The sequence below is a fragment of the Rutilus rutilus genome (assembly GCF_951802725.1).
Source record: "Rutilus rutilus genome assembly, chromosome: 14".
NCBI classification, from domain to species: domain Eukaryota; kingdom Metazoa; phylum Chordata; class Actinopteri; order Cypriniformes; family Leuciscidae; genus Rutilus; species Rutilus rutilus.
The window spans coordinates 9565422-9709600 of record NC_140219.1 but is presented as its reverse complement, the minus strand read 5'-3'; the positions used below and the strand labels follow the sequence as shown (position 1 = coordinate 9709600).

The following is a 144179-nucleotide window of genomic DNA, read 5'->3' as shown; positions in this document are numbered from 1 at the left end:
AAACAGAAGGATGACCTCACAGGGGTTGAAATGGGGCATCTTGCGTACGAAATCTGCCATGCATAGATTTTGATTACATTTCATTGACCAACCAATTTGGTTTTTCAAGAACATGTCTGATCATTTCTATAAAAAGAAAACACAGACCCCCCCAAAGCAGCAGACCCTTCATTGTGTGATTACAATGACATAGCCACATCATCAGGCTTTATGCTTCACGGGTCATGGTGCTTGAAATGATTTCTTCAGGTCTGTCTGTTAGTATCGCTGAGTGGCTACATGAGAATGAGTAATAGGAGTCCTAGTACATCGTTTCAGCTGATTTGTGAATTAAAAAAAAAGTGCTACTGTCAAAGAAGGACAAAGTGTGACATACCCAGCATCAACCTGCTTGATTTCAGTCATGTACTTGTTGCATTTGTTTTTGTGAAACCTGTCTTTTTTTTTTCTTAACTTCTCAGAAAATTCTCAAAACTAAAGAAACTTTTTTAGTTTTAAGTTTTTGTTAAGTCTAGAGAAGTGATTGTATCACCTTTCATTCTCCATGCTTGTGCCATGTCTTTGAGTCTTGATTCTTTTAGGAAAGATGAGCTTGTTCTTCTTAGATAAGATGGATGTTACACATGGCCTATCTGTACTTCCCCCTAGTTTTACCACTGTCTCAAAATACTGATCAAAAATCTAAAGATGCCTCATTGCGGTATCCATTTAGATTCGAATGTCAAAGAAATCCCCCCCCCACGTTGTTACAAATTTGCGGGTTATGATCTGCTCTGTTTAGTCATGTTTGTATGTGTCTGGTAAACTTTAAAAGGTGCCTCTGAATGTTTTGCACTCTTTCAGAGATCAGGAGAAATCTCAAAGCGTCAATTATATTCATGAAGCCCGTAACTTTTTTTCTTTTTTTTTTGGCCATTTAATAATTCCAAGCTAAAAGCTCATTCAACATTCTCTGTAGATCTGGCTGATGAAAATTATTATGGAAGTTAATTGTGGCTGCTTGGTCGTCCTCCATTGAAACTCAAGTAAGCTGCAATATATGCATTAATGTTTGAGGGATGCAAATGACCCTTAAAAATGCATATTTCGACAAATAAATGCCTTCTTTCCCCTTATGATATTCTCATACTGGAACCCATTTTTGTTTCCAGTAAGTCATATCATGGTTTAACTTTTGCAACAGTATGATTTAGGATTATAAATATTGAAATTTCTCTCACCATCACTTTATTCTCAGAAATGATAAAAGCACCTTTTGTTTGCAATATCATTGTGCACCAGGTACAATCCCTGATTGAAAAACTGCCTCATATAATGAAGTAATGTTTGTATTAACAGAACATGTTTGGAAAAAGAGATGTGTTCCAATGGATTATGTTTCAATGCCTTTAGGCCTCATTTCTGGTTCTATAGCTCTTTTTTGCAATCTAATCATGCAGATGCTTTTTTAAAAAGCTTTTTTAAATCTTTATCATCATCATCATCATCATCATTGACCTTTGTACTTCTGTTTTCTTAGCTCTGTGTTTCTTTCAAAGTCGTGCTTTTTGTCTCTGTATTTATGGACCTTGTATAATCTTTTTCACTCATTTTTGTGTTTCTTGTATGTTCGCTAAATCTGCTGCTGTGTTTCAGCGCTGTACCCCCTTGATACCATGAAGAGGACAAAATGCAGATGACAGTTTCCTGAGGACATTTGGGCAAAAAGATTGCTGCCATGTTAGAGACCCATGATTTTGTACTGTACCTTGTGTATAATAAATATTATAAGTAAAATTTTACAATAGACACCAGTTTGCCATGTTTTTTTTTTTTACTCATTATATGTGTATATGTGGATCACACCAGAGAGTAGTTTATAAATGCTGAACTTTAAATGCTCAACAATGATTGCTGACAGTGTCGTCGAAATGACAAAATCAAGAGTCAAAGACAGCATTATATATTTGCATATATCCTAGACATTTCTCTTTGTTTTTAACTTGGCATTTTTATTGAAGACCAACAAGCATCTGCATACCATAAATAAAACTTGCATCTCAGTTGTAAAGAGCTGTTATACGATACAATATTTTGCAATAGGTCCAGTGAAAATCCTCTATGCTAGTCCCCCCATAAGTTTATATAATTGAAGTCCCTGAGTACAGGCATGTTTTCTCAGATATTTGTTTATTACTGCTTCATATGTTTGTTTTACACTAAACCCTTCTAGTTCTAGTGGTGCCTGGTTTTATAGACAACTTTTAAACTAGTAAGACTGGGCCATCCAAGACCATCAAACTGGCCAAAGTTGCGATTTGTACACATGTACCGAAAGTGTGTTTGCGCTTTGTTGATCTTACTTTTGAGGTAAATCCATTTACACCTCCAGGCCGCGGGGGGCAGCAGAGCGTCAAACACGGACGTCACTCCAGAATAACAGACCCACTGCTTCGCTTCAGGGACGTCTGCTGGTCAAGTGGTGTCAAAACAGGCAAGAACATCATGTATTATTTAATTTACGCGTTTGATACAACCTTCTAAAATTCGTTCGAGGTCAGTACTAGGCTGACATGATTTAAATACCATCGTTAGCGTCAAAGAACATGTTGAATTTGCGAGTTTTAGACTCGTTCCAATGGCTTGATGTTGTCCCGGTTATGCTAACAAGCTAACTGATTGTTTTGATTCTGTAGTATCTAATGTCAACCTACAATTTCAAAGATTTTCACAGTTTACTTCAAGTTGACATAAATGTCATTGCAGTGGCTTACTCAAACAGTTGAAATAAACTGAGAATGATAGATGTTGGCTATTTTAGCTCATCATTATGCAGTGTTTGGGCTGCATAACCCTGACCCCGGTAGAGGCTTTAAATACATTTGTTTTAAACCGAGAAATTCACTGTTGTTTATGATTGCTTAAATATGCATTTATACAGTATTGCTTTTATACTAGATTCTCTAGATTCTATGTAAATATATATATATATATATTTTACTCAAGGTGTCAGTCAGATTTTTTGGCAATCTTGCCTTCCCTGGAATCCATTTACTGACCCATTGGCTTGATTTAATCAGCACTCATGCTCATGATATATATATACACACATACATACAGACGTGTGTATGTATGTATGTACGTACTAAGTTCCATCATACCAACCTGAACCAGATGATTAACAAATTTATGTTATTGCATTTTGTGGTTTATTCAACTAATTCCTGGAAGGGACAACCTAGATATGTGTTAGTAGACACCTAATGTAGTAGGTATGTAATCTGTATTTTGAGGTTGACTTTTATTTGGTGTTGTTTTGCAGGACGCTGTGTGTGTGTGTAAGCTGTTACGGCTGTGCTGATGGAGCAGTGTGCGTGTGTGGAACGGGAGCTCGAGAAGGTGCTACACAGGTTTGTCACGTATGGGCATCAGTCAGAAGAACGGCTGGATGAACTCCTGAGGAACGTCTGTGAGCTGAGGAGTCGATTGGTTGCCTACGGTGAGCTACTGCCTGGACACCATCATTTGTGCTTTGGTACAATATGAGCCTCTGGTAGTTCGATATCTATACCTTAGGCAACAAAACAGCTATTGGTGACTGTTGAAATCAATTCTTGGAGATCCATTTGAATGACGCACATGTGACATCAGTCAGATATCAATCAGAATATATGTGTAGTTACACTTTATTGTAAGGTGTCCTTGTTAGAGTGTAGTAGTGAGTAATTTTAATAAACTACATGTACATGCTATAGGGTTAGGGTTTGGTTTAGGGTTGGTTGCATGCAATGGTAACACTTTACAATAAGGTTTCTTTAGTTAACATTATTAAACTACATTAGTTAACATGAACTAATAATGAACTGCACGTCTACATCATTTATTAATCTTTCTTAATGTTAAATAACTTCAACATTTACTAATACATTTATTAAAATCAAAAGTTGTGTTTGTTAAAGTCCCCCTGTGGTCAAAATCAAGTTTTTAATGTTGTTTATATGTCTATGTGGTGTTTTTAATGTGCTGAGCCATTGCTGATTATTTTCTCCTTAAACTGCGGTTTAAAAAAGACAGTCTCAAAAACGAGGTTTGAAATCGCTGGTGTTTCTGACGTCACAAACTACCTTGCAACCAGTCACGTCAACGTGCCAGCGGGCTTTAGTAAAACATTAACAGCGAACTAGAAGGGGAGTCTCAAAAGATGGCAGGTTATCCCGGTATATTTCTTTGTTTATATGAAAATCCGGGTAGATTTAGTAATATAGCGGGTGTATGATGTATATTATGAACTAAATGCCTTTCTCCACTGACGTTCTGAGTTGTTCAAATTATTGTTAGAAGGCAGACTGAGATGGCGAATGGGAACATAGTTTGTGTAACATTAGAAACATATAATTAGCTGTTTGATAACGGAGTTAAGCAAAAGGCTAATCATATTAATTACCGTTATGTGTCCGACATTGTAAAGAGCGATACCATTGTGTAGCGTTTACCTCAGTAAGTTGGCCGAGTGAATCTGTGAGCTGGCGTGAGTGGAGGCGGGGCTAATTAGCATATTCATGGTTCCGCGTATACTAAATGAAGCAAGGGTGTAGAGTTGGATTCAAGCTATTTAAGGCATGAAGAATTTTCTTTCATTGGAAAAAACGTTTAAATATGTAATTTTGGTGATCAAAGATGAGTTTTTAAGGGATAAAATGATTGACTACTGGGTGACTTTAACATTAGTTAATTCACTGTGAAGTAACATAAACAAACAATGAACATCTGTATTTTATTAACTAACGTTAACAAATACAGTAACAAATGTGTTGCTCATGATTAGTTCCTGTTAGTTAATACATAAACTAATGTTGACAAATGAAACCTTATTGTAAAGTGTTACCCATGTAATTATGCATAATTCATAGTTATTACTGTGTTAACTACATGTAACTTGTAACAAGGACACAAAGTGTTACCTATATGTGCATATGTATAAAGACAAGGGACAAAAGTTAATTTGTAGAAGAATATGGTATTTCATTAATTTCCTTCCTCCTTTCAATCGTGATAGAAAATAATTACAATGCCTCATCCGCTGAATAGCACCACATTCGTACTGAAATTTGCTAAATGATGTTATCATACTTTGGTACATTTGTGGTACAGTGGTACTGTTATAGCCTGTTATCAACTTGTGAGAGAGTGATTCATATGTCAATGCTTATATATGAAAACAAGTCTAAAGAGGAGGAGGAGGAAGTCAACCAAGTGCCTTTTCAGCTTTGAAAAAAGCCTATTCAGTGACATCAAGTCAGGAACAATAGGTGTACTTTAGATGCCTGCATAAATAATAGCCTGCAGTGCAAACAAACATGCAATGTTTAGCTGAATAACCTCCTAGCCCACACTTTAAGCTTGTAGATGGTTATATAAGCATAACTCTGTTACATAGATGAGTCACAGTAGAAATGTCTGTTTAGATCAAAGTTCGCTTAGTTGCTATATTTCATTGAACTCCATTCCTACTCTAGGTGTACAAGATGCGGATTTGTCAGTGCTCCATCAAACAATGGCCCAGTGCTGCAAGGAAATCAAAGAAACTGTGCAGATGCTCGCCTCAAGGCATAAGGACATCCATGGCAGTGTGTCGAAAGTGGGAAAAGCGATCGACAGAGTAAGAGTTTGATATCTGAATTGTTTATGTTGTTAATTTAATTACATCAATATGAACACCACATTAAACAGTTTATCTGAGTCAGGGTTTCCCAAACTGGGGTTTGCGGACCCCAAGGAGTTTCGTGAGGGAACTGCAGGTCGTTCTTGATTGATGAAAGCTAATAAATAATTAAACCGTAAAAATGCTAAAACAAATCACTTACTAATAAAAGGTTTACCTGCAGCCATGTGACCATTATCTGGCATGAGAGAACTGTGATCATGAAAATATGTGGTTAAATATTACTGCTTTGGACATTCCCAATCCCATCCCTCCTCTCTTTTCCCAGTAGTTTCTGATTGCTTTCTACTTTCTTTGTTAAAGGGCACCTATTATGCAAAATTCACTTTTACATGGTGTTTGAACATAAATGTGTGTTGGCAGTGTGTGAGCAAAACCACACCCTAGAATGATAAAAATCCACCCAGTGGTTTTTTTACAATCTCAATAAATCATAAGCACTGTCTCAGAATGAGCTGTTCTCAGATTCGGCACAATGTGACGTAGAATTGAGCAGGCCCCTCCCACGACTGCTGAGTGACACTTCAGTTTGAGCCTAGACCCGCCCTGAGTGAGCTGGACACAGAGTCCGCCATAGTTCGACGCTTGAGCAGCTGTAGACAAGAATGTCTCCTAAGCGATTGAGGTGTGTTGTTGATGGATGTAAGAATGAACATAGCAGTCTTCATTTACTCTCGTTGTTACTCGAGGATGGATCTGTACGGAGCAACAGGCCTAACGTGACTGGACACGGAAGAAATGAAAGTGCGAGCGCGCTCTTTATGACAGCTCTTCGAGTCATTTTACGGATATAAGGTTTACCAGTTTATTTAGCACCCACTGAAAACGTGTGTATATTTGTTTACTGTTAGTTGTAACGAGTGTTTTGTGTACTTCGCTGTGTATGTTGCTGATAATGAAAGGGAGAGAGAGAGAGAGAGCGAGAGTTTATGGATAAGACTTTAATGCGCACTTCTTATACTATGTTTATTCAGCTCTTATAGAGATTCTCTGGAGTAAAACTAACGCTCATCTTTTGTGTGATGTACAATAAACTTCACTGAACTCATCAGTATATTTTGGTCATCATTAGGACGGGTTTTGCTACAGCAGGCTTGTATTAGTGGATAAAAGCAGATGACAAATAAGTTATAACCATAATTAAACTAAACTATACCTGTTCTATGTCCATACAGCATATATTCTCTGGCTCTGTGTGGGCATTATTGTCCGACTCCGAGTCGAAATGAACAACACCACAACTGAGAGTTTCTGTTGAGATTGTCCTGAGCGCGAGCTCGTGAGGCTCCGCCCCCTGGGCCGTGCAGCAGCAGTTAATTTGCATTTAAAGGGCACACACTAAAACAGCGCGTTTATCTGAGCCCCAAAAAATTACAATTTAAACATGCTGTAAAAAATGATCTGTTGGATATTTTGAGCTAAAACTTCACATACATACTCTGGGGACATCAGAGACTTATTTTACATCTTGTGAAAAGAGTCATAATAGGTGCCCTTTAAAAATAATAAAGAACTGCTCAAATTCTGTACTACATTGATAATGAAATTTGCCTTGTAGTATGATTTACCATAGTAAATAATGTGTAATTGAAAATGTGTATTGAATGCTGTGTTCTCTTGTCCAGAACTTTGATGCGGAGGTGAGTGCAGTTGTAGCTGAGAATGTCTGGGACTCCCCAGAGAGGCAGAAATACCTCAGTGAAACTATCGTAGAGCACCTGTATCGACAAGGCATGCTGAGTGTTGCAGAGGACCTCTGCCAGGTATGCTAAAAATGAGTGTGCATTTCTGTAAACATTTCTGCTGCACTTCATATTTATGTTGACCTCTGGATGTATAAGCGCTTGTATTTTGTTGACAATTTGATCCTGGCATTGACATTGAGTGTTTCAATCTGACTTCACAGGAGTCTGGTGTAGTAATCGACATGAGCATGAAACAGCCATTCCTGGAGCTCAACCGCATTTTAGAGGCTTTAAGAACACAAGATCTCAGACCAGCTTTAGAGTATGTGTCCTGTCTGTCTGCTTTCTACTGACCACTTTTATTACACTACATTTCAAAAGGTTTGGGTCAGGACAGATTTTTTTTCAAAGCAAATTAATTCTTCAGCAAGGGTGCATTAAATTGGTCAAAAGTGACAGTAAAGACATTTATGTTTAAAAAAAAATGCTGTTCTTTTCAACTTTCTATTTTTTAGATTTCTAAGGCATCATGGTTTCCACAAAATAATAAGCAGCACAACTGCTTTCAACATTGATAAGAATAAAACCAGCACCAACTGAGCAGATTAGAAAATGTTCTAATGTCTGCTTCAAATTCAGATCTACCATCACATGAATAAATTACAGTTCTTTTAAATGGTAATACTATTTCACAATATTACTGTTTTACTCCCTTTTTTTTTTTTTTATCAAATAAATGCCGCCTTAGAGAGCATTAGAGATTCATTTCAATATGTTAATAATCTTACTGACCCCGAACTTTTGTATGGTAGTTTATCTATGCACATCCTCTCAGTCTTTAAACATACCCTGGATTCCTTCAGAACATTGAATTGGATGGGGTGTGGCTTACAATATTGGTTTGTTGTTGTATATTTCAGGTTAGTAGTTTAATGGTTATTTTGGTTGTATGATTGCTGTGGTAGGTGGGCGGTGACAAACCGTCAGAGGCTGCTGGATCTGAACAGCACCCTTGAGTTCAAGCTTCACAGACTCTATTTTATCAGCCTGCTCAATGGGGGCATCAGCAAACAGCAGGAAGCTTTACAGTACGCACGCCATTTCCAACCGTTTGCCTCACAGCATCAGAGAGGTGAGGAAAGGTTCTGCTCTGAATTGATTTATTTTAACCTCAACAAGGTTTTTATGTAAACATGTGGGTGGAACCAAATCACAATTGAGGCTGTTTTACCAGTAATGTCATTTACTTAAAGCTTATTTTGTTAATTTTAAAGTTCTTAATGAATTGACAGCTGTATTACACTACCTGATTCATTATGGACAAAGTCTGAGATGACATCTGAGCCTTGTTTGTGTGTGCTCTCTAGATATTCAGATCTTAATGGGTAGTCTAGTGTACCTCCGCCATGGGATCGAGAACTCTCCGTACCGCAGTCTGCTGGAGACGGACCAGTGGGCAGAGATCTGTAACATCTTCACACGGGACGCTTGCGCCCTGCTTGGACTCTCTGTGGAGTCCCCACTCAGTGTCAGGTCAGAACAAAAGTCTTAAATCTCTCCTCATCGTGTAGGATTTTAAACTTAGGCCCTAACCAATGATTACTTGGATGTCTGGCCTTCTGAAGAACGTCTGAATTCATTCATGTCTTCAAGTCTTTATACAAGTTTTAGATATGAGATCAACATAATGGAACAAAACGCAAGGGTCTTGAGGCAAGCTTTTAAAAGTTTAACGTTAAAAAGGTTTAACTTGAAAGGCCACTTTTTGTAATGTTTATTCAGTGCTTTACTCATCTGCATAATGTACTGTTAAAAAGTTTGGGATTGGTAAGATTTTGTTTTTGAAAGTCTTTAGTGTCACTTGATCCTTCAGAAATCATTCTAATATGCTGATTTGATGCTCAAGAAACATTTCTAATTATCAATGTTGAAAACAGTTGTGCTGTTTAATATTCTTGTTTTCAGGATTGTTTGTTGAAATGAAAGTAAGAAAGTACAGCATTTATTTGAAATGGAAATCTTTTGTTAAACTTTTAAACTTTTGCAGTTTATCTATCTCCATGGGTGGCTTTTCTCTGTAAATATTGATGTATATGATCGATTGCAATTCGGCACGTCATGTATTTAATTCGATTAAAATTGATCGATTTACAGTCGTACTCTGTTTTAGGCAATTACTTGCTATTTGTATTGACAGTAAAAGCTTTTCTTAGCATGAATTATGTATGCTTTATTACTAAATCCTGTTTTGATTTTCTGACTCTCCATCAGTTTTGCTTCCGGCTGTATGGCGCTGCCTGTTCTCATGAACATCAAACAGGTTATTGAACAGAGACAGTGCAGCGGTGTCTGGACACACAAGGATGAGCTGCCAGTAAGTCTTTCTCTTTACCTTTAATGCTTGATCTAAAGGTTTTAGATGTCTAAATATTTTACTTGAATTGTAATGTGAAATGTTTACATTAGAATTAGGGATGCACTAATGACTTGGAACAAGATTTACTGATACCAACAGTTTTTGTAAACCCTGATAATTAATTATACAACACAAATAATTGATTAAAATAATTTATTTACACAATAAAATCAAATAAAAGAATCTCTATAGTATGTTTTTATGACCAGCTGAGATATGGAAAATAACGTGATATTCATTTGTATACGGCAGACAAATTTAAACCAATGGACTACTAAAATTAAGATTGATAAATTACACATTTTATTCAGACTGTTCTAAGTTATTATAAACAGAAAACACTGAAACATAAAATAAACTGGGTTCATTAATTATATCCATGTCTGATATGTGCTTCCTTTTTTATTGGCCAATGATTGGCGAGTACATCTGTTAATTTATAATTAACCATTAATAATTGTGGTCATTTCAAAGACATTAATGCTTTATCAATTCATCCCTGCTCTCTGTGTTTGTGTCTGTGTGTGTTAGATTGAAATAGACCTGGGGAAGAAGTGCTGGTATCACTCTGTGTTTGCCTGTCCTATCCTGAGGCAGCAGACATCAGAGAGCAATCCACCCATGAAGCTCATCTGTGGACATGTCATATCCAGAGACGCTCTTAACAAACTCACCAATGCTGGAAAGTAAGACTCTGACTTGTGCATCACCTAGACACAAATGAAGTGTTATAAAGTTTAATCTGTGCTGTCAAAGTAACCCCAGACCTGATGCCTGATGATTTAAAAATTGCAATCTGCAGTTGTTGCTACCAGCAGTAGCGGTAATTGACAGATTAAGCTTTTCTGCACTTTTTAAAGATGACGTGTGTCATTCTTTTAATGTTAATAAGGACCTATTATGCTTTTTTACATGTTCAACTTTCTTTAGTATGTAATGTTGCTGTTTGAGCATGAAAAAGGTCTGCAAAGTCAAAAGTGAATTATTCTCTTTATAAGTAAACACTGTTTCTGAACTCCCTGAAACGCCTCCAAATGTAGTCCTGAGTTTTCTTCCGGGATTGTACACGTCACAATATTCCTCATTCCAATCATTCCCGCCCAAGGCAATGCAAAACAAAGTGACGATGCCTGGTTGAGTTGCGTTAGTAGTGTGTTGAAACTCGCTTTTATGGTAAGGGGAGTAACATTTACGAAACGCGTTTGAAGCTATTGACCAATCACAACACGCTGGTCCAGCTGACCAATCTGAACACACTGCGCTGTTTGGAAAGAGGGATTTCGTAGAGACAGGAACTAAACAAAGTGTTACTGACAGACTGGGAAGAGAGGTGCTGCAACAATGTAAAATATATGAAGAATAAGGTGTTTTTTGAACATTCAAGCATGAGAACCTATTAGCAACCACATAGCAATGCCCTGGCATCCATTGTTTGATGCTATTAATCACACTTCACCTTTTGAACCAGTTTCATTGTTGTTCTTCAATGTTTTCAGTTATAAATGTATTAATTTCCTCACTGACGATGTCTTAAACTCTCCTCCCAGGCTTAAATGTCCATATTGTCCTATGGAGCAGAATCCATCAGATGCCAAACAGATCTTCTTCTGATGTATTTTTTCGGAGCGTAGCCGAATGACGTGTTGAAGGCCTCTTGGAGCCGCAGTTAGAATGATCCTCATTCACTGGCATGACGAGCCTTCTGTGGCGGCTTCTCCCCCGTGACGCCACCTCCCTCTCCAAAGCTTTTAGTTGACAGAGGCCGGTGGCCATGGCAACATACCTGTAGAACCCGAGTCAGTAAGTGTACCTAACGAGGAAAAGATTGTGCGGATCATTCATTTGTTAACATGGCCTAGTATAAACAGGCTTTTATGAGTATGTATGTGTGTGCGCATTTCGCTTCCTCTTCGTTTGTTTTAATTGCAGAGTATTTTTAAGTTTCCATGATATATCACCTCTCTTTTTCTTTTTTTTTTGTGACTTTTATTAAGCGAATGGGCGTGATGCATCTGTGTGGGTGACTTCTTGCCAGAAAATATCCACAGTTTCCTCTTTTGAGATCACATTTAAATACATGAACGGGGATTCTTTGCACGTGTACGTGATTGAAATGGGTTTTCAGTATGTATATTAAGAATGACAGAATAAAAATAAGGATTGGTGAACGGGTGCCTGTTGATTCTAAACAAATGACGTCTCTATTCCCAATGTAATAAAGGCTGTTAATTGGAGTGAATGGCGTTTTGATTAGTGCATCAGTGTGAATATTCATCAGAGATCAGAGGATTTGTGAGTGCAGATTGTGATCTTGTTCCTTGCGCTGGTCGGATGTCAGAGGAAACCTCTTTGTCCAAGCTATGTGTCTTGCTCTGTTTTTTTTTTTTTTTAAGTTTAATAAATATAAAGCAGTGATTTGTGATGGTATAACTTTTCATTAGTATAATTACATATGTAATGTATTTAAACACTTGCACACACAGATTGGACTGGGCTTACATTAGCTCTCACAGCTTCGGGCTCCTCTGCTTACATAATCAAAACACACACGCTGATTCGAGAAATGCATCCTCTGCAGACAGTTGCATTAGCGATTGAATCTTTGCCAGCATAACGTAATGAAACTATATGCCCGTTAATGTACATTTGATGGTAGACTGACTGTGTTTTGACGTTCCCCCATAAAGATGAGTATTTCCAGATGTTTCGCATTATCCCTGAATGTAAAGTTCACTGTTTATATCCGTATAGGTGAAGGGAGACAGTTGAATAATATTGTATCCCTCGGGATATTCATCAAATGCTCACTGGCTTTAACACAATGTAACTGCTAATTGTCCCGTTCCACTTTGAGATAGATATCTGGAAATGTGCATGCCGAAGCGGAATGTGTGGTTTGTAAATTGCTCTTTTACAGTGATTGAATGAGCCCTGACCACCTCAAGCTTTTCTGACAGATGTGATCCAGACCTGGGACTCAGTCACCTATCAGAGAGAGAGAACCTTTCCCAGAGTTCTTTGACATTCTCGAAGGTCGGGCATGTACCAGCACACCTATGTTCTTCAGCAAACGATGTCTGATTCCCCTCCCTCCCTCTATTTTGGTAAAGGCAAAGGCTGTCCTATTGTTTAAAGCCTTTAAGAGGTGTGTGAGTGCTGTGTGGCCACTGACGTGCTGATAATAAACGTTGTCTGTTATTTCTTTTAGTAGACAATCATTTATTACCTCCCTGAAATTTGTAAGATCAAAGCAGAGTATTGTGAGTTTAAGGAAGTGTTTTCATTCAGTGATTGAGAAATGACTCAGCTTTCTCTACTAACTACTGCAAGGCAACTATTGTAAATATTTATCTTCTAACAGTACAGTATGTTTATTATACTTGCATCTAAATAATAAAAAGATTTATACTCAGCTTTTGAGTTTTCTGTCTGCCTCTACAAACAAGTTTGATAAATTAATGCATTTTACGGTCTTATTTTAGCCCTCTGAAGCATGATGCAGTTTTTAACCATCAAAAGTGATCTAGAATATTTTATACCGAATATTATTATGCAATCATTTATCTTTTTTACTATCTATTATTATGCATTATTACATGGCTTGGTTGAATTCTAATGTAGAATGCGGTCTGTTATTTCTTGATAACAGACCGCTGCTAAGTATAACACACCGTTGCCATGAAAAACAGAGCGTTGCTATGGACGCAGGATTCTAACCGTAGAGATGGAACGGACTATTTTCTTTAGCGGAAGCAATACAATAGTTTTTAAATCAATAAACTCCTTTTTAAATCAATATTTTGTCAAATTATTGATTTATTTGGTAGCTAGCCATGTAATAAGCGGGATAATGTAGAGCGAGCATAGACAGTATGAGAGCGAGGCGGTTGTTATATACCTCCGCTTCGCGTCGGGGTCCTGATCAGCCTGTCGGGGTTATTCACTATAACAACCGCCTCGCTCTACATTATCCCTTACATAATGCAAATGCAATGATTATATAGGATCAAAAGTGAGAGTAAAGACTTACATTGTTTCAAAGATTTCTATTTCAAACAAATGCTGTTCTTTTTTACTTTTTAAAAACTATATTTAAAAAATGCATCACGGTTTCCACTAAAATCATGTGACACTGAAAACTGGAGTAATGGCAGTAATGTTTCATAATATTACTGTTTTTACTGGATTCTTGATCAAATATGCAGACTTGGTGAGCATAAAAGACAGTTAGGAACGGTAATGTATGTTCATAATTGTTGTAGGTTACCGGTTTATGACATGTTCTTTGCTTCACTATAAACTGACTTTGATTTATTTATTGATGTTATGGGCATAAAAATACTTCCTTACTGAAACTTGAAAACAATAGCCAGCAAACTGTTTTAAATGAGATGTTGACCCTTTACTCCCACAAGAGGGAAACCTCAGTTCACTGGAGAAGCTATAAGGGCTCACCATGTCAAGACATCCTACTGTCACAATGGCCAGAAGGATATTTACTGGGATTTATGAAAAAAAAAAAAAAGACTTGCAGAAGTTGTTTTGATTCTTTTTATACTATTAAAGCTTAGTCTTTTTTGTAATAAAAAAGTTGACAATCTGTTAAAAAATTCCTTTGAAATTGTTACAATAACGTACAGCAAAGTTTATGTTTTTCTCATTAAGGATCTAACTCTCACAAACCTTTATAAAAAAACTTAACAGGTTTTCGCCTTCGAGCAGTGGTTCTTAAATCCGGTCATGGTGCATAAAAAAGAGAGCTTAAGTAGATAATGAACCCTAGGGGGCAAAGCTATGAATATAGATGAGATAAAAGCAGTATTTTTTCCTTTTTTGAAAATAAGTTCCATGTTTATTTAAATTAAATATATTTTTTCTCAAAAGCTAGTTTTTAAACTTAGCCCTGTTGCTTTTCTCACACTTTTAATACCAGTGATCGACTTCTTGATTCTGAAGGAGCAACTTAAGTCTCTACCTGAAGACAGAATAGACAGACTCCTTATTGTCCGACTGACAATGGCCCATTCTGATCCATGAAGCACAAAATTCCTCTCGGTAAAGCTGGATCTGATGTGCAGGTGTGCAGGGCCTTGAGCTGGCCCACATGGATTCCCACAACTGCCCCTTACATGTTTGTTTATTAAATATTTTTTGGCTAATTTCTTATCATATGGAAATACCTGTCCTGAGATATCACGCAGAAAATTAGACCTAGTAGCCTACCTAAAATAAAATATGAAATTCTTATTTTTTGCCAATCAGGAGGCGCTTTCTGCCTGTCAATCATTTTGCACGTCGTAAGTGGGCTGTCCATATATGGGAAGCCGGAAACGCGATAGATGAATTTGGACTTTCGTGAGTTCTTAAAGTCTATGGTTTGCAAGAAAAAGAGAAAAATAAAGAGAACACACCGACGAAATTTATTTGCTGGAGGGAGCTTTAAAAGTGAAAATCGCTTGAAAACAGAAGCAGAGTGGAATGAGCACGTCCCTAGCTACGCCCCTGGTTACACCAAACGCGGCAGGTTTGTAAAGATGGGGTGTCTATCTAATTCGACAGATGTTATAAAAAGGTGTGGCATAGTCTATCTTTAAATGTATTGCGCATACTTTGACGTATTTACCACCAAAATCTGATTATAAAAGTAAAATAAATCTTTTAATTGGGCTGGACTCCTAGTCTATTCGAATCTGCAGTTTTTTTTCTGCATATCCTGCAGTTTCTGTCTGGGCTTGGAGTCCAACCCAATGAAAACACTGATTAAGGTTTGATAAGGTAAGACTTTTATTAACATAATAAAATATAGTGTATGTGAAAGAAACTACTAATTGGAAGACACATTTTAAACTTTTATTTTACACTAACTGGAAGACACATTTTAGAGCTTTTTTTACAGAACAAGGGGGGAATAATCTTCAGTCAATTTAAAGGAAATGGCAAGGTTTTTGCAACTTTGAGGTAAAGAATACCATACGTGTATAGTACAAATCTATACAATTAGTACATGAAATAGAATATGAAATTCAGTAGTTTTTAACAATTAAGTCACAGTATAGTTGTCTATGTGAAGATTTAATACCGTAGGATCTAACCTTACTCTTACGATTACTGAAGACTTTTCGACAGTCCTGTGCACACAATGGCATCAAACTTACCAGAATTTTCGTTTCATATTCATGCAGATATAAACATCTTAGGTCAAAAGAACAGAAAAACCCAGCAGCGCACATCAATAGACATAGTAGCAGAAATGCTTCTATATGGATCAGCTGTTGACATTTTTTCCAATGCGAAGGACAACTTGCACAAGTTGTGTGCATTTAAAGTGCATCATGCGTTTTAGGGAATGCACACTTAACTGATTTCATTCTTTGAATAATAGGATGTCTTGTATTATCCAGTACCTAAAGCCCAAAATATAGAATCAATGAAATAATAGTGCTAGAACTCTCCAGTCAAGCTAATTTAAAGCATCTATTGGTTTTTAATTAAACCATTATAAATGATTTAGGATCTGAAAACAAATATTGTGTTTAAAATAAAATCTGAGATTATTTATCATTTAATTTTTGATTCAGATTCAGATTTTTCAACAAAATTCATTTAAATCCTTCTGTGATACAAAACAGCGCATAATATTCAGCTTGCGCCTCTATTTGGTACACTTTTTGGTCAAACTTGTATAGATTATTTATTTAAAGTTTATTCATTGTCTCAGAAGTGAAACGGGATCCAGAGCTGTTGTCGTCAATCTAATCTCAGATGCCAAAGATCATTTGCAAAGTCAGATTTCAGAGGACTCAATCCTCTCTATCCAGGGCAGACCGGTGGGCGGCTTTGTTTCCTCTTCTCCGCCCCCTGCTCCCCCCTCTTCCACTCTGGCCCAGCCCCCTCTAAGCATGGCCAGTTCTTTCTCTAAGGCCTCATTCTTGTGGTACATCTCCAGGTAGCTGGCCTGCAGTTCCTTCTGGTAGCGTATCACCTTCTCCTTCTCGTTCTGCCATGTGCTTCTCTCATTTTCAAAAGATGAAGTCTGCGCCTCGTTCTGGCGCCTTTCCAGCAGCAGTTCAGCTCTGAGACGCTCCTCCGTGGCACTGGCTCCTCCAGTCTCACCCACATCCGCTCGAGTGTCCTCGAAAGCAGGCAAGGGGCATTTCCGGCGGGCGCCCTGTAGGGCCATCTGTAGCATGTCGATCTGGCTGTCCTTGCTCTGGATCTGATTGCGCGCCTCGTGCAGCTGAGTCTTTAAGAGGAAGATATCGCTCAGCTTCTGTGTGACCTCTGCCTGAGAGTCCCGGAACTGTTGCTTCAGTAAAGCGATTTCTCCAGACTTCTGGCAGACCTATTAAATCAATAAAACGTAGTCATTCTCGCAAATATACATAGGTCAAAAAACGTTTTGAGAATATTGTTCATAAGAGGCCGTCAGTGATAGTTCCTATCCTTTGTTTTAATAATGCTAGGCTTATTAGGGGTTTGTCCAGATAGGCAATACAAATCTGTCTTTTTGTCACTCATTCAAAATCCATTTAGTTGTTTGATGTCTGAACTGAGCAAATCTGAACCACATCCATATGTAGTTATGTGGTTAGAAATCTGATTAAAGTCTGATTTTTGAAATTCTCAAAGTAGTTTTTATGTAAAAGTAGTAATCAAGTAGTCATTCCATGATAACGTTTTTTTTATGTGATGATTAACTATGGGTATGTTTACACGACAACAATGTACTAAAAACGGAAACGTTTTTCCTTTGCATTTTTTGCGTACAGAGACCATTGTCAAAATGACCCCCGTTCACAAGGCTCGGCGAAAACGATTAAAAGCGCTGTATTATGCATGCCAGGCCAGTAGATGGCGATGTCACTTTGTAAAGCAACACCACGCACCTATAGACTGATGCATGCGCATCGTTTTCACAAATTAGCGTTTTTTTGTAGTTTACACGGAGACGATAACAGTATCGGTTTCAAAATGTTTTACGTTTTCAGTTGAAAACGGTGTCGTGTAAACAGCCCCTACATGTATGTCGTGATCTGTAAACAACTTAATTGGTTTTCTGAATGCTTATCATCTCTGTGATGAGATTCCCATACAATCTCAGAGGCAAAATTTCTATCATTCGTCATCCTCTCTGTCTCTACAAAGACATTGACTTTTTAATTTCTTTTTATGTCTCAAGTCATTACTATGGCAACTGATATATATCAGATATTGGCTACACTGTTTGAACAAACAGCTCTGGTTGCTTGTAAAATGACAGTGTGGACAGTCAGCTCTAAACATCTGATTTAGATTTTCAGTATGGTCAGCGTGAACAAACTAACAAGCAATACATGATGCGTCCCTTCATTTATCATCCAACTAAAGGCTACTTTTTTCTTTTATCTCCTCTGAAGTTTTCTGAAATCCCCAAAGCTTTGAACAGATAGCTCTGACTTAATGCATACCTCCCATTGGGTCTCTTCCAGCTGGGGATTAATGTTCTGGCTTTGTCCCGCTGGGCTTTGACTTTTCAGGGTCTGGGACTCCAGCCTGACAGAATCCAGCTCCTCCTGCAGCCGGTTGCGTTCCTGCTGTACCTTATACAGCTGCAGCTGCAGGTTTCGCTGGGAACGCTGGGACTGCTGGGATACCTGGCGCAGTTTGGCGGTGTACAGGTGTTTCAGTTCTGTAACCTCCTTCTCCCAGAGCCGCTGCTTCCCTTCAAAAACCTACAAGAGCACACAAACACGGTTTAGAATTTTTTTGTTTCAGCTTTATTTGTCATTCCAATTTTGTGTACATTCTATGGGCTGGTTCACACAGAACGCGTTTTTGCTTTGAGAAATGCGAGATGCGGGCTGTGGAATCGGGAAAAAATATCGAACTGATTTTAACTTGAGCGCCTCGTTTTTAGAACGCCGTGTCATGTGCGAGACGATGCAAAAGACGCGAGTGCAACGGTTTATACACATCCGTCTAGCAAATGTTTACATAGAGAAACAATGGAAAATTAGCGCATTGGAATGGAAAATCCCGCTCTGTGTGGACAGCCTCTAAGATTGTTAGTTTTTGTTTTTCAGTGTTTTCAGGTTTGTTTCGTTTTTCAGTGTTATTTTTTAAACATCTTTTAGATGTTTTTAAGGTTTTTAAACATCATTCTGTAAGAAATATATATTTTTTGAATAAAATCAAAAACTCTCAGTTAAAAACTATATATTAAAAACTAAAAAGTTAAAGTTAAAAACTAAAATATAGTTTTTAATATATATATATAATACAAATATTTTTATCTATTTAAAATGTATGATATAACCCATTTTAAATGCAGTACACAACCCTTCAAAAGTTTTTTTTTTTTTTTAAGAAATTAATCATTTAATTCAGCAACTTTTGAAAATTCAGCTTTGCATCACAGGAAAAAATTACATTTAAATAAAATAAATAGAAAACAGTTATTTCACATTTGTAATAATGTTTTTGTTTTTACTGTATTTTTGATCAAATAAATGCAGCCTTTTTTTGAAAACATCAAAATCTTACCGACCCCAAACTTTTGAACGGTAGTGTATATGTTTAATAGATCATGTGTTCTTGCAGATGCTGACCTGTGCAATGGCATCTTCGCTCTCATCCAAGTTCCTCCTCATCTGACGTAGCTCGTGCTCCTTTTCCTGCAGACGTTCCTCCAGGTCCCTCACCACGTCCTCCATAGAGTGTGACAGCTCGTAGGGGGGCGGGGCCTCGCTTCCATAGCACTGCAGGCGGTTCAGCGTAGCCATACTGTGACAGGACACGTCTGTGGCTGTGGAAGCGGCTCCCTTGGAGCCCAGCGAACTGCGATCCAGTGAGCCGATGTGGTTGATGTGTCCCATAGAGGCGCTGATTTGTCCCAAGTGAGGGCGGAACGGCGGCCGATAGGGCGGCAGGCTGTTCATGGAGTTGTGTCCCGAGTCCGACGTGTTCTCCTCTTCCTGGCTGAGGCCCCGAGCTGCTGCTGCTAGCACTCCTTTTCTGGTGCTCGTGCCTGGCCGTGAAGGGGAGGAGGACGAGGAAGAGGTGGACAGCGATTTGGGCGCCGCTTTGGCATAGGATAGATGCATGCCGTTGGTTAAGCCGCTCTCTAGCTCCTCCGACTTGGAAGGGTAGAGGTTCTGCATGGAACTGAAGTTTTTGGGGGTGACCGGTTTAAAGGCGGAAGGCCTGAAACGTGGCTGTGAAATGACAGGGATAAGTCAATTGCAGCATGAGCATCAGGAGAATAAGCTCTACACTTAAATCCTGGAGCCATGCCAAAAAACATAAAGTAATTTAATGTAGACCACTTTTACTTCCATATTTCTTCTGTCTCGCTGAGTTTCCTGCTCAATAACGTCACCTGAGGGGGACCATATTTGATTACAGAGATAAATTTAGCCAGTCAGTTCGTCTACACGCTGCTGGCCCGAACAGTTTATATGATTTATTTCCATTTGCGGTCACCTATCAATAAATTACACTTGCCTCAGGAAGAAATATGGAGCCGGAGTTAAAACACTGTCACAATTTCTGCATTTCATTGACAGGCTTCGAAACTACGTCGAGTAACGTATTCATCTTGTTTTCATCCAGTCATTGTAAAGTGTGTTTTTAATACCTGCTCCTTCCGAGATTTGCTGAATACTTACTGAAGCAAGTGCTGAAGGGTAAAAAAAGTCTAGAACTTTGATGAATTCACCCTTACTTTTTTTATTTCTTAATGAAATAATATTAAATATTTTTGCTGCATTCAGGTCTTTTTCAAATGAAATCTGGTCACATCTTTAGTCTCAACACAGTCTCAAAAATACTTATTTTTAACTTTTTTTATTTGTATTTTTATTTTGGTGCTTAGTTGTTGATGGCAGCAAAATATTATATTAATTATATATTTTTTACTAGCTGGTTTTACACAAAATTAGAATACATTCATGATCATGTTCAGTTGTGTACTATAAGTTGTAACTGGAAAAAAAAAAAACTTAGTAGTTATATATCAAATATAGCAAATATTTTTTTTTTTTTTTTTTTTTTTCAGATTATATTACTGGTCATGCAGAGTAACAGATAAAAAAAAAGAAAATTATTATAATATGTATTTTAACAACATATATTTATGTGGAGCTTTGTTACTGTTGATGCCAGAAAAATACTACATTAATTCACCTCCATATGCTCTTGTGAAATATATAAAGCTTAAGTATATAATTTCTTCACCCCTAGCATCATTAAACACTGTAGCAAAACTAGTAAGCCAGGTTTCCCAAACACTCCCCACATCTCTGCCATTGGTCAGTGTTACCAAAGTTTGACAGAGATGTTAGTAGACTCCCAAATGCTGTAATTCTGACATGACAAGAGCAAAACATAACTTTTTCACAGTCGTTTACCTTATCAAACTTGCCACCTATGGGAAGTGAGTTCTTTCCCAAATCAAGCTCTTTTCCATCTCGGTGGTAGACCTTAGTGTAGATGTCGTTCTCCTCGCTCCTGTGCTCTCTCTTGATGGAGGATGTGCCAGAGATGATGTGTTTGCTGCCCTTCGCTTCCTTCTTGGTTATGTTCAGATAGTTAAGCAGCTCTCTCTGGTTGAAACCCTTCTTGAGCAGGCCGTGGTTATGACGTCCTGGTACTTGTGGAACTGCTCTATTGCTCTTGGTTGGTGACACGTCTGATTTCTCGATTAGGCTGCCTACACTTCCCATGACGCAGCGGCCTGATGCCAAAGAGGATGTCGGATAAACGGCACAGATGCTTTTGCTGGGGTCCTGGTTCAAGGACAGGGCCTGGACCGTTGCCATTGGTTACTGGTTCAAATGGCTCCACTGGGATCTCTAAATTGAAGGAAGAGAAAGGAAAAACAATGAAGAACCCTTCAGAGGATCAACTATGAAACCTGAATCCTTCTGCAGAATATTCTTGTTTTGGTTGCATCCATCTTCTTGTTCGACATCATGAATTAAGATATTCCTTTAACCATCCAACTTATTTTCAACAGTATATACACACACATATACAGACCCTTTCCAAAAAATTTTAATATCATGGAAAAGTTTATTTATTTCCATAATTCCATTCAAAACGTTAAACTTCCATAGATTATAGATTCAGGGCCCACAACTTAAGCGATTTCAAGTATTTAGTTGTTTATTTGTACATAATTTGGGCTTCCAGCTCATAAAACCCACGAAAACAGGATTTCAAAAAATTTGAATATTACATGAAATCACACAGTAATTACACAGTGATACCATGGTCATTGAACCAGGTTTTGGTTATTTTGGCAGTGTGAGCAGGTGCAAATCCTGCTGGAAAATGAAGTCAGCATGAAGTGCTCTGAAAATGTCCTGGTAGACGGCTGCGTTGACTCTGGATTTAATAAAGCACAGTGGACCAAAGTCCTCTTTTCTGATGAGAGCAAATTTTGCATCTCATTTGGAAACCAAGGTCCTAGAGTCTGGAGGAAGAATGGAGAGGCACACAATCCAAGATGCTTGAAGTCCAGTGTGAAGTTTCCACAGTCTGTGTTGGTCACGGCTGGTGTTGGTCCACTGTGCTGTCGCAGCCTACTCAACGCAGCCGTCTACCAGGACATTTTCAGAGCACTTCATGCTTCCTTCAGCAGACAAGCTTCATGGAGATGCTGACTTCATTTTCCAGCAGGATTTGCACCTGCTCACACTGCCAAAATAACCAAAACCTGGTTCAATGACCATGGTATCACTGTGTAATTACTGTGTGATTTCATGTAATATTCTAATTTTTTGAAATCCTGTTTTTGTGGGTTTTATGAGCTGGAAGCCCAAATTATTTACAAATAAACAACTAAATACTTGAAATCGTTTAAGTTGTGGGCCCTGAATCTGTAATCTATGGAAGTTTAACGTTTTTAATGGAATTATGGAAATAAATAAACTTTTCCATGATATTCAAATTTTTTGGAAAGGGTCTGTAGATATATATTTGTGTGTGTGTGTGTGTGTGTGTGTGTGTGTGTGTGTGTGTGTGTTCTTGTTTAATCTACATTGAGAAGACCAAATGTCCACACAAAGATAGTAAAATGTGAAAATGTTGACATTGTGGGGGCATTTGGTCAGGTGTGTGTGAAACCAAAATTTGTATAAAAATACCTGCAATAGGGGTTCAAAGGTCTGAGACCATTAGTCTATACATATAAGCTCATAAAACAATGTATAAACAATAGTTAATGTCAAAATGTCAGCCACCATAAGCACTTGTTTATTTATGCAGTCTAACAAGAAAATGGGTCGAAAGCATCTGCTTTCCTCTTTGAAATGAGAACTACTGTACACACAGAAGTTCACAAGTCTGTTATATAACTGAGATGATACAAGCTGGGAATCATCCCATGAGCCAAATACACGGAAAATGAGGGCAGATGCTTTTGCACCGCAAAAAAAAACCCAACTTTTAATTTACACTGCCACACTGTTGCATTAATCAATGTCCTCTGGTAATCACTAATCTTTCCCTACTAAGAAAAACTCAAAGTGAGGTTGATCCACTTATTCGCTCAGTGCAGCCCTGCTTCCAAACGGTTTCAATGTATCTGTTTAGCAGTGCCACCCTCTTGCTTTCTCTTTGTTTCTCTCGAACCCTCCCTCTCAATCAATTTTCTCTTTCCAGAGAACCTCATTAAGAGGCTGTATTGATTTCACTTCAACGACCTTCTCTCTTCATTTCTGTAAAAGTAGGCTATTGGCCTCAAACAGCTGTAAAGATAAAATACAATGACCTTGAGTGTTTCTGCGTTTGTATACACTCCTCTACAGGCACATCCAGTGTGAATATACTCTCTCACTTTCTCATATGCATGTATGACTCAGTTCTGTAACTAATAATAAAAAGACTGAAAAAAACTGACTCTGAAAATGTCATAAATAATATAACGGCCTTGTTTGAACAACACTTAGGCATATGATTCTGACTTGCAGTCAAGCTGATACAGAGAAATGGATCTGCTTGAAGGCCTAAAATATTCCAGCACTTTGCCAGACCACTACTCAGCACCTTTGGGTCATGTTGAGACTAGTGCATCTCACTCAAAGCAAACATTTACTCACTGTGACACCATTCCTCTTATGCCTATTAAAACCCTTTCGCACAGTACGATCACACCGGTGTGATCAGTCTAGGCTGGTCCCTGGAGGGTATGATGATCACACCGGTGTTGTGATTAGAACTGTCAGTGCATCACGTGATCAACTGCTAAATTCAAATGTGCTTTCTCGCGTTGGCTGGCGCTGAGCCAGAGACAGGCTCGCTCAGTGCTGTCATATATCACAACTTTTCAGTGTTTTCAACCACATAATGTTTATTTTAGGTTTCAGACATATACATTCACATAAGTACTAAAAGAACAATACATTTAGAGTTTGTAAAATACACACCGATGTCTATGGAAGAGGCAATACTAATCCTTTCCATTATAATTAGACACGTTTTATTCATATCAGATACACATTGTGTAAGTAACTTTAAAGTTCACCCAGTACTCCCAGTTCACCGGCCACTTACTTTCATGTATTTCGGGAGAAGTGGATGAATTCACGTGCTGTAAATCCAACAGATCCGACTCTCTATGTGTGGCACAAACTAACATGCGATCGTTATAAAGGTGTTTAAACAACAAAACACATCCACTTGCATATATTTGACAATTGGAATATCAGATATTTCATGCCATAGCTAAAAAATGTGTGGATATTTTGAATAAAAAAGGAAAAATTACATAAAAGCAGATAATCATTCATTCAGCACTGTTACTGCGGCGTGTCACGTGACAAGCAATGACGCGTCACCATGGAAACCATAAAGTGACACGTTCTAAATAACGGTCGCCTTGAAAAACTCACTGGGGGGTCAGCCAGACACATATATATATGATTTTTTTTTTTAATCTGGTTTTTGTTTCCTGAAGACCAATTATAGTGATAGTAAAGTTTTTTTGTTTTTTTTTTGTTAAACACTCTAATGAACTTTTCAACCCTCTTTCTGACCCTTGTTGTTGTTGTTGTTTTCTGCTGTGCTTAAGACTTCTACATAAGCCCATCCTTCTTAAATGAGATCGATTCTCTGTCCTAGTTACAGGATGGGTTTATAGAAACTGAGCTGTTTTATTCCAAAAGATCAAAGAATTAGGCCTAATCATTTTTATGATTTGTTCACTTTATAAAATAATAAATACCCTCCTGCTGGAGCATAACCATACATGTGAATAGTAGCCAGTGTAAACTGTTTTTTGAAGCTCCATCTGAATATGACGATTTCATACTATATAGTAGGCGAAAAACAGTATGTGAGCCGAGTAGTATGTCCGAATTCATAGTATTCACAGTAGTCGAAAAGTACCTGGATGACCTACTACTGCCGGCGAGATTCTGAAGTGCACATTCAATGGTCACTTTACTATCCCATAAGGCAACGGGAGAGATACATATGTATTGCATACATAGAAAGCAAAGTAAATTTCAAACCAAATAGTACCTATACAGTATCTTTAAGTTATATTCTCTGAAAACAAGTCTTGTTTTTTTATGTTTTCATGAAAAATTTGACAAAAACACCACTTAATTTTGGTGAACTTAACTTAATATTGTTTAAACTTAATATTTGCCAATGAAGAAAGACAAATACTTATCTGAAGATATATTCTCTGATAACAAGTGTTGTTGTTTTCCCTGAAAAATTAGACAAAATACAGCTTCGTTTTAAAAGGAGCAATGTATTAACAGCTTCACCAGATGCCATTACACTACGCTTACAAGCACATACTGTACAGTTAAGCACAGCATTCCCTCCAGGATCTTCCTTATATCAGCAAAATGGTCATTTAGGCCTACCAAATTCAGCCTAATGCTGCTCGAGTGATTATTCAAATAGTTGTAGAAGAGGCAAAAAAGGATGGCACTTAAGTTTTGGCTTTTACCCATAGAGAGATCAAAAAGCACCTCATGATTTTATGCATGAGATGTGGCTGGACTCTCCTCTGTTTTATGCCATCCGAGCACTCAGCTAACTACAACACTTACTGCACAAGACCTGCGTCTGCGCAAGCGCCGATTATAAATATGCCATGACTTGGCGTGCCACTTTAGTTTATGATTGACAGGTTGGATAAAAGTATTCTAATGGGGAAACTTAGGTGACCACTCTGAATGTGAAAGGAAGTGGGCGTGTCGGGACTCGGGAAATACATTTTGAGTCGAGTTCATTTCAGGGTTGATATATATAGATGATGGCGCTTTGCGTCACAACATGAGTAAACACTGACTGATATCTTTATATCCCTGTGTAGTGAAGAACACGATTATGTTCAGATAGCCATACTTCCTTTTAAAACGCAGTCAGGCAAATCAAAGTGATGTTGACACAGAACCAGGAAACTGATGTCCAGCTTGATTAATATATTTCAAAGCTTACAGTTCTGTATAGTGCACATAAAGTTTATGCTGATAATTAATTAATTTTGTGAAAAATTCTAATATATACACAATGTTTTTGCAATACATTGTAGCGTCTATTGAAAGATTTACTTAGCCTACAGTAATGGCTTTGAATTAGGGTGAATTAGGGTAATTTTTTTTGCAATTTTGACTTCTCCAATGTATTTCGATATCTATCTAACACATAAGATCAACACATTCGACTTTTCTGAAATCCCTAAGATGTTTTCTAACCACACCAGAAGAAAGAATGTAGATATTATACCCAGAAGAGACATGCCACACTTATTAGCGTTTTTGTGCCAAAAAGTAAAATTCTGCCTAAATTTGATAATCTAGGACAGGTCACTTTGTAATCTGGGAAACGTGTATTAGGCCTAAAAAAAAGCCTATATTCACCATACTTTATGCATGCCTTAAACACAATATCACCCATTTTTAAAAAGCATTATGAAAAAATGACTTAATTAATTAATATACACTCATAGGCTAGTCATATTTTTTCATAAAGAGTGTTCCAATATCAGGAAAAATTATTTCTATCTCTAACCAGGATTACGTCTACTGGTAATCCCTTTAAATGCATTTAAAACATTTAACATAAAAAAATCAACTTAAATTTAAGCAACAGCAAGCAACAATTTGATTAACAGAGTATTCATTTGGTTATTCATTTAAGTTCTCCATTCTATTTAAATTGGGGTTACTCAGGGAACAAACACTCCCTTGCAGGTGAGAGACTCAGCAAAGTGAGAGAACCTAATAAGTAACCCGCCAAATTGGCTTGTGATTTAACAGCGTTGATTTTGACCCGTACTTGGCGGTTTGGCGGGTGTTAATTTCAAACCCTGATTAGCTTTATATTAGAGTTCATTTTAAAGTGGTCCACCCCTTAGTTGTAATGAGATCTACGCCCTTGTCATTAGAATTATAAAGTCCCTAAATGCATATTTCCCCCATTTGAAGAATGTCCCAGATTACCCAAAGCATTCCGACCCACATTCTCAATCATATTTGATAGAGTGGGACAACAAAAAAATGCTTGAAATAAAAAAACTAACACACATTTTCAACACTTTAAGAACAAGAAGTTAGAACAGGAAATAAACACACCGGAGTTTAAGTGTCCCACATTACCCAACGTCCGGTCCCAGATTACCCGAATTCGCCCTATTTTCATTTTGGAGTTCACGAAACCATCGACAGCCCTCGACCTGTGGTTAGAAGCATAGTTTCTTGTTTGCATGACATGTGGAGTCAATAAATCCTTATCTTAAGTCAAATAAGCAAGCTGACATTCAGTAGGCTACAATCTACATATTTTATTTAGAATACATACAGTATACAGTTTGTCGAGATTTAAAGCGTCGTTTTTGAATAGTGCGCATGTGCGAACGTGCTCTAGTAGGCTACGCAAGAACGAGCCAACGATTGAATCTGGAAATAAAGCAAAATAAATGAGAAAAATGAGAAATAGTCCTCCTCAGATGCCATGTCTGTAATTTATAGCAAAACATCTAGCATTAATTCAGTCTCAAACAGATTCATTAAAAGAAGTTATTGCTCCACATGCGTGACATCAAGCGACGTGGTTGAACGACCAATTTGCGACAATATGGTTTCGGGAAACAGTCGTGACTTCTTCAACGATGCATCGTAGGCTACTACGGTAGTTACGCAGCGAGTTACGTAGTTGTTCGGGAAACGCACCCCTGGATGATGACATCAGAACTGAACTTGTTTAGTAATTGGTGATCTTATTCTTTATACAGTTATCGAACTGAACCGAATCAACACTGACTTCTGCTGAATAACAACACTTGTCTTTTTTTAGCAGCGCTTTACAGATTTGAATTCTGTTTGCATAATTGATCAACTTTTTTAAAACTATTATTAATAAGTGATTTAATGTGATTAGTTCATTATTATAATAGCCTATGTAATTAATTCAATTGCATTTTTAATTGATTGACCGCCGTCTGTGGTCTGTTTTTAAAAAAGCCTGAGTTTTTATTGAAGGGTTAGCTAGGGTTCGAAACCCTTTTAAAAGTGTCCACAAATCTTGAAGGACAGGAAAAATGTTGCATCCAGTCTTTCTTTTTCTATAATTGCTTCAGACACTGAACAGCCGGACTGGGTTGAGAGACCGAAGTTGATTTACAGCCTAGTCGGGCCCTTCAGAGCCAGTGGCCCTACACACACACACACACACACACACACACACACACACACACACACACACACATTCCCCCCAGTGGAAAAGCTTTAATTAGAGGCCTGTCTACCTCACAGCGAGTGATCAGTTCATTTGTTTAAAGAGCACCTGAATCTTCTTATTTCCTCCTCTAATGCTGCTCCTCAAATGTCGTTGTTTACATTATGAATCTAAAAAAATCCATCCATGAGACAAAATCTGGTGTTCTCTGTGAGGACTCAATTTTACCGGGATGCTTTTGATAAAAGTACAAATTTGGAAAAGAAAGTTCCAATGAGAGGATGTCAAATCTTCTTAATGTAATATTTCAAGTAAATTACAACTCTCACTAATGTAACTGTTTTTGAACCAATATACTTTCTTTTCTTCTATTATTTGGTCCAACTATTTTGGCATAACACATACATGTTGGCTAAATAGCTTCAGTACAGAAGTGCACAAGTAAGGAAGATAAAGCTAAAGCAGGTCTCAAAGATCCTTCAAATTCCAATCATACTTCTAAAAATCAAGTTAAGGCTTGCAGTCTCTCTCGTGAAGACTGTTCCCTGTCTAGCTTCACGAATCTCTAAATATATCAGAAGTTTACTTCCTTCTTTGGCTCTAAACATTAATACAGCCTTATTCTTGCTTTGTTGCACATTTTTGTGCACAGACCAGCACAACCTTATTCCAGCACAGACAAGCAGGCTATGTTCAGACTAGTATACTACTGTACTATTCTTAATAGTTCTGCAATATGCAGCATGAAGTTTCTGCTTTCATTACATAGGAGCCTACGTTTGGCAAAAAAAAAATTGCTGTTCAAAACAGAGTATAGGCCTACTGTGTGTAATGTATCCCACAATGCAGTTTTCTCAAAATATTTAAGAAGGGTAATATTAATATTAATATTATATATATATAATAATACTGTGAAGTAAGCAGTGCTTGTACTTCAATTTAATGTGTTAAAATTTAATGTACACTTAAAATGACTGGTGTCCCATAAACTGTTGAATTTAAAGGGGCTGGTCTGCTGGCACAGTCACAGGAAATGACACATTTCATTCCACTTGGCATTTAAAAAAAAAAAACAGCAACAACAACAACAAAAATCCCATAGGGCTATTTATTCACTCACAGCTTTCTGGTCAATGATCTATGTTAAATCATAGGAGCCATGTTGTGATTAGTATCATTTACCCAGAGACCATGGACAAACCTAGACATGAACCCTTCTGCATATCATTGCATTAATGAACATGACAAGTGTGTCTTGAGGGCACAAACATTACACAAACTCACTGCCTAGTAACCTCATAACCGGAAAGTGCTTCACAGGCAGAAAAGAAAATTGGGTACAATTAATTAGAATGTAAAGTTTATTTCAGGGATACCTTAAAAAAAAAATAGTATATTTCAAGTTAATTTTTGTTAAGTATACTTAAGTAAAATTCAAGTATATTTAAGTATACTTTATGTAGTACTAATATACTAGAAGTATACTTGTAAGTGTACTATTTCAATACTATTTGGACTGAATTGGTCCACTTTTTAGTGTATAGAAGTATACTTTTAAGTGTCTTTTAAGTGTAACAGTAGTACATTTTGAGCACACTAGTTTAAAAAAATTTTTTTTCGTTTGTACAGCATCTATACTACTGGATGTAGTATACCAGTATGTACCATTGGTGGACGACAGGGCTGTATGGTGGTGAGTCCTCTTTTGTTTATTCTTTTCCTAAACGAATATATAACTATGATAAAGGAAAACTGTAAAGGTAAAGGTATTCAGATTGAAAGTATCACAGAATTGCAGACCTTGTTGTATGCTGATGATATGGCCAATGTGTCAGATACAATCGGTGGATTGCAGAAGGAAATTGAACAGCTCGAAATATTCTGTAACAGATATGGTATGAGAGTGAATTTGAGTAAAACTAAAGTTATGGTTTTCAGAAGAGGGGGCGTTTTAAATAAGAACGAAAAATGGTATTTTGCTGGAGAGCAGATTGAAGTGGTCAGTGCTTATAAATATCTGGGTATGTGGTTTACACCAAAATTGTCATGGTGGAAAACCCGACAACACTTAGCAAACCAAGGAAAGAAGGCAATGCTTTCTTTATTAAGGTTTGTTCGTAAGCAGAAAAGTAGCTGTAACCAAGCGTTGTATTTGTTCGACCATATGGTTGCACCCATATTGTATTATGGATCTGAGATATGGGGCTATATCAAGCATTTATCAGTCATCTATTCATTAAAGCATGAATATATTGTCTTATATTGGCCAAAACTTTAATATCAGTGTCCCTAGTATATTTATAATCAAAATTTATCTTGCCTTGTTCGCCATCTTGGATTGTTTTGTTTGTTGTGTTTTCCCCCGGCAAAGAATGATAATGCTTATAATTATTCTTCCTACTTTTTGGAACAGCTTTTGCATCAAAAGTCTCTTGAATTCTGCTTCCATAGACAGCTCACTTAATTATGGGCACATAACAACAGTCTCTTTTATTGTTTACTAATTACATATGTAAGTAATAGGTCTGTTGAGGTAAAACTGCTGGAAATGTAAGACCCAAGGTGACACTGGACCCCCTTTCATTATTCACCAATTTAGCACCACAGTCATTTGGTTGAATATGACTCTCTGTGAAATATGACATGAGTCAAATGGTGGCGACTTCATTCACCGAAAAGGCCCTAATGTAACACTAGCCCTCTTTATAGGGATTGCATCAAGTTCTTTAGAGGTCTTATTTTGGCATAGGAGCACCATTCATTTTTCACTGGCACACACACTGGAGACATTCTCTTCAGAGAGTACAAGGCCATTTAGTCATTAGGAAAGCGCCATAAACTTTCCCCTTCAGGGTAAGAGGTCAGACAGAGAGGGCAAAGAGGAAAGTGGATGTCTTATCACAAAATAATGACCTTAGGGCCCCACAGAAACCTTCAGCACACTGCAAGTCCTCTCTCTTGTGATATGGTGCTAATATTGAAAGTTAATGAGCTGAATACATCAGCCAGGGGTGCGATTCCCAAAAGCATCGTTAGCCAACTATGGTCGCAAGTGCCGTCGTTATCAGCATTCAACGAGTCTATGTTTCCCGAAACCATAGTTCCAACGAACATTCGCAAACAGCAGCGCAAAGTTGTGTGGTTGGAAGTGGAACGACAGCTCTCGACCTGTGGTTTGAAGCATAGTTTCTTGTTTACATGACATGTGAACTTAATAAACCTGTATCTTGAGCAAAATCTTGAGCAAAATAAGCATGCTGACATTCAGTACAATCTATATTTTTTATTTAGAATATATACAAATATCATTTACGTCTTTTAGGTGGTCAAGAGATGTAAAGCATTGTTTTTTGAAGAGTGCGCATGTGCATACTTGCTCTAGTACCTATGATTGAATCTGGTAAAAAATCTCAATTTAGAATAAAAAATTAGAATTAGTCCTCAGATGCCATGTCCGTAATTAATAGAGAGAAAAAAAACTATCATTAATTTGATCTCAAATGGATTCATTAAAGAAGTTATTACTCCACCACATGCATGACATCATTAACCGATGTGGTTGAATGACAAATTTGCAAAACAATATGGTTTCAGGAAACGGTCATGACTAGCCAGTTGATTTCTTCAACGATGCATCGTACCATGGTAGTTAAGTTACGATGTTGAATGGGAAACATACCCAAGATTGATTTTTGGATTTTGGACTCGATGACCAATGATCACTGTTACTTGTGTCACTTTCTGAGTCCATGGCCCCAAAAAGTTTGAGTTTGGTTTACATGAAGTTGGCAATCTATGATGAACTGTACATCAATAAATCACTACAATCTCGTGTTATGGGCACTGCCATTGATACAGGCGTTGGAGGGAATTTTACGTATGCCATTTGCTTCTGCTTTTCGAATGTGGAAGTGTGATAAAAGCACAATATGTTATATCAATTCTTTTTAATATGGATAAAGGGATATTACACGTCACGGTACAACATATGGCCTTATTAAGAGAAAAGATGTTGTTTTAACAAGAAAAATATGCCATTTTAACAACATAACATCTCGTTATTATGGGAAAATATGCTGTTTTAACGACATAACATCGTTATTACGAGAAAATATGTCGTTAAAAATACATATGGCAGCAATGCGCCACCGTAAAACTGCACAACTGTATTCTGTCAGATGTTCTGCAGTGAAGCGCACGACGCAGGAGAATATGACAAAAAAAGTATTTTAATCCAATAATCCAAAACAATAACACTCAGGAGAAATAGCAACAACTAAAACTCAGACAACCATGAACAGAAAGAACTCAAGGCTTAAATACACACAGGGATAATTAAAGTAAACAGAAACACGTAACTCAATTCGAAACCATGGAGACAGACAAGCAAAGGGAACATGGGCAAACAGCAACACAACTAAAAAATAAACTAAACCTAAACAGATTATATATGTTACATGTTCAAATTGAGATGTTTCTTGAGCATCAAAACACTGATTCATTCAGAAACAAAGCAACTGGCTAAGTGAGTGATTGAATCATTCACTCGAAACACAAATTAATTTAAGAACGAAAAACAACCCTGTTTCTCAAAGATGCTCGACGGTTCTGTTGTGAATTCGTTTATATTCATTGGCGGAGCAAAAACAAAGATACGGGCAATAATGTGTTTATGTGTGAATATCACAGGAACTGTTAACATGGTTAGCATATATAAAAAGGAAATCTAAATTTACAACCAGTACGCAAAATGCACACAGGTTGATCTAACAAATTGCAGCAATTACCACTTGATTCATGCATCTAAAACAAAAAAAAATGTGCTCATGTGGGCAAGAAAATTAGGAAATGCGATCTGAAGCAGGACCAAAGCCATGTGGAGGTGTCAAATCCCGCACGTGTGTTAATGTAGTGAAGATTAGCTTGCGAGGAGGCTTTGTGGAGGTCACTCTGAGAGTGTTAAATCGTATTAGCCCTAATGCTGTGAAGTGCCCTGAACAGACCTGAGCTGTTCAGGTTTGTTTTAACAGACTGAATCCATGTCCGCCACCTGCTGAATGCTGTCAATACTGACCCAAAGCACTTTTTCAAACAACTATTAGTGCAACGAGAGATTCAGATGTTCCATTACTCGACTGCAACATGTAACTTTAAGGGCACTTGTCTGCGTTTTTGGCCAGTCGCTATGGCAACTGAACTGAAACTTCACACCTACCTTTAGAAACTTTCAGTAAATATAGCCGGGATGTGCTTCGCCTGTTAACACCTACAAGTATTTAATGCATGATACACTGCTTTTAAATTATGCAGCAGGGTTGATTAGCATTCAAAGGGGCTGCGGAAAAGAAGTATCTGCAAATATATTACAGCAATCCAGCTTGTGTAATTAATTGGACTAATAAATGCAAAATGTCCCTGCTTGCAATCACATTAAAATTAATCCAATGTAGGTCAGGGTTGGTTGCCACACTTTTTCACCAATAAACTTCCATGACTTTTCTAGTAGTTTGTGATTACTGAATAAGGATTTTAATGTTATAAAGATCACAACCAAAGAGCAATTTATTAAATATTTCAGAATATTTTCATGTTTGAGTATCACTAGAAATATTTAGTACAGAACTTTTCTTAAGATATTATTATCCATGAGTTTTCCAGGACTGGAAATCACTCTTATATTCAGATTTTCCATATGTCATATATTATAAGCATGGCCAGACTCATTTTACTAATGTTTATTTTTATTTTTTTTGGGCATTGCTTGGCATATTCTACACTTATTTTTATCAGGCAAATAATCAAATTAGACAAAATATTTATTAAATTCAATTCTGCCTGCACATATTCCATGTAGGCCTAGTAAGCATAACAACAATGCTATGCTTCTGAAATCAGCCTTCATCTTTACAGGTACCAACAAACATTTCAAAATGAACAACTATATCTACAGTCCAGGCAGTGTAATGTCGTAATAGGTCAGTGGTGAGGAGGGGCACCAGGTTCTATTGTTTAACCAGCTCTTTTTCTGTTTACTTTTCTCATTGAGTTCATGTGAGCCACCCCTGCTCTCTTTCTTTCTATCTGACCCTTTTCAGTGGGATTCATGCTCCCTGAGCCGAATGGTACATTCTTTACGAGAAGTAAGTTAGATAAGTGGGTAAAAAAATGGACATTCCTCACATTTCTGTGGAGGTAATAATTAATATGGGTTTTATGGCTGACTGGGATGTTGAGATACCACAGTATGAGGTAAAGCTTTGGAAAAACATTTCGGATTATATTAAATGACACATCCATCTGGTTTAAGACTGAATTGACTGATAAAACTGCATTGGATTTCTTAGAAATGAACACGATGTATTTTTTACTATGTCTGAGTTTCGCTGTACAATCAGTTCCTTGTTTCGCTCAAGGTCGTGACATCATCTTGGATTATTTTTAAAGGAATGCTATGGGTTAAAATACACGGTAACCTTTATTGAAAAAGATCTGTGCTTGAAGCTTGTTTTTTTAATTAAACAAATTACTTGTATGAAAATGTGATTTTGTCCAAAATGTTTTTTAGTGATGGGACAGTTCTAGGCAGATGAACTGTTATATAGGACCAATGTAATTTGTAAACTTTTTGGTAGCCTTCCATGTATCTTGTGAAAGTTAGACTATTATTAAGCGAATGAACATGTTAACATGTATGATGTTTAAGTATTGCTTCCAAGCAGTGCGAATTGTAGCATTTATCCCAGTGTCTCGCCCCATAGACTGCCATTGTATTATGCCATAACTTAACTTAATTTGTATTTAGCCTTTAATTATGACTTTACACATCTATCACACCATGAGGTGGAAGATTTAAACCCTGTCAGTGGTCTTTAAACACAAAGCATGGATCTGAACAATGCCACGCTTGCGCAATAGTTTTTAGAATTACAATTTTCCCCTGCAGGGAATGAGAATGTAACTTGTACTGGCAAAAAACAACAACAATGCAAATCCTGTTTTTTCATTTGATGTCAGTATTAAAGAAATTGGTGCATTGCATTTCAATTGCAAATAAGCTTCCCAAAGGCTACAAAGAGTCTCACATCACAACTTTCTTGACAGTAAACAGAATGTAAGTTAATCAACCGAACCATAATAGGTTTGTATGCTGAGAGGATCTTTTATGATGCAGAGAGCCTTCTGCGAGGCAGAGAGAGTTGAATGTCACAGCGAGGCAGTTTTTGGAGACAAACAACCTCTCCGGTTCTTATTTAATGATGGTACAAACACTATAAAGAGAAGTTTTTTTTTTTTTTTTTTACAATGAAATACGGCTACATAAAATAAAATGCAAAACAAGATGTTCACCTGAGGAAAACTTGCTGCCGTAGCTCTCTTTTCTTCCAGTCAATGCACATATATTTGATTTCCTCCTAATGCCGTTGAGGAGAGCTCCAAATTACCCATCAGCAGTTAAACATCTCTTCCTTCACTCCCACGGACCTGCTGCCAGACTACGGCCAGGAAAACCACTGGGAATGTCTCTGGTTACTCTCTCCTGCCACCGCTACACGGATCACCCCTCTCTCCCTTTTGTAAAGAAAGCGCGCCTTTCTATGGTGCCGGTGTGGAAGAACCTGTTCTCCTTGTTCTGTGACAAATATGAAGGACACTACTTGTGCCATGGACAGCAATATTGAATGCTGCTAATGCGGAACCAACTTGAATACAGAAAGTGCTTTAGACCAAAGAATTGAACGTTGTTTGTGATGGAAAAGTTCAGAGGATCACTGCAAAACCTGGTGACCAGTGGGAAACACATTGAGTTGTCATCTTGCAATGTGTCTAAACAATAGGCTTTGCGCACTACACCATGCAGGCAGCCTTGGAAAGCTCTCCACAGCATCAAATTACATCATGCTGGTGGGAGACACTTGAATAAAATGGGGGGCTTGTTCTACATGAGAATGTTGTGGAGCAAATAAATCAGTTTCTTGTGGTATCCACGTGACTGACTAGAGACCCATTAATTTTAATTTATATATAGTTCTGTACCATTACCTGTCATGTATTAATATATTAATATTTAGCGAATACTAAAATGAGCTCTCTTTCACGTCTTATTGCACTTGAGCAGACAAATTCACAAATAGTCAAAAATAGCGAGTGGGATTGAATGAACCCATTCGTTCACAGATGACTGGGGGGAAAACACATTTTTCCCTAGAGGAATATATTGACTTCACCCTTTTGTTGAGCGGCTCGTCATTTACTGTGGGCTTTGCGGACGAGGAGCCCCACAATCCCACAGTATCCTCCAAGCCTGAGATTCTTCACGTCATGCCTGCCAAGTCTCTTCACATCTTCACGAGCCAGTCTCAAGAGGCTCCGGCTCGGCAGGCATGAGCCTGAGCCTCTTCATGTCATGCCTGCCGTGCCTGTGTCTTCGGACAAGATGGCCGCCGCACCTGAGTCAGCTCCGGAAGATACAGCACTCATCATAGTCGCCGCGGCTATTTTGATTGTGTGGGCAGCACACACATCGGCTGCAGCACGTGAGCCCTGTTCCCCTGCACAGGCCTGGCCCGCCATCTCTCCCCCAAGACTGCCCTCCTGGACTTTATAATGTTTTGATTTGTTTCATGTTGGGCGTCGGGAGCCACCCATAGAGGGATATGTCACGATTTTTTTTATGTTCCTGTTTCATGTCTGTCATGTGATCCAGCCATGTGTTCTGTGTTGTCATGTTATCATTGGTTCATTGTTCACAGGGGTCCCTTGTCTTGTCATTAGTCCTTGTGTATTTGCCATGTGTAATGACAATTATTATGTCAAGTATTGTTTTGTGTAACCTCTGTTGGTAAGCGTCATGTTTATGTTTTGGGTTCATGCAATGTCATGCCTTTGTTTTCTGTTAAATCACGTTTTTGTAAAAAAACTGCCCTTGGGTTCTCAAAAAGCTTGCCTTCAGTGGACTATAAATTAAACATCATTATTAATGAATCCTTATTAAAGTTACAAAAGTCATTCAGTCAAAAGCAGTGAGTGATTAAAAACAGACAGCAGCAATATTAGGCTGCTGTCACTTTAAGAGCAAATGCACAGATCTAATATACTGATACTGATACACATGCGTGGCGTTTTCCACTGTTTAAATTCACTTAAGACATAACCGCCTATGTTTACTTGGATACTGTAATATACAGTGAAGACAGTGTTATTTTGCATTTGCTTAATATATTAGATTTCTGTACCTGAAAATTACTGTTAGACACACACACACACATATATATATATATATATATATATATATGTGTGTGTGTCTAACAGTAATTTTCAGGTACAGAAATATATATATATATATAATATTATATATTATAATATTATTTATTATATAATATAATAATATATATAATATATATAAACATACATTCTTATATATGTTCCTCATTATTCAAATGAAAAACTATTTGGTATTGGTTGATACATCATCAGTTGATCTCATAAGGGAGTTTGTTACAGGTCTCAGAAAGGGCAAAACTCACCTCTACAATGCCTCAGCTGACTTTTATGATACACTTTAACCAAAGTACAGTACGTCACTATTGGCCAAGGATCAACTAGACAAACATGTTCTTTCTGGGAGGGAGATTTTTGGAAAGGCCATGTTTACATGAGGGTTAATACACTGGCATGCTGGCTGAGAGATCAAACATAAAAATAAATAGCTACTGAAGGACGAAGCAGACTTTATCATGAGTAAACGCTACTGTGCCCCAGTCATGTTTCTTAAATACAGTGTTGCGTATGCTCTCCCCTCCAGGCTTGTCAGTCTAGAAGATTCCATAAATTCAACCATTGCCAGGGCTGGCAGGAGAAGGCCTTCCCGAGATGACAGAAGTAGGAGGAGTACCAAATGAAAAAGAAGAAAGAGAGCACAGGGAGGATGAGGATGTGTAGTGTGGTAAGGTAGACAAGTCTAAGCCTGCTCTCAGTTATCAATCTGACTCCTGATGAGAGACAACTGAGCCAGACCTGTTTCCTCAGCCTCAGCCCATCATCAAACCAAAATTTTGTGTTCCTTAGAAGAAATGTAACCTTGAATAGATATGAAAAGCTAGCTTAATTGCTTAGAAAAGTCATAGCACCTCTTTCATCAGCAAATATGAGTCATTTTAAACCTACCTAAACCTAAACCTACAAACCAAGTGGAAAAACAAACAGACTCCAAACCCAAACAAACACTATACTTTTACTATACTAGATGCATGTTCAGAAAAAACTACACAACATTTCTAGAGAGCAGCCATTAGACAGCTATAAAAATAAACAATAAGTACAGGAGTTTGACTCCTCAGCCCAACATACCTTCAGAGAAAAACGGCAAACTGATTTCCAGGTAGTTTTGAATTACAACCGGTTTAATGCTATGAAAAATATTTGAGTGATGGAAACAAAGTGCTGTAATCGATATTACCCTGACATGGTTTCTGTTGTTTATGATTTGCATGAGATTTGATGAGGAGGAACTGAAACCATCTCAACTAAGGTTCACACAAATTATTATTTACTTCCTCATTAGTACAGATGGCATGTATCATGTATTCGATGGCATTTAAGCACATACATTTTCCTTATTTGGATGGGAAAATATGATTGAAATTGAAACTGCGAAATTATTGCGGTTATCTAAAATAATCGTGTTTAGATTGACATAATTAGGTAGGCTAATAGCTGACAACCATCAGACTACTGATTAATCAATAATCGTGACAGGCCTTGTTGTATTTTTTAATTAATTGTTATATAGGTAGCAAAATTAAGCCAAATCAAATTATTATTACGATTAAAACTGATCCTTTGTGTTAGTAACCTAGAGCACTATTAGCCTACATAATTATGTCAATCCAACAGCCACAAAAAACTACCACTGCATTCTTCTTTCTCAGTACACAATAGACCCCACATACAAATGTTCTTAACTGAAACCTGATATAAACATTGGCTGTCAAGACTATTTTACACTGTTCTTTTTGCCATCAAACTTTAACAAAACCTCTAAGCAAAAAAGGTTCGCAATGGCAGTGAAGGTGAAACTGACCATTTTTCTAAGCAGTAGATCGCTGGATAGACATGATAGTGCCAATGAAATGTTTCGCACTGTCAGTGAAACCAAAAGATTGTTGTGGAACCACTTCACAATCAGCACTTGGTTTGTTTATGATATCAAAAGAATCAGCACAAAGCTACAGTGTGTGCTTAAAGGCGAACATAGTCCAGATGACTTTTGGCCAAGCAGGATACATTACTAAAACAGAGTACGTTTTAATGACGTCCTCATCATTTTGCATCAGAGGTAATATGGTGCAGGATCAGAGCTTCTATTTGCTCTCCAAAGCCACAAATCTTTAATTACAATGACAGACGCTTCTCTCAGGGGATAAAAGGATCTAAAGGCAAAAGGAGAATCTCAGTGGTAAGTGTGAGCGTGTGCGATGTTGTCCTGAGAAAGAAAGCTGACTAATCCGACTTTCTACGCAGTGTCAGATGAGCCACTTGGGCAGGCCAGCAAGCAGAGGTGAAGAGAAGGAAAAAATCTGCAGGATGATTACAACCTTGATTAGCTCATTTTCCATGGGTTCAGCTATGCTACAAGCCCACTGTCGTCACTAAAGTCCTGTGGCTGGAGGTATCTACAGAATAGTTATGAGAAACCTGAAACACCCAGTTGGGGAAGCAACTTTGAAACGGTAGCTACTCATAAAGTCTTACTAAAGACTGCAAACAAAAAGTAGCTACTAGCTAACTACATTCAAGCAACTTTTTGGCACAAAAACAAGGAAGGCTTTTGAATTAAAGGGACAATAAGTAGCTTTTTAGGTATTTTATTATCTCAAATCAATATTTTTATTCATAAATATGCCCTCAATGGTGTACAAATACCTATGCCAATGATCAGACTAATCCTCGTAAACGAAGAATTTATTATCTGTATATACATGGGACGGGTAGGTCCACGGAGGCTTCCATGTAGTTCCGCCATCTTGAAAAACTATAATAGCAGAGAGGGACAAAAAGTACTAGGCCAACGCGTTTCCACAACGCGTTTTCGTTCAGAACCAGCGTCACGTGACTGAAGCCAGCAGAAGCGGAGGAGCAGAGCAGAGAGAGGCGATTGTCACTGCCGCGGCAAGTTTAAAAGGATGCACTGCACGGTTATTTATACACCGTTTATTCATACATACATATGAGTCACAGGATAAGGAGTCCTCGTCATCGAAAAAGTCCAAAATAGGCCGTAAAAGGAAACGTGACCGGAGATTACAAAAACAAGGGTTAATGTCGGGATCACTAATGCAGGAGAAAGCTTTCAAAACAAGAGATGCTGAAGTTGCCTGCTTTCTTCTCGACAGGTAAGTCAATGTTACGGTCTTAATTACAAGCTTATTTTTCATTGCTTGGTTGTGAACTTTATTATATAGATAGTAGAACATTTATAGTTATATCTATTTATTCATAGTAAGTTAAACAGGCTCTTTGATGAATAGCAGCTATTGAGTAAAGTAACGTTAGAGAAGGCACGGATGATGATGATATCTAACAGTGCACGTACTTCAAAAATATAACGAATAAAGGCGGCATTACTACTAACTACCATAGTTAATGTTTTTCACAGTCAGTAATTCATACTGTAACATTCTTTTTTTCGTTGATTCAAGTTTCAGTTTGTTTTAAATAACAAACCTGTTCACCCGAAGAAAAACTCGAAGTGCTATTATAAGACATCCTGTCATAGCTTTTTGGTACATAACGGCAACCGTAGATGCAACGCGCATTTGAAAAAGTGAGGCGCTGGAGAGCATTATTCGTTTGAATGCAAAATACAGTTTCACCACTAGATGGGAGAAATTCCTACTTAGTGTCCCTTTAAATAAATAGAGAAATCCACAGATTTTTATATTTTTTGAACATTCATTTGAGCGACTTGTGTAAGAGATTCAAAAATGATTCACCAACTCAAATCTCTGTGCAGAAGTCCTGGTATTTTAGGCCTTTTTATAGCAAAATATTTATGCGAAATATTGCAATATTTCAAAACACTGATGTGCTGTTTAGTTTGTTACTGGATGAGTTACAGTATTCTGAAAATAGATAAACTACTGTCATCTGTTGCTACTTTTTAGTTAGTTATTTCCCAAAATGTTACTGAGGTTTACAGGTTTCAGTGACACAAAGCAAGTCTTAAGTGGCCTATAAAAAACAACAGGGCTACAGGGTAGAAGCATAAACAGGTGAAGTGTTGGCATGCTAATAACGGTTAAGCTGCTGAGCCAAAGCCCTGCAGGACAAGCAAGGTGTAGTTTCTGATACTGTTGAATGATGCCTTCCTCGCTGCACACCTGCTCTCCTAATGTTTACGACAAATTAGCATTATACAAAAGTTTGAGGTCCAAAGCCAGGCCTCCTTCAAAACACATGAACGCTACACAGCAGAGTCTGCAAAGAGACTGCGTTAAATTACTTCATGCCTTAAAGCACATAACATTACAATAATGATGAACATCAACAACGTAGAGCTCTAGTTGTACCACCTGACTGCTGCAGATTCATTTCGAATCGTTATAGAGCCAGAATCATTAAGTGAATTGTGTTATTTCTGCGCCATAGTGTCATCCAGAAGAATTGCAAAAAAAAAAAAAAGACACTTTTCAAACATTTTTCAAACACTCCTCTTGGCTTTTTTGTTTTGTTTATTTGTCAGACAAATAGTTCCACCCCAAATTCACGCCATTGGTTGAGCTAATGTTATTATGTCTTGCCCAGAATAGCAGAGCAGTTACTTAACAATGATAAATTCAGCAGTGCAGGTCAAGGATGGTATGACAGTTTGTGCCAGATTCTTTGCCTGGACATGAGCTTCTGCGTCTCATTTGACAGCTGTCATGCATGTTTGCTGCAAAATCAGAACAGCTGAAACCCCTAAAAATAAATACCTATAACCCAGTGGCTTCTTTAGGTTGCTCTGTTTGCATATGCACTGAGAACATTCAGTGAATTGCACAAGAAGCAATCCATTGACAGCCGTCCAACCGCCTTGTCTAAAAGCCACCCTAAGTGCAGTTTTATGTTGTTAGACACCCCGTTTGTACATTCTGCAACTGAAAGGAGATTTGAGACCCGCGGAGGAGCTTCACGCCTTCTGACCAGCTCCACTTGAGAGCCACTCCCACAATGGGCAGTGACTCCATAGGTCAGGGGTCCTATTATGGCCCCTGGTTTCCAAGGTTACTGACTAGCAGAGAAGAACCTTTTGTCCCTAAATTCAGGGCATCAAAAGCAGAGCTGGAGTCTAGAGAAAGGGCTGCCACCCAAACATTTCAAAACAGTCGCCCGCAAATACATCGCACACTGCAGAGTGAGTGAGATGGGGGTCCAAGTGCTACGCGACCACCAAAGCAGATGACAGGAACGGGCAGCCTGCACTCCAGCTATGCAAATTGCCTTTTTATGGTTTGTGGCAACCTATTAAGTGCTGAGAAAACTTCTTAGTGACCTTACTCTAATGGAACTGACCTGCTAGGAATGCATTGCAATTGTTTTTCAAACAAGAGCGTACCAATCTGTAAGAATATACAATCTCTGAGAAGATAACAACTTGCTACCATGACTTAAAAAATAATACTGTTATATAAGAGTTATGTTTATTTTAAGCAGATATATGACATGAATTGATTCATGCATTTTTTTTAAAGTAAATATACATCAAACTATTTTAATATTTTCTGTTGCTGTCCAATTATGCTGTACTATTAGCCTACATGTGATGTTCTAACATACGCATAGTAGGCTACGTGAAATTCTTTTGCAGCTCTTCAGTGTAGCAACCAAAGACACCTGTAAACTCCGATTACATACACACACACATACTCTCTCTCTATGTATAATAAAGATCAGCGATGTGCATCATTAAGCTGTGCATACGGACTAGCCTAACGTTATATGTGGCGGTCTATAGAGACACTGCAGCAAGTGCAAACACACTCTTAAATCACAGCAGAACTCACCATAATTGCTCGCGCTCAGTCACAAGACAAATGAGACTGCCGTCTGGATCGCAAGAGATTTTTTTTTTTTTTTTTTTGGATTGCTTTAGAAGAAAACAATAGAGAGATGTTCCTCGGCGCCGATAGTGATCTGTAGAGACGCGGCGGAGATGATCTGATATCGGAGTCCTTCACAGCGTAATGTTGCGCTTCGGTTTCCCTCTCTGAGATTTAAATCTACACTGGAGAGGCTTCAGTCATTTATCACAGCGACTCTATAGCGACACCTTGAGATTACTGCTGGTGCTGGATGTGTCTTTCTTTCTTTCTTTCTTTCTTTCTTTCTTTCTTTCTTTCTTTCTTTCTTTCTTTCTTTCTTTCTTTCTTTCTTTCTTTCTTTCTTTCTTTCTTTCTTTCTTTCTTTCTTTCCTTGTTTGGTGTCAGTAAGCTTTTTAATGTTTTTGAAAGAAGACTGCTTACCAAGGCTGCACGTATTTGATCAAACATAGGCTACTGTAAAAAAAAGTAATATTGTGAAATATTATTTGGTATAAATGAATGTAAATGTAAATGTAATTTATTCCTGTGATGCAAAGCTGAATTTTCAGCATCATTACTCCAGTCTTCAGTCACATGATCCTTCAGAAATCATTCTTGCTTTGGTGCTCAAGAAATATTTCTTATTTTTATCAGTGTTGAAAACAGTGGGGTTTTTTTTTGGAAAACATGGTAGGCCTACATGTTTTTCAGGATCCTCTGATGAATAGAAAGTTCAGAACAGGATTTATGAGAAATGTTGTGTAACAACAATGTGAAAGTTTATGCATCCTTGCTGAATAAAAGTATTTATTAATCTTACTGACCCCAAACCAATGGTATTAAATGTAGTAATATATAGTAATATAAAAAGGTAGACCCAGTATGTTAAAGCGTCCTTCATTTTTTGAAGCACAAATGAAAGCTAAGGCTGTGCTGTGTAAGAGTTGCATCAGCTTTATAAAAAGTTTATACAGATAATGCACTTCCGATGGGAATAAACAGAATAGACATGATCAAAGAGGTGTATCCTAAGCCCTGACACATCTGGTTGTTATAATTATTCACAGAACTCTTGCAAAATCAGATGCATCTAGACACAGACTCATATCTGGCCCCCAGACCTTGTTATACCGAGTACGACTGACAGCGGCCTGTCATTACTGCTCTCTGATGACTCTATAGCCTCCGGGCACACACCTGAGTGCACACTATACTTCCTGCCCTTTGAGGATAGAAGACAGACGTCCTGAACGCTTTCATTTAAGGAACAGTAAATGAGTGAAAGGAGAACAGCTACTGGGGAATCTGGTTCGTTATGACTACCTATTTGCACAGAATATGGATTAAAACACTTCCAGTCAAAAGATTTTTTAATGTTTTTGAAAGAAGTCTTTTTGCTCACCAAGGCTGCATTTATTTGATCATAAATACAGTAAAACCATTTAAAATAGCTGTTTCTAGGCCTATCTTGAAATGTAATTTATTCCAGGTGAGGGCAAAGCTGCATTTTCAGCATCATTACTCCAGTCTTCAGTGTCACATGATCCTTCAGAAATCATTCTAGTACGCTGTGGTTTAGCTTACAGCAACTTTAACTTACAATGTATTATTAAAGTGCTGTGCAGCAAGAAAATACAAATAAACATGTTTTCTTTTTTTAAACAGTGGCTTGCTATCCCATTATGAATATCAATAGTTGGGGGTTTAAAATACAGTCAGGGGTTTAATGGGCTGTAATGCCAGTGGTTGTTGTGATACGAACACATTGCTTTTGCGGATTCAGCAACTGTCCTGTGTTTTCAACATCACAAGTCAGCCTCTGATGGTAATGTTAAAGCTGTGGTATTTCTGGGATTCAGTTTGATTCAGTGATAATGTCAGAAACAATGGCTTTATAAAGTCTGATTATAACAGTAATCGTTTATAAAGAACACAGAAAACAGAAGCTGGCATATGTGTTTTATTTTCATAGTATAAAAACATATGTAGGTCCAGGATTCAAAACTGCACAATATTAGAAATGTGTAAATAGCCTAGTTTGCCTATGTTGTTAAACAGACTCTAAAAAAAGACTCTAGACCCTCTTATTTATTTATCCATTTATGCCAGCATTTCTATAGTTGCATGTTTGATTGTCATATTGCAATTTTGTGCTCAGATGATATTTGTTCTCACATATACAATCCCGTTTGCTTTCTTGCAGCAGGGTCAGTGAAACCATGGTAGTGCACATACTGTGTAATTTAAGAACTATTACCGCTTTGCTCTGTTGCATCTGCAGACTGTAATTTTTATGATATACTGCAAGATAATTTTAGATTTTTGAATTTCTGAATTCTCAGATTAAATGTATTTTAGATTTTCTATCTTAAAAAGTTTTATAATAATTAAAATTGTGCTATTGAACTTTGTGTTTGCCATGTAAATAGCCCTGATGCTAGCATGGCGTTAAAAATAAACAAACAAACTGTTGCATCTGGCTTGCGTCTACACAATACAGTGTTCTGTGAGAAACATTCTTGTTCATTTACAGCCATTTAGTAGTGCATGTTATGACTAAGAAAGAATATCCAGGTTTTCAGGTTTCTGTGGGACTTCTCTGACGGGCTTCGTGGTTTCTTTTAGGCTTGGTGTTGGCTCGTGCTGACTGCACTTTGACAGAGGTGGATGCAGAACGCGAACCCTGTAGGTTCTGAGCTGTGCAGGTGTACGTTCCTTGGTCAACCTCTCTGACTTCATCCACCAGCAGAATCGCCTGAGTTCGCTGTCGGTTCTGCCCGTCCACCCGCACTGTCTGCACACTGTCCTGGGTGTACATCGGGCGCCCAATCTGATAATGAAAAATAAAAAGATTCTTTAAAATAAATATTTAAAATAATAGGTTCAATTAAAAATTTAATTTATTTTTTATTTTATTTACAAAAGTTTGCTGTATCACATTTGATTGCACAATGCAAAAAAGTATCTAAATTATCAACATGATAAAAAGTCAACATAATAAAAAACATGTACACAATCTGCTACTTGCCTTCTGTCATCTGATCAGTAGACTATACTTTTATTTTAAGCAAGTAAAAGTTTTTACTTTAATATTTTAGTATAATTCTGAAGAAATCCCAATTCAGGCAGTACGCAGTCTTTTTGCTGTGAAATCTAATAGATTAATAGGGGGGGGGGGGGGGGGGTCATGTTGAAATGTATAAAAATATGATGGATCAGGCTTATGAGGAACATTTGTACGTCTCAATCATCATTGTGTTGCATTGCAATATAAAACTACAGAGCTTTTAAACTAAGCATTTAAATATCATATTACTAAGACTTATTAGAGTGACAACTGAACTTACTGTATTTATATATGCATTTCATGAAAGTAAAGTCTGCTATACTGTTTTAAAGATCTTACTGATATACATTACAAGCTATCAGAATTGAATTTTACTATTAATTTTAGTAAAAATTATTAAATTATTTTACTATTTAAATTTTTTTATTTTACTAGATTTTTTTTATAAATATCAGCAGAAGCTGGACCTATAAATGCATATTTTTGCTCAGTTTGGGCTTCTGAATAAATTTAAGGTGTTTTTTCCCTCCTATCTATTATATATTTTGTCTAAAAGTTCTATAAACTTTTTTTTTTTTTCCTGAAAATATCAGGCTTTATAGGGTTTATTTAAAAATCTCTGTTTTTCTAAATACAAAAAATAATTAAAATATTATTAAATATCGTGAGACTGTGTGTACTTATTTGGTTTACTTATTATCTAACCTTTTGTCCAGGATATTCCCAGGTTAAATCCACCACCACGTCCTGCTCTCCCACCACAGTGCATGTCACCTGGAGATTCTGTCCCACTGCCACAGTGTCAGAGGAGGTCTGGATCGCAGGAGACGGAGGGGCGGCTGGATCTGCAAGGGTATATACAGGCATTCTGAAATCATTTCTGCAATCTGATTTATATAGTCACATGCTATGTACTGCATTAAAAAAAAAATCTCACAGTTGACATAGATGAGCATGTACTTGGTTGAGCTCTGGCGAAGGTTCCCCAAGCTTGCCACACAGTAGAGAGAGCCAGCATGATACTGTTTCGGCCTGTGAATGGTGAAGCCCTTCTTAACGTCAAAGGAGATCTCTTGTCCATCCACATTCACCTCCATTGGAGGAAATTCCCGGTGTAAGTTCACCTTTGCAAGAGGAGAAGTCACCTGACAGGGCAGGACGGTGGGCCAGTTAGTGCGAAGCTGAATGACCTCGTAATAATCAGAGGAGGGTACAAACAACTCCTGAGGGTCTAAGAGAGAAATACCAAAGGACAATTTGTGATAGTACACATATAAAGGATGAAGTTCAGCCAGACATTCATTATTGCAAAATAATCAGGATCAACAGTTAAATCTAAAACTAAAATCATATAAAACATTTTAATTACTGGAAATAAAGTAAACATTAACTAAAAAAAAAAAAAAAAAAAAATAGTTATAGTATTTGTATAGTTTAAGCTGAAGTACTAAAATATGTAAAAACTAAAACTTAAACTTAACAAAAACTATAGAAATATTTTACATCTAATGAAAATTACAAAACATTTTTACTAAAACTGAAAATATCTTTTTTTCTAACTATAATAGTATATCAGTGGTGAAGGGATATTTTATTCAGTAATATTTAATGCATTTATAATTTTATTGTAGTATTATTATTATTTCATATTATTATCCTCAAGCTTCCACCAAGAAAAACAGTTAATTGCAATGTATAAAAGCAATAAGGCAAACACTGCAACAATATTACAGTAAGTTTTAAGTCCTCTGAGCTCACTTTTACTGTTATCGATAATTGAGATAAAAGATGACGCCAGTTGAGGAAAATTTTGAAAATATCTGACCGCTGAATAATGCTATTAACCTATCAGAACCAAGTATTCCACAGGTAAATTAAAATATTTAATATACATCTTCAATATAGATAAACTACTAAAGGCTGGAATACACTATACACACCTTTTAAAATCTGACTCGGTTTGAGTTTGTGGGAGGCAAACCACAATAGATTGTCTATAAAATTACCTATAGAATACTGTTCATCACATTACATTCCCATATTACCAGAGAAAAAGATGAAGACTTTGACGCCTTTGTCATATTGTTTTCTGCAGTCTTTCTCCTCACAGTACATGGGATAGCAGGTGTACTCCCCTGTATCTGCTGCTGTTGCATTTGCCAAAATCAGTGTGCCATAACGTTCATGTTGAACTGTCCTAAAAATACGGACAAAAAATAAAAGCAAAACAGCAATTGATTCATTGAACTAAACTAATTCAATCGAATGTGATCACAGATTAATTGTCACTGTTAGCTCATACCTGAGTCGTCCTTCATCATCCTCTTCCAGATATGCGGGAACAGCCCATTGGACAGGATTTCCTTTACACCTCAGTTCTAACGCATCACCTGCCTGGACAGTCAACGTGTCGCCCACTTTCTGGAACCTTCCCTTGTTTACCACCTGGGTGAGGTACGTCTGGGCTTCTTTAGGGGTCACAGGGGTGGTTTTCACTTTAGGCTTGGAAGAGGTTGCCTTTCCTGTCCCCTTCACAGTCTTGGACTTTCCATTTGGTCTCTTCTCAGCTTTGGTCTTCGGGTCAGGTTCAACCTTTTGGCACATGCCTGTTTTTCATGTGACAAACCATTCTGAAACACTGTTGAAATTTAACCAGTACTGTTTTTTTTTTCTAAGGCACGTTTATAAAAGCTACTTAAATGTCCTAAATATCTGTGAAACCAGGCTTTAGAGTATTAGTTGACTGTTAGGTTAAATTTCGGGTTAGTGTTAGCAGAATCAATTGAGTTACTTATAGAACGTCTGTTGTGGAGCATCAAAATAACAGGTTAGAAGATATTAAGCAGACAGTCTACTAATACTCTAATGACTGGTAGTTGACATGTAGTAGCAAAGTTACCTATAGTTAGTAGAATGTAAAGTGGTCTATTGAAATACTAGTGTTCCTAAAAAAAACCCCAGCAAAAACAACTTATGCTGACACCTAGTGGTGTGGATACAGCATCATGCACTGCAAAAGTTATCAGTTATAACTCTTACTATGCTACCGAAATTATTCTCTCTCTCTCTCTCTCTCTCTCTCTCTCTCTCTCTCTCTCTCTCTCTCTCTCTCTCTCTCTCTGTATGTGTGAGTGTGTATGTGTTAATGTACATGATTTTTATACATTCCTCATGTGTACAACATTTTAAACAGTGTAAAACTTACTGAGTGCACCAAAAAAATTATCACATTGAGGTATTTTATATGCAACTTTAAATGTTTTACATGCATTGCTTTAATGTACAGTTAAATGTTTTTCTCCATCTCCTTTTGTAACTTAAAGTCATATATAATGTACAATGTGGCCTCTTAAGAGGTAAGATACTCACCAAACTGAATGATCAAAAGAGAAACAAGAAAAGCAAATAGCACCACCCTCCACTTCATGGCGGAGAATATTCACAGCGACCACAAACACACTTTAGTTCACTCTGGTATACGTTCCCAGATCTTGAGCATACACGCAGAGAAGGGAAAATTAGAAAGGTAGCGGTAGAGGAGGAACCGAGTGAGTGAGGGGTCAGATGTTTATGAGAGTCGCATGAACACCCTAAATTCCTCTGGTTGCACTCAATGGATCCTTTCTGTGTTCATTCTACCAATCAGGGCCTGAGGAGAACTGGCCATCCAACTGAAAAAGCAGACAATGTTTATTTAGCTGTAAAAACTCAGAGCCATCAGTCTAAGGTTTGCTAGCTCTGAAAATATCTGTCACAAGAAAATTTGTTGCTGCGAATGACTACATGGTAAACTTAAAATTGATCCACACATATTGCGAATCGATATTATATCTGGTGCATAAATGCAATAGCACTACAAATGACATATACTGTATATATGACATAGTATCGGCCTATAAACTCATTGCCCGGACTTTGCCGCAGAATTTAAGAGTTTTCTGAGCTTTTCTGTTTGATTTAATAATCTGATTAGTGTGCCACATGTAGGATTTTGTGAATGGTACTATTGTTCTTTTGTGCCCTCATATTTGAAAGTAAGATCAAAGTCCCTTAAGGGTACATCAGTTCACTCAGCAACTCCTCTGAGCAGCGATTTTCTAGTTATGCAGGTACAAGTTGAATGAGGAGAGGCTGAAAACTGCCAAACTGAAATCTCCAAAACTGTTTGCCATGCTTACATACATCAAAATTAACAACAAAATCTGACAATGTTAATGCCATAAATGTTCTTTATTTTACTCAAATCATGCTGATTTTTTTTTTTTTTTTTTTCATGACTGACACATTCTCCATGAATGACCGACTGACCCCAAACATTTGATTGGTAATGTATGTTTGGACATTACCAATCAAAAGTTTGGGGTCAGTATGATTTTTTTAAATCCTTGTATTCAGCAAAGTTGCTTTAAAGGAGCTGTATGTAAGAAATGTATTTCAATTAATCATAAAATGGCCCTGATTTATATCACTGACAACAGTACGGCCAGGATATTGTCACTTAAAAAGTGAAGTTGCAGCCCTCAACTGATGTTGATGTTGTCATGTTGTGTTTTGGCCTGATGCGCCACCCTCCACCTATCTACTAATCACGAAGTCAGTAGTGTTTCGGCATCCGGGTTGCCAGCTCAGCTCTAGTTACCACAGCTGCAGCTACAAACGTTCGTGCTGGATCCTGCAGCCTATCTGGCAACCTCGAGTCAGGGGGGAGGGGGAGGGGATACACCACTCTACAGTAATTTGAAAGTGATAGCAGTACCATTTTTGGCCACAATCTTACATACGGCTCCTTTAAATGATCAATATTTACAATAAATACATTTATATGTCTGGAGTAATGTATAAAGAAAAGTTTTTCCTTTGCTTTATTTACGTACAGGCAACAATGATCCACGTTCACACGGATCAACGAAAACGACTAAAAACGCTGTATTATATGCTGCCAGGCCAGTAGTTGGCGATGTCACTTTGTAAAGAAACACTACCTGCCTATAGACTGAACATGTAATGAGCATTATATCACCAGTAATGGCTGCTGAAAATTCAGCTTTCCATCACAGGAATAAATCACATTTTAAAATATATGAAAATATAATATTATAATATAATGATAATATTTCACAATGTTTCTCTTTTTACTTTATTTTTCATCAAATAAATGCAGCCTTGGTGAGCATAAGAGACTTCTTTTAAAAGCATTAAAAACTCCAAACTTTTGAACGGTGGTGTATAATTTAATAAAAGATGTCATAGTCAACTTGAAGATTCAGAATTATTATTTATTTATTCATTTATTATAAAAAGTATAAAAAGATTTCACTGCAAATATGATGCAAGCTCTAGTAAAAAGATGAAAAAGGAAAGAAAGAAAGGCATCTACTTGACGGATGTAACAGGTGCAAAGGACTTTTGGTTTATACATTTATTTTGGATTCAGTGGTTTCAATGGTGACCTGACTGCTGAGTAACCTTTGTCTCTGGACGCTGTTCCTCACTCCATATCCAAAGTATATGAGGAATCCTGAGCATAAAAAAGACACATATTTACATGTTTTTAAAACATAAATTTGGGTTTGACTTTCAGCATATTTCATATTTTGCATCACATACCCCCAGCCATCCACACAGCATAGCGGACCCAGGTGTCTCCTCCCAGTTGCATCATCAAGTAAATGTTGATGAACACACTCACCACAGGGAGTAAAGGCAAGAACGGTACCTGTGGTCACAGAAAATATGAGATTTGTATTTTAGAATTTATAATAACAAAATTTTATTTATTATATTTTATTTTATATTATATTATATTATATATAAGTCTTATATGTTTTATAAGTCCCCTGCTCACCATGAAGGAGGCTTTGGTTGGGTTCTGGGGTTGCCTCCAGATAATGAAGACTATGAGGAAGATTATGACCAGGATCACAGATACACTCACAACACTCCAGATCTCCAGCAACAACAAAGATCTGATAGCTTTGCTCATCAGCAGTGATAGGATAAGCACCAACACAACTGCAAAAGCAAAGATATGAAATAAGTTGGCTTATATTGCTGCCTGAGGTCACATTTTTGTGCGATTTCTGTAGAATTTCAGTATGGTGAGGTTTTCTACACACCAAGAAAAACTGTGCAGGTTGTAACAGTGTTTGAAGTTTCTTTGGTAGGGTACGAAGGGGGTTTCAAAAACCCAAACATGGAGGTTGTGGGTGTGCGCAAATCATTTTCCTCTGAAGCTGTCTCTTGATACCTTTGAAAGAAACCACTTTTAGCTTCAAAGATTTGCATTGTGATGCTAGAAGGGAAGTGCGGAGCTGGGAATACAACCTTAGAATGAGAATACAAATAGCCACAAGTGTGTAGGAGAAGAGGGTTCCAATCGACATCATATCAACCAATGCCTTCAGGTCAAATAAAAGAGCCATTATTGCTGGAATAAAGCAGAGCACATGATTGCCAGGGCTTTTGTATTTTAAACAAAAGCTGCAGCCTATTTACTATTCATCTCACAGAGAGAAAAAGGCCCTAGTCTTATGATTTGGCTTAGTCTGTCATATGTGAGAGATGAAAAAGAGGGCAGAATTAAGATATCCGATTAGTAGATCATTTTTGAACAATCTTTCAGTCCACTTACCCGCCACAGTTCCAGAGGATAGTGTGGCCACCACTGGACTCTGCCGTAAGCTGACTTTATATAGCGATTTGAACATGAGTCCATCTCTGGCCATGGCAAACAGGACACGGGGCATTGGGAACATGGACCCCAAGAGACTGCAGATTAAATGAAATGTCTGTAACTGATCTGAAACATAATAGAGATCCAATTCTCACTTGGACTTTTTTTACCTCGTTGACAGAGCGCACAGGGATCCGACCGCCACAACATACTTTGCTGCACCCCAGCCAATGTCAGCAAAGGCCACAGGCAGAGGACTTTGAATGTTGAGTTGGTAGTATGGCACCATCAATGTGAGAGCAGCGGAAACACCAAAGTATGCCAGGAAACAGATAAGCAGAGAGGCCACAATACCCACAGGTATAGACTTCTGAGGGTTCTTCACCTCTTCGCCTAGAAAATCCGTATTCATACATTAGAAATGTAATATTCATGACTGCTGATGATGATAATATATATATAGTCAATACGATTATTATTATTTATTTTTAATTCATATTTTTATTCAGCTAGGACAAAATAAAATAAAATAAAAAGCTTGCCAACTAGGACACATTAAATTGATCAAAGGGTTAGATACATTTTGATAAATTTTTTAGAAAATATTTATGTTTTAAATAAAGGCTGTTTAAATTTGAAAAAGAATCTTGAAAAAAAATCTATTATGGTTTTCACAAAAATATTAACAATATTTTCAACTTTGAAAATACTAAGAAATGTTTCTTGAGCATCAAATCAGCATGTTAGAATGATTTCTGTGACACTGAAGACTGGAGTAATGATGCTGAAAATTCAGCTTTGCCATGACAGGAATCAATTATATTTCAAAATATAGAAAAATAGAAAACTATTTTTTAGAAACTATAAATAGAAAAGTTCTTTTAAATTGTAATAATATTTCACAATATTACTGTTTTTTTTTATCAAAAAAATTTTTATCAAAATTTTTATCAAAATAAATGCAAAATTTTATCATTTTTTTATCAAATAAATGCAGCTTTGGTGAGCATAAGATACTTCTTTCAAAAACATTAAAAAAGTTTTGAGTGGCAGTTTGAATGTTTGTTGCCCTCTATATATTTTCAAAACTTTTTTTTCTTCCAGATTTACCTGTAGTTGCAATGCAGTCAAAGCCAACGAATGCATAGAAACATGTAGCTGCCCCTGCCAGTGTTCCTTCAAATCCAAATGGAAAAAAGCCACCTACTCCGTACTCAGTGGTGACATTGATGGTGGATGTCAGGTTTCTTTAAAAAAACAAAACAAAGCAATGCAGTATTTTATTTTTATTTTACGTATAGAGAATATTTGCATACTGTATATGCACAGTATATATACAATAATATGTAGCCTACTGCAGCAGTAGTATAAAGAAGTATGCTATTTCGAACATAGTCAAAACTGCATTGATATAACATTCAGACAGATTTTTTAAATATGTTTATAGACTGAAAGGATTATAAATTGCATAAAATGTGAATATACTGAAAATTCCAATAAACTATAAATACAGATGTTCTTACTCATGCATTGCTGTTGCATTCAGGATGATGTCTTCTGTGATAAACCAGTTCTTCAGGTTTCCTTTGATGAAGCCAGCAGTGATGACAAATATCAACACCAGTATATTAACACTTGTAAATATCTTGTTGACCGTGGTTGATTCCTTCACGCCATACGCAAGAAGAGCTGTAAGAAAAATATCGTAGATAACATCAAAGCCTTTGCCATAGATGGTAAATATAGAATATATAGAAAATATAGATTATATGGTGTATGATTAGTACAGTATAGTCAGATACCAGAGAGAATCATTATGAGAACAGCTGCAAAGAAGTCTGGGTAGGCTGCCAGGCCAGGAAGCCCCATGGCTGCATATTTGCTCAAATAATTAGCCATCACATTTCCAATGAGATCATCAAATGTACCGCTCCATGCCCTGGCCACACTTGATGTGCCTAAACCAAGACAAAGGTCTGTTAGTATTTGACATCCATCCATCCATCCATCCATCCATCCATCCATCCATCCATCCATCCATCCATCCATCCACCTACCCACCTACCCACCCTTCCATCCATCCATCCATCCATCCATCCATCCATCCATCCATCCATCCATCCATCCATCCATCCATCCATCCATCCACAAGCCCACCCACCCATACATCCATCCATCCACCCACCCATCCATACATCCACCCATACATCCATCAACCCATCACCATTGAACTGTCTGATCTTGCATATTCATTGTCCTTTCATTTCTACTTACCGATGACATAGGACAGTAGCAAATTCCATCCTGTGGTGAAGGCCCACACCTCTCCTACAGTCACATAGCTGTACAGATAGGCAGATCCGGTCTTAGGAACCCTTGCACCAAACTCAGCATAGCAGAGCCCAGCAAAGATAGAAGCTAAAGCAGCAATGAGGAAAGAGATGATAATACTTGGCCCAGCCAGGGTCCGGGCCACCTCCCCAGAGAGCACGTAGACACCGGCCCCCAAGGTGCTGCCCACTCCCAAAGCCACCAGGTCCAAAGTCGTAAGACATCGACGAAATGTGGAGACCTCTCCCTCCGGTTCCAGGGGTTTCCTGCGGCACAGGCCCCTCAGGAAAGACCGCATCGATTGCATTATTGGCTGTTATAGAGGAAAATTTTCAAATGGTAGCAAAGGGTTAATGCTATATCCAAATTTTTTTTTGTTTACAGTTTTTCTCAGTCGCTTTGGTACATTTATTGAATCATCCTTAAGATTTGCAAACCAGTAAGTGCATTTCTCAAAACAATTCATACATGTACTGTAACTTGCTCAAAATGCTTAGTTCATCTCTCAAAAGTAAGTATTTATGTCAATGAACATATCAATGTGCCATCAGAATGAGAAGTCCTTGTGTCATTGTTCACATACAAGATAGTCAAAATGCTTAGTCATGTTGTATAACAGAATACTCTGTCAGTATTTTCAGATGTAAACTATGATTTTGATGACAATGATTGAAAATACACTCATGAAGGACAGGATTCACAGTTACGCTTTTACTGTTGGTCTGTCAACAAATTACAGTACAATATATTTGCACAAGTGACTTTGAACAAGTAGTTTTGAGAATTTCAGTTGTTATCTGAGAAATGTGCCAAAGCAACTGAGAAAAAAAATTAACTAATGACATTTTTCTGCATCTTTTATCAAGCTAAAATAAAATAAAAAGTCATTGTATCATCATATCGAATGTCATTTTTTTATATCAATTACATGCTTTTGAGTCATTTGACAACTAATCTGGATTATGCTCAGTAATCACCCTAAAAATAAGCCGTTTTTAATCTTTTGCATGTTGGTCATACATTTGTAATAATAATAAGATATACACTAATTGTCCCTCCCATTTACCTTATCACAATGTCTTCATGTTTTCATGAGTGCTGAGATTTTTTGTCTTTGTTTCTTTCCTTTGAAACCCTGAAAAAAAAAAAAAAAAACAGATCTCGAATTAAGAATGAACAGATCACTATTATCTATCACTAATTATCTTGTCAGCCTCAAATGATTTTTTTATTATTATTATTAATTACATTCAAAATAAAAACATTGCAAAGTGAACTCACTTTGAATTATTTAATCATTCATGTACTTTGTCATTTTTTTAGGCCACTTTAACTTCATGAACAATATAGGCTATTTATTAAAGTCAAACTGACTGGATCTTTTCTCTGAAGTATTGGTACAACTAATATGATGCCAGGTGTCCTTCACTTTCTACTGCATAACTTATCCTCTTCTGAACTCATTCAGTCTAGATAGAAGCCTGTTCTGTGGCTCCATGAGATAATTATGAAGAAGGATAGACAAAGCTGCCTTCATGACTTCGCAAGTGGTTGACTGGCACACGTTTTCTTTGTGCGGTGGCTTTCTATAATCTGCCAACAGGAGATTCATGATCCATCCTAATCCTGCTAGGAATCTACTGCTGCATACCATTATTCTATAGCACTGATCACGTGCCATGCCAGCCTGAACATAGAGAAATCAGTATGTCAAAAATGTTTACTATTCACTGTAATCATTTTACTTTTTGTAAATACTTTACGTAAGAAACTATTTAGAAATATGTGCATTATTTTACGTTTTCTAAATGCATGTGAAGCTGTATTTTTTACATTTTCCTTATTAATTAATTAATTTAGCATTCATTCACTCTTTGCACTGAAAAAGGTTGTGTAATTCAAAAATATATGCCAAATATAAAATTCTGAGTTTTATCAGCAAAATAATGACTAAACAACTTGCAAAAACATTTCTTAATGCATCTAATTAGTAAATGAATATTTGTTTCTTTACCTTAATTGTGTCCAGAGAAGTGTGCAGTCTGTATCTTCGTAATGACTTTGTCTAAATATAGCTATCCATTTCACACCAATGAAGGCAAATGATTTTTAACAACAATATATACAAGAGTGGACTGTTTGACCCACCCACTCTGTGGCATTAGCAACAAAGTAGCCTTTCTTTCCGCATTTCTCACTGGCCCCATAATGTGCTCATAACTGCAGCCAAGGCACAGAGTGAGTATAAAATTCCATGTTGAAAACCAAAGATTCTTTTGTAACATTTCTCTGAGGTTACGACGGCTTTCTATTTCAGCAAATACTTACACAACAAAACAGGACATTGTTTCATGCAAGAAATAAATATGACATTCTTATTTATTAAACAGTTTACAAACGTTTTTGAGAAGTCTGCTTCACTTTCTGCACACTAGATGGCAGCACAGCTTTTCCATACCTTGCTGTTTACTGATTACAAAGAAATCAGTGCTTAGATCAGGGGTGCCCAATCCTGCTCCTGCCGTTCGACTGTCCTGCACAGTTCATCTCCAACCCTAATCAAACACACCTGCCTTTAATTTTCAAGTTATCCTGAAGACCTTAATTGTTTGCTTCAGGTGTGTTTGATAGATTAGGGTTGGAGATGAACTGTGCAGGACCATAGAGTGCAGGACAGTCGATCGGCAGGAGCAGGATTGGACACCCCTGGCTTAGATGGTGACCTTCATGATTTATAATGCAGAAAAGATAACGCATTTTGTGACCCCAGCATTTAAATCATGTTTTACCAATAACTGTAAAAAAAGTTTTGTACAACGCCTAAATCATTATAAGTCTAATGAAATAAAGTGCTGTATATAATATGGGGTTCCATTTGTGGCAAAAATGAGTCAACTGCTTTGTGCCATACATTTGTCCTGGTCAACAGTCACTTGCTGGGGAAGTACATGTAAGTCAAATCTGTGCAGATTTAGTGCAAACACTCATGAGTCATCATAATATATTAAATACAACGTATTGCACAGAATCTGCGCATATCTGGCTTACTTGAACACACACGTCCCTAGCAACAAATAACAGCGCACTTGTTCATTTGCACTGAAACAGTAGCGGAGATTAAAAAGTGTTTGGTTAACAGAAAATAAATTGTTATTTTCCGACATCGTAATTTTTTGGTGTTCTTTGTACTGTATTGATCTGCCCACCTAAAACACATTTTTGGTGAAAAGGATGAGGAACTTGTGATATATATAGGCCTACATATCTCGTATATATACAAGATTATATATATATATAATTATTTTTTTTATTTTTTTTGTGGCTAGCAGAGGTTCTAAATGGCCGGTAACTTAAATATTTTTTAGCCAAATTGGCCGGTGAGTGAAAAAGTTAATTTCAAACCCTGTTCATGTGTATGTTATGTATAGATTTGTTCTGTCATCTTGCTTTGTTGTCCTTATTGTTGTCCTGTTCTGTCGTCCTAACTGTTATAATGTCGTCAGTACTGTCATCCTGTTCTGTCCTCCTTACTGTTATCTTGCTCTGTTGTCCTTACTGTCATCTTGTTCTGTCGTCCTGTTCTGTTCCTGTTATCTTGTCATCATTAATGTCGTCTTAACTGTCTCTTGTTTTGTTCTGTCATCCTTGCTGGAGGTTTGAGTTTTTATCTTGCTCTGTTATCCTTACTATCATTTATGTATACTGTTTCAAATGTGTACAGACGCAGACCTCACGCAAAGCTGTCAAAATAAAAGCAAAGTAGGTTTACAAAAAAGCAAGTTTATAAAATAATTCCATTCATGTGAGAAGGTTATGAGAAGCAGGGGGATACTTCTAGCTCTTATAACAAGACGACAGTAAGGACGACAGAACAGGACGACAGTAATGATGACAAGATAACAGTTAGGCTGACAGAACAGGACGACAGTAAGGAAAACAAAGCAAGATGAAGAACAAATCGACATAAACAAAGAACATACACATGAACATATAATAATTTATCTTAACAACTAGGCATTGACTGTTGACATGGACAAATGTACAAAGCACAAAGCAGTCGACTCATTTTTGGCAAAAATGGAACCCCATATATTTATAGAGAACAGTTTTCTGTAAATGACTAGTGACCATATCGGCCCCCTCTCCCTCTGTTCGGCTCTACTATGCTGTTCTGATCTTGAATTCCTCACCCTCTTACCGGAATGACCGAAATGATTGGACAGAAATAGCCCTGCCGCAATCTCACGCCAAGGCAGACATGGTCAGCCATTGGATACTACATATCGGCAACACTCTGCTTTTCTCTTTAAGTTGATTCATAAGTTACTATGTTTGACTTTGTGCTTGGCTGCAATTCTGAATACATCTGTTCATATAAACAGTTAAAAAAACATGTCACTGCTTAACTATGGGCCATGCAGGCTGCATTTCCAGGCAAATGTTTCCACAAGAACGGATGTTTCATCTATCTATCTATCTATCTATCTATCTATCTATCTATCTGTCTGTCTGTCTGTCTGTCTGTCTGTCTGTCTGTCTGTCTGTCTGTCTGTCTGTCTGTCTGTCTGTCTGTCTGTCTGTCTGTCTGTCTGTCTGTCTGTCTGTCTGTCTGTCTGTCTGTCTGTCTGTCTGTCTGTCTGTCTATCTATCTATCTATCTATCTATCTATCTATCTATCTATCTATCTATCTATCTATCTATCTATCTATCTATCTATCTATCTATCTATCTATCTATCTATCTATCTATCTATCTATCTATCTATCTATCTATCTATCTATCTATCTATCTATCTATCTATCTATCTATCTATCTATCTATCTATCTATCTATCTATCTATCTATCTATCTATCTATCTATCTATCTATCTATCTATCTATCTATCTATCTATCTATCTATCTATCTATCTATCTATCTATCTATCTATCTATCTATCTATCTATCTATCTATCTATCTATCTATCTATCTATCTATCTATCTATCTATCTATCTATCTATCTATCTATCTATCTATCTATCTATCTATCTATCTATCTATCTATCTATCTATCTATCTATCTATCTATCTATCTATCTATCTATCTATCTATCTATCTATCTATCTATCTATCTATCTATCTATCTATCTATCTATCTATCTATCTATCTATCTATCTATCTATCTATCTATCTATCTATCTATCTATCTATCTATCTATCTATCTATCTATCTATCTATCTATCTATCTATCTATCTATCTATCTATCTATCTATCTATCTATCTATCTATCTATCTATCTATCTATCTATCTATCTATCTATCTATCTATCTATCTATCTATCTATCTATCTATCTATCTATCTATCTATCTATCTATCTATCTATCTATCTATCTATCTATCTATCTATCTATCTATCTATCTATCTATCTATCTATCTATCTATCTATCTATCTATCTATCTATCTATCTATCTATCTATCTATCTATCTATCTATCTATCTATCTATCTATCTATCTATCTATCTATCTATCTATCTATCTATCTATCTATCTATCTATCTATCTATCTATCTATCTATCTATCTATCTATCTATCTATCTATCTATCTATCTATCTATCTATCTATCTATCTATCTATCTATCTATCTATCTATCTATCTATCTATCTATCTATCTATCTATCTATCTATCTATCTATCTATCTATCTATCTATCTATCTATCTATCTATCTATCTATCTATCTATCTATCTATCTATCTATCTATCTATCTATCTATCTATCTATCTATCTATCTATCTATCTATCTATCTATCTATCTATCTATCTATCTATCTATCTATCTATCTATCTATCTATCTATCTATCTATCTATCTATCTATCTATCTATCTATCTATCTATCTATCTATCTATCTATCTATCTATCTATCTATCTATCTATCTATCTATCTATCTATCTATCTATCTATCTATCTATCTATCTATCTATCTATCTATCTATCTATCTATCTATCTATCTATCTATCGTGGCCCTCCAGAAGCTGCTTTGGACATCCCTGCTTTATAGGAGAAGTTTGTATTTACTAGCTAATGATTATCTTCATAACTTTAAAGTTTTAAATAGGCCTACTTCTATTTTGAGTGTAATGTTTTAAAGGGATGGACATTTGGACATCATATGACATTCACATCATATGAAATAGAAGTCTGATAATTAATACTGTGGTTTCAGAAATTAAAGGTGAACTTAGTAAGTAGCCTATTTGTTTTCTTTTAGCTGCCTCTTATTATTCTAAAAGTAACAGTGGTGTTGAGATACTGACACTTATTGGCTCAGCGCTTGATGTCCCAGCAATGTTCTTTTAGCTCATGTTTATGTTTTTAAAGAGGCTAATTTACTATATAAAGAAAACTATGTACATTGCATGCCACCAATGACCGTGTAATGCCAATATGGCCACTGCCATGAGAGGGCAACCCGCTCCATGTAGAATAAAGATGTTCTCTTTAATCCTGCTTTAATTACATTTTTCAATATCATATTTGTTTTTTATGTTTTTTTCTCTCTCTCTTTTTTTTTTTTACTTGTGTAAAAATAATACATTATTTAGCAAAAGTTGGTGAGTACTGCATCTTTCACCTCACAAATACTGTGTATTTGTTTCTCAAATTGTTCATCTTGACTCAGGACTTTACAGGAATCCCCAAATGTGCTGCATACGCAGATCGGAACAGGTCAGGAGGTGCACTGCAGATGATAGCCTACTGACTGAAAAACCAACGGTCGCTCATGTCTTCACCATAGTTATCCTATGCTCCACGTCATTTATGAGAATTGGCTATCAAGACACGTCAGCCGTGGACATTACATCATAGCTAGTTAATTTCTCCGTGCCATTTGCGCCGCATGAAGAACAGCTGATACTCGCGCGAGCGTTTCTCAGCAAGACCTGACAAGAGGCAACGGACCACCATAAACTGGAGCTCGACTCCCTGGGATTAAGGTATAATGTTGTTTAGTTGTTATTATTTGTAACAATTCGTAACGTAATTTATTAACCAATTTCGGCGTTTTGGGGCGCATATTGGTGCATTAATATGCGCGTTTCATAGGCAAATAACACTTTTAGAACTCTAGCGTTCACATAGAGGCGTTCATATTCTTTTCTACCACAGACATTATATAGACATTCAATTCTATAGAATAATCATACGTTTGATGATTCAAAATGTAAAAAGTTGATTATAAAACAAAAGTTTTAGGGTTATGATTGTAGTAATGTTCTTTATATAACATATAAGATTAGCTGAGAATGGTTTTCATTCATTTTTGATTGATTTAACTGTAATTTGTGGTATTGGTTGGGTGGGGCTGTGTGAATGTCTATCTCAGACCTTGGATGTATTCCTGACTCAGACCAAACAGAGAGACATGCCTATTTTTGGACTTCACTGACTCACATTTACAATTTTAAACAGTACTGCTAAAAGGTGCCTGTGCTTTTTAAATGTATTTTATGAAAGTTTGCTGAATCAGAGTGCAAAATCAATAATGACACATGAGAAGAAGCTTGATATTTCATGATTTATCATTGTACAGTAACTGCTCCTCCTGATGTTTTGTGCACAAGTTTGACATATAACAGAGAATAAAATTTCCAGTGAGCTGCAGACTGAACGTTTTCCATCACTGAAAGTTCCCTGTTCTTTATTTGCTTGATTATGTAGTGAAAGAGAGCATGGTGTAAGTTCAGAGGGTGGAGCCGTGAGTATCCTGTGGAAAATGTGGCTTTTCCGTTAGCATTTTATCCTATAGGAAGTAGAAATGGTCTGAATTAGGGGGAAATCATTTTTAGAACGTTCTTATGTGACTAAACAGGTTACAGGTTAACTAAACTTAACTCAAAGTTAACCTATGGAAACATCCATAGACGGTTTGCTTCTGCAGCAATGTATTTTCATTTCAAATGTTATTTACACTGCAAATAGAGGACATTAGATAATTTAAGTTTCCACTGTGGCTTATAATATACATAACTCAGAAACAGAGGATTCTGAAAGAAATAAACATCCAAAAAAGGACATTGCTTTTTTGTCTTAAATTATACAGAAGCTATAAGGAAAGGCTAACATGTTTCTTCTTAATTCTCTCTCCAGGTTCAAGATTATCATTCCATTGGCAACTAGGAACTGATCAAACATGGGCAAAGTACGTTTAAATTTCTACATCACTGTGTCTTCTTGCTTTATGCAATGCTTGCAATTTGATAATTATGTGCAATTTGCATTTTGTCATGTAGCAAGAAAGAATAGCCACAAAGACATGACCTCTGCCTCCTTTCTCATTGTAGTCATTCTCGTTTTCCATCTATTGTCGTTCAGGGAGTGTAGAATGTCAGAGTTTTCTTAATGAAATCTTAGAGGTCAATGAATTGCTCATTAAAAAATTAGATATGCTGAGAACACCACTATACCGCATGTAGACCTGTGCTAAGTGATCATTTTTTTTCATTTTTTTTTTCATTTTTTGAAACAATATCTTGTTTAGATATCATTTTAGATACCTTGAAATGTATAGTAGCCAATCTATTATTAAAGCACACTAATAATTTATAAAACATTAGTGCATCGCTATTGTTTTTCAAAGGATTAGGGATTTGAATAAACCTCTAACCCTAACCTTGTTTGTGGTGTGCACATAAATACCTCAAATTATCTTGTCGAGGAAAGGTGAGCTATTACTTGAGCTGTCTTTTAAGTGCTCAGAATTTTCAAATCTAGGCACCAGAATATTAAAGAGATTTGGGGGTGTTGTTTTATGACCTAATCACCTAGCACCCTAAAAACTGCATAGCAATACCCTAGTAAGCAATAATAACATGCAATCACATTTTCTTCAGAAAATCTATTTTATCCTGTTGTGTTTTATATACATTTATAAGTTATATTTCACTATTTTCTTGTTTGCAATATTTACAAAACTTTCAATGACATCTTAGATATTTCCTGAAAGAAAAAAACTGGCTTGCCACAACACCGGAGGACTATATAATATTATAATATTATATATAATATTATAAAAGTGTGCCTGGCTGGATGTTAGTCTGTTGAGGTCAGTGTTGCTAGGGGTCTGTTGCTGCAGACGTGGAAGCCCACAGCTGCTGTGTTGAAGGATATCTGCAGGACAGGCCTTGAGCATGTGCAGAGAAGCATGAGGGGGAGGACACTGGATCTGTGCCCTTTTATACTGAGACACGTCAGCAAGACCAGTGTTACGGTGAATACATGTAGGTAGACAGTGAGTACAGAGGAGCTTTGTCAGATGTGAGGTCTCGCAGCTTTCTGAAGGGGAACGACATCCTGTAGATTCAATAGGGTTGAAAGTGTAAGGTTACAGACTTTTAAGTCGGATGCAAGCTTTTTGTCTCTCTCTCTGTCACACAAACTGCCCTTTGCTGCTGACCATAACACACAACTGCTGCACTGACAGGTGTCAGCTGTCCATGCTATAATCCCGCCTGAGCCTCTGAGTTTGAGAGGGAGAGTCTGATTGTTGGTGTAATATTTTATTTTGGGATTATATAAACATTTGTAGGCTGTCCCACCCAAATTTTTTTTTAGTTCAGTGTAATGCGTGTGACTGTAATGCTCATGTAAATGCTCTCTAAAAAGAACATTTCTGTATTTTCTTTTGTTTTTCAGTAAAAATGTCCAAACATCCTTTAAACAATACTTTTTTTTCTTTTTTTTTTACTTTAGATGCAAAGTTGTAAAATAATACATTTCATTTTTATATATATATATATATATATATATATATATATATATAAATCTTTATATTTAGTTTTTTTTAAATCCTTGTTTATGCATAAACCTCCTCCATTTATGTTTAAAACAAAAAAAATGCTTATAATGCTAATAATTAAAAATATATCTTTGAATGACAGCTTGGTCTGCATTTTCAGGTTTTGTGATTCATAGGGTTTGAGAAGATTCATCTGTCATTTTGTCCATCACCTTTCATTAAAAACAACAACTAAACATCTATATTTTTTGTCTTAGGGATTCAGAGGTACAATTGTAGATCACCCTGACTTTGATGCAGGCAGTGACGCAGAGGCCCTCTATAATGCCATGAAAGGCTTTGGTGAGTGCCAGGACTCCTCATCTATAGATGTGTAATATGTAGCTAGTGGCTGCTGGGATATTTCTATAATGAATCAATGAAATGATTCTCTCTTGTGTCACAGGAAGTGACAAGGATGCCATCTTAGACCTGATTACCTCACGAAGCAATGCCCAGAGGCAGGATATCCGCACTGCCTACAAATCACAATATGGGAAGGTACTGGAAAATCTCCAGCAAGCATTTAATAAATGGATAAATGGCTTATAGATAAAATGTGCTTTATCAAAATTACATTTCAGGATTTAATTGATGACCTGAAATACGAGCTGACTGGGAAGTTTGAACGTCTGATTGTGGGTTTGATGAGACCTCCTGCTTATCATGATGCCAAAGAAATCAAGGATGCCATTAAGGTATATACGAATGTAGATTCTGTGTGAATTTGAGACCTTCAATTAAAATGTGCTGTGCTTGGCTGATGTAATTGCACTAAAATGTACTACTGAAATGCAGGACTTGCTCAGATAATTGTAGATATGTTATGCTGTATTTTTTTCAAGTTGGCATTTATATTTTCTGAAAATATTGCTGGTTGCTGATATATGGTCTTGACTTAGACATCTGCCAATCAGCTAAACAGAACACAATAGACAGAGTATTCCCAAACATTCTCTAAGCATCAAGACCTATTACAATATCAGCAATAGTAGTTTCTCTGTGTTATTTACTGCATGTTTTGTCCTGTGAATCTATTTTGCCATGGCTATATAGGATTCGGTAAGTGATTTTCCTTAATTAATTAAATGATGATGGTTAGCTCTTTACTTTGGGAGTGTTAACTATTTCATGATTTTATGGCTGTGAAAAATCACAAATAATTCAGTAATTTGGGACTTTAATAATAGAAAACATTCTACATTGACAAACAAAGAAGAAATGTCTGACTGTCCCTTTGGAAAATAAATAAACGATTTATTAATAATACATGTATAACCTGCTTAGCTTTGACTCTTAATGGGAAGTTTACACTTAAATTGCTGTTTATAATTTTTTCTGCAAATAAGAGACTGCATGATTTGAAAAACTTTTGCAATACTGACACTATATGACAAAATAATCATTCTTCTCTCATTTGTACTGTAATTTCACTGTGTCACTCAAGGAACTGCACTCATTTCCATATGGATAATTATACTAGCTGACTGCCCAATATATAATAATATATAATAATATCCCTTCAAATTAAAGAAACTGAATATGTGATTTGTGTTCAGAAATTGACTTGCTTGTTGTGCTATAAAGGGAGCAGGAACAGATGAGAAATGTTTGATTGAAATCCTCGCTTCAAGAACCAATGAGCAGATTCATAATCTGGTGGCAGCATACAAAGATGGTGAGCTATTTTTTTTTTTTTTTTTACACAAGTCAACAAGAATCCCAATATTCTTCTGAACTGAAGCAAAGCCTGACTATGTGTTTGTGTTCACAGCATATGGTAGAGACATTGAAGAGAGCATTATAGGGGACACATCTGGACATTTTAGGAAGATGCTGGTTGTTTTGCTTCAGGTCAGTGAAATATTTTATGTTGATTTATGATAATATAGCAAACCTGCAGCCCAATGTTTAGTCAGTTTATGATTTTCCTTTTTCTGATTTTTCAGGAATGTTTTTTCATACTGAGACATTCAATTTCCCTAGTGAAAAATAAATATACTAAAATGTATTTGAAATACATTTTTAAATGCTAAGTATACATATTTTATGTACTTAATATAAATACCCTGCAATTGTATTTTAGGTATACTGAATTGGTATGCTTAAAGTCTGCTAAATTGGAACTAATTTTGTACTTAATGCACTTTAGTCATCCAGAAGGAGTGCTGAAGTTCAATTAAAGTTATACTTATATTTGATTGTGTTAAAGTGGAACTATTGCAAGTATACTTTAGATACACTTTAAATATCTTGCATTTAAAGACTTATATTATACAGAGATTATTATTATTAAGAAATATGCATTGTGCAATAAAGTAAAATAATTGTAATTATATCAGTAAGTCTCAAGTGACATGTCAGTAAATATGTTAATGGTTTGTAGTATACTTAGTATGAAATAAATGTATTTTAAATACATTTTTCCACTAGGGTTACAATGAAATTGCCTTTATTATGGTCTACTTTTTGTTTCTGTTTAATAAAGGTGATTTTCTTGTTTCACAGGGGACCAGAGAGGAAGATGATGTTGTTAGTGAAGATCTTGTGGAGCAAGATGCTCAAGTGAGTGTGACTGATGTTGAATTATACTACAAATCAATATTACATTGATTCTTATTGGTCAGTTGTGGCCTTCTGGCCTTCAAATATATTTTCATAATGAATGTACAGTGTAAAACGTTGCAGTCTCTTTCTTCTCACATAAAATAATAAAATCTCAACTGAATATTCCATGCCAATTTACTTATTTAACTCTTCATTGCATAAGAGCAACAGGAAAACAATTGAGTATACTAGTTTGCCCTACCATACAACTTAACAAGTGTGTTTTTGACCTCTTGACTTGCATCTTGAAAGAATGTTTGTGCGTAATCTCATCGTAGGACCTGTATGATGCAGGAGAGGCACAGTGGGGCACAGACGAGGCCAAATTCATCATGCTGCTGGGAAACCGTAGTGTGACCCATTTGCAGTTGGGTATGAGAGCCGCAGCCACACACTGGACACAGAGATTTCTGCTGACTAACACCCCTCCTCCACTGCACAATCTCTCTCTGTGTGTCTGTAACACTCCACACTGCACCGCCGATTAGATTTGACCATCAGGTTGCTGCTTTTAATAATATAAAAGAGAGTTTGTAATGCAACAGACAAAACCACTGTGCAATGACCTAAAGGATGAGTGATTATGATTTTTAATACATTTTAATTATTAATGGTTAAGGATTACCCAATGTAACATGGATCAATTCTGTATGACATAACAGAACAAACAAAAAATTGTGTTTTTCAGTATTTGATGAATACCATAAAATTGCTGAGAAATCCATTGAGGACAGTATTAAAAGCGAGCTCTCCGGAGACTTCGAAAGACTGATGCTGGCTGTTGGTATGCTTTGGCTCCTTGCAATCAATTCCTGAACACAATACATTTTCACTTCTTTTTCACTAACTTTTCGCTATTTGATATATCTTCCACAGTTCAGTGCATCTGGAGTAAGCCTATGTTCTTTGCCAGACGCCTTTACAAATCCATGAAGGTTGTGTTAGCCTTGTTATAATGAATTCTAATGGAGTAAAAGCACAATTCTCAAGGTTTTAGTCAATCCTTTTGTTTGCCCATCTGTCTGTAGGGTCTGGGCACAGCTGACAACACTCTGATCCGCATTATGGTCTCCCGTGCTGAGATTGACATGCTGGACATCAGAGAGTGCTTCAGACTGCGCTATGAGAAGTCTCTGTACAACATGATTCAGGTGCCTAAACACCAACAAAACAGAATCCAGACTTTTCTTGATTCTGTCAACACACATTTATTATCATTTGAAATCATTTCCAATTGTGTCGTTGAGGTTTTCCTCTATGATTTGCAATTGTCGTTCATTATATAGTTTTACATAAAATGTGGTTTATTCATGTGTTACACTTGCACACAGTGGACATGTTGTCTGTGTACATAAATAAAAGATAAATAATATATTGTGAACCCCAACAGGATGACACATCTGGGGAGTACAAACGCACCCTGCTGAAACTGTGTGGAGGAGATGATGAGTAAGCATTTTTCAGGTCTTAAAGTGTGTCTTTTTTTTTAAATGTTACAAAACCCAGCTGTATATGCAGACAACTATAACTAAGTCTTTAGAAGTCTGATTCTCTGCCCCCCCCCCCCAAAAAAACACTTCAACTTTTAACTATGAGGAGTCTAGGACTAGGATAAAAGAGCCTCTAAATAAGTTTTGCAGTAATAATTAGCAGTCAGTAGAGGGAGACATTAATCCATTATAAAATAGGACAACACACCATTCAAAACTTTGAGGTCAGTACGTTTTTTTAAAGATGTTTTTGAAAGAAGTCTCTTATGCTGCATTTATTTGATGAAAAATACATTAAAAACAGTAACATTGTGAAATATTATTACAATGTATTTGAATATATAAAATGTAATTTATTCCTGTGATGGCAAACATGAATTTTCAGCATCATTACTCCGGTCTTCAGTGTCATGATGTGTTGATTTGGTGCTCAAGAAACATTTCTTATCATTATCACAGTTGAAAACAGCTTCACATTTTTGTGGAAATTGTCATACATTTCTGTCAGGATTCTTTGATGAATAGAATGTTCAAAAGAGCAGCATTTATTTGAAACAGAAGTCTTTTCTTACTGACCCCAAACTTTAAAAAAGTGGGGTATTTATATACCTCCGTATTTACAAACTATATTACATAATTTAGATGTATTTGCAGATTTCAATGAGCCAGGGCCATGAGATCAAGAATTGAAGCTTGTCAAGCTCTCATTCCCTCATGTGAAGTTTGAATGTGAAGAATGTGAAGTTTTTGTCAAGCCCTCAATCCACACATTGTTATTTTGTCAGCAAAAAAGTTTAAAGAGCTGTTTGTTTCTCAGTATGGCAGGAGAGTTCTTCCCAGAGGCTGCACAGATTGCCTACAAGATGTGGGAAATCAGCGCCACGACCAAAGTCCAGGTCGGTGTCACCCACGTTTTCTCTCAGCGGCATTCATCATATTACCCTCTGCTCCGGCCAAGCTAGAGTTGATAACTGTGTCATGCACCCTAAGCATACAGTGGAGCTTTTGTCTGTGCACAGATAGCATCCGAATGCTGCTCAATTTGCTAATCAGAGTCTTGATTCACTGCCAGTTCCTGTGACACCTTTCAGTCTGTGTCACTCACACCATCCTACGGATCTCAGTGTGTCCGCATGTGTGTTTATGCTGGAGTGATGTTGCTGTGATCATTTATAAATGACAAGATGAAACAAAAGGAAAATGACTGAAGCTAATATTTTGCTAATGCGAGTCTGATTAAAGAGTGTGTATGTCTTTTCTATCTATCTCTAGTTAAGAGGAACTGTGCGACCATATCAAAATTTTGACCCTGCGAGTGATGCGCAAGCTCTGAGAAAAGCAATGAAAGGTTTTGGTGCGTAAAAACACAGTTTGATAAGGTCGATAGCATGAATTAGCCAAAGATACTAAGACTAGCAAAAATAATGAATGATTTTTATTTTATTTTTCAGGCACAGATGAAGAGACAATTATTGACATTGTGGCACATAGGAGCAATGAACAGAGACAGGAGATCAGACAGACTTTCAAATCTCTTTTGGGACGGGTAAGACACTGTCCTGCCCAGTTTTGCAACTGTTCCCAATCGGACAGAGTATTTTACTGTAGTTAGAAAATATTTAGCATTTTGCTGACTTATAAAGTTGTTTTCATTAGGATCTCATGGCTGACCTAAAATCAGAACTGTCCAAAAACCTCCAAAGACTCATTCTTGGTCTCATGATGACCCCAGCAGAGTTTGACGCCAAGATGATGAAGAAAGCCATGGAGGTACACAGAATAATTTGTGACGGCACTATGGAACCAAGCCAAAATCTTATTTGAGTCATAGAAAAGGCTGTTTCATCATTTAAGCAGATCGACCTTGTTTTTGTTATTCAACTTCTGTGTTCATTTGTTCACTGGGGGTCAGTGACCTGTCCAAACTAGAGCAGAGGTAATAGTCTTTTCTCTACAAGGACTGTTTGTTTGTGGATGTGTCTTTCATGTTGAGTTTTACTGTGTTGATAAAGAAATGTAGTTAACAGGTATGCAACATGCATATTATTTTAGCCTTATTTACTTTAAGCATTTTCCTATGAAATAACTTTGTTTGTGCTAAAAATGTATGTATTTTCCAATTTTTAATAGGGCGCCGGGACTGATGAACATGCGTTGATTGAGATCCTGGTCACTAGAGGCAACCAGGAGATTCAGGAGATGTGTTCTGCCTATAAGAATGGTAAATAAAATCCTGGCTGTAGATTGAATAATGTGTCCAGCAGGTGGCGCCATTTATCTAGGCTAAACACTGACAAAAGATCTGTGTAATGGGGCATTTACTATGATTATTTACAGACAGGATATACATCGCGTTATGTCTACCATACCCATGTATTTTAATTTTCTACTTCATAGCCTTTAAAAAAAGTTTGGAGGATGCCCTCGAGTCAGATACATCTGGGCATTTCAAAAGGATCCTGATCGCTTTGGCACAGGTACATCTACACAGTTCTCGCATCCAAACACTGACCCACAGTTCATACTTTTTGCTTTATAAACTCATATTTCACTGGTGTGTTTGTCAGGGAGCCCGCGAAGAGGGCCAAGCAGACATGGACAGGGCCTTGGAAGATGCCCAAGTAAGTGTGAAATACTTATAAAACGCTGTCAACTGTTGTTTGTTTACCAAGTATAAAGGTAATAGCAGAGTATTGTCATAAGATTTAATGTTTTCATCCCATGTAAGGAATTGGCAGATGCATGCAACGCAGACTCTGGTGACATGGAGGACAAGTTCATGAGTATCCTGTGCACAAGGAGTTTCCCTCATCTGAGGAAAGGTAATGCAAACACATGTTTGCTACTGATACTCACATGCTTATACATGTTTTCATGAACGCTTCAGCCAACATTTGCTATATCCCCTCCAGTGTTTCAGGAATTTGTGAGGTGCAGCAACAAAGATATCGAACAGATCATAAAGAAAGAGATGTCAGGAGATGTTAAAAATGCCATGTTTGCTATGGGTAAGAACTTTGTCAGTACAATGACTGAGCACCAGAAAAATAAATCACTAATAAATTACTTTGTTTTTTATTTAATTTTTTAATCATGTTATCATCAAATCAGAAATGTTTGCTCTTTTAATTCCAATGTAGGCTACTATCAAAAGTAGCCGATTTAATGGATGACGAGACAGTTCAATTATATGTTATGTTAAATTATATAATTAAATTGAATTATATATCAGTGTTATTTTAGTATTATATATTATTGTAGTATTTATTAATATTTTGATTTAGCTTTTGTTTTTATATTTTCAGTTTCCATTTTAGTTTTAAATTTTAAATTTAAATTTTCTTTTGTGCTTTTATCATTTTTAAGTTGTTCTAAAAATATTTCTATTTAGCCTTAATGTATTTTATTTCTGTTTTTAGTACTTAAACTTAAGCTTACAGTATTTTATTTGACCTAGTTGCCAAGGCAACATTTCAATTTTTTAAGTTTTTCTTCTAATACTTATACCCCAGGTTTCAGAGACAAGTTTTAAGCCTAGTCCCAGACTAAAATACTGAAAGCAACTTACACTGGCATATCTTAAAATATGTGAGTGCCATTGTTTTGTCTCAAGATGCACACCAGTAAAAAAAAATTCCAAGGTACGTCTATAAATGCTGAACTAAGCATTGAACTAAGGCCTAATCTGAGCCCTGTCTTTGAAACCAGGCCATAGTTTATTTTATTTCAACTAGAAACTATTACGACTAGAAAAGCTGCCGCTGCTATTCATCTTATATGTGAAGAGGCCATCTTAAAGTCTTAAAAATAATTAAACAACCTTTAGCGCAAAATCTTGACTAACATTATTAGAGGATCTAAAATGAGCCCTATAACAATTAGATCAGCAAAAGTCAAATTTATGATCACATGTTTTACACATTTGACACAAAAAGGATCATATGACTCCAGTCATCTGAAAAAAAGATCAATTACATGTTTGTATTTTCCAGTGCGAAGTGTGAAGAATCAGCCGTCTTACTTTGCTGACCGATTGTACAAAGCCATGAAGGTAAAAGTGCTTTGTTATGTCATACACTTCCCTCAACATCACTCTGTGAGCAGGAGGACATAGCAAAACCTTTACTCTGGGTGATGAATAAGAGACGTTGATTAAAAACATGCTCTACTGAAACATGTTTTATGGTCTTTTTGTGGGCTAAACACACTGATGTAAGGCAACAGTCATGTAGAACTCATCTGTTGACAGTATGTCTGTGCCAGCAATGGTTCTCAGACTTGATTATGAGTCACAGGACCTGTAATGAGCGTCTGCACTATTGCAGTCAGGCCAGAGTTTTCTAAGCGCTGTGACTTTCCCTGCAGGGCCTGGGAACAGACGACAGGGCTCTCATCCGTATCATGGTGTCCCGCTCCGAGATCGACCTCTTCAACATCCGCAAAGAGTTCAAGGACATCCATGAAGCCTCTTTGCACGAATTCATCCAGGTAGAGACGTTCGTTGTAAGTTGTGTGCTCCTTGTCAAATATACTGCATGCTTTTGTGCATGACTTACTGGTGTGATTGGAAGTTAGTGAATTTAAAGAGAGTTGTGTAGATATTGTGTTTTGTCTTACTGTAGGCGTTGTACATCCTCTTTTAGTTAAGTTGAGGGGAACAGAGTGCTTGACAGGTTCCTGCGGTGTACTTGCTCGACTCAGCTGTTTAGGAATTTCCCCTGCATGCTTGACTTCCTCTCAGTGTGCTGATTCTGATTGGTGGAAAGAGTGGAGACAGGAAGTGTTCAACAACAGGTCTATACTGGCTCTGTAGTCAAAATTCCCTTCACAGATCAACACTAATTTATACTTTTTATGCATTGTTTTTTGGGCTTATTATGTTACGTTACTTGTGCCATTATGCAAATAAACTAGGCGTAACAAAGCTAATGCATCATTTTAATGCAAATCATATTTAAAAAAAATATTTTTAGATGCGTGCAGTGTTAGATAAAGCATGCAGAGAACAAGTCTGTGTGTGTTTGTAAGCTGTGTGTCAAATGATTTCTGAATTAGATTTATTGTTTTGTAGAATTGCATGGTTTCGCTGCACTTTTCATTTGAATTTTCAAACTTTATTTCCATGGAAATGCACTTTAGGTTTTGAAGGAAACAAAATGTTCTGTCGATCTCACTGCTCGTATAGTTATTATGAAACTCTTTGCAATTATGTAATGTCATGAATTTCATAATGGCTTAATAGCATTATGCAACACTAAACTTTCATTGATATAATCATGTACGTTCTCCAACTAGGGTGTGTTTTGATGATTTATTCCAAAATTGGTCAAATGTTTGGTCTGACCAAATCGTATTATTTTTCTCAGGGCGACACATCAGGAGACTATCGTAAAACCCTTTTGATGCTCTGTGGAGGTGAGGACTAGAACACTGTTCGTCGTCCTGGATGTGTCACAGGATATTCACGCCTAGCAAACAGTGCGTTATGTTCCAGTCCGTTGTTTGTGAGATGCTAGTCAACATACAGCCTTTGTGCCCTCTGCTGCTGCCATGCCTCTGCCAAAGCTAGTGACCTATGCAAAAGCCACACCTTGTCCCATTTTCTGCAATCATGCACGAAACAATTTTTTTTTTACCGTTAAAAGCACTTTTTGTGGTTTTACTCTACTAGTGCTTTATTTGTTACCCAACACCCTGTTTAAATTGATCACCCCAGAAATAAAAAATGTGATCATGTTTTGATGTTGTGTTTTAATACCAAAAGTTACTTTAAATCTAATTCCAAATGTGATGTGTTTCTGATTTTTTTTTTTTTATAGAACTGGATTTCAAATGGTGACCCAACACCGCACCAACATTTTAATCATGCAAAAGTAATTAAAAATAAGATATTCTATAAAATGAATTACCAGCTAACAGGGAACGTTCTGACAAGGTTCTTTTTATAAGTTATGAACAAAAATTCTTCCAGTAATGTTAATAGATTGTGCGTTCAAAGTTATCTGGTCTTTAATAATGTTCAATGTTCAGACATTGAAAAACGTTCTTAAAACGTTAGCACAAGATCATTACATCGATCGTGGAACATTTTCTTTCCCTGAAACGTTGGAGGTTCGTCTAACATTTTTTGATTGTTAGTACATGTCTCAGAAAGTTTCGAAAACATTCACAAGTAACGTTCCCATAATGTTTGCAAAATGATAAAAATGGAATGTTCCCTTAACATTCGTATAACCAAGAAAAAAACGTTTTAAAACATATAAAAAACACAGGCGTTCAGAGAGAACATTCAGAAATAATGTGTTAACTTAATGGGAACGTTAGCACAAACGGTTTTAGAACATATTTTCGTTTGCTGGATTTAATGTTGTTTGGTGAATTCTGCGGACGAAATCCAGTCATTCCAGGCAATTCTGCGTGAGCGTGAAAAAATTTGTCACTCAAAGTCGCTACATTGACCAACATACAGTTGCTTAGTTTAAACGTTCAGTGTAAGTTGTGCTTCATACATTATTGCTACACTATTGACAATAGACAATGGACCTTTTTTTGCCCATGGAATTTCACTAATATGACCACACCTTTAGGCCTGGTTTCACAGACAGGGCTTAGATTAAGACAGAATTAGGCTTAGTTCAATAAAGACATTTAAGTAGCTTTTATAAACTTGCCTTAGAAAGATACATAGTGTGCATCTTGAGACAAAACAATGGCACTGACATATTTTAAGATATCTCAGTGCAAGTTGCTTTCAGTTAAAACAGCTCAAACATATATTTTAGACTGGGACTAGACTTAAGCCTTGTCTGTGAAACCGCGGGTTAGTATTTTAATGAATTGCATAAGCTCATTAATATGCGCAACATGACATACACTGAATAGGAAAACTGAGAATTTAGAATTAGATCATGATGTTTTCAAGATCTTAGCAGCTAATAATTCACCCATCAAAATAAATTGTGGTCAGCCCAAAATCATGTTTATGCTCACTTCAGGAGAAAACGTATTTTTGTGTAGACTGGGGGTCATATTTTTTATTTATTTTGTGTAGTTGTTTTTCATCTAATTTAAATTTTTTACTTTTTAAAAATGTTGCTATCATACTGTACCTTTTCTCGATTATAGGACTAGTTGGATTTTATTATTTGCATTTAGCATTGTTTTTCACCTGCTGTTGTTTTTGGCTCAAGACTTCGGTTGAAAACCATTGGCCTAAATCATTCAGTATTTCACTCAGCAGCGGACGTTTCTCACGTCCTTATTTTTATGGTCTAGAGCTGATTCACCCAGATCAGTCATTAACTTTATTTACATTGCAGACGCACAAGATAAGGAAATTCCCTCCTGTTTTAATCTGTGTAACTCTGTTCTGAATAGGAAATATCTGGTTATAGATTGCAGATGGCAAATGTGATATTTGATGTTCGGTAGATATTATTTACCCAGAATCAATCATGCATTATGACGTCAAACAAAAAAAGCATAATAATGGCATTCTAAAAACTAAGAGAAAATGCATAGGACTAGATATGTACTTGGGTCTGCCCTGAACACATTGCTTTTATTGGATTTAGCCATGCACAACACACCTTAATTACATATCCTTTTGGTAAGTGTTTTTTTATTTTTGAAAACTGAACTTCAACACATTTTCTGGTCTTTTGGGCTTCGCACCAGTTTTGAGAGATGTTTCCTAGTTAGCAGACAGCAACACTATTGTCATCTGCAGATTTCAGGGTGTGAGTAGAAGCATTGACAGAGCTTTTTCTGTGCAAAAAACGAGCCCCCAAATCATCAATTCATATAGTCTTGTCTGCGTCTATGTGTATGTGTGCGAGCACGCTTGTGTTTGTGTGTGTGCGGACGTGTCTTTGTGTGAGCGCAGCTGTTGTCAGGCCATCTTTAGTTAAAAGAGGAAAGAAGAAAAAAGCTTGTGGGGCTAGGAAATCCCCTGCAAGTAGACCAACATCCCAGTCACCATCGATGATGTCTGCAATAGCAATAGCATAGTTAAATTCAGAACAAAACATCAAGTGCATGATCATATTGATATTTTCAACTGTGTGTGAACAGTTGTACATGCAAAAGCAAAGACAAAATGAACTCTCCTCCAGGCAGGGTGTTACGAGATGCTTAATGTCAGAGGTGACAAAAGGTTACTATGCAGACAATCTTAAACAACATGAAGAGATAACATTGTGCATTTCTAAGTGCACTTTCTGTTGACTTTGCAAAAGCTGCATGCAAGTTTTTTAGTTAAGATATTTAAGGTCATTTTATCAGTGCACTTTCCATTGTGCATGTAATTGTGTTGTTTTTTTTTTTTTTGGTTTAAAACAACAAAACTGCAATTCTACTTGTTTTATGAACTTTGTTCTTTGTTGAGATTTATTTATGGGACACTTTCAAAGCAAATGCATGTAAAATGATGGAGTACATTAGAATGCAGTAATTCAATATCAGGCATTAAACTGCTGATTAATGAAGCAATTTTGATAAAATAATCCTTCACTCTTGTTTTACAACTTACTTTTTAAACAGTCAAAATATGCTGTGTTACTATTAAATATATGTGTTGTCTGGTAACACTTAGCTAAGCAGTCTAAAGTTGGACGCATACCAGGCCCCACTTTTGAGCTGAAAATATCAGGCCTTTCACTATGTGGGAATTCCCCCTTCTGTTTAAAAACACAGCAAACGCTTCCCCCATTGCCACTAGTTTCCTTAAAAAACGCCTCTCGGACACAAGTATAATGTGTAGGTGAGTAATTGAACCATTCTTTTATTGAGCATTTTCTAGTATTAATAGAAAGAAAAAAATGCTGTATCTTAGTTTTTTTAAACTTGGATAATGTAATGGGAAATTATACCAGTAAATCTGTATATTTGCATTTCCATAAAAGCTCTGATGAAAGGGTATTTCTTTTTGATGATGTAGTAGTACATTTCAATAGAAAATGTAGGCTATTAAAAGTCACCTATTTACAGTATATATGTATTATTTACTAAAAGGTGCATGTGTTTTCTATTCAAACTTATATAACTTTCTAAACAGTACTTTTATAATTCATTGTTTTTCAAACTGTGCTTGGTTGTATTTAATTTCATTGATATTTAATTTGGACTCTTAAGTTTTAAAGTTGATTGATTGCTGACCACCAATGCTTTAAATAAATCATATTACAAGTTTTTATTTATTTATTTTAAAACGTTACCACCAGACTTCTCAATAAACATTCAGATTGCACGCATATGTGGCAGAACTATGTGTGTGATTTTAATCTTAAATATCACAGTGGTAAATTTCCACAAGATGTCACCATTTATTTTCAGTTCAGGGTGAGATTTACAAATAGGATGTTAATCTTTCTGATGGCTAAAAAAATGAGTGATATAAAAGTTGCATTAAATTTCCTCCTAAAATATTATTGTTCTATGGTGTTGATGGGAACTGAATATTCATACTTGGATTACAGGACAAAAAAGTGAACTCTGATAAATCTGGAAATCCCTTTGTTCTGAAGTTAACCTCAATGGTTAAAAAATATGCTGAAAATTACAAACCCTGAAAATTATTTAAATTAGCTGGACATAACCCTCTCTTCATAATGGAGTAAAATGTACATTTTCTCATAAATTACAACTCCTGACTGTTTTTTTTTTCCTGTCAAAATACTATTTTAAGACCTGTGGAATATTTTTGACAATAAAATTCCTGAAAGCTTATGCCAAGCACTTTTCAAATTGCACTCCTCATCATGACTGTATTTTTTCGAAGCTATTTTCCAATGCATATTTAAATACTCTGTATCATACTGAGGTATTAAAAGGAAAGTTCACCCCAAAATGGAAATTCTGTCATTATTTACTCACCCTCAATTTTTCCAAACCAGTATGAATTTCTTTCTTCTGCTGAACACAAAATAAGATATTTTGAAAAATATGAGTAACCAAACTGTTGATGGACCCCATTGACTTCCATAGTATGGAGAAAAAAATACTATGGAAGTCAATGAGGCCCATCAACTGTTCTTAAAATATCTTCAAAATATCTTCTTTTGTGTTCAGCAGAAGAAATTAATTCATACAGGTTTGAAACAACTTGAGGGTGATGATGAAAGAATTTTCATTTTTTAGTGAACTGTCCCTTTAACTTGGACATGCCCACCTTATTGTAATGTTTATGTTAAGCATTCTGAAAGTATTTATAAAGGACAAACAAAACAGTCATTTGCTTATAATGTTTAAAATTCCAGAATTGGCCAACTATGACAACTCTTATGTTACCCAATTCAACGTCTCATTATCTGTTTCCTTGTGAATTTCTTGTAGGCCTACTAGTAAACACAGCATTCTATTTTGAACACTCAAATTTAAGAAATAAAATAAGTTGAATAAGTAAAAAAATAAAATAAAATGTATTAACGTTAACTAGGCTAATGGTGTTAGAACAGCTGAAACAGCTATTTTAGTTCCCTGCAGTACTGATTAAAGTTTCCAAGAAAACTTACACCCCTATGAGTAAGTATGGCAGGCACCTGATTAACTATTAGATTGTTTAACCTAACCTGAATACATACATTTACACGTGCAGCCTATATGCTTCTGCTATATGAGGGTCAAAAATAGTGCACCCGGGATACAAAGATGCATATTATTTATATAACTACTTGTTTTGTCAATGAAAATGAAAAGTGATTTTGTGTTGTGTGTGTTCCTAACTTCAGTTTGATCCAGGTGGATTGATAAGTAGGCCTATACTGCAAAGTATACTGTATACTGGCTAAAAGCAGATCTAGTAAGCTACTCTTTTTTACTAAATATAAATTTGTTGTCTATACTTTACCCACATTTGTAAACCACAGACCTATAAAACATTTTTAGACATTTTGGTAGGGTAGGGTTTATGCTGACCACTAATGTTTCACGTAGGCTACATGACATTGGGCAGGATAACTAGTGAAAACACGGCATCCAATCATACTATGTGAAAATGAGTCGGTTTTTTTCTATAGTAATCTATATGGGCTCAGACATCAAAATAACCCAGTACAGCCACCAAATCAATAGCCTATTAAACAAATTTTCAAATGTATGCGGCTGCTCAGTGCGAGCAAACTAACGATGTTCGTGAATGAATCATTCTTTTGTTTCGGATCTTTTCCATGAATCAGTTGAATCGGTTCACAACAATGGGTCTGAACAATTCGATCCCAGCGGTTCGTAATGAGAATCGATTCGTAATGATCCGCGAACAGAGTGAGTTAGAGTGTCCATGTAAGTGGGCTGGAAATATGCTTATGGCCTGATTATGATAGATTTATTAACACACATAGTGAATATTACAATACAATGAACATCCTTATCAATAAAACTAGAAAAAAGGCCAAAATATGTATTTATTTGAACGTTATGGTGCATGTAAAAATGGTGAAAGAGTTACTGTATTGTGCTTTATCAAATGAACAGTTCGAAAGAACCGAATCGCGGAAATGAGTCGGACTTCCCATCACTAGAGTGAACGCGGCTCTGTTTACATCTGCGGAATTTCCCGGCTCCGCTCGCGCCGCGAACCACTTCCGCAAACCTCCGGCCGATCAAAGACGCATCTCCGTCAAGGTACAGAAAGAGCTCTTCTTTTCATTGAAAACAAAAAACTAACGGTAAAATACAGCTTATTATTATCGTTATCGTGCGACCGCTATGTTTTATTCTGTCCTAGGACATTATTGAGCGTATTTAGGTGCTGTTTGTGGTTTTAGAGAGAGCTTAGCGTGAAAGCTTTTGTCTGCTAGCGTGGTAAACACATCACCTGCTGTTAGCTGGGTGCTAAGCTAATAGCATCATGTTTTTGTTTTTATAGTGAGTCATTTATTTAGGCTTCAAAATACGTTGGCTTTGACCTTGTGTGGGTAAGTTAACGTTAGGGGGTTTCGGCTCATGCTTATTAAAAGCTAAAGCTTTCCGTACTGTATCTCTTTCAAGTCGTATTGTTAAGAGCTTGGAGGGGATTAGAAATAAACATGATCCTCTAGATGAGGTTTCCTCTTATCTAAGAGCGCCTATCATTCAGCGATGATGTTGACACTACCAAATCTGTTTAAACAGGTCTTATCGTGGAAAGGAAAGTGAAAGGGTTTAGCTTTTAGTCTAGTTTGTTGGATTTGCTGTTTCTGTGAAGGTAGGTGGCTGTGTTTTTGGTGTCCAAGAGGATTATCTTATTAGGATTTCTGAGATATGTCTGGTGGCTCTTGATTATTAATTAGTTTGGCTGCTAGTTTGATGCGTCACTTATGTAAATGTCATTTGCATTGGTTGTAAGGTCGTTTGGATCCATGCTGGTCTTTATTGTTTGTCTATTAACTGTTTTAGAAAATCTTTCTGACTGCTGTGACACATTTTAGTTATGATATCAAAGATGTACATTCAAATCATTATGTCTTGAAATAGCCAAAGAGAAATCCCCAATATGCCATTATTCAAATGCCACTCTTTGAATTGCAAATTAACAATATTTACGCACTTTCATGCCGTCATTTCATGTTGCATTAGTAATCTGAAAGTTTTGTTTAATTTGTCTGTACAGTACACACACTGTGTACTGTATGACCATGTATGACCATGACTGTGTACTGAATGACCATCTGATTTCTTTGTTTTAGTACAGGGAAACATGTTTGGTAAGTGACTGGGTGACAGATGGAGGGAAAAGGCCCGTATCGCATCTATGATCCCGGTGGGAGCGATTGCCAGGTCAAAGACGAGGCCAGCAGCCTCAGCTACAGACAGCTGCTAGAGGAAAACACCGTTTTGAGGGAGAGAATGAAAGGTCTGAAGAGTTTAGGTGAGGGATCTGAAACTGACGCCCGTTTTTAATGCTTTTGAGAATCAATAACCTGATTGATCAGGCTGGTGTGGTTAATATAAGCCACCTGGGTAGATTTTATAATAATCACCTTATCATTTTCAATTTCAACATCTGTCAATGACTAAGCTGAACACTTGAGGTTACATATAGTTAAATGCCTTACACGTTGCTCATTCAGGACGTCTGAGTCATCAAACCCTTGTATTAAATCACCGGTATTTTGTGTTGCTATTTTGGGCTTATCGCTCTATTGGGGCAAGAACAGAAAAATGAAGTGATTCTAGTTTTTCGACTTTTAGAAGCTGTCAATGTGCCATTTGATGTGCTGTTGTGTCAGGAGCAGCCATGCTTTCACTCTGTGCTTATGTCAAATAACTCATTGTTTGTTTTTCTCGTGACTGAAAGGAGATCTGCTAGAGGAGTCTCAGACAGAGGCAGCAAAACTTCGGAAGAGGGTGGAGGAGTTGGTGAGGGACAATGAAGTGCTGAAGTCATCTACGACCAGCTTTGCCTCCAGTCTATGCATGGGTGCCCCTGTTCAGACAGACAAACAAGGTACAGTGCTGTCATTATTCTGATGGCGTGAGGTCAGTGAAGGGTTCGACGCCGGAGAGACCTGGTTTTAAACCAGATCTTTTGTGATTTTGGCTCCCTTTAGGTCATGGAAAACTTCGCAGTCATCCTACAGCAGAACGACAAGAATCTCGGGATTGTTTAACTGGAAATACTTTACAACCAGAGGCAACTGTAAGCACTTCTACTGAATCACTTCTTATAACAAGTTATAAAATACAAATTAGTGATGTTATGCAACGTAGTAATGTAACTTCCAGATTCGCGAATTTCTGTCTATTTGAATCCCATGTAGAATATCCATTGAGTTAATATTGTATAAAGCGTATCACGTCACATGCTATAATGTGTCATATTACCAATATAGCTTCGATGTTTAGAAACATTATACTATTATTCACGCGTAATGGTGTGAGAATCTTATAATGTGAATATACAATCAAATGATGTAGATTTAATGTTGCAAAATGAGCTTTATTGTCAAGTATTTTTGGAAGCACAAGGAATTTGTTTTGGTGACTGAAGAAGCTTCCAGTAAACAGAGACAAAATTGAAATGTGAATAAGATACAGATTTATATAGATATATACAGTGTGTATATATATATATATAAATAAACACAAATACAAATAATATATTATATCCACTTGTAGCCTAATATTTACAAAATGCGAGCCTACAATGGGAATATAACTTTAAGTTTTGTGATTTGCTGGCTATTTTGGTCCAACTTGAACAGCAAAATATCCCTTGTGACTATAGCAACGCACGTGTTATAATGCGTTATATTCCCTTCAAAGCTGTGTTACATGTGAATATATACTGTTTCACATCATGTTGTGAAAAGCTAATGGGAATGTAACTTGCAGTTTTGTCAATTGCTCATCATTTTCTTCCTTTGGGAACGGTAAAATATTCTTAAATTGATATTGTGTGTAACCGTCAGAACATGTGTTGTAACACTGTAATTTCATGTGTTTACAGGAAAGTTCATCGGAGTTTGAGGTGGTGAATATGGAAGAGAAGACGCTCTCTGAAACCCAGACGGTGAGTTTTAGGGATGTTAGGAAATCCTGGGCAGCTGCAGTCACTCAACGGCACGTGTATGAACTTGTGTGTATTTTTCTGGATTATTGCTCTGTTTCAAACATTCTGTATTCTGTCATTCTGTGCTGCGGACGTAAGTCATGTGACAGATTCCAGTCAGTGTAGTTGCTCAGCTGTTTCTCTCTGCCCTTCCTTATCAGAGATTTATTCACTGTAATGAATCAACGTATCTGTATGAGGCTGTTCCTTGGATGACTCAGAGGGAAACTCCAGGATTTAGTTAGTAAGCAGATAGACAAACTCATGTGTGTGTGTCAGTTTATGGAATACCTCTTTAGTTAAAGTGACAAAAAAATTTGTTCGCAAATTTGCACAACTGGAGATATTTGTATAAAGGTATTTGAGGATCTTTTTTTACTTTCAGTTTATGGTTTCACAATGCTCTTCTTGTGTATTGGAGAAAGAAATAGGGTAGATATTTCCACTTGATGCCCAGTGATTGGTGTTATATGTCAGGGATGTTTTTGAAAAGAAGATAAAGGTAAACCCCACTGTCTAAAGCAGGCTGGAGTGACGCACCTGCCACAGGAGAACATGGAGCTGGCGAGTCAACTCCGACGACTGGAGAGTTCTTTCAGTGTATTTGCTGAAGAGTCTAATCCCAACCAGCTGTTGGCTCACCTGGGCCGCATGGCGGTAGAGTTCCACCACTTATCATCCAAGGTCCAGAAGAACGAACAGAGAACATCTCTCCTACAGGTGAGACGGCAGGGCTCATGACACCTTCTGGGCATCTGTTTTGGCTGTTATGTGAATTAATCAAAGGTTGATTTGCTGAGTATTTAATTCGCTTTTATCTCTAGACGCTCTGCGAACAGCTAAGACAGGAAAACAACGAGCTTAGGAAAAAAATGGAGGAGGATCTTCAGTACCGTAACCGTGATTTGGAACAGCTCAGGTAATTTAGTTCACATTTAAGTTTATTTTCAGAAACTCGTTCATTCTTTTAATCATGGAACAAAAAAAAAAAGCCCATTGTGAATCTGTGAGAAGGACTGGTGTGAGTAAGTTGTGAGAATATCACAGCGGGCCAGTATTTCCTGCTGTGCTGGAACTGAGGGGTCTTTCCATCTAATGCTTGCTCTTAAACTCTGAGTGTATCAAATAGAGAATCATTTTTTCCCCTCATTCATTAGTTTTGATTTTGGTTCTGTGTTCTCTGGACAGGCAGGAGAACCTAAAACTGAAGGAGCAGGTCAGCGGAGGAGGCCAGGCAGCACCTATTGAGCAACCAAGCCCAAAAAAGGAGCCGGTGAAGGAGGATGCAACCAAAACCAAGGTGGAAATGACCATGACTCAGCAGGTGTGCACTTTTTTTTTTTTTTTTTTTTTTTCCATGAACCTTTTTATCTCAGCTGACATCACCACAGAATTCCTGGTGCTGTTCTAAATTTGTGCCGGGTTTTTTTTGTCTTTAATTTCCCTTTCAGCCCAGTGATGTCGTGGCCTAGTTGCGTTTTTTTTGTGCCTTTTTCAGTCGGAGTTCTTAGAAAAAATACCCAACATGCACATTGTTCTCCGGATTCTAAATTGAAAGGCTTCTTATTGAGTCAGTTTAGTTTTGGGAATACCACCTCTGCTCTGAATATTGCTCTTCCTCAATGGTCTTTCTGGTTAAGTTCCTCATTTGTGGGCTTTTTTTTCACTATGACTAAATATTGAAGAACAATACATATGGTCATTGTGTTATGTTCTGACTCAACCTCAAGACTACTCTCCTGTAGTATGATGGGAAAATTCTGGTGTACTTTGGTCGGTTGTCAGCTAATTGCTGTGATTGATTACGTTATGTTATCAGTTTTCAGTTTAAAGTCTGCTGGGGATATTTTATGACATTTAGATGGGAAGACAATTCATACTGAGTTTCAGTTATGCTGAAAAGATATAGGATGGATGCAGATTTGGTAATACATTTTTTTGGTCACACACAGAGCAAGGGATTATACTGTATATTGGTTAAAGTCAAGTCATCTTCATTTATATAGCGCTTTTAACAATGCAGATTGTTCCAAAGCAGCTTTACATTGATAATAGGAAATATTATCAGGTTAAATGATTTAAAAATTTTAAATTCCACTTTCACTTCATTAAATATTAAAATAAATAAAACCTTTAAATATAACAATTCAATTAAGTATTTTTCAGTTCATTAAACTTAAGTTTAAGTTTTTCCAGTAATTATAAAAACAAGAACATTTAAGAGCAGTTTCTGATTTTCTTTTGCAAGTACGGCTGTTAGATTAATATAAACCAAAATAATAAATAGATAGAGGCTTTTATATTATCAGTTTTTATTGAAGGTCAAAGCCCTTGTCAATCTTTTTTTTATGTTAATTTTAGTGTTGACTTGGTACCAAAGTACTAGTATTTGGCTGCAAATGCATAATTGCAATTTTGTATTGCAAAATTGGTTACATTTTTTCCCCAATAAATTTACAGTCTGGTAAAGCTGTGGAAAAAACACCATCTAAGACTTGCGATCCGGAGGTGTACGAGAAGAAGATCAAGCTTCTGGAGAAACAGAGGAAAGATGTAAGAACTTACTGGAGGTCCCCTGCTTTTTCATGCTGACATTACTACTGTCATAGTTTCCCGTTCGTTTAATTCTGACGTGTAAACTCTTGCGTTTGACCTTTCTTAGGTACTGGAGGTGAACAAACAGTGGGACATTCAGTGGAATTCTATGAAAGCACAGTTTGAGCAGAAGGTACATGACAACATATACATTAGAAGCGCTCTATAAATATGTTCCAATTGGCCTTGTAACCTTTGTGGCTCACCTTATTGCTGGTAAGCATGACATAAAAATATAAAGAAACATGAATCACTCTACTTAGAAACAACATTTGCTTAATGAATCCAACAAGCCGGTATTGCACATATGAATGGAGGTGGGAGATTGTACCATATGAATCATCACAGGATCACAATTCCTGTTGAAAGTGAAGGGTGCTGACAGGCCATGTTACTGCATTTGGGTGGCGGTGGAAATGCTGCTGGGGCAAAGGAATGGAAAGCTGCTCTGTGTGTGTGTCACAGTGTTGCACACCAGACCACAGGCCCCTCCTGTCACACCTTTGGCAGAATTTCCCTCACCTCGGCCATACCCACTGTCTTCCTGTTGTGGCTCGCCATAGGGGCTGGCCAAGGTTGCAAAGCCGCGTGATCTCACAGCTCAGAGATAGTGACGCCTGTTGCATCTCCGCATCTGCTCGGCCTGATAGAAGAGAAAAAACGAATAAAAAAAAAAAAAACCCGAGGCTGTTTCTCTACACACATCCTCTGTCGTCATGGGGGGATCGTGTTAAAATTTAGAGCAGTGGAACAAAAACAACCTTTTGTTTCTTCTTTTTTTGTTTTGTTCTTGTTGCTTTGTTTTTTTTATTATGAAATAGATTACAATCCCTTATTAAACTTTTGATAAAGATACACAAAATTTTTTGGCCAGTTTAATGCAGCTCTGTAACTGATGGATCATGGTTTTGTGTTAGTATGAACAGATGTATCCAATGCCCAAAAAACTGATGAGTCTTCATCACTTTATGACTTTTCTCTCCTTCCTAGATCACAGACCTGCGGCAGCGGCTTGCCGACTCCCAGAAGGCAGTGCTTGAGCTCGAAGCAGAACGTGAACAGAGACAAAGAGATTATGATAAAAAACTCCTCCTCGCAAAGTCTAAGATTGACAATGTGCAGGTACGCCTTTACTCTCAACCGCAGACGGCACACCCACAGACAATCAGAACATATGACTTTTAGGTGCAGAGAAATACTGATTTGAAAGTCCAAAAGTTTTCCTCTATTTATTTGGTGTTTTCTGGCTAATTTGAATATAACATTTTTATGCCAGTTTCATTCATTTCAGATAAACCCGCTACTTAAGGGCTTGAAATACAAAACAGCTTTACATGTTTGTCAGACAGTCTCTTCCTGTATAAGTGGGTGTTTTTTTGTTTTTTTACTTCATGCTGTTAGCAAGAGAAAAAAAAGACCATTTAATAAACACTTCTTTATGGTCACGTTCACATAGCAAAAGAGTATGGTTGTTAGTCCTGTATTTGAGTTCTTAATATGGTTACGTTCACATACAGTACTGTTATTTACTGGAGAGACAACCGCATTCTGTAATCGAACCCTCGCCGGTAAAATTGTTGATCTCAAAACCACATTCTCGGAAAATCCGTGCTGTGTGACAGGAACCGGACTGGACAACTAGTTGTCTGTCACGTCATACAGTGTTAGAGAGCTGCTCTGCGATGCACAAACACGTGTCTGTCTTCCATGTGGTGCAGGTTTTCATGTGTGATTTCGGTAATTTACGGCAAAGGAGATAAAAGCGTTGCGTCATATGAAGGTTTTAGATCCAGTCACTGTTCTCCACTGGAGCTGCTCCCATCAGTTTTGAGTTCTTCCGATCTCCACCCAGATATAAAAGCTGCTGTCGGTTAATGAAGATTTGACGGTTGAACTCACTGCTCAATTGAACTCTTGTCATGTCAAATGTTATACGTTTTTTCAGTTTTATGGATGTTGCCATCTTTTATATTTCTTCTGTATCACTGTTGCTAATGTTACTGATAAGAGAAAACAGGCTTGACTCCTGTTGCATGTTCATACAGAAAGTATTCGAGATGCTAGTTTCTGTTTGAACGGGACATTTGAGACTCACACCTACAAGTAAATGCGGTTGTCAATCCCAAAATTGCCGAATTTTTTTATTTTTTTAATCGTTTATTTTTTCTTTTCGGAACATTTTGCTGGTATTTCTACCCCTGTGGAGCTCGATGAGACTCTTGAGGCCTCAAGTAGTCATTCAGTGCTTTCAGTTTTCTGTTGGGAAGCACCAGTCGTTCCCTCTAACCGGGCATATGACATTCTTAGAACGCAGTGATAGTTTCCCTTCAGTCCCACAGGGGACAGTCAAGCAAGTGACATATAAACTGCCTTATAGTTTTATTGAGTCTCATAGACCATGTCATGTGATGACTGGTTTCATTTTCACATCCACGGCCTACTTATCTGCGCATCTTAATGGTCTCATGGTTTTTAGTTTATTTATGAGTTATGGACAGCATTACATAGGTTTTGTCAGCATGACTCGCCCCCACAGCAGACCACAGATGTTCCATAGGTGAGGCCTTGAGGCAGAACCGCAGGTCATATTTTGTGTCCGATACCATTGTGTCTCAGACAGTAGTCAGAATTACAAAAAAATTGCGGAGAATGCAGGTATTTATATTAGGCGCTTTAAAGGTCATAGTTTCATTGTGTCGTGTCAGGTGCTTTGACAGATTGCTTGTGCTGTTAAATACGATTAAGATAACTTTTTTTGAGTAATCAAAGACATTTATTGATTTGGGTATTAAATTGTAAATGTGACATTTATAGTAAGATGCTTTAAAGACAATCCCTCTTTTCACTGTCAGTCAATACACTACACACAACTGTATAAAGTATAGATGTATAACCAAGTGACTGTTTTGCTCTGGTGGCTAACCAGTGTATTTCTGTATGTTGTAATAGGGTGAGAAGGAGTGCCTCACCTCAGAGACATGTGAGTTGAAACAAAAGGTGCGTTACTTGCAGGACCAGTTGTTGCCACTTACTAAACAAAGAGAATACCAGGAGAAAGAGATCCAACGGCTCAACAGGGTCAGTCACAAAACACACATGCACTACGCTTCCTAGCTATCTAAATGGAGATTTTCCATTTGACTTAATGTTCTTAAGTTAGGCAGACACTAATCCAACCCCCTTAAAAAAAGTTTTTGTATATTTATTTGATATTAGGGATATCCCAATCAAGTTTTTTGTGACCCCGATCTGATTAGAGTCATTGAAAATTGAGTATCTACTAATACTGTTTCCCGATCAGATTATTGTATTTCCTGAGTGCTTGGTGCTCACTTCAAGTACATATTAAAGTTATTAAAATCAATCCAGTGTACACAGGGATGTACAGAGAGTTTCTCAGGGACATGGGCTCAAAATATAAAAAAAGGGGCATCTATCACTATAGAGTAATTTTAATATAACAATGACTGCAGTGCTGTCCAAAAGTTTGGAATCGGTAAGATTTTTTGGTTCACTTATGCTCATCCAGGCTGCATTTATTTAATCAAAAATACAGTAAAAACAGTAATATTGAGAAATATTATTACAATTTTAAATAATTGTTTTCTGTTTGAATATAATTCAGAAATCAATACTTTTATTCAGCAAGGGTGCAAAGCGGAATTTTCAGCATCATTACTCCAGTCTTCAGTGACACATGATCCTTCAGGAATGATTCTAATATGCTGATTTGATGCTCAAGATACATTTCTTATTATTATCAATGTTGAAAACAGCTGTGCTGCTTAATATATTTGCTTAATTTTGTTTTAAAAGCAAACATCAGTTCTGATTGTGATTGTTTTTTTACAGGCATTAGAGGAAGCTTTGAACCTCCACTCTCCCGCTTCCACCCAACCAGGCATGAACCTGGGAGAAGGTGTGGCCAACCTGAGACAGCAGGAGCTGCACACACAGATAGCTGTTTTGAAGGAGCAGGTACAAACACATGGAGACTTAATTTGGATACTTTTTGTCTGACGTTAATTGAACAAGTGGAGACTTCATGCACTGGGAATGACCTGGGACCAGTTTTCAATTTGGGACCAGACTAAATTTATCATCAAATCAAATGCATTAAAATTCATATATTTTGTGTGTCTGATATGACATGGTGCCTTGCTGTGGTCAGATGAGCTCAAATAGTGAATGAGCTCCTTGGGGACACTCGAAGGGATACTTCACCGATTAGCATTACGCTTTGTATCAGAAGAAACCCGGTAGTATTTTCGAATGACCGTGCTGCCCTCCCTCATGTCCCCCTGAGACGAGAGATTTCTGTATTGTGTGTCTGGAAAAAAAACATTTCGCACGTCATTTTGCATCATCGGAGGCTTTTTTGGCCAGAGGCGAGAGACTAGAGCCAGTAGTAGGAGCTAGTTCCGCATGTTTTCAACCCGCCCATAGGGGGATCTCACGATAAAAAGGCGTCTTTTCAGTTTCGAGTCAACTAGTAGCCTAGTTGTATCATTTCTTCCGATACTGCCCTCTGTGACCGGTAGGCGTGGCTTGGGAGTGACCTTGTAGGGCAGCGAGGCAAGTGCATTCTGGGAGTTGTTGTCTTTCATCCACATGAGCCAAAAATACGTTTTCTGGCTTTTCTCAGTCTAGAAGGCACTAAAATAATTTTACATTTCTACTACATAAATGACCCAACTTAAATACACATTCATCTTTCCAGCGGGGAAATGTCCCTTTAAGTTTTCTCATTGCGTCAGACTTTGTCAGAGGTTCTCTAGGAGTTGATGTTTCACTCATTGAAACTTTACGTGAATTGATTTCGAGTCTTTTTACCTCATTTATCAAACACGCTTTGAATGTCAAGGTTCCATGGTGAGTCATACAGTTTGCTTGAGGTTTGATAACAGACAGCCGTACAGTCTGCTGAAATGTACCAATGGCTGCAGAGATCTTGCAGATCTCCATTCTCATCATTAGCATTTTTCTTAGGTGAAAATCTTTGAAGAGGACTTCCGGAAGGAGAGGAGTGATAGAGAGAGGATGAACGAAGAGAAAGAAGATCTGAGGCGGCAGGTGGAAAGGCTGCAGGGTCAAATGACCAATCTGACAAATCAGGTCAGAAGCTACACAGACCCTGCATGGAATGTCAGCTCTAACCAATGAAATGACTTCAGAAAAATGTCCATTTAGTTAATAATGAGACATGAAAGAATCTTACGAGAGTCCTAAATTCAGTGTCTCTGGTTCACAGCTTCATCAAGCACAGAATGAGTGTCAGAGAGAGCGTGCCGAGAGGTGTAAACTGGAGAGACTACAGATGCAACATAAGCAGGTAACTCAAATGTACCACATTAGCACCACCTTGTGGTAGAATCTCTAGTAATGCTGTTAATACAGATTACAGATGTGGCATTACAACTGGAACTCATTTAGATTTTGTTTTTCCATGTTTTGGAGGGGCAACAAGAAAGGAGGACGTCCGATCCCACTTCTGGCACTGCCAATGGCCCGATAAGCCCTCCGTACTGTGGCCCGTTTGTACAGGTGGGCCATCAAGGTCTAGAGGGGTGGCCCATACACTTCCCGCCCAGGATGCCCAACATTAGTACAGCACCTGGCAGGGATTTCCAGCCTGTCAACCCCGTAAGTATACAATAGCAATAGCAGTAAAATAGAATGCAACAGTTGGATTCCGGAAGTAAAAAAAAAAAGATTTTTAACAATAATTTATAAAACTTTAAAGACAGCCTTTACTGTCTATCAGGTTGTTAATAGATAGTATTTGCTTATAATGAATCTGTTAGCCTGCATTATTTCAGTTTTAAAATAAACGTTTTTAACAGTGAAATTCGTGGTGAAAACATTACCCATGATGCTGTACAGAAAATTCCACCAATCAGAGAGTCGAAACAAGCAAAACGCACCAAAAGATCCTCTTTAGGTCCGCCCACTCCCATGAAGCTCCGCAAATTATGTAATCGAGTCAGTGTATATATATGTATGTGTGTATGCATGCATTTTTGGGATGGGGGAAAAATCGATTCTTTGATTCCTATTTTTATTATCAAAAATAAAATGAAATTGCTTGCCTTTCTTGATTACAGAAGACTGCCAGTCATGTGTGTAATGATTGCAGTCAGCTTTATAATAATATTGGGTTGACTAAAATGGAAAAAAACGAAATGCATTTCAAGGTTCACAATTGTTTTCAGTAGGATTTTTTTCGTCAAGACCTATTAAACTCTAACGCAGTCAAATAGGAAAAGTAACACAAAACAGTAAACTAGAATCAAATCAATGCATATATCAAATCGAAATTTGATTGATTAAATGTTATGATTTACCTCGTAGCTGGTTGGTTTGGTTCATGGCTTATATCAAAGACTTTTTTGAAATCCTTATTGGAGAAATGAATGGAAAAAATACTTCCAGAACCAACTCCACTGAAAAAGTTGGCGGGCACTGTTGCACTCTATTGATACCACAGTCTTACTTAAATATGAATGAAGAAATTAAATAAAATTAAAACAACCTTGACATATTTCTTAATTAATTAAGCATTGCTTTAAGTTTGTTCAGTTATTCAAGTAAACAATCAGTATCAAAGAACAAATTAAGCATCACTGCAACATTTAGTGCATTTTGGTATTTGTTTAAATTAACTTAATACTGAAGTACAAGTTCACTTCACATGCCTATTGTCCATACACTAATATCATCACTTTGTTTTTTTGTTATTGTTTTTTTGTGTGTGGCTTTTTCAATGGAGGTTAGTTCGATTAGTGGTGAAAAATAATTCTGCAATTCCTGCTTTTTGCTGATTTTTTTTTTCTTCCTTCATATCCTGGAACAGACACAATAGTGTCGTTCCAGCACTTTCAAGTAGTTAACCACATGTGGTATGAAAAAGACATGTGGCTATACTGATCTGTACAAACAGGGTTTTACGAGAGGTACAGTGTGTCTTCAGTGTGCAGAAGTGGAACGAGATCTCTACGTGTCTTTGTAACGGTAATGATTTCTTCTTTCGTGTGTGTGTGTGTGTTCAGGGTTTTCCCTGGCAGTCATCTTTCCCACAACCGCGTGGTTCCAGAGGACAAGCAGACACAGCGAGACCCCCTCCAGAAACTGCAGGTATAAATTATTCATCCTGCGTGTCCTTTCTTCCCGTCACCAGGGTCCATTTTGTTTTGCCACACAATATCAGTCTGACCCAGTGATATTTCAAGCATTCTGTTTGAATCAGTGAGCTTCCACTGGAGGCAGTTCAAATGATGACGACAGTGAGAACCATGACAGAAGATGCATGAAATGGCAATAGCTTTAAATTTCATAATGATTGTACAAGGCCTATGAAGTTTAGTTTCAGTTTGGGTTTATCCGATATTTCTATCATCTACTGACATGACATTTAAAATGATGCAATCTGCTTTCCATTGTGCGTGATTTATCAGTGTAAATTATAGATGAAAATGTTTGTTTACCACGTATGTCATTCTCCAGCTCTGAAACATTCTTCTAAATTGATATAGCTATGCAATATTTTATATATGCAGTACCAATTTTTTTTATATTAGTTGTTGTATCATAGCCCAACTTTGACACTTTTATCAAATTCAGATGTACTCAAGTCATGTCTTACATTATTTCCTGCTCAATATTCTCTTTTTTTTTTACTCAGAAATGTGTTCAAATGTCCTGAAAATGCATTTCATGTGGTCTTTTAACAATATCATGACCAGGTTCAGAAATAAATGTGTTGTTGATTAGGTGTCAGACATAATAGTAGCCTATATTATTCATTTATTTCAGTTAAATTATTCATCTTTTAATGCAAGCTACTGCTCAAAAGTTTGGGGTCGTTTGGGCTCATTTGTTTGATCAAAAATACAGTTTAAAAACACAATATGGTGAGAAATTTTTTAGAGTTTTCTATTTTCATCCATTTTAAAATGTAATTTATTCCTGTGATGCAAAGCAAATTTTCAGCATCATTACTCCAGCCTTCAGTGTCACATGATCCTTCAGAAATCATTTCAATATGCTGATTTGCTGCTCTTTTGAAAATTCTGAATGCTGACCCTAAACTTTTGACAAAAGAATATAATTGGGCCGTTTTTATACTTAATACAATTTAATGCTCATAAAGATTACAGAATGCAAATATAGCCAACACTTATTGCTGTTGTGATTCTGGTGACCTTCTGGCGAGTTCAAGTCCTTTCCGATCACGTCCCCCTCTCAACTATTCTAACTTCATTAATATACATTACATTATTTACATTTCTGACACTGATTATGACCCATCTTGTTATTTTCTGTAAAAAGGTCAATAATGTTTTATAAATGAGAATTCTTAACTTCTTTTTTTTTTTCTTACTGGCAGAAATGGGAGCAACTGGATTTGGGAAAAGGGAGCGTCAGAACATAGATCCCGGAAAGCACTAAACGCATATTCTCTCTCCTGGAATGGCTCCCGGCTAGTAGCATGATGCAGTTTATTTTCAGTTGGCATGGTGTGAACTATTGTTTTTGTTTTTTCCTACTGTGTATATATATATATCTACCACTGATGAAAATGTTGTTTATATACTTAAGTTTTATAATCCTGTTTGTGAAACACTGTTCTGGCAAATTAAGAATATATATACATTTATTATTTTACCTTTTTATGATTGTTGAAGTTTAAATTATCTGCTTTATATAATTCTATGCAGGAATTGAAGTCAGTTATTTAATGGATAATATGATTGAACGATATTTTTATAGCAATCTACCTATAGAGTTAAATCTCCACTGCTTAATTGAATAATAACCACCTGAAAACAGTATATTTAGTGATTCCCTGACATATAAGAATGTGCATCTACAAAAATGTAACTCTATAGGTGAATTGTCTTGAAAATGGCTAACAGTTGAATGTGACTGAACTGATTCATGATTCCTTCATTGGCCGTGGTTGGGATGGTCACACGCTGTCTGCGTATGTCACCACAGGGTGGCGTTACTCTCTGACTAGTCATCTGTCCCATTGTTTAAGGAAGCCATATACTGTACAACACCTGTTAAACCTTTCCATCTATTAGATTATGTTCTTCACATGGCTTGTTGATCTTTCAGATGCTTATGATTGTAATTGAAATGATAATTGATCAAGGAGGGCCTTCATCTGGTCCTAGTAAATGGTCGCCAGAAGTAACTAGTAGTTTTGCTTAATATTGTTCATGATTCAGTGTTCAAAAACATTATTCCCGATGTGCAAATGGAAGTGATAAGTTATTTATATCTATTGTTTTGACAGCTGAGTGTGGTTTAATGTCTTAAGTAATGTTGTCTTTAGTGTATTGTTTTGTGTCTCCCTTTACATATTGTAGCTACTGGAAGATTGTAGGATTTGAGTTTGTGTGTTTGTGCATATGCACAATCACAGAAAGTGGGCCAGAATAAATAAGTTAATGCATCACATTAGTCCAGCCCACTTTTCATTGGTCTCGTTCTTGATCGATCACTGGATGTCTGGTTTATAATGGGTCCAACGTTGCACTCAAAAGCATTGTAACATGTTTGGAACAAAATGATCTGGGTAAGAATAATATCCTTTATCCTTTTTTACGGTCATCCGCCATCATGAAGGCTGTGTGCAATGTCTCCAACTGCAGAGACCAATGCTTTGAACCAAACGCAACAAGATTTGTATGCTCATCATAATATTCCCAAAGGCGAGCAATTCATTTGCTTCAAAAACGTGTTATATTTGACAGAAAAAATAGACACGCATTTATTTTCTGAACATGTGGTTGAATTTAATGAACAGAACGAGTTAAGATTAGTGTTTTCAAGTTGAAATGTCTTTGAGCTAGATTGCACTCTGAGATGTGTGCTTCATTTGCTCGTTTCCATGATTTACTGGTTGGCGGTTTTGTGCTCTTTGGAATGACTTTTTTTTTCTCCAGTGGGTGAAAGCAGATCTCATGTGAAACTTTTGTAATTGATTAGTATAATAAATATATTCTAACTGTCTAAACCTCCAAATGTTATTGTGTGATAGTTAAACTACCCGTTGAATTCTCATATCCCTGACGTGCATTAACCAGAGGAAAACATTGTTTCTTGCATTACAGTCTTTATTTACGGAGTATAAGCCACAGAGGAGGCAGCAAGTTCAAAGGATAGTTTAGGAGACGAGACATGTTTGAAAAGGAACAGCAGAGCAGCCTGAATGCACTAAAGAGCTGCCCGCTGGCCCTCGGCCTCAGGTCAGGCACCACAGTGTGTCTGTTTTCAAGCCTTCCCGTCATCATCATGCCAGTCTCCAAACTGATCCCTTGACAGCTACTGGAAGGAAGGAGCAAAATTCTTCCATTTTATACTGGTCAAATTCTTATACCAATAATCCAATTCACAAACGTTTACATTTTTAAACTGCCACATGTTATCTCGCTGTTGACTAGTTTAACAGTTTATGCTGGGAGAAGAGATAGAGATGCGAATGTACAGTTGAATCCACTCTTTTCAAATTCAATCAGCCTTTTGTACAAGCTGACGGAAGTATTTCAAGATGTCTGCCCTAACTTCAGATACGTTCACTCGGGGAAACCACCTCATTACAGGTCTGCCGTCTGGCCCCACCAGAAACTTCTCAAAGTTCCACTTTATGTCGTTGACCTTGAGAGGATCCCAAAACAAATTGTTGGCATTTCCGAAACTGTCTCCCACAGGAGGGCAAGCTTTCTGAAAGAGAAAGTTCTATGTGAAATTCCTGCCACAATAATTTCTGTCCCTTCCTGTCCCCAAAAGTACTCAAAAGTATATTTATTTACAAAATAACATATACAAATTAAATGTTATACACTCTGAAAAAAAAAAAAGTTTGTATAAACTCCAAAAAGTACGGATGAAGGAACTAAAAAAATGTCATGCTTTTTGCGTTCTCTCAAATTTTTTGTTTTCTCCTAGAAACTCTATTCGCTTGCAATACATTTGCGTTCCCTCAAAACTTTTGCATTCTCCCAAGAAACTTTGCTTTCGTGAGCGAACTTCTCGGGAGAACGCAAAACTTGTGTGAGCGAACGCAAAAGCATTGAAATATATTTTTTTCCATCACCATGTCCCTTTAGGGACACCGTAAAAAAGTTCTCAAATGTCTCAAATGATTGCATAATACTTTCATGTTTCATGGGTTATTTGATATTTTTTCTAGCGATAATGTGTTTATGAGCTGTTTAATTGATTGTGTAATAAAAAAAAAAAAAAGAAATCCATAAAATGATCCCATGATGGGAACGTTCTACATATGAAGTGCCTGACAGAACCCTTTAAAGTAGAACCTTTATAAATAATATTTGTTTTTAAAGACAACACAAGCACACTTATCTATAGCTAAACATATTGATATAGATATTAAATGAATGCAGGCAGCTCAAATATCATTTAAGTGCACTATATATTGGTGTTTACATATCAATAATTTTGTTGTGCCTGAGATTTTGTTCTTTGAACTTTTGGTCCTAATGGGCTTTTCTTGCGTTGTTGCAAGCAATTTCAGATAGATTTCAAAATATGCTTTATTAAGCAATGACCAACCTTTAAAAATGTGAAAAGGGCCTGTTCATTGTCTCCATTCACATCCACCTTCTCAAATAACGGGAAGTTTGGAACAAATCCATTGCCTGGACGAACATACCTATGAAGACAAGGAGAAATTTGTTTCATCAAGAGTCTGTCTATAAGGAAAACAGATAGGGACTTCAGAGAGCCAAGACCAGAAAAGTGGCTTCAGATATCACTCCAGAAAAGAGCCTTTAGGTTTAAGATATATGATACGTGCAGTAATTTAAAGGGGATGATGGATGAGAAGGAAGCTAATTGCACGCTGTCTGATGCTCAGATTGTTGTGACTCATGACAGATGACCAGTAACTTCAAGGTTAAAATAATCTTGAGAAACCCTTTCTTAGAAGACTATGTCTTCTGATTTAAAATTGAAGAGTAATTTATCTTTTGGATATCTTGCAAGATCAGTTTTTTTTTTTAAACTGCACCATGTCAATATGAGTGTGTTTTATCCCGTGTTATCTTAGTATTATTTATATACTGTATTGTAGTATTTATTAATAGTTTTATTAAGCTTTTATTTTATATGTTCAGTTTTCATTTTTCATTTTAGTTTAAGTTTTAGTACCGGTAATGCTAGTTTCATCAATGTCTCTGTTTTGACAACATGACTTTAACTTTAAGGTTTAAGTCTAGTCCCAGACTAAAATGCATGTTTGAGCTGTTTTAACTGAAAGCAACTTGCACTGACATATCTTATAATATGCGAGTGCCTTCGTTTTGTCACAAGATCCACGTCAGTAATGTTTTATAGGCACATTTATAAAAGCTACTTAAATGTCCTAAGTGAACTAAGGCCTAATACTGGCTTTATCTAAACCCTGTCTGTGAAACCAGCCCTATAAGTAAATTCAGCTCAATTTTTTAAATCAATTTAATAAGATTTCAGTTGAAATTTCAGTTAATTCCAATTTGATTATACTTAAAAAATGTAAGTGAGCAACTGATCTTAAGATTCTACGTTGAAATAGGTACTTTTTTTACAGTGAACTCACTTTAATGCAGGAAGAATTTCATTATTGTCTCCAGGCTCTTGTTTCCCAAATTGGTTGCAAGGGAACCCGAGGATAGTGAATCCAACATCTCGGAACTCCTCGTGAAGTGCATTCAATTCTGATTAGCATGAAACTCACAGTCAATATACAGGTATCAATAACAGCTTTAATATTTGCTCTTCAAGCTTTCCTGTCATGAGATGTGTCAAATAAATATTTATACATAAGTGAAACAGTTTGCATACTTGCCTACATACTGGAAGGTGAGTCCTCAGTAGGTGGCCACATTGGTAATGAGGACATGCTTCCCAGCATAATGGGAGAATTGGATGTACTGGGTCCCATTTATGGTTTTTGCACCATAGTTGTGTATAGTGTCACCTACACCTGGGTTACAGACCTGAGACAGACAAACATAAATTGACACTATACCACAATTTTCATTGTTGAGTTCTTTAAATCATTCATGAAAAATATACCTCTATTTTTCTCAAATAAATTCATACTTTCATCCGTAAAAGATGTATTAGATTGATTAAAAGTGTCAGTAAAGACATTTATAATGTTATAAAAAAAATCTTTTTGAAATAAATGCTTTTCTGTTGAACTTCCTATTCATTAAAGAATCCTGAAAGAATTTCAGTTTCCACAAAAATAATAACCAGCACAACTGTTTTCAACATTGATAATAATGAGAAATGTTTCTTGAGCAGCAAATCAGCAAATTAGAATGCTTTCTGAAGGATCATGTGACACTGAAGACTGGAGTAATGATGCTAAAAATTCAGCTTTGCCATCACAGGAAAATAACTTTTATAAAAACATAAATATGTTTATAATGCATAATATGCAGGAATAATATTTTATAAAAAGTATTTTCAATTTTAATAATATTTCACAATAGTACCATTATTTTTCATCAAATAGTGACTTTCAAAACGTGTAAAAAATCTTCACACTTTTGAACAATATTGAACATGAAATAAAATCATTATTTAAACATTGCAGTGACCTTTGTATTATCACTAAAAATTGTGAAATCCCAGACAATCCCTTAATCATTGACCTGGCTAATTTTCAAGTTGAAAAGAAAACTTAAAAAAAGATCATAATATGATCTAATCTAGTACTTATATTTTCAGAATAGAAATGTTTTAGGATTACATCACACTGAAGCTGTAGTAGTGGGGTTGCAATGCCCTGGCAAAGTAAATATTAACCATGACTTGACTTTTGCTGTTTGGTATTGATAAGAACTGAACATGATTCTTGAATTTTCTCTTCCCTGTTTCATTTATTTATTTATCTATTTTCTCCCTCAGTTACTGTGGCAACCCGTTCACCTGCTCCTGATGAAAACAGTGCGCACTCAATCACACTGAATTATGGGCTAAAACCTAAACATTCTTACAGCATTGTGTTGAAAACACGTTTTAATAAAGATATTATACTAAAAACTTTAATGTTTAATAATCCCCCCCCCCAATTTTTTTTACTTTATAAGCTTAAGTCAGTGTAATATGCAAATACTTGGAGGTTGTTGACTTATAGTTTATTGCGTTTAATAATCAGTGCCTTCTACTTTAATTAAATTAAAATATGTTCCCTAAACTATGCTCTCTGTTGCTATTTCATCACTTTGAGCAATCCTATGTTACCAAAACTAAAAACTGTATATTAAGTATGTGTCTGTCTATCTTACCTGGATATTGGATAGTCCACTGACTTTCTGTAAAAGAGCCACCAGGACCAGAGCAGAGATCCAGATATTCTTCTGGTTCCCCATGGCCTCTGCAGGGTGTCTGTGTGTCGTCTGAATGAAGCGTGGCTGTGCTGGAGATGAAAAGCACTGGAGGAGAGTGACGCAGACAAGCCAATCATATCACCAGCCACATCCCACATATTTACACAGTAAATACATGCACTGTTCATCGCAGATCTAACCTGCCTAAGATTTTATTGTAATGTAATTTGACATTTGATTAACATAATTATGTTTCAAACAGTTGAGGCTAAAGCTATTTGCTTGATGGTGGTGAAATGTTGACAGTTATTTTTGGCAACAGTCTTTCAACAGCTCATCGGCAACACTGATATCACAAAAGGTTCTTCGACTTCAGCTCTGCATTGCCTAAATAACTATTCTTTTTTGAGAGAGACTATAACTTAGTTGTTTGTATTTATTAAATGGCCATGCAAGCTTTTAATTTCATTTTATTAAGCTTGGTATGCATTTAATGACATTGTACAGTGAAGAAACTGAAATCAGAATTAAAAAACATTAAGTTTGATCGTGGTTTTGAATAAACATTTTAATGCCAAACTTAACCTGAAACTCAAATTAAAATTAAAACCATAGCAACATTTCTCATTTTCATTTAGTTTAACTTGATGTACTAAAACAGCTAAAACTAAAACTGAAATACAATTTTATAAAAACTATATATACAAAAATGAAAACAGAAATTATAAAAATTACTTTCAAAATATTAATAAAAACTCAATTATATTAAAATAACACTGCATTCAACATATAAGACATCATTCTCCCTTCCAGTATGCCAAAGTGAGGCCTTTTCAAATGCAATATGAAGAATTTTTTTTTTAATTATATAGGCTATTTTTATTGCCATGTTGTATGTACATGACATATTGTTCAATAATAATAATAATTAAAAAGAACGTAATTACTCACCTTGACTCAAGCCTTGATTACTGTATCTCCCTCTTCACATGTATGGCCCATCATGTATTAAAATGAAACAGTATAAAGAAAGACCACACGGACCACTTTGGCTCCCTGTGTCTGTTAAAATGTATCTTCTTATAGCCTCCTAAAGCTCACAAAGCACTGCATACATAGCATTGCAGCTTCATGTTGATGTTGCTTTATATTCTATACAGCATCAGGTGCCCTCAGATCATCTCATTATGTGTCTAAATTATGGAAGCTGACAGAGTATAGCTTTTATTTATTTTATTTTATAGTATAGCTTTGTTTTTATACATTTAAATACAATCTCATTATTTTTCCTAAGCTATAAACTGAACCAATGATGCAAAGGATACACAAGGGCAGTGCATAACCAAGTGCATTATGTACAGAATAAATATTCTTAATAAAAACTAGATACGAAGCACTTTATAATGGTAAACAAGAAGAATCTAAGGATTACAGTGCAGATGCTGTGTTACCCATTATATCCTGTCAACAGAAACAGGTGTCTGACTGACTGCCTCTCTGTTTGATTAAACTATTATACTGTTTGCCGAACAAATTACTCATTCGGTGGATTAATGGATCTTTTGCGTTTATTAACACAAACTTGACCTTTATCAAACTGGACCAAGCAGCAGCTAGGCTATTTCTTCTAAGCTGACATTTCTTGTGGAAGGAAAAAAACGTATAAGCGTATGCATAAAACAGCTAAGACATCCTAACAAAACAGTATGACTGAGTGGTGGCAATGGAGAAAAGTGCATACAACAGTATGAACAGCAGCGGCACTATTGACACAAAACCGGAAAAGAAAAGATCACGTATGATGACGTAATCGTTACGTAGGGAGCAGGAACTCAGTCAGAAATGGCGACGCTGCTGCAGCCTGAGAAAGTGGTTTATCTCGTCCGAGGCGAGAAAAAGATTCGAGTTCCGATCTCTCAGCTGTATTTTTGCCGATATTGCAGTGAGCTGCGATCCTTGGAATGCGTGTCACATGAAGTAAGTAACGCGGGGTGTGACATTTAGTGAACAACAACAGATGTTAGCCGTGCCAAGAGCGAGCTAACGGGCTATTGATGACAGTGTTGTACCGCCTATCGGTCCAAGTGGAACGAATTGTGGGCCTGTGATTGGCTAGTTTTTCCATCCGTCATAAATTATACTTCAATTGTGTTATCTAATTGGCTATAGAACCGGTCAGTTAACTTCTGTACATCCCACTTTTTATGGTATTTGACAAGCTAAAAGCTAGTAGGAGAATTCTGAATGAAATTAAAAATCTGCAGTTTGCCTTTATTTACATTATGTGCATATGAGGATTATAAGGTCAATAAGGTTCTACAATCAATGTTTGTAGCACCCATTCGTGTTATTTTGAGGGCATAAACACTACCACACCCCGTAAAGACAGATTAAATAGTTTATTATTATGATACTTTCGCTAAAGTAATGTGTGACTTTTTCCACTGGCACCAGATAAGTTCCATTTAGCCTTTCTGTACGTTCCAATATAAAAAACAAACAAATGCAATTGCTTGTCTTGAAAATTGTGTTTTGGTGTAATGCCTGTTGTATAGGTCGATTCCCATTTCTGTCCCAGCTGTTTGGAGAACATGCCGTCAGCTGAGGCGAAGCTCAAGAAGAATAGGTAAACCACATCTTGTGCTAAATATCTGACAGGCCTGTGAGTGAATAACAGCAATGATTTCAATCATCTAACATCATCTGTAATTTAAAGGGATAGTTCACCCAAAAATGAAAATTCTATCATTGTTTACTCACCCTCAAGTTGTTCCAAACCTGTATGAGTTTCTTTGTTCTGCTGAACACAAAGGAAGACATTTGGAAGAATGTTTGTAACCAAACAGATCTCGGTCCCCATTGACTACCATAGTATATTTTTTTCCTACTATGGAAGTCAATGGGGACCGAGATCTGTTGATTACAAACGTACTTCCAAATATCTTCCTTTGTGTTCAGCAGAACAAAGAAACTCATACAGATTTGGAACAACTTGAGGGTGTGTAAATGATGACAGAATTTTCATTTTTGGGTGAACTATCCCTTTAACTTTTATCATTGCCTAGTAACATTCTTGCCATATTTATAATTTTTGATGCATGAAGCTGGCCACTCTTCCCCCTAATCGAGATTTTGAGAATTACGTATATTTAATAAATTGACTATAATGATATTAAATGGTCACATGAATCGTCTTTCCTTGTAAAGATGTTGAATTCTGTATGATGCATCGGTTTCAGGTGTGCCAATTGCTTTGACTGTCCATGCTGTATGCACACCCTCTCTACACGGGCCACCAACATCCCAGCACCACTGCCTGATGACCCCACCAAAACCACAATGAAGAAGGCCTACTACTTGGCCTGTGGATTTTGTCGCTGGACCTCAAGAGATGTAGGCATGGCTGACAAATCTGTGGGTGAGTCCTGGCATTTCCCAACCGAGGACATGTGTACCAGTGTCTGTATTGGTTTATCTGTAAAGCCACATGATTTACACTATAATGTATTCCATTTAATCCAAGATGGTTGTTTTGCACTAGTTGAAGTGCTTTAAGATCATTATTATGTTGCCTTTATGTTGGTTAATGTTACGCATACTATAGACCTGCATAAACATCTGGTAATGTTCTGACAAAAAGTGATGCAACAGATTTCCTGAATCAAGTAATTTTACTGCCCACACTCCATGTGAAATACTTTGTTAAGGGTCATAATTGTACCTAATCACAGAATATGCTTTTTTTAATAATTGGGATTTTGGGACAATTATATTTCACTCTGGGCTAGAACATATTAGAGATAGAACCAAAGGACCTAAAAATGTGGGAGAAAATGTTGAAATTAGCATAGAAGAGAGATGACTTTTCACTTGTTGCTTTGTGCCTGGTTAGAACATTTCAGTCTGTATGCACCACATTGTAATACAAATTTGCTCTTTTTATTTATTTTTAGCCAGTGGAGGATGGCAGGAACCTGAAAACCAGCATACTCAAAGGGTATGTGCAAAACCAGCTCTCCTCTTATTACATAAATATTACCTTTTCAATATTACAATGTAGTTGACAAATCAGTTATGATTTCTGTTTAGATCAACAAGCTGATTGAGTATTACCAGCAGCTGGCCCAGAGAGAGAAGCTGGAGAGAGACAGGAAGAAGCTGGCACGAAGACGTCCTTTCATGCCTCAGGCGTTCTCGGTACACATTCACACCACTGTGTCTAGAAACACCCTCCTAACCTAACATTTACTTTCCAGTTAGCAAGCACTAAAAAGGTGTGGTCTGTCTTGTCTAGATGCTAAACTTTGGTTAAGTCTAATTGAAAAACAGAAAAAAATATATACAGTAACCGTACTGCTATTTTGTTTTGTGTGCATTATTTCATTGTAAATTATAAAACATTTCCTTTAAAGATGCATCAATGCTGATTAAGTCAACTAAACCCAGCAGAGTCTGAAATGTGGCTACATAATAATTTTCCTAATGTTTGCTGCATATATACATTACCATTTAAAAGCTAAAGGTAAGATATATATATATATTTTTTTTTTTGATAGATACTATTATTCACCAAGCATACTTTTAATTGATTAGAAGTGTAAGTAAAGACATTTATAATAGAACCAACAATTCAATTTCCAATAAATGCTGTTCTTTTGAGCTTTCTATTCTTCAAGGAATCCTAAAACAAAATGGTTCACGGCTTCCACAAAAAATAAAAAATAAAGCAGCAAAACCGTTTTTAACATTGGTAATACGAACATTTTTTACTTGAGCACCAAAGCAGCATATTTGGCTTTGCCATAACAGGAATAAATTACATTTTGAAATTATATTGTACAGTTATTTTAAATTTGTATAATATTTCACAATATTACTATATTTTTGAGCAAATAAATGCAACCTTGGAAAGCATAAGAGACTTCTTTCAAAAAATCTTACCAACCTTAAGCTTTTGAATGGTAGTTCAAGAAATAATTGCTTCAGATAGTTAATTTCTAACCCTGTAATACATGACCGGGTACTTTGAGCTGCATGTCTTGTTTACTAATGCAATCCTTGTTTCCTTGTGCTCCAAACTGCCACTTTAATGTTTGCTTGAATGCATTTGTTTCACTTGATTCTGTCTCTCTTCTTTTCTTTGCTTGTGCACGGTGATATTTTTGGTTTATACCCCTCTCCAGCAACACACTATTCACGTGGTGGTGAGTGGTATTTTTTTTCCCCCCACAATTCTTACAGAAACACTAAGAAAGTCTTTCTTTTCCCCCAATCCCTCCATCAGTTTAGCATGTCTAATCTGTTACTAAATGACTTTGCCGATCACATGAGCTTCACTATTGCTACTTGGAATTCTCTGCATAATCGAATCCTTTGTATTTGGCAAGCGATATCTTTAATGGGACAGTTGAAGAGTTCTGGTTATGCATGTATTTATGTTTGGAGATTATTAATGATGTTTGAAGTTTAGCTGCAGACCTATTTGATTATAATGATTAGAAAAAGAATAGTATTTCTGTAATTTAAAGAGGCAATCTTATCATCAATCAAGCAGTTTCTTGGAAAGCAAGCTTTTGGATAACATTTGTGCTTAAACTATGTTTACTATTACCACATGTACCATCACAGCAATCACTATGATGCCAACATTCATCTATTAATAATTAGCTTTACCTTGAACTTTTTAGCCAAGAAAAAGTCTGATTAGCATGAACTGATGTGGTCTATGTTTATGTCTAAAAGGAGAAGTATGGACTGGGAACCAGACTACAGAGACAGAGATCTGGAGCCCCAATCAGTGCCCTGTACGGCCTTTCGTAAGTATCACGTAAAAAAAAAAACGTGGTGGAGTTTGTTATGGCAGGGGTATAATGTGGAGTACTGAGATAATTGATGCATCACATTTTGTCACAAGTGGCCCAATTATGCTTTTTCGAATATAACCTTTCATGTGGTGTGTAATATAGATGTTTGTGAATGTAAAAGATCTGCAAAGTTTTAAAGATCAAAGTGCACAACAAATAAGTGTATTGTCTCCTAAAAGAAAGAATAGATTCTGAACTGCCGAAATGAGTCGTCAGCTATTCCAACTGTTACTGTTAAACACCTATGTAACAAAGTAACTAATGTGCATACTGTCAGCCTATGGTCTTTATTGGCTTTGACCCGCCCTCAAACACTATAGTTGTAGCTGAGGCCTGGAAGAGTTTGGCTCTTGTTGTCAACATGTCCAAGAGAAGCTGTTTTCCAGCGCTGTGAATTCACTTTGCATGCACTTAAAAAGTATGAGAACTCGTGCTGGGATTGATACGGAAAAACCATCTCCTCCGGAGCTGAAATTCAGAAATGGTAATGGCCAGCTTGTTTCCGCCGCACACTTGTAAGTGGTAGACCAATCAATAGACTGGGTTGTCTGACCAATCAGAGCAAAGTAGGCTCGTGGAAAGGTGGGGTTTAGAAAGACTGAATCTCTTGAAGAAATTAGGTAGTATGCAATGTATGTTAAGAGAAGTGTTTTTTCACCTTGGATGCATGTAAACCTATTGTATAAGACCTCCAAAACAAAATTAGGAAGAACCTTTAAAAATAGCATCATAGGGACACTTTAAATTATTGTAGACATTGTCTATATGATGCTATATTGATTTCAGATTAAAAGAAGGAGAGGACCAGAAGGAGATCACTATAGAATCAGCACAGGCTTTGGATGAAGTGGAGCCCCTGCCTGAAGACTATTACACCCGCCCTGTTAACCTTCCTGAAGGTTGGTCTCATCCCTGCTTCACGTAGTAATACTACTCAAGTACTTTCTTAATCCAACCCCTTTCTTAGTGCAGTGATGGCAGGTACAGCCACATAGATCCATACTCACAGGTGCCATGGGGCATTTTTGGAGTTCAGTTCGCGTGTTCAGGGTTACTTTTACTTAAAGGTGCAATGTGTGATATTTCTGAGGATCTATTGACAGAAATGCAATATAAGATCCATAACTATGTTTTCAGTGGTGTATAAAGACCTTACTTAATGAACCGTTATGTTTTTATTACCTTAGAATGAGTCATTTATATGTACATAACCGCGGCCACCCCCTTCTATGAAGGTCGACATATCGTGACGTCATGTTTCTACCGTAGCCGACAGCGAACAGACAGCGCTACAGAGCGCGTTTCATCACTAACTTGAATGAGAAGCAGCAGAAAAAGACGCGGCTTCCTACGTCGGCCACCGTAGCCTCTCATTCGAGTTTGAAATTTCAAGGAAAGGCCGCGAATTATTGACCGGTTGCAATTCGCAAATCTCACCACTAGATGCCCCTAAAAATCACACACTGCACCTTTAAGATCAAATGTGTAAAAATGTTAATTTATATAATTGAATCACATTAGTCATTCTAAGGCAAGATGCCTAACCTCACCAAATAAATTTTTGTTTGTGACTAAATCTTTATTGACTTATTGTCATATTTTAAACATGGCTTGTGTTTCAATGCAGTAACGAGTCTTCGCCAGAGGCTGCTACAGCCTGATTTTCAACCTGCAGGAGCTTCACAGCTGCACCCCAGACACAAACACCTGCTAATGAAGCGCTCTCTGCGTTGCAGGGTACGTAAACGCATCCAGCTTCTTTCACTGCAAAACAAAGCTGTTCAGAAAGCTGCCGTTGAATCACTGCGCTAAAATCTTTCAGCCTGTTTTCTTTTATATACATTAGCTTTTCTTTGGATTCTTTGGATTTTTGGATATAGCAAGTTCAAATTTATTTGGAATAAAACATTTTTGTAATATTGTAAAAATATTTATTGTCACTTTTGATCAATTTAATGCATCTTTGATGAATAAAAGTATTAATTTATTATATAAAAACCTTTTGAACAATAGTCTGCATATATCAAAAGTTCATTAGTTTTCATATTTGTATTTGATTGCCGTGAGCTAAGGTGCAGATCTAATGAACAGTTTAAAGTGCTGTTAACTACTGTTTTTCGTTATTTCATTTCAGAAATGTGAGCACAATCTGAGCAAACCAGAGTTTAATCCAACCTCAATAAAGTTTAAAATCCAGCTTGTGGCAGTGTAAGTCCTGTGTTTGTGCTCTAAATAATTTTAGTTTGTTGTCCTTTTCTGTTTGTTGTTCTTTTCGGTTTGTTGTTCTTTTCGGTTTGTTCTTTTCTGTTTGTTGTTCTTTAGTTTGTTTTTTCTGTTTGTTGTTCTTTTCTGTTTGTTGTTCTTTTCTGTTTGCTGTTCTTTAAATTTTTATTTACTAAAGGATCTTTCCTTGTCAAATCAAACATTTCTGAAATTTTCCCGGCTTAAATTTTTGTTGTTGCTAAAATTTTTGAAGTAAAAAGACAAACATAAATAGTGATGAAAGCCGAAATATTAAATGTCATGAATGTATGCTGAGTAATCCACTATTTTGTAGGGGGGGGTGTCAAAATGACAATTTCCACCTGAGATTTGGAGCCAAATTACAATTTCAAAAAGATGGCAGCATCATTATTATATTTTCACACGGAGATTGTTGAAACTAGAATATTTTGTTGTAAAGATATTTCTCTTTAAAAGAAAAAGTATCAGCTGTATACGTACAAAAAAATGTGTACAATTGACCAATTTTCTCATGGAGCCACGTTAACATGTCCGTATCTATCTCTGGGATTGAACCATCGAGGGCCTTTAAAATAAAGATACAAAAAAAAAGGTTTAGTAAGGACCAGAATCTAAAAGGATATTACAATATCTCTTTAATACTTCTTGAGTTACAGGCATGCAAACTTGGGGCAAAAAACACATGCGCTTTTCCCCATTTTTGAGCTGTCACTGTTGGCATATAGTGCAACAAAGATTGCAACAAATATATACATTCATGACATTTAATACTTCAGCTTTCTTCTTCATATATGTATTTCTTTCATCAGAAATTAAGGATCGAAAACTTAAGCCGGGGACCTCTGGATTAGTTGGCACGGAATGACCCTAAAATGAATCAATTAACGGTTGTTGTTCTCCTTTATAGGAGCTACATTCCTGAAGTGAGAATCATGTCCATTCCAAACCTGCGTCATATGAAGGCAAGCTTGGTTCATGCTGGAACACTTGAATGAATATATCCTATATATAAAATAAAATAAAATAAATAAATACACCATTTGTCTGGTTACACTTCTTTGAAAAAGTTCTAGACCTTTTTACTTTTGTAAGTAATTGTTGTATTTTGTTTTAATACAGGAGAGTCAGGTTCTGCTGACCCTGACCAACCCAGTAGAGAACATTACCCATGTGTCTCTGTACACCTGTGAGGAGGAAGACCCAGATGATATTAACAGCAATGCTAAGGTAAAACGCCACAACAGTACAGATGAATTATAGTGATACCGTATAAATGAATCATCAGCAGTGTATTTGTCCAATAATGATGGCTGGTGATTGGTTATTGAATTAGATTATTGTCCTTTTCTGGCTTGAGCTGAAACATAACTCTAAAAACAAACACTCAGTTCAGTCTCCAGACAGAAGTTGTTTACCTTGAGTGGGCCACTACTGAGGAAATGATGTAGTCATTATAGCCTCTCCATCACTGCGCCACAGTGCTTGAATTCACTGGCCTCATCATTGCCTTGTGTTGTGTCCCCCTGCGGTTTGATTTATAAAATATGATTGTTTAATAGGTGCTGGTGCCCTCGAAGGAGCTGGTCCTGGCAGGGAAAGATGCCGCCGCGGAGTATGATGAACTGGCAGAACCTCAAGGTTTTCAGGATGACCCAGAGTAAGAGCCCCCGTTGCTGATGATACTGAGAGCAGATAAACAATTGAGCTCATAAATTATCAAGAAGATGAGATTGCTGTAATACAGAGTCTGAAGGACAGACTGCGAATAGGTTATTTATTGCTTGATAAGTAGGTCTGCATGGAATCTGCTTTTATTACATCCAATTTACCCTGTTCCTTTTTTATGAAAAATGTTGGCTCTTTTGATAATACTTTCAGGTACCGTTAAGAGTAATAGTACTTTCAGATCTGTTTAACACATTTAGCTGTATTTAAATTGCCTTCCAGTGTAGACAGGTTGCACAGATTCCATGTGAGCCTATATATCTTAGGTTATATGCAGTTAGATTCAATATTGATTTTAACATGGATGAAAATGAGGCTATGAGGGATAGACTTTTAGTCTATACAATGGCACACACTGTGTAAAGGTCCTAGATCACATAATTTTCACAACTTGTCTACTTAAAGTTTATTTTTTTAAATTTTTTTATCAGTATGTTAAACAACAGTAAAATCCATTGAACATACTGTACTTCTATCACTCACATCCTTGTTTTCATTCCTGTCAAAAAATAAATATGGCTTTACCCTGGGAAATGTCTATAGATAGATTTACGATGACGTCACATTTCTCCCGCAACTCCTTACGGCGCCATCTTGTGTGTCAAGTGGGTCAAGCGTTTGCATTACGGAGCATGATAATATCCTGAATCGGCATTATTCTGAACATGAAAATCATACGATTATTCTCCGTTTGGCTGGAGTCAATGTTCAGTGCAGCTCTTGTGAACATTTAGAGGTTTTGTGCTCTGGAGATGTGACACGTACTTTATCTAATCATTTCCAAGATGGGCTAGCTAAATGCGCTAGCTCTCATTGGCTGTCAAATCGCTGTCTTGACACTGAGTCTAAATGTACCGTATAATAGAGCATCACAGTCCCGCCCACAGCCGGTGCCGGAAGTAAAAATTCAATACAATTTCTCCATTGACAGTTGGGATATAAGCCATAAAAACGTAACCATACATGGTAGACTTAAAACCAGCTACGGCTGTACTAAGCGATTGTATATGCTCATATAACCGCCAAAAGTTCATGGGGCACTAACCTTGTTTTGGGATAAATGCCTTTTATTCACGATGTCTTGGAGAAGTACTTCATTACCCACAATCCTGAACAATCCCACAGTGATGCATCTGATTGGTGGAGCTCGTGTAACTGTCTGGTTAAACCCCGCGAAAGTCTGTGAAGACTGAAGATCATTAAAAAAAAAGATATGTGTTGACCACTGAGCGGTGATTGCAGTCAGGTACAAAGCACTGCACCATGTTGCTAACGTTATCGTTAACCGCTTTTCACACACGCACAGTCGCACACAATATAAAATACACGATAAAATACACAATGATAAATATAAAATTCAATACACAATACCTATAAAAAACACTATTATTTACACGATTACTACTGAAAGAACTGCTATAAACTGCACAAGAAAAAGTTTGCGTGGCTGTCGTCAGATTTGAAAGTCGCTCTAAAGGCTCTTTCGCGGTTGTGGCTTCAGTCGACTTCAGTGAGGCGCGGTGGTTTATGGGATGAGTAGTTCCTTCGCTCGGAAATGAAAATATGTACACAGTGTTGTACCTTTGACTTTTTGGGGATTTTCTCGTTGTTTTTTCACTCGAAATAATATGTTGTATGCCTATGAGTTCAGCCGTAGCTGGTTATCCTCAGACATGCTCTAAAACTCTTTAGATACAGATTTTCCAAAACGTCAATGGGAGAAATGAATGGGAAATTTACTTCCGGCACCTAAGCGCTCTCGGGCTGTTTACACTTTCGCCTGGCTCCGAAGAGAGAGGGAGTGCGCGACCGGCTCTCTCTCCCTCTGCTCGTTCTTTCAGTTAAAGCAGCACTCAGTAGCTTCGGGATTTCTTCGCTGTATTCTCGCTTTTTGCTCGCAGGTTTCTCTCTAGAGCTCCCCCACAGCTTCGGAATAGATATTTGACAACACTGTTGTAAAAACTCGTTGGTGATTCTCAGACACCAGAAGCTAGTAGATCAACGACATCAAAGCAGATGGGACATTCTTTAAAACGTCTTCTTCATTCAGGTTCGGACAGCGTGAGGGAGCGCAATAATGACGGCATTTTAGCAGATTTCTTTTGGCCGTAAAGCAGTTGTTTACATCGCGAGACCTGATATCACGCGATACTTCCTGACGTGGCGGCCGGCGGCCCGCTGCCCCAAAGTTGCAAGTTCGAATTTTCCGCTCACGGGCACCAGGGGGGTGCGAAACGACCACCATTCAACCCGAAATAAGTAATATAACCATTCCAATGACTCCGAAGCTGTTCAGTTAAGGTAAAAAAAGTTACTTAGTTCACCTTTAAACATGCGCCCAGTTCATCTACATTACTCACCGATCAAATAAGACTTTGGCGGGTGCTAAAACAAGTTCAATGCAGGAGAATTCATGCGTGAATTTAACTGAGTAGTACATGACCATGCACTCGCACAAATGCGACCACATAAAATTTTTACTCGCACATTCTAACAAAATAATTGTATGCTTCCAGAGACTTTCTTCCTCTTAATTCGTCAAAAGTGTACGCACTAACGGTGTGGATGAGATACTTGGCAATGTCCATTTCCTGAATATCGGGGTACGCCGCAGGATTAGCCTACATAACCAGTCCTCTTTCGACATTGTGTAAGGATCCTTTCCATCGATATAACTCAATTTCTCATCATATCTTGCCTTGCAAACATCGTCTAATGTGTCCCTGTAAATAACCTTCACCTTGTCGCCAGGTTTGGAGGAATTTGTCAACGTATCTCATTCTCAACACAAAAGAGTCAAAAATACTTTATATTAACTGGCTTTCTATTAATGCAGCACAGTGAATGAGCCGTGTCTCCCAGTGGCTTACTGAAACACACAACATGGCGGCGCGCCGCAGAGGATAATGGGTAATTCGAGAAACGGAAACCCATCTATTAAAGATCTATTAACAGTGTGCACCGATTACAATTTTCTAGGCCGATTCCGATTTTTCATTGAGTTTGACCTGCCGATACCGATTACATTTTTTTCTAACCACTTTACAGCACACACAAATATTTATTTTCGATCTTTTCTTTAACCCTTTCACGCGTAAGTTTAAAATATTCTAACTGACACCCCCACCCCCAGAGTGAGTTTTTTCAAGGCGAACGTTCCCTTTAATGTTTCCATGGCGACGCGTCACGCGATATGTGTTGCTTTTATTTCGCTTTTCCTTTTTTATTCAAAATATTCACAAACTTGCTTACCATGTCATCAACTAGCCTATCTGATATTCCGATTCTCAAATACGTGTAAGTGAGTGTGTTTGGTCGTTTAAAAACCTTTATAAATAATCTTGATCTATAACATGAGATGGGCGCCGCAATGTTGTCCTGTCAGTCGGATTTACAGCACGTGAATTCGTCAGTTTCTCCCGAAATAAATGCAAGAAAGTGGCCGGTGAACTGAGAAGAATAGAGTAAACTTTATAGTTACTTCCACTATCATGTTTGTCTGATATGAATAACACATGTCGGCAAATTATATTTGAATAGATTGTTATTGCTGCTTCCACAGACATCAGTGTGTATTTTACAAACTCCAACTGTATTGTTTTACTCGTGCTTATGTGTATTTAAATATCTGAATCCTAAAATAAACATTATGAGGAGGTTGAAAACACTGCTTAGTTGTGATATATGACAGCGCTGAACGCGTCCGACTCTGGCTCAGCGCCAGCCAACGCGCGAAAGCAGTTTGAATCTGGCAGTTATGCGACGTCACTGAACATTATAAATGTGACACCGTAGCTGTGTCTGAAATCGCTCCCTATCCACTATATAGTGCACTATTTAGGGTGTCGGCCATTTTGTAGTGGTGTCCGAATTCTGAGTGAACGACATCATTCCCTATATTCGTTCACTACTTTTACCCACAATCCTCTCTGAATTCGAGTGTACATCCGATGTACACTTGCTGAGACACAGTTTCCCACAATCCAACACGATAAGGCGATAGAGCGCTAATGAAAAATAAACAAAAATGTCACCATGGCAACGGCGCACGCGAGATAGAAAACAATCATTTATAAGACCAGACGCCTGGTTATTTATTTATATATATACCGTTATATCTATATTTGAATAAACAAATGTGCTGTGTAGTGTTTTGTTTTCTTTTATTTTCACATATAAATGTAAAAAGTAAATAAATATGATAAGCAAGTGTTTTTATTATCTTTTTTTATCAAATAACGCAATAAACGTGAAAAATACATACATACAATTGTTACATACAATTCATACAGCCAAAAAAGGAAATATTAAAGATGGGTGGGTAATGTTTATGACGAAATTGTCTGAGCTCTCTGGCGCGTGATAATTATGTCAGCGTCCGAATTCGCTCACTCATTTTCGTTCACTCTTTGCTGATGTAGTGCACTCAACTGCCATTCACTATGTAGGGATTAGTGAATGAGTGAACGAGTGAGCGGTTTCAGACACAGCTCGTGACCGTACCAGAGAACGTCTAATGAGGGGAGAAGTGCCACTCAATAAACTTCCGGTTGCAGTTCCACTCTTGTTCCATATGAGGGCGCTCACATGACGAGTGCAGAATGAATGGAGGTCTATGGAGCTATACCGCTCAAAATCCACTTTTCTTAGGATATCATTTTTTGTCTAGTAATTTGAATGTTGTTTTCGAAAGGGGATGCAAAGAAATTACACATTGCTTGGTGTTAGATTTTTTAGAGTCACTTATTTGCTTTAAAAAGTCTTTCAAAATGTCAATCTGACGTCATTAGCAGAATGCTAGTGTGTTATGGGCAACAACAACTCAACCTGTAAGAAATCGAAAAGAAATAAGTACTCGTTCATTCAACTTTCGATCTATAACCCATGTTGAACTTGCAAAACCTACAATCAAATCTGAGATTTCTCAACGGCAATCGGGTGAGGGAGACAAATTTAGCCGTCTAGCCCCATTGACTCCCATTCATTTTGCACTCATGGCGAACGCCCCCAGTGGAACTCTGATTGGAACTACAACCAATAGGACTTAATAGGGCGTTGGAGTGAACAGGCTTTCCGTAGACGGGCTTTGACCGTACTCTTACTGTACGTTCACACCGCCACCGACTTGAGCTTCCAAAGTTACCGGAAGTCATTCATTTTCAATGGAAGCTGGCTTCTCTCAGCTGCAAGGAGCGTCAAATCCATCGGCGTCGTGTTTTGAGTGTTTTGAGCGTCAATCAAAAAGTTGAAAGTATCTCAACTTTATGGTAATGAGTTATGACGCGGTTCAGCGGCAAGCAGCGGCAAACGCCAGCAACCAATCAGAATATAGACGTCCTTCGCGCTGGCTGATTCTGAAGAAACATACGATGTAAACTTTAGTTCCTACCAAAACATTAGTTCCGAGAAAATGGAGGAGAAACTGATAATCGATGTTGCTGGGTTTCCTATAATTTATGATATGACGTTATTTTCATATAGGGACCACACCAGTTACAAAAGAGAGAGAGCCCTGGCCGCGCGCGCACTCACCTTCACTGTCTTCAAACAACACGTCTTGCTCTCTCTCCCTCGCGCATATTAATCAAAATATTTTTTTCCCCCGACCAAATGTGACCAAAACGGTTATAAAAATGCTGTCATTATAAAAGGTTTCTAGTGTCAGTGTATTGCTTGTTTTTTCTGTTTACATTTCATGGTGTGACACAGACTTCAGAGCGGCCAAAGCGTCAACAAGCTTCCCCGTACTTTTTGACAAGCGTCCTTGACAGGGCGGCCAGAGCTTCTTTGCAGCTCAAGTCGGCGGCGGTGTGAACGTACAGTTAAGGTGATGATACACAGGGCAAATTTTTGAGCAATGTTGCTGGGCAATCTTGCCGAGCAATTGTTGCTTGGGCACTTTCCCATTAAAAAAGGGGAATACATTTCTATCTGGATAATTTAGATCGGTCATGGGCCCTGTGTCTCATCTGGTTGCCCGTTGACGGCAACATTGCCCAGCAACATTGCTCAAAAAGTTGCCCTGTGTATCATCACCTACAGGGGCACAGAAACAAAAATCCCACATATGAGACCGCTCCAAAGGTTAATCATGCGGCGCCCGAGTGCATTTGGCCAGCATAAAATCGGCATGTCAGACTGACCGGCCGGTCGCCGGTCATGACCGATCACGTGAAAATCGGCCAATTCCGGTCACCAGCCGATCAATTGGTGCATCTCTAGTTTGTAGCATACCGTTGATTACCACAGAAAACTTTTTTTTTTAAAGCAAACCTAGGGCACTTACAATGGAAGATTGAAATGTTTAAATGTAAGAGGTTTGACACAAATATGAGCTTCACATGAATTATTCAGCAAAACTTGGTTCATAATCTGAGCTCTAAAGTTATCTGACCGTTCTTTTTTTAAGTGGGAACACTTTTCTAGGTGAATGAACTTCTGTTAATGCACTACAGAATTGATTCCTGTGCAAGTGCGCTATACTTAAAAGCAGCAGGTACACCCCAAAATGATTATCTGTGGTAATCAATATGATGATTGAATGGTGTTAATGTTGAAGAACTTGCATTAAACATGAACATTTAAGTTTTCAGCTTAAAGTTGTAGGCAGTAGAACCTTGCATTTAAGCCATTACGTCTACTTCAAATCATCTGATATCATTGGTTCCTGTTTTTACCCTTCATTAATAACAGTCTGCTCTTTTTTTTTTTTTCAGTGTGGTGGCCTTTAGAAAGTCAAACAAGATCGGCTTCTTCATCAAAGTGATTCCGCAGATAGAGGAGGGGGATGTCACTGTTGCTTTCAAACTCCGACATGACTTCCGGAACCTCGCTGCTCCGATCAGACCCGCTGAGGAGGGAGAAGCCACCAGTGAGGCCATCTGGCTCACACACCATGTGGAGCTTAGCTTGGGCCCCCTGGCAACCTGAAAACACAACACACTCGGACGCAAGTAAAACATCATGTGGCACTAAACTCACACACAAACTTACACAATCTCTCTCTTACTCATGAAGATGTTCATCATCTTGGTGAAGTGAGTGTAAATGTTATCACGCATCACTTACAGGAACACGGTTGCTTAACAGTACACACACTACTCCCACACATGAGCCAGATGCTTTGAGCAGTGATCTCTTTCTCTCTTTCTAGCGCCCTCTGCTGATGTATTTAAATGCATGCGATTACAGTGACATCGCCTACTGTTATTTCTCAGCTTCAACTCCAGTTATTCTCAGTGTTAATAAAGACATTTAGATTAATGCTTCATCTAGTTATTGTGTTCATTTAATATTTTGTATTTGCTGTAAAACAAGCAAAATGTTACTTGCAGTTGTGTGGCACTGTTAGAAAGTGAGACAAAGACATTGTTTGTGAAACATGCTAAATTTTGTGGTAATTCAGAGGATGAACATCAGTGCATTCAGCTTTATTTATCTGTCTCATATAGTAGCTGGAAGCCCTGATTTAGTTTCTAATATAACAGCCTTAAAATGTGGTTGAGCAGTCTTATCAAATAAAATATGTCAAAAGTGATGGATCTGGGCGTGCTTTATTATTATCATTATCATCATCATTATTATTAATGGCAACATAATATTAACAATATTAAAATTATTTATTTTCATTAGCATTAATGGTTAAACGGGGCTATTATTAAGATATGCTGAGTAGAGTAAACTTATAAATTCTTCAAAAAAAAAGGAATAAAAAAAATCTTTTTTAAAACTTTACGATTTAAAACTTTATTTACAGGAACATTCTTTTGAATGTAAAAAAAAATTGGATTATTAAGTCATTATTTATTTACTCATCTACATTGCTTATTTTTCTATGGAACAAAGAATGTTCTTACTGTTCTTATTTTTATTCAATTAATTTTCTGAATACTTATCTAAATTGTACTCATCTGAACACTTAAAAAATAAAGGAATAAGCTTTTTAAAACTGTACAGGAAAAGTTTCTTTTCTTTTCAATACATATTAAATCGTTATTTACTCTTCTTTCTTATTTTTCTATGGAACAAAGAACGTGACTTCAAGTCAGACTCTCCTACGTCGAACACTTGTCGTGAATTTCTCCACAGTGCATCTTGCTTTATTAAAGAGATACTTCGACCAAAAATTTTAATTCTTTCATTTACTCACCCTCAGGTTGTCCCAAACCTGTATTTCTTTCTTCTGCTGAACACAAGGGAAAAAATACTGGAAGTCAATGGGGCCCCATCAACTGTTTTATTACCCGTCATTATTCAAAATATCTTTTTTTTTTTTATGTTTAGCAGAAGAAAGAAATTCATACAGGTTTGGAAAAACTTGAGGGTGAGTAAATGATGGCAGAATTTAAATTTTTTGGGTGAACTGTCCCTTTAAGAGCACGCTTTAATGAACAACATTTCACGAGCTCCTTAAACCGTCTGACGTCCTTTCGAATTGGCGTTTTTAATGAACGACAATATTTCTTTGCATCTATGTTTCCTTGAATAACTTAAAGAAAGAATAACTTAATAAAGGAAATTGGGATCATGCGCAATTATTGAAACGAGAGACACCCAAAAACGCGGTGAAAGCAACAGTTAACAGCTCACCGGAAGAGGAACGGTTAACAGAAGTATCATTCTGTTTCTCATACAAAACATTCGTATGAGAAGACTTGGAATAAGCTTACAACTCTAATGGGTTACTTTTATCATGGTGTTTTTGAGTCTTTTTATTTTTTTTATTTTTTTTCCCAGCCCATATTCACTGTCATTAAATTAACAAGAGTGACCAGGACATTCTTCAAACATTCACGTTTTGTTCCACTGAAGAAAGAAAGTCGTACGGGTTAGGAATTGCATGATGGTAAGTACATAATACATTAAAATGGTTACATTTTTCTTGTAATATTCATTCAATATGTGAGGTTGTCCACTAGATGGCAGTCTATCCGGTAAAATGTTTGCTCTCAATTTTGTAAATTTCGCAGTCAACAGATATGCCTGTCAGATAATATGATCTGTATTTTACTTGACACAATGTGTTATGATTTGTTGTTGTTGTTGTTGTTATTATTATTATTCATCATCAAATTAAAAGCTTTAGATTAAAAAAACAACAACTATAGGCTATAAAATGACTACTTACAGTGTTTAGAGGTCCATGCTAGTATGAAAATACTTTCACAGGCCTTAATGTGCACTTAAAGCAAAGCCAAGAATATATTTACCTAGTTAATGGAACGATTTAAAACTGTGAGCCTGTACTGTCTGGGAAAACATTTACCGGCCTGTATTTTACACATTACACAATATCCCACAGTGTGTTCAGCATGATGTCATAGTTCTTGTGCCCTTACTAAACAGGGCTGCCCGAACTGTAATGCACACAGTTACACATTACAGCACACCTGATTATGATATTTTACAATGGTGACAAAGTAAGGTCCTAGTGTAATGCTTCTAACAGTCTAGCAATTGTGCTGGGGAGTCTGGATATAAAAATAAAGCGAGCTTTAATGGTAATTGGCAGACCTCTGTGTTTCTCTGCACTGTTGATATTGGCATGTACTTGCAGTCGCAGTAGATGATGTGGATATGGAAATCTAAACTTTTTCATGTTCATTTTTCGGAACTGTAACCAGATGTGTTTTGTCTCCATGCTTCACAGATAATCATCTTAAACTATGGCTCTATTAAGAAAAGGAAGCTGTAGCTTCCATGTAAGATGCATTCATTTTTCTTCATAGGCATGTCTGCCCACGCCAGCAAGGCCAAAACCCTTTATGTGCTGATTGTTCAGTGTCTTTAGAGGAAGATAGATTAAAAGTATCTCCTGGTCTTTCAAAAGAAGTTAGAGAAAAGAAAAGTTTTATATAGAGTTTATGTTTGGTCACCTCTATGTCAAACATACAGCAAATAAATACTGGGTTGATGCATGATAGACCATTTGATTACAGTTTTCCCTGGTCTTTGGCTTCATAAGTTTTCCAGCGTAATGTTTTTATCAGATGTGTAATTTTTTCTTCTTCTTCTTATTTACAGATCTATATGTGGGTAGTTGACACTCAACTATCAACATCATGAATTTATTTAGGCTATTTATTTATTTTTTTGTTTGTTGGTGCTGTGACTAATCACTGTATGATTAAAAAATGATATGGACATGTTATGAATTTATTATTATCATTGTTATCAGTATTCTTCCTCTTTATCTTATTGATTATTTAGTGCAGATCACAATTTCTTTTTACATTTTTCAAAATTTTAACCATCTTTTCATCATTTTACTTTAAATGGTCCTATTATGTGACAATTTATAAAAATTGTTTTATAAAAAAGTAAAAATATTCCATCTAGTGTCTTATGGAAAATATTCCATAAGACTCGCAGGAAAGTTGTGAATAGCACCACAGGTCAACTACCCATGCATGTAGGTATGAGCAAACAGAACATAATGACCTGTCAAATCATCATCATGTTTTGTTCACAATGAATCATCAAATCATCATCATGTTTTGTTCGCAAAATCTGTAATGTGAGGTGCAGCGCACATCATGATTGTAAAGCCTGGTGATTTGTTACTTTATTTAACCTTCTTGAAAAGACCTTTTGAGAGTCGTTAGAGGCCAAAATGCCTCTTGTGTTCCCAATTTCTGCAAATGTGCTACAGCCTAATTGTATGTAAAGTGTCAAGCGCCGCTGATCTAAAGCACAGCCAAACCTCATAAGTAATAAAAGTCCAGAGTAGAAGGGAAAACTACCACCACAGTAACAATCTCCTAGACTCAGGATGTTGTCAAAAACCAAAAGCCTGGTTGTCGTCTTTTGTATTCTGGTTGTGTTCATTTGTAATCGACCAACTCATAGAGAACTTTGATAAACGATGTGTTAGAGATCCTCTCCTGCTCTGTGTGTGTATGGCCATGCAAATGATAATCTGGAGAATGTTTATATTGCAGGCTGGTCCATTACAACAGGAGAGGCCCTGGTAAAGCACACTAATGGTTCCTCTGTGCAGGATTAGCCACCTCCGGTTGTTTCCCATTTAGGGAATTCTTTTTACCGTTAAACCTATATGTCATGTTATACTGCACGGTTGAGGTCTTTCGCTGCCATTATGGGGTGTTGGAAGGGCCTCTTCTAATGGAACTGACACATATTTGTGTAAAGACTCAGTTCCGGCAGCATCTTTCCGCTGGTGTCCTTAAGTGCTGACCTGTGACACTGCTTTGGGTGATTTCGAGTGCACGTTTTAGGCAAAACAGAATTCTTTCGCTTTCTATTTTTCCACACAGAAGAAATGAAGCTTGAAATGATTTGATGATCTTCACCTGAAGACCTTCGAGAGACGTGCAGGATATGAAAACACTTTGAAGTCATGATGAGAATTAGGATTCGCTCGAGCAATTTCCTCAACTAGCGGTATGATTACATAAAGATGTTAAACCCAGACATTTCCCCACATTTAAATGCCTTGCACCTTATGTATTTTCTAATGGAAAATAATGGTAGCTCCCACCTTGCAGTTGTCCAAGTCTGTGATGTCCTCGTGTTGTTTTATCTTTAGTACAAGCACGGGGAAGATTCCACATTAAATTGTGGGGCTGACAGATGTCTGGACATTTCCACCATGACGTCACCTACAAAAGCAGTCTTAAATTCTGAACTGACTTCATAGCTGTACGGCTCAGAGGCCAGCTGAGAGATAGCAGGGGTCCACGAACACCCCGGTTTAATACATATATCAGAAACTGAGAATTTTGAGATGCCCAGACGCTGATAGTATTGGTATTGTATGTGCTGCACTCCTGAGACTCTTTAAAAGCAGATGCATTTTTACTGCCTTATTTCAAAGCTTTCATATGGGGTGGATTATATTTCCCTATACCGTTTTAGTCATAATGTCAAATATTTTTTTAGTGTTAACCTGCATACAAAAAAATACATTTGAATTTAAGTGTAAGTATGTGATAAAGTAGACACAATTTACTTATATATTTACATATATTTTGATTATTTGTATATATATTACCGTTCAAATTATTATTATTTTTTAAATTTTTCTGTTACAAAAGATTTTTATTTCAAATAAATGCTGTTCTTTTTATTCATGAAAGAATCCTGATAAAAATTTATTGAGGTTTCCACAAAAATATGAAGCAGCACAACTGTTTTCAACACTGATAATTATATAAAATGTTTCTTGAGCAGCAAATCAGCATAATGATTTCTGAAGGATCATGTGACACTGAAGACTGGGGTAATGATGCTGAAAATACAGCTTTCCATCACATGAATAAATTACATTTTAAAAGATAATAAAATTGAAAACAGTTTTTTTATTTTATATATTTTTTTAATAATATTACTGTTTTTGCTGTATTTTTGATCAAACAAATGATAAAATAGAGTCTAAGAGACACTTTCAAAAACAGTAAAAATCTTGGCTAAATAATAATTTTATTAATATATTATTATATACAGTATTTATAGGGGCAGTTAGAGATATGACAATAGCAATAAATAGCAGTGTAGGGGCATAAAATGCTGCAAGTACTAGCTTCTTGGTTACAGCTATGACACAGTTCCTGACTTTTCACTCTGTTTGTGCCTATAAGCTGGATGTTGAAAAGACCCAATTAATCACTGTTTCACCTCTATTCACCGGACCATCATCTGTCTGATTACAGGTAGTTGACCATGTCTACACAGATAGACAAATGGCTTCAGTCTTTGAGCCTTGAGACAAGGCCAGGTCTGTGAAATCCATGCTCACACATAGTTCCAACAGCTTTCTCTCTTTCTTTCGGCTTGTGGTGGAATGTTGATTTTGGAGAGTTTGGTGAAAAGTAACACTCTTGAGAAAGCAGCCCCGCTCCGCTCTGGCTGAAACTGACATATATGCAACCCGTCGCCCTAGACCCTTTAGCATTTGTCTTTTAATGTGTGCATTATATGTGTGCAAGTGAAGCAAAAACGAACTATCCTACAATCCTTTATAGAAACCCCACAAAAACATGCTGTAAAGTCTAGTTTTTCCAGTGCTGTAATTAAAGGTGAGTCTAATTTTAATTTACTTAAAAAAAAAAAAACTTTTTTAGTTTCAATTTGCACTGAGATGTCGTAATTTGTGCAGGCCAGGTGCTGTAGGTTCATGTTTCTTTGTTGCCATGGCTCACTGGGTGTTGAAAGGAACCAGAGGGTGTGGAGGGATGCTGCCGAGATGCACATCCTCCATTGCTCCCAGCAGGCTGGCTAGTGCCAAAACCAAACCACGAACCTCTATTACTGTTGATGAGGATTTTATTGTGGGATTTTAGACAGGGGGGTATGATTGAATGCAGGACACGGTGTAACATAGAATTAGAACGAGGTTGGACTCGCCTTTTGAGCTCAAATGGATTGAAGAGCATAAAGAAGGCAAGATGAAACAAACAACTTCATCCATCAGACTGCATAATTTAGCATAGTGAGCAATAAACATTGCGATTAACCATGTAAAGCCTAGTGTATCATATTTAATATACAAATTTCCAAGGTGTGATCAAAGCTTTGCTGAAAAACTTGTTGTACACAATCTACTTTATGCCTGGCGTCTGATTGATAGTTGTTTTTTTTAGCAAGTAAAAGGCCCTTTAGGATAATTCTAAAAACTTAAGATCATGGTACAAATCTATGAATTTACTGATTTTAATTATGCAAACATAACTTTTATATTGTTAGTAATAGTTCAAGATTTTTTTTCTTTGAAAAGTCATGAGTATGAAATATGATGCATAGGCTTTTGATGATCATTTATCTCTCAATCATCATCGTATTGCATTGCATTATATGTTTTGCCCCCACAATAAAAACTACAGAACTTTGATCATAAAACTAATCTTTGAAGATATCTTTGGAGTGCCAACGAACATAAATATACTAGCATAGCAGACTACTTACGTAAAATGCATATAGATCAAGCCTACCAATCAAATGATATGAGCCATAGCAGTCTGTTTTGTTTGATGTTCATAAATCAGTGCATATGATTTTGATATGAAAAATGTGGTTAATCATCATAATGTCATCGATATGTGGTTGGTTTGGTTAGTCCACCAGGTCTGATGTGTTTGCCATATATACAGTCGTGCAGTTTTGTTTCATGTGCAATCTGGATCTTCGATTGAGGTTGGTCAAAAGAGACACGCCTCTCACGAGCAAAGGCCAGTTGTGAGATGATCCAGATGTGGCTTTCTTTTCTTCAGCAACTTATTAATAGCACTGGAAATAACAGGTTGGAGCCGAGAACCACGTGTCTGGGCTTGATTTGATAACCTGTTTGCTAATAGAATGAGACATTTGGATGAAAAACAGATTGAATGTGTGCCTCATAGTTTCAATATGTTAGCTTATTGTGAGACTATACCAAAGCAAAAAAGAGGAGGGTATCACCAGAGATGGAGATTATTGAAGCAGGCTGGGTCATAGATATAGACGCATCTCACAGCATATTCATGTGCTCCAGATATTTTAACGCATGGGAGTTGATCTCAGATGAGGCAGACCCCTGGAGAGTGCTTGAGAGTGATTGTATGAACGTCCTATTGAGTTTCAGATCATTTGCGTCTGGCATTAAGGAATGCATGTGCTTGGTTGAGCTTTTGTCTTAAACCATGTTGTTCTGTTTAATTTCCTGTCAAAGTGGCTCACAGATTTGATTTCCTGTCGGTGAAACATTATCTGGCCCGCTCTATCTCAGACGACTCGCCTCTCCTGTCATTTTGAGATGTGCTTCCGTCCGGTCTCTGCTTTGAGTTGTCTGGGCTACAAACTGGACTGAGTTTGTTGATGATGACATGTATTGGGTAAGTGGAGGATGTGGGTTTGAAATACCCTTAGAAGTAGGTCAGATGACTGGGGTTTGTAGATTAGGGGGAACTCAGAGTCTGGGATCAGTTCTTATTTTTGAAGCAGTCAGACCAGTTTCCCATTAAAGTGCCTGCTTGTCTTGAGAGGGGATTTATTTTTTCCCCTACTGCAAATGTTTTATCTTGAATAAAGTTGCTTAGCATTTTCTAGATGTTCTATAGGGTTGGAAACACAGAATATGCTAAACATGACATTACAGTGTAGCGCTAAACATACAGCACATCCAGATTAGTGTGATTCCTACACAAATAACACTTTTTCAGTTGAACTGATTTCTAAACAAATGACTCTTATGAGACAATTCTTTTTAGTGAATCAAAAATACCCAGTGCGACAAGTATAGTTCAACCAGGTTCTGAACTAATGACTCTGAGACGATATATATACACTCACCTAAAGGATTATTAGGAACACCTGTTCAATTTCTCATTAATGCAATTATCTAATCAACCAATCACATGGCAGTTGCTTCAATGCATTTAGGGGTGTGGTCCTGGTCAAGACAATCTCCTGAACTCCAAACTGAATGTCAGAATGGGAAAGAAAGGTGATTTAAGCAATTTTGAGCGTGGCATGGTTGTTGGTGCCAGACGGGCTGGTCTGAGTATTTCACAATCTGCTCAGTTACTGGGATTTTCACGCACAACCATTTCTAGGGTTTACAAAGAATGGTGTGAAAAGGGAAAAACATCCAGTATTTTCGTCCTGTGGGCGAAAATGCCTTGTTGATGCTAGAGGTCAGAGGAGAATGGGCCGACTGATTCAAGCTGATAGAAGAGCAACTTTGACTGAAATAACCACTTGTTACAACCGAGGTATGCAGCAAAGCATTTGTGAAGCCACAACACGCACAACCTTGAGGCGGATGGGCTACAACAGCAGAAGACCCCACCGGGTACCACTCATCTCCACTACAAATAGGAAAAAGAGGCTACAATTTGCACGAGTTCACCAAAATTGGACAGTTGAAGACTGGAAAAATTTTGCCTGGTCTGATGAGTCTCGATTTCTGTTGAGACATTCAGATGGTAGAGTCAGAATTTGGCGTAAACAGAATGAGAACATGGATCCATCATGCCTTGTTACCACTGTGCAGGCTGGTGGTGGTGGTGTAATGGTGTGGGGGATGTTTTCTTGGCACACTTTAGGCCCTGATGGCTACTTCCAGCAGGATAATGCACCATGTCACAAAGCTCGAATCATTTCAAATTGGTTTCTTGAACATGACAATGAGTTCACTGTACTAAAATGGCCCCCACAGTCACCAGATCTCAACCCAATAGAGCATCTTTGGGATGTGGTGGAACGGGAGCTTCGTGCCCTGGATGTGCATCCCACAAATCTCCATCAACTGCAAGATGCTATCCTATCAATATGGGCCAACATTTCTAAAGAATGCATTCAGCACCTTGTTGAATCAATGCCACGTAGAATTAAGGCAGTTCTGAAGGCGAAAGGGGGTCAAACACAGTATTAGTATGGTGTTCCTAATAATCCTTTAGGTGAGTGTATATATTTTTTTTTAGTAAATCAAAACCTTATACCATGACTAACATTGTCCAACCAACACTGTGATCAGTGTATTACAATATTTTCCTGAACAAATAACTATGCCGATTCCTTAACAAGTAAATCTTATGAGCTGATTTTATTTTAGTGAATCAAAACCATATAGCACGACCAATATGGCTTAAAACCCATTCCTGAACAAATTACTTTTATGAGCAGATTATTTTTGTGATTGAAAACCAGAAAGTGCAATCAGCGTAGTCAAACTGATTCCTTAACAAATGACTCTTACGAGCTGATTCTTTTTTTAGTGAATCAGAAGCATTACAAAAAGTCAAATCGATTCCCAAAGAAATAACTCTTATGTGCTGATTCTTTTTAGTGAATCAAACACGTACAGCTTACAACTATAGTATATTGTTCTTAAGACTTTAGTCTTCATTGTGCTGACTGGTTGTTCCAATAATTAAAAATCCTACCTGCTTATGTTCAGCAGAGCTTGCAATGTAATGTTAACAGGAACACATACCAGTGAATGACAGCCATGATCCGTTATTAAAGGTTTTTTTTTTTCTTCCGTGGTCCACTGAGTGCATAAATATTTTCATGCAGAGGGTTATCATAACATGACCTTTTGAAACAGTAAAACAAAGCATTCCTTCTCCTTATGCACTCAGAATAAGGCTCTGTTCCAGAACCTAGTGAGCTGTGTATATGGCCTACATAGGCAACTGAGTTCTAAAACAGCCTCCTAAATGGAATGGAACCTCACAAGTGATTTGATCTGTAACATTCTACACAGGCAACAACTCCACACATCATATATAGTGTTCTGTAAATGAAGCGCATGGTAGATGCTCTCAGTACTGATATGCTAATGCCAAATCTGTGCAAAAATACACATATTTTGGGTAAAATAGTCAATTTATAATACTTTTAGATTTCTTTTTTAGGCTACTTTTTGACATTTCTCTCACTAGCCTGCCATCTTGGATTTAGTCTATTTGGTAAAAATTAGGTTAAGGAGGCAGCATAATTAAATATTAGTTAATTAACTGCATACAGAGGCAGCTCACTAGATGTTGGAATGTACGCTGCTGTTTTTTCTATTCATCGAAGAATCCGTAAAAAAAAGTATCACAGTGTCCACAAAAATATTAAATATTAAATATTAACTGTTTTCAAAATTGATAAAAATAATAATCAAAAAAAGTTTCTTGAGCATCAAATCAGCAAATTAGAGTGATTTTACTGAAGGCTGAAGTAATGGCTGCTTAAAATTCAGCTTTGCTGTCGCAGGAATAAATTACATTTTAAATAAACGGAGCAATTCCAATAGGGTCCTCACACCATTGGTGCTCAGACTTTGAAACTTTATTAACATTATAAGTGAACCTCAAGGAACATATTAAAATAAAAAAAATCAATGGCATGAGTCATGACCCCTTTAAATTGTAATAATGTTTCACAATATTACTGTTTTTACTGTATTTTAAATCAAATAAATGCAGCCTTGGTGAGCATAAGAGTCTTACATGGTAGTGTACATCTTGATTTTCTTGTTCACCAATTCATTCAATCACTCCTTTATTTCTATTTCCTTCCATTGCCCTTTTCTTTCCACCCATTAATTAAAGAGAGGTAAAAATAAAACTGAAGTTGCTAAGCTCATGAGTTCGGCAGCATAACAAGCTTGGTTTGCTTCCAGACGAGTCCTACGGAGTGTGTTTGTCAGCACGCATTCGTATGTGGGTCAGAAAACTGAAACCCTGGGCAATCGTTCCTCCATCCACCTGTGAATAACACCCCTCTGGGGAGAGCCATTGGCCATATGCTATTCTGACACCTTAAATCAACACTCAGGTTTAGCCCAGCCATCTCCAACTACAAGCTGTTTCGACTGAAAGCATTACAACCTGTCACCTAAGGAAGGTGTTTTTTTTAGATGTGGCAGTGCTCATACAAGAGTTCAGGGACAGCAACAACCCTGGAACTTGAATCAGTAATGCAATGTGAGAGGCCCATATGACTGCAGGGTTGCTGTTACCCTGGTTTAATGAGACGACCCTGACGGCACCGCATGGCAGCCTTTGCCTTGTTTATTTCTGCCTGTCTAGAGAAATATCCTCATTCTGTGCAACACACGCTCCATAATGCTGATTCATTTTCTTATGTTTGCTAACACTGTCCAACATAAATTTGCTCAGTATATTTAGGATCTGGTTATGCAACCATAAATCTGTTTAAAAATCAATTTGAATATTTTTGAGATTCTATAGTGCGAGATATATTACCACTATTTGTCATGGGCTGTTCAGTGGCAGTTTGGTTTAAAACTAACCATTTGTTGTTGCATTATGTTGCTTCATATACATTTACAGTACTGTTCAAAAGTTTGGGGTCAGCAAGATTTTTTAAAGGAAATTAATACTTTTATTCAGCAAGGATGCATTAAATTGATTCAATTTGTTTGTTACAAAAGATTTCCAAATGTTGTTCTTTTGAACTTTCTATTCATCAATAAATCCTGAAAAAAATGTGCTGAAATTGCATATTAAAATAGAATTGTGAAGAATCGACACTGAAGACTGGAGAAATGACTGCAGAAAATTCAGCTTTGCATCAAAGGAATAAATTACATTTTAAAATATATTAAAGTAGAAAATAGTTATTTTAAATTGTAATAATATTACTGTTTTATTGTATTTTTATCAAAAAAAAAATATAGCTTTGATGAGCATAAGAAACTTTTTTACACTTACAAACCCCAAACTTTTGAACAGTCGTGTATGTTGCAAAAGATTGTATCAAGAAATAGGTTTACAGTGCATTTTTAGTATATTTTCTGCTATATTTCTGTAAATTCTGTATCCAGTAAATATGGACGGTGAAATTAATACACACTGCAGATGTATGAAAGGCCTTGTGGATTTGAGTTTGTTGAAATCCTCAAGCATGAGCAAGAGTAAAAGCAAGCACCAGTAATTTGAACAGTTGGGTAACTTACTTCTCATTATAATCAGTCACACTGCCAAAGAGAAACAAGAAATCTGATCTTAATTAGTCACTTTTTTTTTCTTTGATTTTGTTTTCGTGCTCTTTTTCTCCCTCCCTCTCCTTTTTGAGTATTGCTTTCCCCGAGTTCATTCTTTCTAGAAGAAACTTGAACCAAAACTGGTATTTAACATATGTGTAGCTTCTAATTAGGCTTTACTATGGTTAGAAACTCTGGCAAAAACGTTAGCAAGGCAGCTCTTGGATTGCTCTACACAGAATATTGTCCAGCACTTTGATTTTCAAAAACAATAATGATATTGCTTTCTTCCACTGAATATTTTTTGACTTACACTCGATTGGCTGCGTGTCTGGTATCTGGCACATCAATGGTTTTATGGTAGAGCTGTCACTCACAATGCCACAGAAGCAAGACTGCAAAACAACTTACCTAACTATTAACATGACTCAGGAGGAAGCTAAGTCCTGAATTGCATGAATTTTAATGTGTTCTTTGGAAACTCATATCAAGAGTCTTTCCTTAGCAATCCTTAATTATATACAAATATTTTTTTTATATAAATAAGAAGTTAAAACTAAAGATGTTACTGAATGCCACTCAAAATGAATCACATATGTGACATCCTGTCACGAAATATGGACATTTCAGTGGCCTTTTTTGGCTCTATTTATATAATGTTGCTTGTCTAACCATAAACATGTGCATCCATCCAAAAAGAGCAAGTTGGGCTATTTATTTTTGGGAACTTCTACAGCATTTTTTTTATAAGTGTCTTTTAGTGTGTGTGTGTGTGTGTGTGTGTGTGTGTGTGTGTGTGTGTGTGTGTGTGTGTGTGTGTGTGTGTGTGTGTGTGTGTAAAAGGTCAGTGTTCTGGTGAAATGAGGCCTGGACACACACACACACACACACACACACACACACACTCATACTGGCAGCTCTGAGTCACCGAGGGGGGATTTCCTTTCGCTTACTGTGGCTTTCAGACCTATTGAAACAGCATGCCTGAGTTCAGCATACTGAGAGAGAAAGTGCCCTGACTCGCATAGCACATGGCTTTGGCTTTTATAAAACAGAGAAAGAGACATACTGTACACTTTAAATATGTACACATACTAATTTTGAAATTCAGCACAGCAGTAGAAAAAAGAGATTCTGGTTGTGTTTACTTCTGTAATGTAATATATTTCTGTTCAACAAGAGCAAAACATGGGATATGACTTAATTTTTAACCATCTGTAATTGATTGGATCATGACAGCTTGGAAGGGAGGGGTTCGATGACATCAGCCTAAAACAAATTAATTTCAGAAGATAAAGTTTTTGAATTATTTATTTATTGATTGATTGATGTGCACAAGTTAATTATCTATCTATCTATCTATCTATCTATCTATCTATCTATCTATCTATCTATCTATCTATCTATCTATCTATCTATCTATCTATCTATCTATCTATCTATCTATCTATCTATCTATCTATCTATCTGTCTGTCTGTCTGTCTGTCTGTCTGTCTGTCTGTCTGTCTGTCTGTCTGTCTGTCTATCTATCAGATGCATGCGTACAAATTAATAATTTACAACATTTTATTTATTACTTTTTCATTAATGTGCACAGATTAATCATTTATATACATATTATAATATATAATATATAATATTTTTTACAATATTTGATTCATTAATTTATTGGTTAATTTTATTTATTTAATTTTAAATGAATGAATGAATGTGCACAAATTTTGTTTGTATTTTGTTTTATTTTACTTTTGGATTAATGTGTACAAATTAATCATTCACAATAAGACCAGTGACTGGTTGCATAAACTGCTTAGTCTTAAAAGTAGTTCTTCAAGACTGATCATCATTTTTTAAAGTCAGTTACATAAAAAGGTATCTGTCTAATTTGAATTGGAAAAGTTAGACAGATTATCCTTTGTTTAACTGCCGGTTAGTCAAACTAGTTCTTAAGACAATCTTAACATGGTGGCTAAGTTTATTCAAGTAAGTAAATAAGATACAAAAATATAAATAAATAGGGCAAGGATGTGTAACCTGTTTTCAAAAACAACAAAAACAAATTCCCATGGTAATGTACTGACATCTGCTGACGTTCATCGTGATGATGGCTGGTTGTGTCAGGCTGTGTGACACACACCGCATTGCAGTTTTACATCAAAGTAAACAGCTCTTGATATCCATCCTCTTTGAAGCCTCACAGTTCATTTCCCTCAAAGGGTGCCATGCATTTAGCAAATCTCAATGAATCTGAATTCTTTTCCTGCGGCTTCTTTGAAGATAATGATATTAAGGAGTTTGTCTCAAGCTTTTAGAACACTTCAGTGAAACAGGACTTTGGGGTTTTCTGGAATGCGATCTGCTATAATAAGCCAGAGTCCATTGTTTTAAGACATTTGGTGGTAAGGGGGTGAATAAAATACCGTAATAAAACAAAACGACAAGAGAGCCTATTAATGATGATATAGACAGTTCCCCAGACTGCTAACAGACGTCAAGCATCTCTGTGGTGATATCTGTTCCTAATCAGAGTCACAGTTTAATTCCTTAATCTGTGCTGACGTCCTTAATGACCCATGGGTTTAACTGTCTGCGAGCTGCCGGCAGCTGTTCCTACAGAAGCTGATGTTTCGGAGAGGCAGATCTCAGAGGGGTTGCGGAGCTGATGAAGACGCTGAAAGGGTAGATTTGTAACCAACGTCCAGTAAGTCGGCCGTAGTGGTCCCTCCTGCTCGGGCACATCTGCAGCTCTCCACGGGACCTCTGATGGGGAACAGAGCCAGCCATTGTGGGGCCCCTGCCCGGCGCTGCCAACACCAGCCAAAGTGGATTAACTGCTGTCACTGAGGAAAACCCAATCCAAAGAGCTCCACTGGGCCATCAGGACACTAGGAGCGCTACACAATGCCATCCAACAAGATTGTGCAGCTCCACTCAATACCTGTTGTCTGTTTACAGCCAAGTGTAAAATCCACAGCGTGAAACCTTGTGTTCTGCTCTTAGGATTTCCCAAGGTTTTAAAGAAGAAGAAGAAGAAGAAAAAAAGAAAACAGCCAAGGCTACTCATGGAGAGAATGGAAATATCTCCGGATAGAGCTGAAAGTTGTATCTAAAAGCTAGTTTCCTCTGTTGTTTTTAATAAATCAATTTTGATATCCTGTTAAAGTATTAGAGGCGCAAATCGCATGTTTATTTTAATTGAAAACTATTATATTAATCTGATTAATTGTTTCCCATGTTGATTTTGGCCAGTTCCACCTCAAAGGTTGTGACCTTCTTGACCATATTTTTTATATGGGGTTATTTAAAAAAACAACAACTATTAAACAAAGATTCATGGGAAATAGTTTATCAGTAACTATAAACCAGCATTTGTTCCCAAAGTAGCCCAAAAAAATGCCATTTAATGTTAATGTTTACACACACACACACACAAAACAGGAATTAAAGCAATTTTTTTTAAATGTGCTTTAGAAAAAACAATGCTGGTGTGCATCTTGAGACAAAACAATGGCACTGACACATAAACATGCATTTTAGTCTGGGACTAGTCTTAAACCTTGTCTGTGAAACCGGGCATTAGTGTTGAAAAATGGCAAACCTCATTAAATAGAATACATGTTTATTTTCTAATATATCTAATATCGAATTTAACATCTTGACGTTTGCAATCAAAATTTTATCAAAAATATTACCTATTTACTTAAATAATACCTAGGCCTAACTGTTTTATAGCCCATCCATCGAAAGTATCTTTTAGCAGTGTTAGTACAAAATGCCGCTCTGTAAATGAACACAGGATGACTGATGCAGTCCATTGGGACAAAAAAAGCTCAGATTACAGCATCTATCACTCCCATCACTCTGTGTGCCTCTGCTCTGAGAGGTCAGGCCTTTGAAGTTCACGTTCGTGCTGCAGGGACCCCGTCAACCCTCTGCTAACTAATCCCAGACTTTGGCTCCTCTACCCTCATTCAGCCCCAGCTCTTTGTCAGCCTGTTTTTACTGCGAGCGCTCCATGGCCAGACCTGTTTGCATTGGTGTAAAGGGAAGTGGGGCATTGTCTGGACAGGATCTCGCTCAGAGATCATGCATTAGATTGGGCTGGCGTTCGAAGGGCAGGACTCCAGCGACTGACGTCAGCTGTGTTTTATTTGGACCAGGCAAACGCTCAGCTAATCCAAGAACATAGACAGACATCCAGGAAGAGGGGACTTGTAAAAACAAGCATTGTGCTGAAAAAAAGTCCTTAAAGTTATTATCGTCAATTCCTCACTTAAGAATGATTAAATATGGTATTTGACAAGCTATGTGTCACACCTTCTTCTGTGGGTGGGCGTACATTGAAATGTTTATAAGCTACTTTTAAACAGAAGACAAGGAACGACTAAATACTTATAAATACTATGCTTCGCATAGCCATAGCAAATCAAGAGACTTAAGGCACGTTCACACCAAGAATGATAACTATAAAGATAACTACAACTCCAAATTTTCCATTTTGTAAATATAAACAAATTTCGAATGGCTGAAACACACTCCAAAGCAGTTTGGACAGCTGATAGTGTTTGGAAAAGACGTGGTATCGTCCATCAGCTGAGCTGTAAGCTTCTGTTTGTGGGCTTTTAGTGCATTCTTGTTCCACATGCAGAAATGAAAGTTATAGCCAACACAAACTGTATATATAATGTACATGCCTCATTCAATGTGTAGATGTCTGTGACCCAACCATTTTTATTTATTTTTTTGGTCAAAAATGGCTTTCTCCCACCACAGACGCTGCCACATTTTAATCACAAAGGCTGGTTACAAGTTGTTTTCTCACTAAGCAACGCAAATGTTTCTGTCTGCAGAGGAGAGCTCTCTATTGAAAAGATGCAAGCAGCTAATTTATGTTTACTGCCTAGTGCCTAACCAGACAATTAAGGCTTGGCGAAAGGCTGAAATTACAACACGCATGAGCTGTTGCGGCCTGCTTGATGGGGCGAAAATATAGGAGACGTCTGTTTTCGGGTAAGCGCTGATATATGCGGACATTGAACTTGTTGTAAACTGGATTTGGGTGGTAATACAATCCATACGTCCCTTTATACTTTGATCAATCTGTCTTCTGTTGTGCCTTTCTAACAGCCATCATTATTAAACTAATACTATTTTGGTATTACACAGTAATATATTTGTCAAAGACTGAGATTGCTTTTAGAAAGGGTTTTATTTCACAATGCAGCACCTGCAGCCAATCTCTGGAGGAAATAACTCACCATATTCTGAGACAGGCGTTCAACCAACCCTTTCTTTCCGGAACACATCATATCCATGGAATCGAGTGCCGTGTCAGACCCACGCAGCGGGAGTCCACAGCGCAGAGCTTGGGTTTCTGTTGGCTTCAACAACCCACTGCAATTTCCACTGTGTCATTTCCTCCCAAGGTCAAAGAGAATCATGGCACTTCCTATTGGTTTGCCAAAAACTGGCCTTCCTCCTCCCAGTTTCCACCTATAACCTTCTCCTGTTTGCCATAGAGTTTGTTCCCATGCCAGCAGGTACTCTCCGTGAAAAGAGTGAATGGAGACAGCAAGGATTTGTATGTCAGAGCATCTGCAGTAGCTTTTAAGCGGAGATGACATAACAAAGATGACATCATCCCCTGTGAATAGGATTTTGCTCCCTGTAATTAGCGTATCGTTCCCAGTACAGAGGCTTGTAAAACACTCACTTAAGTCCCAGGCGTGCAGATGCAACTTCTGATCTGTGCAACAGACTGCGTTATATGGCAGAATTTATATGGAAGGAGGAAGGCCCGAGCAACAATAGCAGTTTTATTGCAATGCACCTGTATTTAAGCATGATCATTTGACTCCTTCAGTCCGAAGCTTATTCATTTCACTTTTGTTGTGAAAGGGCCTTTACATTTGCCCAAAATAGATTTTTTTTTCTTTTTTGTATTATTAAAAAACAAACAAGCAAGCCCAGCCCAGGTGAGTAAAAGTAACTCAAAAGTAACGTGACGGTTTAGTTTCCATTTAAATGAACTTAGTAACACAATTAGTTTGGTTTACCACAATAAAACAAAACTTTTATTTTGACCATGATTAGGACATCTGATCTGAGATCAATTTTGAGAATCCTAAAAGATTCCTCTGGTCCTAGGCCAAAAACCCCAAGTCTTTGTACAGCTTACGTCAAACTCCAATCAAAAACCAATAGACCGTATGTAACCCCGGATTAGAATGTGCTTTGTAGCTCTACGTTTCCCTGACTGTTCACATTAAATTCAAGTTTGGTATCTGCTCGAGCTCTTGTCTATAACATGGGCTAAATGTCATCAACATGGGGCAAGTGTTAACAAGAACATCATTTTATTCTTTGGTCTTTGCAATGAAACAGACACTTCTTTGTCTGAATAGGGATACAATATGACAGTTTGCCAATGGGAAAAATAAAGATTTCCATGCGTAATGGGATTCAGCTGTGGTTCTAATCAAAGGAAGATGACAGGAAATGTACCAAAGCTGAAGCAAGATGGTTCAAACAATAGCTACAGAAGACTGTTTTTAAACAGATCTTCAATCAGACTACTTTTATTCAGTCTGTGATCTCTGTCTGTTCTCAGAAGAGAAAAAATGTAGGCCTACAAGGAGACCTGGAAATTATACAAACTGCTGCAGAACATCACATTAGACCCAAATAACTTGGCTATGACAAAGACTTCTCATGCTGCTTTTACTACCACAAGTCTCATTAATTTTGCTGGTTGTTATTTTAGGCATGCTGGGAAAAAGCCTGAGAGTGGGTTCTACCGTATGTTGGACTTCCATGGTGGGCATCGCTTTGGCTGCTGCGGCATGGAATTGTTTATTACAGGGGAGGCATAATGGTAAGTAGGCCTACAGTATCCATCAACCCCTCAGACACATACTGTACATAGATATCATCTGCATGACCAGCCACTACATGAATATCACTGCATGCCATAGACTTAATGTGCATCAAAACCAGTGATCCACTTTATTCTGTCTCGTGCGTAAATGTACGAAAAACATACTAGCTGGTTAAGGGTGCAGTAAGCGATTTTTTAGAAACACTGTTGATATTTGAAATTGACACCCAAACAAACACACCTCTTTCCAAAAGAAACACACCCCTCCCTTCATTGCTCCGCCACCCAAAATAACAAACACGCCGTGCAACACAGGCAACCACTGGCTCATCAGACAGCTCGCGTAAGTATGGATGATTCAGCATTGATTCAACAATAACAGCATATCTTGGTTCTATGAAACATAGCAAAACCAATGTTACTCGCGTATCCGCAACCTCTGCGTCCATTTTCAAGCTTTCCCGCTCTCTAACGTCTATCTTTACAATATTAATGCAGGTCCTAGCTCTTACCTGCATCAAAACAATTCTTATGCCCGGTAAACATTGTACAATTTTGGGCTGTCCCAGATGAAAGATGACCAATTGTGGAGATTTCTCTGGTAGTGGCAGTGAAAGAGATTCAAAGACGGCCATTGTCACGGTCTTGCGACCAAAGCCAGCGATCATTTTCTGACAGAGTCAGAAATTTAGCATGATCATCTCACAGTGTGTTTGCTGCTTTGACCTACGTCTAATGACTTGCCAATAAAAATGCAACATGAAATAGCATATTTATCAACGCGACATGGCGATAAAACTTAAAGCTACTTACCTCGAGTTCCATTTACAAAATTGGCATGCCAAGTTGGCCTCTTTTCCCTCCTCTTTCGCTTCCTCCTCTTTTTTCAGCACACATAAAAACCACAATTGCCAAAGTGCGATTCATCTTGCTCTATTTGTTTACCAATAGCGCATGCTAATGACGTTTTATTCTTCTATGCTAACTTATACAGTATAAAAGACAAAAGACAGAGAATACCTGTTTTTCTTTTTGGTGATTATCTGATTATATTTTAGCAGAAGACATGCAACTCTTTGTCAGGTAATGAAAGGGATGATGTTATGTTGAAGATAAATTGCAAGGAATGTTTCATAAGAGTATTGTGGTCTGTTTTTATCTCTTTTAAATCTCAAGACTTTCCTGTTACTGGCAGTCAAAACACTCACCACGACAACCTGCTTAGACTCAAACCACAATAAGAAATAATTATAAAAAAAACAACCCTGTTTGGAAGTGGGAGTAATTCGTCTACCATTTACAAGGTGCTTGGACATGTACATGGGGGGATATTCTGTTGTACGGAAAATGAAGTGATGAATAGAAAGATGAGATAGAAAGAAAGAATTTGGCTTCATTTAGCTTTGGATGGAAATAGCCGGGACTTTAAGATTTGGTTTCACTGAATATCAGTCTCTGGAATATTTTTGTTTCATCAGTGCCAAGAAAACATTCCAGTCATCTGAAAATGTCACATTTTTGAAATATGATACATTTAAGAAAGTTAAGCAGTATGTTTTTTCAGTTTTTTTTTTAATGCATAACAATAGTAAAATGTGAATTTTTGTTGGATCGTTTGTATTTTCTCTGAAGTTAGGTACTCAAGAGTTTTTGTCCAAGAATAGCTTGTTTGGATTCATATGGTTATTGGTAATTTAGTCATTCCACATTCCTCACAGAGATCATACTGCCCCGTTTATCTTAGCTGAAGCCAAATCCCTTTCAGAGCCTGTTGATAACCCACCATCACTCAAGCCACTCCTGGATTACTGTGTGATTCATGTAGTGCAATAATATATTTTACATAAATACAGCATATTTTTGATGTAAGACTGTAAATACTGAAAACCTTTTCTTTTAAAATACTGATAGCAAGACATTTTTGAATTGAATGAGGTTCTAGTGAATCATACATAATGGTCAAATGTAAAGAAAACAAGACGACGCCTTGACTTAATTTTGTTATGCCAGTTATAGCACAAACATGAAAACCAAGAACAAACAAAATGCTTGATTGCTATAAAAATGGTCTACAAAAAGACAAAAATGCATGAATTAAAAAATTAATTCTGATAAATATAATAATATATATACAAACACATATGCTATGTAAACAGAGACTTTTAAGTTAGATTGACAGCACTAATTTTAAAAATATATTTAATTTTCAACTTTTTTTTCTCTATGGACATGTTCTTTTAAAGTGGGCTGCCATCTTGGAAATGACATCAAATGATGCCGGATGTCTGACTTTGAGCACCATTCCAGTGGTTGTTTTAAAGAAGGAGGTGGGAGAATTCCAAGTTGTTTTGAACGCAGCATTAGAATAACTATGGGGGTGTGGTGAAGTTTTTGCACATCCTTATGGGAAGTGATGATATATCAACCTCAAAGGGCAAGTCTGGTCCAGCCATCCCGGGTGAGGGCATGTCTGCGGTCTTTCTTTTGTGTTCACAAATTCTGGATAGATAAAGGCCTAGTTAACACACACACACACACACACACCTGAATGCAAGGCCTGTGTCATGAGAGAAAATGTTTATCCCAGTAGAGGTTTTTCTTCCTTGCTGGACTTGAATAAGAAGATGGAGGAAGAAATCTCTCCAAAGACATGTTGACAGTTTTGTGTCTCTTCTTGATTGAATTATTCATCCAGAACAATAAAACTTGACCTTGAAGATTTGCTTTACCAAAAAAGGTTTTGGCTTTATGTACTGTAGAACAGTAAAATGAACTGGAAATCATGTCCTCTGCAGAAAACATTACTGTCTTCTTATAATATGCGAAATGAATGCCCGCTCTTCAAACGCTAGGATGTTTTTTTTTTTTTTTTTTTTTTTTTTTTTTATGAACAATTTTAACACGTCTACTGTGGTTTGTTATTTTATAGTTTGTCTTTCAGTGATTCTGGGTGTATTTACTGTATAAAAATGCTGGGAAATGTTTTAGTGCATTGGTAGAGGAAAATGTTGCCTAAGTTATATGACATTTTTCAATAAAAGAAAGAATAGTTTGTGCACCATAATGCAAGGCTGTACTATGGGAATTGCACTGTAAAACAAAGAATAACAAGGCTTTGAAATCAATCCCCATGACTTCATACGATCACACAACAATAACCCAACTCAGAACTGACACATATAAAAGAAATTTAGTTTCAGTGAGGTCACACACCCCAATGAATCACATCGATTTTAGAAAAGGCTGTCTAACTAAAAAGGTAATGTCAAATTGGCCAGATGTCCCTTTCTCTCGCCTCCCATTTCCTTTGAAACAAAGGAAATTCTTTTCCCAGCTCCATTTGGTCCATGCATCATATCTCAAAGACACAGTTATGTTCTGATAGTGCTCTATCAACCTCCACCCCATTAAACACCTGGATGACTGTACGTGAGACTGTTAACAACACACAACAGACTTTCCATTAAATGATAAGCCTTTCTTTCAAGGTTGGACTAGCAGGACACACACCGATAGTTGACTTTTAACCCTGTCAAGTAGCCGAGAGGGCCAGTAAAACCACAGGGAGTTCTGCATGGAATAAGCATCAAAATCCAGCTTCCTAGAAAGGATTTTAAAAGAGTAAAATGCAGAGGCAAAGCACAAGAGCAGAATAAAGCACAGAGAATAAACTAACATAAACCCTCCTCAAAAACCTTGTTTAGTCTGTTTTCTATATTTGTTTTGGGATGTCTGTTTACTTGGAAAGGGAGGTCATTGTTAAGCTGCGAGTGTGTTAGTGAACTTTACTGCTGGAAAGCCCTAGAGACCCTTCTGGATGCCATGCTGATGTTGTTAAAGTTATACTGAAATTCACATAAAAATGTAATTCTGTCATTACTCACCCTTCTGTGAACTGGATCAAATGATTAATTGGAAAGATCCAGCTCAACAGAATGATTCGTTCAAGAATCACTACTTTAGAAGAATGTGCTAAACGAGCGCTATAGGGTGGATGTAAAGATTTACAATGAATACACTGTAAAAAAAAATTACATCCCCAAGTCAAAAATTTCAAGTGACCGATAACATCTAAATTTTTCAGTTAGTCTGACGTATTATTTCTCATTGAGCCAATGTTAACAGACTATTGCAACAAGAATTTCACTTGGGCCAATTGAAAAATTTAGATGTTATCGGTCACTTGAAATTTTTGATTTGGGAGGGTTAGAATTTTTTTACAGTGTAACAACTAAATGTTCTCTCATAAAAGCTTTTTTATATCCTCAGACGACTCTGATTGTAGTGTGAGAGTTGTATGTACCATTTGTATCTTTTATGGTGCTTTTACATCATTTTTTGAAGTTTGAAAGTGCACATTTATTATTCATTCTTTGCAATTACAGTACATTTCAAAATCATCCTTTTGTTTTACAGGGAAGAAAGATCAGGCAGGTTTGGAACAACAACGTCACGTGAGGGTGAGTAAATAATGACACCGTTTTAATTTTTTGGGTCAACTAATTCTTTACTTAATGGTGACATGTGATTCCTTCATTTATGCACCCTGTTGTTGTTCCACACCTGTATGTCTTTCTTTATTTCCTTCAGATCAGTTATTAAACGATTTGGTGGAAAGATCCAACTCAACTTATCTGATTCTTACAAGAATCACAGTTTTTTTAGTGAATAATGACGATATTTTCTTTCACAAAACTTTTTTATGGCATCTGAAGACAATGCATGTTCTTTTATGGTGCTTTTGCATCATTGTTGAAGCAAGTACATATTTATTAGTCATTCTTTTTCATGCAGTTACAGTATGATTCTTCAAAACCCAGGTGGTAACAGTAGTCCTAAAATGACTGTCGCTTATGTTTCAACAAGGCATTAGACGGATTCGGGAAAATGTATGCACATGTATTTATGCACATCCACATCTGTAGCGTTGAACAGGGTCAAGAAAAAGCTATGTGTGCAAAAATATACAACTCCGAGGCATGACATCAACGACTTGACATTCTCCTTTCATCTCGTCCTGTTTGACTGGGTGCAGGAGGCAATGGAGGCCTGTTTATTCACTCTCTTGCATGGATCATCCCAAGAAAGCGGGGTCATCCCAAGGACCACGATCAAGGCATCTGCCTACAGCTGCAGGACAGCTCATTGAGGGGGTGGAGGGTTGTCCGGGCTCATGCCCTGGAACTCCAGCGCTCAACTTTGGAGACGGCGAACTTGAATGAGCCCTTTCTGCCTGTTGAAAGGCTTGGTTTTGTGCTCATGGCCTGGGGCACTTTGCCTTCCTCGAAATGTCCCATTTTCCACAGCAGGGGCAAATGGAGATCCCTGTGGTTAAATAACGCATATAGTGCACAGTGTAAAAAGTTTCTTATTCAAGGCTTTCACTGAATCCCAGGATCAACTTTTATGAGAGAAACCACAAAACTGTTCTCCAAACAGCATCATGGTCAGGTTTTACCATAGGAGGGAACCAGGCAAGGGCGAAAAAGTGCCTCTTTGAGTGTATTAAAAACGGTTCGGCTGAGCCAGGGAGGAAGCTTTCATCGGTAGCTCACTTCACACATAAGGTTAGATCATTATGTAATTATTCAATATTAATTTCCCCTTTGAATTTACAACAAAAGGAATGACATGAAATGATTGCTGAAAGCCTGACAAGCTGGTGACGGAAAATATTTTAAAGAAAGACAAAAGCATTCAAGTATTGTTCAAATAAAAATACCTCAAGTCATTGAATGGAAAAGATATGAAGGGGGGTTGTTAAATCAGAGAGTAAGAATTTGAGAAGCCCGAGCACATATGGCTGGAGTCATGGAGCGTAATTGCTCCCAGGCCTGTTGCAAAAGGAGGGAAGAGAGGTAGCTGTACAAATAGCGCTATGAATCATGGGATTCATATTTTTCCTAACAGGCTATCAGACTCGAGCACCATATTTGGACAGTCTGAAAAGCCCTGAGAGTTGTCTGGACACTTGAAAACCATCAAAACGTCTTAATTAAAAACCTGGGAGACCGAACGGAGCATTAGCGCAGAGGTATAGATTAGTTTATTGACGTATGATGGATAAAGGCAATGGGTTTCTAGTAAATGTTGACACAGCCCAGCGTATCTGCTCTGCCCCTAATTGCTGCCGGTCTTTAGTGACCAAGTGAAAAAGAGAGAGGCCTCCGTACAAAGGACATGAGCCCCTGCTCATTACAGCAGCACTAGCTTATATAACGAAACACACAGTGCAGCACAATCACATTGGGGGCCACTGAGTCCCTGGAATGCTGAATTACACATCCACAGTTGGGGAAAGGGTGAGAGAGAGACAGAGAGGGAGACACAAAGACTGAGAGTGAAAGAGGCAGAAAAGCCAGATTCTGATATTTCAGTCTCATCGGCTTAATGTCTAATTGTACAAAAACGTACAGTGTGATCAGTGAAGTCTGGCACCTGAACAAATGAATCTTATGAGTTGGTTCCGAATTATAAACCAATGAAATATTCTCCCAATAAAATATCTATATTTTTTATGAGTATATTAGATTGCATTTATGTTCCATCCTAAAGATCTGTGTAAACACCTTTTGTAAAAATACAAAAATAAAACGATCTCATCATTTGACAATACATTAAAAAAAAAAAAAAGAACCGGAACAGTTAAGAGAAATCAGAACCAAAACTGTAACATTTTTGTACAATTTCCCATTCCTATGCAACAAAAAATAGGCATTTAGCTAAGAATGAATTATGCTCGATAGCATTGTTTATTTCTGCTTGTTTTAGCATCGAATTCAAAAAAGGAATTATGTAAACCAGATAACAGCATAAACACATAAAAATGCTGACCCTGTATTGCAGGCGATTGGTGAAAAGGTTTTCAAATGAAATATGGTATGCAACTGTTTAGTGAATTCACCCCAGGTCTTTGAGCACAAGTTCAGCTTGTTTCTGAGGTATTTTGTTTATTTGCATCTTGGAATGATTTTGATTACAATCTAGGGAACAGGGGATCAAAACAGACCAAGAGGGA

At 37.0% G+C, this 144179-nt stretch overlaps 9 protein-coding genes across 25 annotated transcripts in view; 5 read left to right on the top strand and 4 right to left on the bottom strand.

Moving 5' to 3' along the window:
* Positions 1 to 1788, top strand: part of nsd1a (nuclear receptor binding SET domain protein 1a) — a 23170-nt gene extending 21382 nt beyond the window's left edge. Inside the window, exon 24 of the mRNA XM_084431002.1 lies at positions 1 to 1788. This exon is cut by the window's left edge and continues 1016 nt beyond it. The gene's annotated coding sequence lies outside the window, so the exon portion shown is untranslated.
* Positions 1789 to 2370: 582 nt separating this feature from the next.
* rmnd5b (required for meiotic nuclear division 5 homolog B) lies at positions 2371 to 12036 on the top strand. 2 transcript variants are annotated; one of them, XR_014629869.1, is made up of 10 exons: positions 2371 to 2473; positions 3302 to 3478; positions 5496 to 5638; positions 7327 to 7464; positions 7608 to 7708; positions 8352 to 8518; positions 8754 to 8919; positions 9658 to 9760; positions 10334 to 10593; positions 10801 to 10834. XR_014629869.1 is itself a non-coding variant. In XM_084430787.1 (10 exons), exons 2-10 carry the CDS (start codon positions 3340 to 3342, stop codon positions 11411 to 11413), a joined length of 1176 nt encoding a protein of 391 aa, XP_084286913.1. In that variant the 5' UTR covers positions 2377 to 2473; positions 3302 to 3339; the 3' UTR covers positions 11414 to 12036. The 2 variants fall into 2 exon arrangements, 1 of the variants encoding a protein (XP_084286913.1); XM_084430787.1 differs by lacking the exon at positions 10801 to 10834 and adding an exon at positions 11350 to 12036 and having other exon boundaries at positions 2377 to 2473; positions 10334 to 10488.
* A 3596-nt stretch (positions 12037 to 15632) lies between these two features.
* Positions 15633 to 43744, bottom strand: n4bp3 (NEDD4 binding protein 3). Of its 2 annotated transcripts, none has more exons than XM_084430194.1 (5): positions 43525 to 43744; positions 21190 to 21633; positions 19390 to 19995; positions 18250 to 18513; positions 15633 to 17144 (listed from the first exon to the last, which is right to left on the bottom strand). In XM_084430194.1, the coding sequence occupies exons 2-5, from the start codon at positions 21598 to 21600 to the stop codon at positions 16587 to 16589; spliced, it is 1839 nt and encodes a 612-aa protein (XP_084286320.1). In that variant the 5' UTR covers positions 21601 to 21633; positions 43525 to 43744; the 3' UTR covers positions 15633 to 16586. The 2 variants fall into 2 exon arrangements, with proteins under 2 accessions (XP_084286320.1, XP_084286321.1); XM_084430195.1 differs by lacking the exon at positions 43525 to 43744 and adding an exon at positions 35828 to 36130.
* Positions 43745 to 45496: 1752 nt separating this feature from the next.
* On the bottom strand, positions 45497 to 50113 carry LOC311303630 (platelet-derived growth factor receptor-like protein). Its single transcript, XM_084430198.1, has 6 exons — positions 49979 to 50113; positions 48912 to 49215; positions 48655 to 48806; positions 47547 to 47840; positions 47315 to 47454; positions 45497 to 46372 (listed from the first exon to the last, which is right to left on the bottom strand). The coding sequence occupies exons 1-6, from the start codon at positions 50034 to 50036 to the stop codon at positions 46121 to 46123; spliced, it is 1200 nt and encodes a 399-aa protein (XP_084286324.1). The 5' UTR covers positions 50037 to 50113; the 3' UTR covers positions 45497 to 46120.
* Positions 50114 to 51948: 1835 nt separating this feature from the next.
* On the bottom strand, positions 51949 to 58174 carry LOC311303629 (cationic amino acid transporter 2). Of its 2 annotated transcripts, none has more exons than XM_084430197.1 (13): positions 58072 to 58174; positions 56680 to 56748; positions 55557 to 55926; positions 55085 to 55240; positions 54806 to 54971; positions 54393 to 54529; positions 53453 to 53675; positions 53241 to 53377; positions 52934 to 53036; positions 52726 to 52856; positions 52455 to 52621; positions 52217 to 52325; positions 51949 to 52127 (listed from the first exon to the last, which is right to left on the bottom strand). In XM_084430197.1, the coding sequence occupies exons 3-13, from the start codon at positions 55918 to 55920 to the stop codon at positions 52021 to 52023; spliced, it is 1800 nt and encodes a 599-aa protein (XP_084286323.1). In that variant the 5' UTR covers positions 55921 to 55926; positions 56680 to 56748; positions 58072 to 58174; the 3' UTR covers positions 51949 to 52020. The 2 variants fall into 2 exon arrangements, with proteins under 2 accessions (XP_084286323.1, XP_084286322.1); XM_084430196.1 differs by lacking the exon at positions 58072 to 58174 and adding an exon at positions 57628 to 57745.
* Positions 58175 to 62045: 3871 nt separating this feature from the next.
* On the top strand, positions 62046 to 75278 carry anxa6 (annexin A6). 4 transcript variants are annotated; one of them, XM_084430406.1, is made up of 25 exons: positions 62046 to 62605; positions 63759 to 63810; positions 65664 to 65748; positions 65852 to 65946; positions 66030 to 66143; positions 67033 to 67123; positions 67220 to 67299; positions 67954 to 68010; positions 68331 to 68424; positions 68741 to 68836; positions 68929 to 68987; positions 69081 to 69203; positions 69443 to 69501; positions 70360 to 70438; positions 70815 to 70896; positions 70994 to 71088; positions 71199 to 71312; positions 71673 to 71763; positions 71940 to 72019; positions 72110 to 72163; positions 72271 to 72364; positions 72455 to 72550; positions 73535 to 73593; positions 73908 to 74030; positions 74909 to 75278. In XM_084430406.1, exons 2-25 carry the CDS (start codon positions 63802 to 63804, stop codon positions 74966 to 74968), a joined length of 1989 nt encoding a protein of 662 aa, XP_084286532.1. In that variant the 5' UTR covers positions 62046 to 62605; positions 63759 to 63801; the 3' UTR covers positions 74969 to 75278. The 4 variants fall into 4 exon arrangements, with proteins under 4 accessions (XP_084286532.1, XP_084286529.1, XP_084286530.1 ...); XM_084430403.1 differs by having other exon boundaries at positions 62283 to 62605; positions 66030 to 66155; positions 73908 to 74045; XM_084430404.1 differs by having other exon boundaries at positions 62288 to 62605; positions 73908 to 74045.
* Positions 75279 to 78191: 2913 nt separating this feature from the next.
* tnip1 (TNFAIP3 interacting protein 1) lies at positions 78192 to 96132 on the top strand. 10 transcript variants are annotated; one of them, XM_084430495.1, is made up of 20 exons: positions 78259 to 78303; positions 80270 to 80340; positions 81012 to 81161; positions 82205 to 82386; positions 82816 to 82965; positions 83069 to 83157; positions 83968 to 84030; positions 84595 to 84789; positions 84894 to 84988; positions 85258 to 85393; positions 86530 to 86622; positions 86732 to 86797; positions 87655 to 87786; positions 89614 to 89742; positions 90517 to 90642; positions 91654 to 91779; positions 91916 to 91996; positions 92122 to 92307; positions 93714 to 93798; positions 95051 to 96132. In XM_084430495.1, exons 4-20 carry the CDS (start codon positions 82242 to 82244, stop codon positions 95110 to 95112), a joined length of 1959 nt encoding a protein of 652 aa, XP_084286621.1. In that variant the 5' UTR covers positions 78259 to 78303; positions 80270 to 80340; positions 81012 to 81161; positions 82205 to 82241; the 3' UTR covers positions 95113 to 96132. The 10 variants fall into 10 exon arrangements, with proteins under 10 accessions (XP_084286629.1, XP_084286624.1, XP_084286620.1 ...); XM_084430501.1 differs by having other exon boundaries at positions 84592 to 84789; XM_084430500.1 differs by lacking the exon at positions 81012 to 81161 and having other exon boundaries at positions 91916 to 91997; positions 92120 to 92307.
* Positions 96133 to 96767: 635 nt separating this feature from the next.
* On the bottom strand, positions 96768 to 102410 carry gpx3 (glutathione peroxidase 3). The gene is made up of 6 exons (XM_084430507.1): positions 101967 to 102410; positions 100974 to 101120; positions 99521 to 99671; positions 99272 to 99389; positions 98248 to 98347; positions 96768 to 97395 (listed from the first exon to the last, which is right to left on the bottom strand). The coding sequence occupies exons 2-6, from the start codon at positions 101055 to 101057 to the stop codon at positions 97183 to 97185; spliced, it is 666 nt and encodes a 221-aa protein (XP_084286633.1). The 5' UTR covers positions 101058 to 101120; positions 101967 to 102410; the 3' UTR covers positions 96768 to 97182.
* Positions 102411 to 102788: 378 nt separating this feature from the next.
* On the top strand, positions 102789 to 118385 carry dctn4 (dynactin 4). Of its 2 annotated transcripts, XM_084430505.1 has the most exons (14): positions 102817 to 102992; positions 103571 to 103641; positions 104255 to 104433; positions 104969 to 105012; positions 105105 to 105212; positions 106199 to 106219; positions 106758 to 106831; positions 107666 to 107778; positions 108507 to 108616; positions 109014 to 109087; positions 110031 to 110085; positions 110243 to 110350; positions 110683 to 110780; positions 117565 to 118385. In XM_084430505.1, exons 1-14 carry the CDS (start codon positions 102858 to 102860, stop codon positions 117776 to 117778), a joined length of 1404 nt encoding a protein of 467 aa, XP_084286631.1. In that variant the 5' UTR covers positions 102817 to 102857; the 3' UTR covers positions 117779 to 118385. The 2 variants fall into 2 exon arrangements, with proteins under 2 accessions (XP_084286632.1, XP_084286631.1); XM_084430506.1 differs by lacking the exon at positions 106199 to 106219 and having other exon boundaries at positions 102789 to 102992.
* The last annotated feature ends 25794 nt before the right edge of the window (positions 118386 to 144179 follow it).

Excerpts from the sequence above, each read along its gene's own strand:
- rmnd5b (XM_084430787.1), top strand. The coding sequence starts at position 3,340 with ATGGAGCAGTGTGCGTGTGTGGAACGGGAGCTCGAGAAGGTGCTACAC. Across the intron at positions 3,479-5,495 it reads GAGTCGATTGGTTGCCTACG|GTGTACAAGATGCGGATTTG; the intron begins GTGAGCTACTGC and ends TTCCTACTCTAG. Across the intron at positions 8,920-9,657 it reads GAGTCCCCACTCAGTGTCAG|TTTTGCTTCCGGCTGTATGG; the intron begins GTCAGAACAAAA and ends ACTCTCCATCAG.
- n4bp3 (XM_084430194.1), bottom strand. The coding sequence starts at position 21,600 with ATGGCAACGGTCCAGGCCCTGTCCTTGAACCAGGACCCCAGCAAAAGC. Across the intron at positions 19,996-21,189 it reads TAGGTGGCAAGTTTGATAAG|CCACGTTTCAGGCCTTCCGC; the intron begins GTAAACGACTGT and ends GTCATTTCACAG. Across the intron at positions 18,514-19,389 it reads GCGAAGATGCCATTGCACAG|GTTTTTGAAGGGAAGCAGCG; the intron begins GTCAGCATCTGC and ends GTGCTCTTGTAG.
- LOC311303630 (XM_084430198.1), bottom strand. The coding sequence starts at position 50,036 with ATGAAGTGGAGGGTGGTGCTATTTGCTTTTCTTGTTTCTCTTTTGATC. Across the intron at positions 49,216-49,978 it reads TCTTTTGATCATTCAGTTTG|GCATGTGCCAAAAGGTTGAA; the intron begins GTGAGTATCTTA and ends CATGAAAAACAG. Across the intron at positions 47,455-47,546 it reads CATGCTCATCTATGTCAACT|ATCCAGCCGCCCCTCCGTCT; the intron begins GTGAGATTTTTT and ends ATACCCTTGCAG.
- LOC311303629 (XM_084430197.1), bottom strand. The coding sequence starts at position 55,920 with ATGCAATCGATGCGGTCTTTCCTGAGGGGCCTGTGCCGCAGGAAACCC. Across the intron at positions 54,530-54,805 it reads AATGCAACAGCAATGCATGA|AAACCTGACATCCACCATCA; the intron begins GTAAGAACATCT and ends GTTTTTTTAAAG. Across the intron at positions 53,037-53,240 it reads ATCCTCTGGAACTGTGGCGG|CAATAATGGCTCTTTTATTT; the intron begins GTAAGTGGACTG and ends GCTTTATTCCAG.
- anxa6 (XM_084430403.1), top strand. Across the intron at positions 65,749-65,851 it reads TAATGCCATGAAAGGCTTTG|GAAGTGACAAGGATGCCATC; the intron begins GTGAGTGCCAGG and ends CTTGTGTCACAG. Across the intron at positions 68,988-69,080 it reads GCCTTTACAAATCCATGAAG|GGTCTGGGCACAGCTGACAA; the intron begins GTTGTGTTAGCC and ends ATCTGTCTGTAG.
- tnip1 (XM_084430494.1), top strand. The coding sequence starts at position 82,242 with ATGGAGGGAAAAGGCCCGTATCGCATCTATGATCCCGGTGGGAGCGAT. Across the intron at positions 85,394-86,529 it reads AAATGACCATGACTCAGCAG|TCTGGTAAAGCTGTGGAAAA; the intron begins GTGTGCACTTTT and ends ATAAATTTACAG. Across the intron at positions 92,308-93,713 it reads ATTTCCAGCCTGTCAACCCC|GGTTTTCCCTGGCAGTCATC; the intron begins GTAAGTATACAA and ends GTGTGTGTTCAG.
- dctn4 (XM_084430505.1), top strand. The coding sequence starts at position 102,858 with ATGGCGACGCTGCTGCAGCCTGAGAAAGTGGTTTATCTCGTCCGAGGC. Across the intron at positions 107,779-108,506 it reads CCCTGTTAACCTTCCTGAAG|TAACGAGTCTTCGCCAGAGG; the intron begins GTTGGTCTCATC and ends GTTTCAATGCAG. Across the intron at positions 110,086-110,242 it reads CAAACCTGCGTCATATGAAG|GAGAGTCAGGTTCTGCTGAC; the intron begins GCAAGCTTGGTT and ends GTTTTAATACAG.